Below are 144,179 nucleotides of genomic sequence, written 5' to 3'. Positions count from 1 at the left end.
ACTAATTTACACTCCCAGCAACAGTGTATAAGCGTTCCCTTTTCTCTGCAACCTTGTCAGTATCTGTTTTTATTTAACTTTTTAATAAAAGCCATTCTGACTGGTGTGAGATGTTATCTCATTGAAGTTTTGATTTGCATTTCTCTAATGATCACTGATGTTGAGCTTTTTTTCATATGCTTGCTGGCTGCATGTATGCTTTGTTTTGAAAAGTGTTCATGTTGTGATTTGTTAGTGTGGTTAAGCAACTACGTCCAAAATGGTTAAGAATAGATAAATCACTCCCAAGAAAGACAAAGAACCACACCATTAGTGGTTACCTGGTAGCATACAAGACCCTCAGACCTAGAGGGACTTCCTCCAGAGACGGACTGCTGACATAGCAGGAACCCTACAGGCTGTCTCTCCCGATGCCCCAGTGCACTGCTTTCGTGGAATGGTCCCACAGATGAATGCTCAGTCCTAGCAAATGAAAACTCAACAACAAAACGTGTTTCTCTAATAGTAAAAGTAATGTTGTCTGTCCAGAATTTCCACAGAAATACTGGTTTATACACTCACTATTGACAAATTAATCTCATTTGAAAACAAGTAAAATATAGCTGTGTGGTATACCAAAAACATATCCCTTTTTGACAATTGCTATATCAAAAATAATTTACTCAACTACTTTTTACTGGCTGAACTGATTGGTTGTTAAAGCCAAAATAACCTGGGGTCATTCTTGAACTTGGTCACATCTAATCAACCTAAAACCCAGCAATACAGCCTTCAAACTATGTCCTGAATTGACCAATTTTCACTGCCTCTACCAATTGTACTTAGTCATCTTATGACTCCAGCCTTTTTAACACTCTCCCTGTTTCTGTCTTTCCATTTCAGTTCATTCTCTACACAGCAGCCAGGAAGCTCTTTGTAAAACATAAGCCATATCATGCCAGTCCTCTCCTCCAGCACTACAAGGGGTTCCAATGGTTGGGTTCAGCAAACTTTTTCTGAATGTGGCCAAGTAATAAATAGCGTAGGTCTTATGGGCCATGTGATTTCCGTTGTAACTTCTCACATTTTCCACTGGAGCATGGAAGCAACCACAGACGATGCTTAAGTAAATGGGTGTGGCTTTGTGCTAATAAAATCTTTGTTTACAAACCCAATGCAGGCTGATTGTGGGCCAAATTGGTGACTCCTGAAATAAAAGATCATACATGACCTTGCTTCTGGCTCCCTGTGCTAAAATTCTCCCACTTAGTAACTTCACTTTAATCGTAATGCTCTCCTTGCTGTTCTGGAAAGTGCCCAATACAATCTCACCTTGATTCCTCTGCATGTGCTATATGTTGTCTTAAAACACTTGATTTAGATACATGTGTCTGTGTAATAAATCATGCTGGAACTTGGTAGCTTAAAACAATAAAGACATGTATTATCTTTCACTATCCTCTGGGTGGACTGGGCTCAGCTGGGTGGTTCTTCTTTCACATGTGGTGTCAGGGATGCAGTCACCTGGAGGAGGCTCAACTGAGCAGAAACACAACAGACAGCTCATTCACCTGCAGGCAGCTGGTACCAGCTGGTATCTGGATGCTCAACTGGAGGTAGGTCCTCCTCCACATGGCCTGTTCATGTGGCTTGAACTTCTTATAACATGGTGGCTGCGTTACAAGAGGGAATGTTCCAGGAGCACAGAGGTGGAAGCTACAGATCTCCAAGGTTCCAACCTTGGAACTCACAGAGCATGATTTCTTCTACAGACTGTGCATCACAGCAAGGTTCAGGGGAGGAATCTGAAAACACCTTTCAAGGGGAGGATGAGGACACAATTTGCATCCCTCTTAAATCCACTAAATGTTCTTCCCTGTCTGTTTTCTTTAGGTTCAAATGTGACCTCTTCAGACAGGCCAGTTGTGGTCACCCTTGCCCTGTACTCCAAACACTTTTTATCTGCTTGACCTAATTTTTCTTATTGCTATTGTGCATTGTATATATTTGTTTGTTCATTTTCTTGTTTCCTCTTTTTCTACTGCTAGAACAATGTGTGTTCCCTCTTTGTCTGTCTGTTCATGATTCTCCCATCAGTTCCTAGGATAATTCCTGACACAAAGAGGGCATTCACTAACTGTTTCCTGAGTGAAGAAGTGTCAGCTCTATAATATGGACTGTGCCAGCCATAGAGGATAAAAAGATTAATCAGATCATGTTTCTGCTCTAAAAAATCTCATGACCTAAAACTGAGAGCTGGCTGATCTGGAATTGATGCTGTGGCTTCTCAACTCCAAAAGTTTGGAAAAGAATCACAAAATTGTGTCATTTATAGGAAAAGGTCAAAGTGCTAAAAACAAATAGGAATACTACACATTTAAATGCATGAGAACACATAGGGCTCCCCACTTCCGCCAATAGCAGGGACTACCAGAGCTTCTAAAGGCATTTTGAAGTTCACTGTGAGGAGTGTCAGACTGATTACCATTTTCAGCCAATGCTGTTGAAAGTGGCATTTACCAGGTTTTTTTCATTTATATTTTAATTCTTAAATTAAGAAATAAGAAATATATTAATAAACACCTTAGTGATATCTTCATGGTATAAAGTATGACTTACTTTATTAATCTACTAGCATGTCTTACCATTTTCTGTGATATTTATATCCTGCTAAATGTCAGGGAGAGAGATGATATCAGGACTGAGAAAACATGTTAAACCATACTTGATATTTTCATTAATATTTAAGACAATTTTATTTACTAAATAGTGAAGCTCACAGAGAAATACAAAATAATAGCAATAAACAGTAAAATTTCCTAAAATCTAGATATCCTATTATTCATTTCCAGTTTTAGCAATTTCTTGATTTTAAAGAATAAGAGGCTGGGTGTGGTGGCTCATGCTTATAATCTTAGCACTTTGGGAGGCCGAGGCAGGTGGATCACCTGAGGTCAGGAGTTCAAGACCAGCCTGGCCAACATGGTGAAACCCTGTATCTACTAAAAATACAAAAATTAGCCAGGTGTGGTGGTGCACACCTGTAATCCCAGCTACTTGGGAGGCTGAGGCAGGAGAATCGCTTGAGCCTAGGAGGCGGAGGTTGCAGTGAACCGAGATCGTGCCACTGCACTCCAGCCTGGCCAACAGAGCAAGACTCCATCTCAAAAAAAAAAAGAAGAATAAACAAATAAGAGACACATGTTCACACTGTATATGTATTTTGGGAAAGCTAGAATAAAATGATATGTAGTATATACAAATATCTGATGTGCGTATATACATACAAACACACATATACCATATATATGGTGGACAATTTTAAAAATGATTTTTGCATTTAAGATTTAATCTTGTTCTCATGGTAGCATAGATCTTAAGTTAGTATTGGCCAGAGGTGAATCACTCCAACAAACCTAGCAATGCTGCTGCTGTTTCTCAGAAAGGTCAGAAGAACCTTGAGGGAACCCAGAAAAAAGAAAAAGGTTATGGGACAGCAGGTGTGGTTAGAATGGTGAGCATTAGGGTAAAGATTAACTGTGCAATAAAGAGACAAAAATAACATCACTCAAACAAGATAGAAGTTTTTTTGTTTCATACGGCAGTCCACGTGCGGGCAGGCAGTGGAGGGCAGTGAGGCGCACCTTCTCAATAGTGCTTCCACTGGATCGAGGTGATTTCTGCAGTATTGGTTCCTGCGCTGTTATTGAGTACCTTGTTTGCATCTGCACACTGGAAGTCAGACCACCACCACACTCCCACATTCTTTATCCTGGACAGGGAGAATGTCTGTGTGCAGGGCAAACCGCTTATTTTCATATATGTAATCTGGAATTTACACACATCGCTTTCGGTTGCGTGTCTGTCAGCAATGTTTACACGCACAGCTCCAGATGTGGTCTCTAGCTAGGTGGCCAAGAGCCCCACCACAATTCAGGGGGCTATAATCCTAAAAGGAAGGAGGGGAGAATGAAGACGCAGAACACTTAGCGGTCCGCAGCTTGGTGTAGCTAATTCTCCCATCCCCCAAACTAACTGATTATCTTTACTTAATCTGGACGAGATAGTAGTATTTTTAGTACTTGAAGAATTTAATAATAGTGCCTTTGTTCTCTCAGAACAGAAAAATAAATTGAAAGGAGATCACAGTAGAAAAATACCTTTTCCCCCTCTCCAAATGTAGACAACACGCAAGTTACAGACCTGCAGGCCACACAGTTGTAAGCACACACACTTGCAAGCACACGCACCTGCAAACACATGCACATGCAAGCACACACAGCTGCAGGCACACACACCTGCAAGCACACACACCTGCAGGCACACACAGCTACAGGCACATACACCTGCAAGCACACACAGCTGCAGGCACACACACCTGCAGGCACACACACCTGCAGGCACACACACAAAATAAGCGTAAGAGAGAATGTGCTCAGTACTTGGTCTGGTATTCCTTGATAGCAACAGAAATAATGAGAATAAAGGCAATTAGGTGTTTTTAGATCTGCAACATGAAAGCAGGGGTGGACGGGGGGCGGGGACGTTGGCTGAAAACCGAACCAAACAAAAAAGTGCAGAAGAGAACACAGGACCATTTCTCTCATCAAAGGATCATCTTACTGTGACCGAGTGTGGTAGCTCATGCCTGTAATCCGAGCACTTTGGGAGACCGAGGTGAGTGGATCACCTGAGGTCAGCAGTTTGAGACCAGCCTGGCCAACATGATGAAACTCTGTCTCTACTAAAAAACACAAAAATTAGTAGGGCGTGGTGGCGGCGCCTGTAATCCCCGCTACCTGTGAGGCTGAGGCAGGAGAATCGCCTTAACTCCAGAGGCGGAGCTTGCAGTGAGTGGAGATCGCGCCACTGAACTTCAGTCTGGGCAACAGAGCGAGACTCCGTCTCAAAAAAAAAAAAAAAAAAAAAAATCTTATTTTGAACTCGAGAAATACACTCGAGAAATACACAGAAATACACAGCCTAAGTTGGGTGATTATACACAATGGTCATGTTCTAATGTTCTTGGATTAAACACCAAAAAGTAAAAGTAAACCATTTTTCATTTAGAAGATATTCACAGACCTACTACTGATACCTTCAAAATTTCATTTTTATAAAAGAATCTAAGAACAGGTTTCATATATTCAACAGATTTTTCAAGGGAAAAATAAAAGATCCAAAGAGGATGACAAGAATAGAGTGAAGAAAATACTAAACAAATAATTAAAGCTGTAAAATCAGCCTCCTAGATATAACTTCGTACTTGCCAACCTATTTTATATTGGTAGTTTGTTTTTTCAATGATACATATAACTTTATGTAAGAGAAGAAAAAAATTGTGTACATAAAACCTCACAACCTATTTATTCAATGTCATTGGATTTGTTTTAAAACAAATCACTTTTAAGAACTATCAAGACACTATGTAATAGTCTGGTGTCTTGTTATTTCCCATGGCTATTACATGAGAAAGCAAAAAGAAGAAAAACGTTGCAAAAAAAGGACAAGAGCTGAATGAATTTATATAAATTATTGACAATAAATGTATATCACCATCATTCATTACATTATTGAGGTTCACTTTTAGAAATCTATTTTTTTGCGGTTACATATTGATAGTTTATATAAGGAATTCATTAAAAATATTTAATCACAAAAATTGAGTAGAACAGAAAAAGACATTAAAAGTTGAATAAAATTTCTTAAAATTTGTCTGCATTTCTATTATGATTTCATTTGAAAATATTGTGAAATTAGCAAACAAATATGTTTTACTCCTTTTATAGTAAACTGAGAAGCTCTTCTACCAACCACACAGAGTAATTGACTTAGAGTGAGATTAGGTTAGACTCTGGAGCCTGAACAAAGCTTCAGAACAGGGATTAGCATGCTTTATTTTTATTTTTATTTTATTTTATTTTACTTTATTTTATTTTATGAGATGGAGTCTTGCTCTGTCACCCAGGCTGGAGTGCAGTGGCATGATGTCCACTCACTGCAACCTCCATCTCCCAGGTTCAAGTGATTCTCCTGCCTCAGTCTCCTGAGTAGCTGGGACTACAGGCGCCTGCCACCACGCCCAGCTAATTTTTGTATTTTTAGGAGAGATGGGGTTTCACCTTGTTGGCCAGGATGGTCTGGATCTCTTGACCTCGTGATCTGCCTGCCTCAGCCTCCCAAAGTGCTGGGATTACAGGTGCGAGCCACTGCGCCCGGCCTACCATGCCTTTTCTATAAAAAGCCAGATAGTGAAAATTTTAAGCTTTCTCTGTTGCATTCTCTCATACATTCTCTGTTGCAACAGAACAAACTTTCTCAGCTTGTGGGCAAATAATAGTCCCAGGCCTTCTTTGCTGATCCCTGCTCTACAGGATTAGCCAGGCAATCGGAATAATTCTCAGTTCATACATTATCTCCCCGATGAATATGTAATTACCTATATACGTAGTTATATTTTTTCTCATATAACACTCATGTTCATTGCTTAAAATTTATTTATAATGCATTTTAACAAAACTCCCTCTCCTCTCCTTTCACACAACAGCTAATCATCAGTCATAGGATTGCTTTTGTTTTTACTTTGAAAGTTTATAATTTATCAAATATCCCGAAGTTCACACGTATTTGTCCTTGTATTTGTGTGGAAGGAAAGACTAACCTACTATATAATGCTGACTGACGCTCTAGGCCTTGAAGGAAGCATATCATGCTTGCTATCTCGGTTCCTCTCCACCACCATGCCAGGAGGTGGGTGCTGATCCACATGTGAAGCCTGGGCCCACAACAACTCCCTGAGTCTCCCAAGGTCACACAGCTGACAATCGAAATGTCAGAATTTGAACCTTTCTCCTAAATGTAAGGCTAATCCCTTCTACCTTTTCTTTGAAAATCCTGAGCCGGGCAGGGTGGCTCACACCTGCAATCTCAGCACTTTGGGAGGCCAAGGCGGGCAGATCACGAGGTCAGGAGTTCAAGACCAGCCTGGCCAAAATGATGAAACCCTGTCTCTAATAAAGATACAAAAAATTAGCCAGGCGTGGTGGTGCATGCCTGTAATCCCAGCTACTAGGGAGGCTGGGGCAGCAGAATCGCTTGAATCCAGGAGGTGGAGGTTGCAGTGAGCCGAGATTATGCCACTGCACTCCAGCCTAGGAGACAGAGACAGACTCTGTCACAAAAAAAAAAAAAAAAAAGAAAGAAAGAAAAATCCCAGTACCATCTACATACTTAGGAATTTCACAATTTACATGACCAGAGCATAGGCCAAATTTGGTCCTTGCCTGTTTATGTATGGCCCAGAGCTAAGAATGGTTTTTATCATTTATCATTTTTAAATGATTGGAAAAAAATTTAAAAAGTAATATGTCATGACAAGAAAATTACATACAGTTTAAATGTCAGTATCTATAAATAAAGTTGTATTGGAGAATAGCCATGCTTATTCATTTACATGTTGCATGTGGCTACAGGACAGAATTGATTAGTGGTAACGGATACTGTCGAGCTTGCAAAGCCTGAGACACTTTCTACCTGCCCTTCACAGAAAAGCATGCCAGCCCCTGGTAGAGTCTAGAGACTACCTCTCTCTCTTTTGCACTCAATCTATCCTTCTAACTAGGTATTTCCCTAGTGCTCTTAATCATACTCAGCCTACTTTCATTACAAAAAAAAAAGACAAAAACAGAAACAAATCCCAGGCAAACAAAAACATCTCCCACTCTACCATTTATTCCCTTCCAGCTACCATCTTTCCTCTCTCTTCACAGCCAAGTTAGTCTGGAGAGCTTTCAACACTTGTCTCTGTTTCCTTATGCCCCACTCGCTCATCAACCCACACCATATCGGCTTTGGCCCATCACTTTAACAAATAAGCCTTTAGTAATGCCACCGCAGAACAGAGATATATTTCAGTCCTTATTTATCTTGTCCTCTCAGAAAGATTTTGTACTACTCACCGTTTTCTCAATTCTGGAGCAAGTTCATTCCTTTGCTTCCATATGCAAAAATGTACTTGCTTTTGCTCCAACTTATCTTGTGACTCTTTATCTGGTCCTTGTTCAGATATATTCTCCTCTTAACTGAATTTAAGTAGCATCATTCCTCAGGAAACTGGAGATCCTCCTCTCTTCTTCCAATCTCTGCAACCCAGAGACAATATTGCAAGGCCCACTAAGTTGTCCGAATATGAACCAAGTCAGAGGACTTTAGGAAGGATAATTTCACAAAGACAGCAAATTTGCTTTAACCAATTATATGATGAAGCAACAAGATGATGTCAGTGATAAAGTAAAAGCATATCATCATTTTTCAGAAGAGGGAAGAAAAAATGTAATCAAAATCTTTGGGGAAAGCAACAATAAAAGAGTACAGAAAGACACATGGTCCCCATGAAACAGAATAAAATGTAATATCATTTTTAGAAACTAGCTAAATTTTTCAAAAAGGGAAACTATTTAAACATGGCACTTGGTATATTCACCTTTGAGCGGTCAGCCTTTCCTTTTGACATATACCTATAAGCAGCAACTGGTATATATATATATAATGGTAAGAAATACATTCTATTTTTATATTGTCTGGTTTTCAATTTTTAGATCAATCTATACACAAAGCAGAGAAGGCAATATAACGCTGTTCTTATATAATTTAAAAATTTTTAAATTATAGTTGACAACCAGTAAAATTTCTGAAGTTGAGGGCTGTAGAAGGACATTGAGATCCTGAATTTACATGGTAGGTAGTCAAGTTATAAAATAAAGACACTGAAATTTAAGTGTGTTAATATTATAAGGATATAAAATGAAAGGAATTGAGTACAATTCTACCAAATATTGGGAAGAGAAACAAGAAGTGCAGGAGTGAGGTGAGATGAGAGAAAGTCAGCTGAGCTTGTCATCTGTTGTCCCAGGAAATCACTCGACAGAGCTTGTGGCTGATACAGCAGGTAAAGGGGGAACATGGTATCTGTGACAGAAATGTGACTCCCGCGAGAAAACTAAACAGGAGGGCTCTGTGCAACGAACAGGAGCCAGGAGGGCTCTGTGTAACGAACAGGAGCCAGGAGAATGGACTCTGCTCTTGCTTTTTCACTCTGAACTCTTTGAATTATCTATTTACATTGTGGATTTAATACTTGCATAATAAGATAAAAACAGTAATTCAAACAAGTAAATTGGAGTTTGATTCTATTTAAATATTAAAATTTAAAAGGAACAAAACTAAAAGTCCTGGAAGTAAAAATTAGAATGCCACAAGAAAATAGATAAACTAAAAACCATTTGCTGAGATATTTATATTCTCAGGCATAAAACATCTTAATTTCACTGCCAAAATAACATGATATATTCTTAAAATAATATAAAAAGTGTATGTTAGAAATATATAGAATCACAAAGATATTTGTCATTTCACTTCAAACAACAACAAAACGGTAAAACCATCTCAGTTCTAGAATAATGTGAGATGAGAAACCTTAAGTGTTAGCCATCCTTTGCTTACGTGATCCCTGTGTGCCCCACAGCGTCCGGATCTATCCTTTGCTTACTGCATCCCTCAGGCGCTTCACAGCGCCCTGATCCATCTTGCTTACGCATCCCTGTGCCCCACAGTCTCGGATCTAATCCCTTGGCTTTTGCTGGATCCCTGTGCGCCCCACAGCGTCCAGATCTATCCTTTGCTTACGTGATCCCTGTGTGCCCCACAGCGTCCAGCATGCAAATCGTTCCTCCGCTGTGAAACACAGCTGGGCAGCAAAGTGTGCCGGTCATAGCTGTAATCTTCAGTAATGGTGAAGTGCTCTGTAGATTCCAGCAGGTAGTTTCATTACTCCCAGAAGCTTTTAAGCACACGTTATTTTTTAGTCTTAAATTCTCATGAATGTCTTTTACATTTTATATCTAAGGAGAAATAAAAGCATAATAATTTAATTATTGAATAGCTTTTTAATCACACGTATCTATGCTGGAATCTGAGGGATATTTAATGCAAAAGTCATACTTGCCCTCCATAGTCAATTTCTTTCTGCGGTGAGCTTATTGCAACATGCCCAGTAGTGATAAGTCCATTTTCCGTGTAGACACAAGCATAGAATCTAATTTGCAAAAGGCCACCTAGGAACACAGTCTGAATCACACCAGATACATACATTGCTTCTCTTTTTTTGCTGAGAGATTGTTGTCCAGCATCTGTTTGCACAATTCCAGTGATGAGGAGAACACGTAAACAAATAGTGGTGATTTGATACTGAGAAACACTTGTTATTAGAATATTCTATCTTATATTGCACTGAAATTTGCTTTCCCTTTAACCCTATTAGTCTTGGTGAGGTATGACCTTGATTTTTATTTTTATTTTTTAAATGTATTTATTTTGAGACCGAATCTTGCTCCATCACACAGGCGGGAGTGCAGTGATACATTCACAGCTCACCGCAGCCTTGAACTTCTCGGCTCCAGCAGTCTTCCGATTTTGGACTCCCGAGTAGCTAGCGCTACAGGTACATACCACTACAGCTGGCTAGTTTACAAAAATTGTAGAGATGGGATCTTGTTACGTTGACCAGGCTGGTTTGAAACTTCTGTCCTCAAGCAATCTTCCTGCCTCTTTAAAGCAACGTACACTAATTCTGTTATTTCTTGCACTTTGCACTTCTTCAAGCAACCAGAGTTGGCCTTAAGGCTTTGAAGCCTTCTTTCAACTCAGTCAAATACGCTGTTTTATACTTTGGTTCAGGGCACAGTTTTGAAATCAGACAGACCAGAGTTCAGGTTCTGTATCTGCCACTGACTAGCCATAAAGCTTGGGCAAGAGGCTTAATGTGTACGGAGCATCATGGTAAGTGATCTATAAGTTAGTTGTGGGATAACACATATGAAACACTGATAAATGACTGATGTGTTTGAATCATTTATCATTTTTGTAATGTTAATATTTCACAGGATGTTATGAAGATCAAACACTATAATCTGCAGGACACTCTAAAATTTGTCAGTGCTAAAGCATTGTACAATAGTAGTTGTTATTTCTAATTATCTTTCATCTCTCAATTACAATGGTCAACCTAACTGAAGACAAAACTGAGAGTATTACACTCACAAGCTAAGTATAACAACCCAAACTACTAGATATGCTACACTTTCTATTTTTAGAAATGTCTGCTAATGACTTACAATCAAGCATTAATTCTGAAATAACCTTTACAAGAATTTTTATCCTTAACATATATTGATTCTTTATGTAAACTATTATGAAAATGAGCCAGAATTGAACATTTAAAATAAACTTTTTGTGGAGCCACCAACAATTCCTAAATATTCAATATGACAATTGTAGAGCGAAAATGAATGCTATTATATCAAGGAACGCATATTATTATTTTGAATGTCTACTCAAGAACTTTATGATTTTCAACAGTAAGCAGGATACTTTGTGTCTCTTTCCTTGGAGTTTATGAGTCTCGCCAAAGCCCATTGACATGAAACTAATCCAGGGGCCACTAAATCATGTTATTATGTAACTGTTAGCCCACACTAGCGGTCATCTTAAAAAAAAAAAAAAAAAAAAAAAAGCACATAGAATCTTATCACAGTATATTTTATCAAAATTTGTTTCCTTTTTTTTTAACATGAGTATTAATGAAAATAGTATTCCAGGTAACACCTGGACAATTCACATACAAATGTTTGTTAGAAATAAGCAAAGAAAGGAAAATACATTACTTTACACTGAAATAAATAAAATGCCTCATACTTTCTAAGCTTAAAAGTGTAAATTGCACTTAAGTATGAATTATATTTTATAGCTTTATATTTAACTTAAGTTAAATATAAAGATTTAACATTTTGAGAGATTTCTCCATACATCAGATATTCACTTCCTTTAGGCTTTATTTTTTGTTTTCATGTGCACAATAAAGCAAACTAAAAAACCAGAACCATCAAACTCAAAATATATGTAAAAGTGCTCCATCTATGTAGTTTATAGTCCAAAAGTTTCTGATTGATCAAAGGGAATCATAAATTATTATTTCAGGGATTATTTCCATTCCTCCCTAGAATCATTTACCACCTTTTAACTTATTGCCAAAGTCTGGATCACCAGTGACTATGATGTCACTTCGTGAATTTTCAGGAACCTAACGTCATGCAATCTTAGGTAACATGGGGAGAATATTTGAAAACAAACCATAATTCAGACATTTTTATGGTGGTATTATCTCACTGATTCATTGTATTACTTACAATTAAGGATGAAAGGTAGACCAAATAGACCTACCTGTCAATGGTCCCTCTTTTATCAAATTAAGACATTTTGCTTTAGAAGTCCTTTACTTCACTATATCAGAATATAGTAATATTAACCATCAAGTATAAAATCAAACTTCATTTTAAATTAAACACACATGTGAATATGACAAAATTTATAAAATATGTTTGTTGTTATTTACGGAGTTGATTATGCCAAGTGGAGAAGTAGGAAAAATAGCTGGAAATAATGCTTAAAAGTATGTAAGAATTTGTAAAAGAGAAACAAATTTGAACCATAAAAATAAACATTAAATAATGCTAGCGACTGAATTATGTCCCCCTAAACTCAAATGATGAAGCCCCAGCCTCCAGTGTGATGGTATTTAGAGTTAGGGTCTTTGGAGGAATATTCAGGATTAGATGAGGTTGTGAGGGTAAAGCCCCAGCCCCCAGTGTAATGGCATTTGGAGAAAGGGTTTTTGGAAAATATTCAGGATTAGATGAGGTTGTGAGGGTGAAGCCCTCATAATGGTATTAGTGCCCTTACATGAGGGCTGCCAAAGAGCTTGCTCCCCACCACCTGCCCCATGTGAGGAGAAGGCAGCATCTGCAAGCCAGGAAGGGAGACCTCACCAGACACTGACCATCCCAGCACCCTTACCTTGGAGTTCCAGCCTCCAGAATTGTGAGAATAAATTTCTGTTGTTGAGCCACCCAGTCTATAAAATTTTGTTACAGCAACCTGAGCTGACTAAGACAACTAATATTTTTTGAGCTCTTATTATATTCCATTCACTGTGCCAAATGCCTGACATGCATTTTATCGTTTGATCTCCATGAAAACTCCTTGAGATAGTTATTTTTACTAATCTGTGTTATGATGATAAAAGCAGAGCCTTAAAAAAATGTCTTAGGGCTGGGCATGGTGGCTCATGCCTGTAATCCCAGCACTTTGGGAGGCCGAGGCAGGCAGATCACGAGGTCAGGAGATCGAGACCATCCTGGTCAACACAGTGAAACCCCGTCTCTACTAAAAATATGAAAACAATGAGCCGGGTGTGGTGGTGGGCGCCTGTAGTCCCAGCTACTTGGGAGGCTGAGGCAGGATAGCGGTGTGAACCCGGGAGGCGGAACTTGCTGTGAGCCGAGATCACACCACTGCACTCCAGCCTGGGTGACAGAGCAAGACTCTGTCTCAAAAAAAAAAAAAAAGTCTTAGTCCATTTTGTGTTGCTATAAGAGAATACCTGAGACTAGATAACTTATAAAGAACTGCAATTTTTTTCTCACAGTCATGGAATCTTGGAAGTCTGAGATCAAGGCACCAGCAGGTTCAGTCCCTGGTTCCAAGTTGGCACCTTGTTGCTGTGTCTTCTGGAGAGGAGGAACACTGTGCCATCACATGGCAGGAAATAGAAGCAGCAAAGTCTACTCCAGCAAGCCCTTCTTATAGCAGCCTTCATCTATTCATGAGACAAAGCCCTCATGACCAAAACTCCTCCAATTGGACTCCACTTTCCAACACTGTATCATTGAAGGTTTATTTTCCAACACATGTTTTCATGCTGCTGATAAAAGACATACCTGAGACTGGGTAATTTACAAAGAAAAAGAGGTTTAATGGACTCACAGTTCCACATGGCTGAGGAGGCCTCACAATTATGGCAGAAGACAAAAGGCACGTCTTACATGGTGGTAGGCAAGAGAGAATGATAACCAAGAGAAAGGGGTTTCCCCTCATGAAACCATCAGATCTCGTGAGACTTATTTACTACTATGAGGACAGTATGATTCAATTACCTCCCACTTGGTGCCTCCCACAACACTTGGGAATTATGGGAGCTACATTTCAAGATGAGATTTGGGTGGGGACACAGCCCAACAATATCAACGTGAATTTTAGAGGACACACTCAGATTATGGTAAAAGGTAAATTAACGTTTCCTAATTTAGATAGCTAGTAAATAGCTGAGCCAGAATTCAAACACAGATCAGTCTGAGGCAAAATGCAGACCCATAACTGCTATTATTTATGTCACTGATTTACAAAAATAAGTTGTAAAATAAATTTAGTTACTAAATTTTTTTTTGCTGTTGTTTGTTTGTTTGTTTTAAAGAAATAGACTAGGATCTAATTGAAATTATACAAATATATTACAAAAAAAAGAAAATGTCATTTTATTAAACTTCTATTTCAGAAGATAGATATAGATAGACAGATGAGTGGATGAGTGGGTGGATGGATGGATGGGAGAATACATGGATGGATGGATAAATTAGATAGAGATAGATAGATGGATAGATAGATAGATAGATGGATAGATAGATGGATAGATAGATGGATAGATAGGTAGGTAGATAGATAGATAGATAGATAGATAGATAGATAGATAGATAGATAGATAGATAGATGGATAGATGGATAGATAGATAGATAGATGGATAGATAGATGGATAGATAGATGGATAGATAGATAGGTAGATAGATGGATAGATGGATAGATACGGATAGATAGATGGATAGATACAGATAGATAGATAGATAGATAGATAGATAGATAGATAGATAGATAGATAGACAGATGTAAAATCTATATACAGGTGGAAGATGTAAATGCAGCCAAGGTAGAAATGCAGTGTCCCAAAATTAGTGGTAGATGAAGAAATAATGGGGGATGGATCACCAACCAATGGGCATTAACTCTATAGACTGCCAGAGAATTCAATGAAATAGTATAGCCAATGCAGGGGATATAGTGGAGTAAATTGTATAGATACAATATGGAAACAATAAAATTTAGTACCAATGGACCAAAGAGCTAAGGCTGCCTCCATGTTAGGCTTTTACAAGCTTTGGGGGTCTCTCAATGTTATCTAATCTAGTAGTTTCTGAGATTTTACTCCACTGTATAAAGCAGATGTAAGCAGCCTAGATGAAGTGAGGTGAGAGTCTTGTCTCTGAGCTCAGCCTGCCCTTTATGATCATTTAAGCATCAGTCCTAAATTCACTTAGGAAGTCATTGCTGGCTACCCCATCCACCGCTTGACTTACCACCCTGCTTGAGTCACTGCTTGATAGTCTCTCCTTCTCTATCTTTATTTATTTATTTTTTTACTTTTTCCCCACTTTTACCAAGAACAAATATTAGATCTATGAAAGCAGGACTTAATTTCTGTCGTTTATCAGCTTGAGATATGCCTGAAACACAGGAGACAATCAATAAATATTTGTCAATTACTTATAGACAAGGTCAAATCAGTGGAATTTACTTTGATGCCCATCCAATCTTCCTTTACATCTTCTAGCCCTTGTTCGGGATCATTAGAACCCTCACCAAGAGATAACCAATATTATTGTGAGGTGCATTAGAATTTTAGGAAGAAGTTAACTCTGATTGGCACTGCAGTCCACAGCTCAGGAAGGGCCAGCTAGGAGAGCCAGGCAGAGCTGCCATCACCAGCAGAGACTGACAGACAAATCGCTCGGAAATCTGTCATTCCCTCTTCTTTCCCGGGATTTCCCAGCTGTGACGACAGCACATTCAGCTCTTGTGGCAGACCCGGGAGGAGTGGAAGCAAAACAAAAAATATATTAAAATTTGACTCTTATATAAATGAGAAAGACAAATTTAGTATAAATAAATATTGCCTTTTTTTGTACACCAGATCCCTTAAGGATAAAGTGTGTTTTCTTATATAAATGAGTGATGTCTGTTAACCAGGAGGTTCCAGAATCCCAATGCAGCTTGTGAAATTTATTGAGTGCTCCCTTAAATTATCTGACAAAAATAGAATTAGTTTTAAAAAGTATCATTTTAGGATCTGCCCCAAAGTTTGTTTCCAAAGATATAGGATTACATTTTCCCTCAATTCTACCAATTTCTTTTTAAAAAGATCCTAAAATGATACTTTTTTTTCACTTTTTCCCCACATCTACCAAGAACAAATATTAGGTCTATGACAGTAGGATTTAATCTCTCTTGTTCATCAGCTTGAAGTATGCCTGAAACACAAGAGGCAAACAATAAATATTTGTTAATTACTTATAGACAAGGTCAAATCAGTGACTCTACTTTGATGCCCACCCAATCTTCCTTTACTTAGCATTCAGTTTCTTCACTGGAAACACCCTTGCTCCCCTTCTCTAACCTTTGAAACCTGGCTTTAAAAAGCCCCTAACCCTTGAATGGGATATGCATTTGAATGGAATGTGCTGGAATGTTCCAGGCTGGCAGGTGCAGAATAAAGAGGAGAAAAGATTATTCAGATAATCACCTTTAACCCTTAGGAGTCTGGCATAAGTTGACCAGGGCACAAGCTGCCGCCCAGCTCAGAGCAATAACACTCTCTAAGGAGAAATGTCACAAACTTTTTACACAGACAGGAGATGTTTGATTTTTCAGTTTCCTCCTCTTGTGAAAAGGATGATCTCAGTCTCCTTTGTCCCTCATTCTCAAATCCTTCGTTGGTAATGTACCAGTCTCTCTCACTTCCGTTCCAGGTTGGCATCGTCACTCGAAGCTCTGCACTGAGGATCACTCCTTCCCGGGCTGTGTGCCCATGTGAGCCCGAGCTGAACCGTTTGCTATCGTTTAGATGCAACCCTTCTGCTTCGTTCTATGGTTCCCTGGAACACTGTGATTATCATAATGGGTGTAATTCTAGGTGAGCAAATAACTTCTCAGAGAGCATACTTCATGCCCCCAAGGAGCGTAAACCCTTCTAAGGAAACAGGAGCTCATTAACTAACCTAAATGAGCACATATGCATAACGGCAGCTGAAACCGCCCTTTCAGGTGGCAAAGTACAAACCCTGAGTTCCAGAAGAATCTATGAAACAATATACCAGCCTCCCTGTCAAATTCAAACCACACACAATATAAAATACATTGAGAACACAATAATGTGGCCCTTTAGATAGATACCATATGTCAAGTGCGTCCGTGTGAAGGGACCACTGAAACAGGCTTTGTGTGAGCAACAAGAATGTTTCTTCACTTGGGTGCAAGTGGGCTGAGTCCGAACAGAGAGTCAGCGAAGGGAGATGGGGAAGGGGTTGCTTCATAGGAGTTGGGTAGGTAACGGAAAATTACAGCCAAAGGTGGTTATCTATTGTTAGCAGAGGAGGGGGTTACAGGGTACATGGTGGGAAGATCGTAAGTCTCAGTGTCCAGAAGAAGAATGTCACAAAGTCGATTGATCAGCTAAGGTAGGGCAGGTACAAGTCACAATAGTAAAATGTTGTAATTTTGGTTAATCAGGTAAGGCAGGGACTGGCTGTTTCACTTCTTTGTGGGTTCTCTTTTGGCTGCTCCAGACTTCTTGGCTCCTGCAGGCCACCTGGATGCGTATGTGCAGGTCACAGGGGTTATAATGGCTGAGCTTCGGCTCAGAGGCCTGACACCATAGGTATACGGCACAACACAAATTTTTGAATTCTGTTTAGATTTTCAAAAGCTGGGGTAAATTTCATTCTAGAAGTCAGCTTTGATGAAGTTTCTTGATTCTTATCTTTATTTAATTTCCCCTTCAATTTTTAACAGGTAACAGTCTAGACTTGAGATACTAGGTTTTAAAGTAAATAGTCAATGGAAGAATAAAAGCATCATTTACTGCCTCATAGACTTCTAGTTGGAAAGGGCTTGGGGGAGAAGCTGGTCTACAGACTCAGCATCTGGGAGAGGAAAGGGACGCCTGGAGAAGATGATTATGCCACCAGGCGACAGCTCGTCAGACTCAAGCGTTGAGTCTGTCTTTTCATTCAAACCGGAGTTGTGCTACTTTTTTCCACAGTTTGGTGCCTGACACATTCAAATAAAATTTACAACCCCTACCCAGGCGTCAGATCTCTACCATCCTCAGATCTGCCTCTTATTGATGGAAGAAAGAAAGTAAACTTATGCTGAGAGATTTTGTTCTTGGAACTTCTCAAATGCTGTCTCCCAGCAATCAAAGCTCATACCCTGAGAAGAACAGATCGTTGTCTCTGAGGTTGGTTAGAAATCTACTGATAATATTTCATCACCAATAGTGGGCCGAGGACTTCTTCAGATTCCGGCTCACAAACGTGAAGCAGTTGCATTGTTGTGGGTAACGATTCATTTGCTTCGACTCCAGCTTTGCCCTTTTTCATTTGGCGGGACTGATTTCCTTTCTCCACATAATTTCACTTGTCACTATTCGTGACTTGAGAGTTGACACTCTCCTTTCCGCACCTTCCTTCACAAGCCAACTTCTATTCTCAAAAACAATCGAAATTGAACATTAATAAAAAATTATTGAAGATGGCTTTTATGAAAATGCTTGCTTTTGATTATTTTTTCTTACTAATATAAAGTGCTGTTCTTCAGATATACCCTATAAACGAATATCAAATAGCCACCAGTGCTTAAATAATAAAACAAAGAAATCATCAGGTGACCAAGCCTAGCCTCATCTCATCTCGCATATACCCCAGTAGAAAATTCAATCTTTAACTCCCTTTTTTCTTGCAGAAAGATGAAATTAAAAATAAGAGGATCTCTGTCTCTTAGTTTCTAAAGTGCTGCCCAAGTTTCTAAAGAGGGAAAGATATCTAAACCAAACCTTCCACCGCAGCCGCAAGGAAACAGACCTTCTGAACTTCTGGTGAGCTACGGAGGCTCAGCCCTCTCTCCTTAGATAAGGATGGTGCCTCCTTGGAGTTGAGTTTGGTCAAGGTAACCGGCAAAGCTCAAGGCTTATAAAAATTTCCTTCGTACAAGTACTGCTAGTGAATATTGTTCCAAGCTGATAATGTAAGAACCTGTGACCATCAGGGCACATCCAGAGCAAGAGATGAGGTTTCTGGGTCCTGCAAGCCCCTACTGTGTACAAATCATGACACTAGCTGTGCTCCCCTGTCATGGCCCTTGGGGACAAGGAAAGCTACAGTCAGAGTCACTGCTTTAGCTGTGATAATTCCCTTCTCTTTCTGGCTCTACTTCCTTTATCAGGTTACTTTCTCTGGCATATGAGTTCTGAGGTTTTTTCTGAAGTGGAAATTTCAGTGACTGTCGAACATTGCCTTCACATGCTGGAATACTTGAGCAAATTCATTTCTCTTATTTTATCAAAGTCAGTTCTCTTATGAACATGTGGTGCAACACGGCAGTAGTTACGTGGACAGTGCTACAGAGGTCTTGACATCTATATGCATTTTAAAATTTACTTCTCAAACTTTAAGCAAGTTGAAGTTAAGTTACTTTTAGGAAACCAACCCATCAGGAAGAGAAAACACTGGCTGGCCAGATCTAAACGTCAGATTGAGCACACGTTTGCTGTAATTTGAATATGTTCTTTAAGCATCTCGTGCCTCCATTTCTTCATTGACAAGGCATCAACTCTATGAGAATTAGAGAGAATGAGTATGACATCTGAGAAAGATATTAGACACTGAAGGGAAAGGTGGTGTTCTTTCTGTGAACATGTTTTGCAAGTCTGTAGAGAGAAGAGTCAGCACACAACTTACGCTAGATAGATCAGCACTGGGTATTGGACTTTTCTGGAATTGGAGAAGAATGGAAGAGCTGGAGCCGGAACCAGAATTAAGGGGCACAGAGGCAGGTTTGGATATCCAAACACTAAAGAACGTCAGACTTTAACAACATGCGGCTATTTCCTACCTACAGAAAAATCTCAAGGAAAAGCATTTAACTCTTCTCCTAGCAGAGTAATTTTCCAAGGAAATGACCAGGCGGATATAAACTTTGGAGGAAAAGAGCATCTGTGCTGGGAAACAAGAAACAATGCCAGCAACGTACTAGGAATTACCCCGCCCCCCGTCCCCCTAAATTTGCTGGATGTCATGTAAACATTGAAAACAAAATTGTTAGAGAGGGTCCTCCTCCTGCCCTCATGAGAAAGCAAATCCTTCGGGGCACCACACACTGACCCTCCTGGACATCCCGAAAGCACGCCCAGCAGCCCAGCATGAGGGGCTGGGAGGGGCTGGACGTGCTGCTGCCCTGGTGCAGGTGGGAGGCACAGTGTGCGCCAGTCTTAGCAGATGGGGCCCGTGGAGTGAGACCGTTCCAGCCATGCCACAGTGGGGATGTACAGCTCGGGGTTTCTGTGTGACTGTGACGTGGACAACACAGCACTGGCCCAGCCACACATTGTGTCTGCCTTAGAGATCCACCTTTGGATTGGTTAGCATGGGGGTTTTTGGAGACTTTCATAAGAATGCTTTTATTGAAAATAACACCAGTATTCTTTTAAATATAACAAAATAATCTTGAGATAATCTGGAAAAATTGAATCACAGCCTGTGTTGGTCAGGGCATGGGACGTTGGAACTCTTTCTCATCCGTAGGAGAAGAAGAACTTCTGTGGAAATTAATTTGACCTAAATACCATCCATAGCCTCTGAACTGGTAAATTGAAATTTAGAAATTTCTCAAAGGAAAGAAAAATATCTGCTCATAAGTATTTGCATTCAAGAGACACGTTCACTTTAGTCTGACTTAAAAGAGTAAAAAAATTCAATGAAATATTATCTGTTTTCCTCTCCACCTGTTTATACTACGTGTACTATTTTACCCTTCTGAAATGCCTCTGTATCTTCTCTTCCTTATCTCACTTGGGTTTCTTTTAGACTCAGCTTGTGACTTACCTCTTCAAGGAAGCCTTTTCTGACATCCCATCCTAGATACGATGTCCCTCCTCTGTAATCCCACAGATACCCACACATTTTTTTTTTATCATTGAGCTTATCACATTGCATTAAATCTGGGTGACTCTCTTCTATATCAAACCAGCTAACCTCAAGGTCCCAATGCACTGAAAAATTGTTTTTAATTGAGCTGAACTGTTTAACTAAACAGGCATTATAGAAGAGACAGTGTGGCAGAGGCCAGCTGAGTTTGTGGTGGTAGAATACGCAGGTAGAGTCTTTCAGAAGAACTGTTTGGAAAATTGGCAGGTGGAAATTCACACTTTGGGATCAGAAGAGAGGCCAGGACAAGAGAGATTGTATGTGAGTCCTATTTATTTCAAGGTAACACTTTAAAATATAAAGGAGAATAGCAAGGGAAAGAACACAGAAATGGAAAAAGAAGGTAGAATACAGAAGATTCAGACACAGAAAGTGCAATGTCACCAACACCAAATCACAGGACGTTTCAAAGAGGGGCGATCCACGTAAGAGCTTTTGTAGCCATTGTCTGTGTCTGAGCATGGGTTATCAACCTGCAGCTGTGTCATCCCCAGTCAAAGATGTGAACATGTCTGAGGATATTTTTTGTTTGTCATGATTTGGGGAGTGAGGATGGTGGCTGGGAGGAAACACCTCTGGGACCTGGTGGGCAGAAGCCGGGGACCCTGCCTGTATTTGCCTTCTGGGCTGCGGTAACACCACACCACAGACAGGGGCTTATACAACAGAAATTTATCTTCTCACAGTTCTGGAGGCTGCAAGTCCTAAAGCCACGCGAAGATGGGTATGCTTTCTCCTGAGGCCTCTGTTGGTGGCTTACAGACGGCTGCCTTCCCTCTGTGTCTTCACATGGCCTTTTCTCCGTGCATGCGTGCCCCGGTGTCTTTCTGTGTATCCCAGTCTCCTCTTTTTACATGGACACCAGTCAGAATGGATTACAGCCCACCCTGATGGCCTCATTTTATCTGAATTACCTCTTTAAAGGCTCCATCCTAAAAGGTTTGTCTGCAAAATCTCTGTCTGAAGTACTGGGGATTAGGTTTTAAAATATGAATTTGAAGGGAACCAGTTCAGTCTTTACTCTCTGGACCTCCAAAATCAATCCGTGTCCTTCTCACTAGCAAAACATATTCAGCACCCCATCTCAACAGTCCCAAAGTCTTAACTCATTCCAGCACCAACTCTAAGTCCTATATCATTTAAATCTCCTCTCAATCATATGCGGGTGAGACTCGAGGTATGATTGATCCTAGGGAAAAAGTTTCGACAGCTGGGAAACCAGACAAGTGAGTTACATACTCCTGTTGTGAGACAGGCATAAGCTGGGCATTCCTGTTCCAAAAGGGAGAAATCAGAAATAAGAAAGAGATCGGGGATCCCCACGAAGTTCAAAACCGAGGGGAGCAAAATCCATTAGATTGAAAGCTCAGAATTATCCTCTTTGGCTTGATGATCTGTTCTCCACACGCACTAGGGCGGAAGACACATCCCCAGCCCCTGAGCCCAGCAGGACTCCCACCAACCTGGGCGTAGCTTGGCCCCTGAGGCCCTGGGGGAAGCTGGCTCTGCTAACGCCAAAAAGGAGGCAGTCTTGGCACCCACATCTCAGGGCCAAGTTCTGTTTTTCAGGGTTCTCCAGTGAAAAGAAATTAATCCATCTTAATGACCCAATCGCCCCTTAAAGGCACCACCTCTCGAAAGTGCCACATTGGGGACCAAGCCTCAGCATGAATTTGGATGGGGACAAACCTTATTATTGTCCTTTAACAAGACTGGGTGAGTTCTCATGGGAGTGGACTGCTTCCTACAACAGTGGGTGGCTATAAAGTGAGGTGACCTCTCATGGTTTGCCTTTTACACAGGCCTGCTTCCCCTTTCTCTTCTCTGTCATGTATTGATACAGAGGAGGCCCTCACCAGAAGCCACCAAATGCAGTTGTCAAATCTTGAACTTCCCAGCCTGCAGAACCCTGAGATAAATGACCCCCTTTCCTTTTTACATTACCCAGTCTCAGGTGTTCTGTTACAGCAACACAAAGTGGACCAAGACTCTTGGCAAGTCCAAAGTCCAATGGGGTGGGCAGGGAGGCTGGAAACTCAGGAAAGAGTTGCAGTCCAAGTCCAAAGGAAACCTGTGGAATAATTTATCCCTGCTTGGGGAGGGCCTGTCTTTGTCTTATGAAGGCCTTCAACTGATTGGATGGTGTTCACCCACATTATCGAGGGCACCCCCCCTTTACTCAAAGTCCGCTGACTTAGATGATAATGTCATCAAAACACACACACACTCTCTCTCTCTCTCTCTCAAAGAAACATGCAAAATAATGTTTGACAAAAGTTTGCCACTGAGGCTCACCCAAGTTGAGACATAAAATTAATCATTACACTGACTCGTCCTATAATGCTCAAGGCAGTCCCCCAAAATAAAGAATTATCTTGTTCAAAAAGTCAATACTGCTAAAGTTGAGAAAGCCTAGCCTAGAAGGATAAAGAGGGTATCAGAAAGGGCATGATATAAACAAGAGAACCTAGAGTGGAATAAAATAGAATCGAGATGTTTTGAAGGCAAAATTATTGATGTACTCATTTTTCAGGTCACTTGCACATAAATCTCAATAGAAATGCTCACAGAACAGTGGGTGCTGACTGACAATATGTGGGCTGTACGAGTGAAGCAATGAGAGGAGAAACATCACTAGTAAGAGTTTTATTTGCTTTTACAAAAAAATACCTGCAAGGTTATCTGTAGTGCTTTATAATTACAAACACACTTTCAAAATTAGATTTTCTTTCCTTTTCCTGAGTTTAGTAAGCACTTTCGTTTCTGGTCATTTAACCAACTCCTTTAGTTCTCGAGTTCTATAAAGTTGACTCACAGAGGAATTGAACCCTTGACTGGGGACTGACTGCTGGCAATAGCTTCCTAAATATCATCTCCTTACTAATCACCTCCTTACTAAATACTATACCAATCTCAGATGCATATGTTTAAGGACAAATCTTAATTTGCAGAACATTTCTCAAGCTGGTTGGTAATGCCCAAGTGGTCCCCCTTTCGGCTGAGCAGTGTTAGATGTTCATGATTACCATTTCTACTCTTTTGTTGCTGTGGTTAAAATAAAAATAAACGTGTACAAGGTGTTTTGCTTTCTTTGAGTCAAATAATTTTAGTTCAAATAAAGAAGACGTAAGGAAAGCTAACTGATTTGCATCAATGATTAAACCCTCAGATGAACTTGTGATTAACTCAGCTTAGAAGTGAGGTAAATTTAGAATTAGGGAAGCAAGATAGTGTAAATTTATATTGGACTAAAGTCAAGTGATGTTTTATATAAATGTGACTGATAGAACTGGTTAAGACTCTTTACCTTAATCAACTGTAAGTCAGAGAAAGCATACCCTAGTTATGGAACATAATGCAATCAAATGTATAGATTCATTGTTTCACATTTGGATTTGCCATGCAGATGTTTCTCATTAGAAAGGTTTCTGAGATGGTTTGGCTCTGTGTCCCCACCCAAATCTTATCTTGAATTGTAATCCCTGTAATGACCACATGTTGAGAGAGGGACCAGTGGGATCATAGGGGCAGTTTCCCCCGTGCTATTCTCATGATAGTGAGTGAGTACTCGTAAGATTTGATGGTGTTATAAGTGTTTGACAGTTTCTCCTTCACACACTCTTTCTCTCTCTCTCGGTCTCCTGTTGCCTTGTGAAGAAGGTGTCTGTTTCCCCTTCCGTCATAATTATGTTTCCTGAGGTCTCCGCAGCCATGCGGAACTGTGAGTCAATTAAACCTCCTTTGTTTATAAATTACCCAGTCTCAGGTAGTATCTGTATAGCAGTGTGAAAATGAACTAATAAATAAATTGGTACCAAGGTAGTGGGGCACTGCTATAAAGAGGTATACAGGCGAGTTATCCCACGGGAAGACCCCCATCTGGTTTCTTTCTCATGGGATTTGGGGAAGGAATTTCACAGAGATAAAGTGTTTTCCTTGTCACATCAAATTAGGGACACATGATATCCACATGACACCACTGAGGATGTTCACCTTCATCACTCATTCCGTGTGCTTTTGCCAAGCTTTTCCTCTAACTCTACTATTGTGCTCTTCTTTCTCTACTCTGTCCTGTGGAAACAAGTCACTAAGTTTAGTATATGGTTGAGAGGAGGATTAAGTTCCAACTTCTATAGAGTAAAATATCTACACAAATAATTTGGAATGTTTCTGTAAAATAATGTAACTTCTTCCCCATTCATTTTTTCATCATTTACTACTTATGTCAACATGGACTTGTGTATATTTATTCTATACTTTTGGTTATTTCCCAATACTCTGTTGTTTATTTTACTACTCAAATGATTACAGCATTAAATGTGGAGCCCCTTCAGGTGGGCCTCTCTTTCCCTCTGTCACACTCCCATTCTCTGGGGGCGGGGGTTTCATGCACTTTTAAACTTTCTGGTTCTACAAAATGCCCCAGGCTTTTCTCGTATGCGTGGTTTATGTTTTAAAGCCAAATGAAACATTAAATGCTCAACTATTTGATCGTGCTTGTCTGAAATGAGGAATGGCACTTATGGATACCTTCTGTGACTTTGTAAGTAAAAACAGGGGCACAGTTTCATAAAGTAATGATTCAGCAAACAGCCAGTCGAAGGAGTTACGTGAGAGACATAACTGCTTTTCTTACAACTAAAATGTCTGTGCCTTGGGCAGAAGGCAGGGCAGTAACACTGAATTCTAATAACAGAGTTAACAACCTTTAGCTCTAGCACAGACTCCGCTGAGATGATCAATTCCCTGTTGGTACAAGCCTCTCCTGGCTGTCGACTCAGAGCTCCCCATTCACCTACATTTAACCTCTGTCAGTGGTTGTAAATGTACAGACAATGCTCTCTCATAAAATCACCAATTCAATGATACGTGTTTTCAGAGAACAATTTTGGCTCTTGAACAAAAAAATTTTACAGTGTAGATGTGGGTCACTTACCCCAGAAATGAACTGCAACCAAACTGCCCATGGAAGCTGCATGTACACATTTGGAATAATTAGCACCACCCAGGATTCTAACTTCTGTATTTGTTTATATTTTCTCTAAAAGAGAGAAACTAAGAGAAATTTCCTTGATTGTGGCTAGACTTCTCAGGAGGAAGGCTGTATCTTCTGAATACTGCTTGGTCACCAGCACACAAAAACAAATTAGCCTTAAGGTATTATATAGCAATAAGGATAACTTCTGTAACATATGATATTTCACTGTTTTCAGCATACACACATGTGTGCACACACACACACAAATGCATGCTTATTACTTCAGGTAAAGGGTCCTTCCAGATGGGGCAAGGAAAGTATTTTCAATATATTCTCACTCTGTGGATGAGGAAGCCACGCTATGGACATGGATGAGGAAGCCACGCTATGGATGGGGATGAGGAAGCCACGCTATAGACGTGAACGAGGAGGCCACGCTACAGATGTGGATGAGGAAGCCACGCTATGGACATGGATGAGGAAGCCACGCTATGGATGTGGATGAGGAAGCCACGCTACAGACGTGGACGAGGAGGCCACGCTATGGACGTGGATGAGGAGGCCACGCTATGGACGTGGATGAGGAAGCCACGCTATGGATGTGGATGAGGAAGCCATCTCTTACTCTGTGGCTTGGTAAGAGAGATGAAATTTCCTGGCACAGTAATCACAGTTACTTAATTGCAGAGCCACAAATTCAGGAGGATTCAGGAATGTTTTCTAAAATCCCTTTGTATTGACAAAGTATGCGCAGAATATCAAAATATGCAGTATATCTACAATGTTTTTTAATGTTTTTATAAAACATAATGAGTTTAATCCCAATTAGAAATCCAAAAAGTCTGCTATTGAATAGTCAATCTGTCTCAAAACTCAAACGGAATGTATATGATCCAACATGTTTACAGCCTGATTAATGAGGCAGTTTTCCAAAATTTAGTCTGGCAGCAACAAATATTCTAAATCCTTGACATGTAATTTCAAGGAAATTACGTGCATATTAAAGTCAAGGTGGAAAAACATGTGGGTTACTTATTCTAGAGCAAGGAGTCATTTCCATAAAATGTTTCAGCAGGATGTGCACCGTGAAATATAAATGAAGAGGAATGACAGGGTGTGCTCTTTTGTCTTTCAGCATAAAATTTTTTAAAATACTGTATTTTGCCTTGTTATTTTCACAAAAGCATTCAGCAACCTTTAAGATTTTCAACAATTACATTTTGACAAGCAAAGAGAAGAGTAATCTGTGGGCGGCCCCCTGAAATAATAACCAGAGGAGAGTTATAGGAAAGAACACCGTGTCAACTGCTAGAATCTTCACCGACTACACTTGTCTGGGAATCAGAATGAACGTCGTCGTGACTACTTATGACACAGAATGATTTTACTTTTGAAATCCAGATGAAGTCACTAATTCTAAAGGGTAGAGCATCCCAAGCTCTGCAGTCACCTGTTTAAGAGTAAAGGAAGGAGAAAATTAAGCAGCCAAATTATTTAAGGTTTTTTCTCTGCTTGTCTCATTAGTCTTCTTTTATTCTTCCTGCTGAGATAAATATGATGTAAAATCATCAAATACAAATTGTGAGTAACTCTCTCTGAAGAATTAATCTAATGTATTTGGATGTTTGGTTTTTAAATGCAGTTAAGAAATTACATCCCCTAAACTGTTAATTAATGCTAAAGCTGGCAATTATTCTGTTTATTTTCAGCATCAGTCTTGGAGAATGCTCAATTTTCTTCAGGTTTTCAGGTTGTGAAAGCAATGACATATAAACTGACTTTCTTTCTTTCACTTCTGCCGCTGGCATGGACTAAGGGTTAGTGTGGAACGTCCTTCCTCCTGCCGCTCTTCCCCACTTACCCACGTCTTTATATTAAAGTGGAAGGCAAATAGAGGACATAGAGTCCGGTCTTGTTTTGTACTCATTCCTGATATCCTGCCTTTTAATTAGCATATTTAGACCATTCATGTTTAATGAGATGATTGATAAAATTGGATTAATATTTACCATGTTTGAAGATGTTTTTCATTTTTTGAATTTATTCCTTGTTTCTTTGAGTTTCCCCTTTTTTTCTTTCTTCTCTTGTTTAAATTATTTATATGATTTTATTTTATCTTCTCTTTCACCATATCATTATATTTTTTAAAACAAATCTTGGCCGGGCACAGTGGCTCACACCTGTAATCCCAGCACTTTGGGAGGATGAGGCGGGCAGATCACGAGGTCAGGAGATCGAGACCATCCTGGCGGACACGGTGAAACCCCATCTCTACTAAAAATACAAAAAATTATCTGGGTAGTGGTGGGCATCTGCAGTCCCAGCTACTCGGGAGGCTGAGGCAGGAGAATGGCGTGAACCCAGGAGGCGGAGCTTGCATTGAGCTGAGATCACACCACTGCACTCCAGCCTGGACGACAGAGCAAGACTCCGTCCCCCAAAAAAAAAAAAAAAAAAAAAAAATCTTAGTGGTTTCTTGAAAGTATGTAACACACAGTTTTAAATAATCTAAGTCTATCCACAATAGCACTATCCTACATTACATGTACTGTGAATTTGTGGAGCAGGTTCACCGTGCACTGGTTAGCAACTTGTCTGAGTGCCGTGAGACAGAGCACACTCAGGGGCAACAAGTCATGACTGAGAATTAGCACATGCAACAGAAATGTGGGATTGATCATGAGCTAGTCCCTCAAAGCCCAGGAAAGCTACATAGAACAGATGGAGCCTTGTCTGTGTGTGACCCACTTACCCTGCAGCTGAGGAATCCTGGGAATAAGGCTGCCCTGGGATTTACACTCCAAGAGTCACATGAAGTGCGGGGCTGAGGTGTTGAAGAAACTTCTATTTGTGGGGAGGAGGGACTGTTCTGGCCACGCTCTCCTTATACCAGGATGTTGCATTTCTGCAGTTATAGAGCAACCTTCTACTGTTGTTCTTGAGAACTACAAGCGAGAAAGGGAAGTTAACTGGGTCAGTCCAAGACTGCCTGGAGAACTGTCCTTCACAAGTGACACAGTATTTCCAATGGCTCCTTCATATGTCTCTGACAGGCGGTCATGCATTTCACTTGTCCACATGCTATAATCACTCAACACGTTGTTACTATTACTGATGTAAATCAAGTTACCTTTTAGATCAGTTAAGAATGAGAAAAGTAAAAGATTAAATTTTACCTTCATTTTCTCCTTTTCAGCACTCTTCCTTTCTTTATGCAGATCCAGGTATCTAAGCAATATTATTTTCCTTCTTCCTGAAGAACTTCTTTTAACACTGGTTTCAGGGCAGGTCTTCTGGTGATGAGCACTCCCAGATTTTGTTTCTCTGAGAAAGTCTTTATCTCTTCTTCACTCTGGAAGAATCATTTCTCTTGTCATAGAATTTTACATTGGTGTTTCTTCTTCTTTCATTATCCTGTCCCCTCCACACTCCTCTAGATTGCATGATTTCTGATGAGAAGTCATCTGTAATTCTTATCCTTGCTTTTCTAGGGCCCCTGCCCCAGGTTCTCTCAAGATTTCTTTTTGGGCCAGGCACGGTGGCTCACGCCTGTAATCCCAGAGCTTTGGGAGGCTGAGGCGGGTGGATCATGAGGTCAGGAGATTGAGACCTCCTGGCTAACACAGTGAAACCCCATCTCTACTAACAAATACAAAAAATTAGCCAGGAGCTTGCAGTGAGCTGAGATCCCGCCACTGCACTCCAGCCTGGGCGACAGAGCGAGACTCCATCTCAAAAAAAAAAAAAATTCTTTTTGAAATTGCTTTTCTACTGTTTAAATATGACACCCCTAGATGTAGGGTTTTGTTTTCCAGTTTTTGTCTTCGTGATCTTCTCTGAGCTAACCTGATAGGTGGTTTCATGTCTTCCATACATTTTGGAAAGTGCTTTGCCATCATTACTTCAAATATTTCTTCTGCTCTATTCTCTCTTTTTTATCCTTTGGTAAGTTAAATGTATGTTTTGTCTTTTGCAATTGTCCCACAGTTGTTGGATGTTCTTGGGTTCTTTTTCTCGCTTGTTTTCTACTTGCATTTCCATTTGGAATCTTTCTATTGACATATCTTCAAGCTCATTAATTTTTTCCTCAGCTATTTCAGTCTACTGTGGAGATCCTCAAGGTGCTCTTAATTTCTGTTACTGTGGTTTTGATTTCTAACATTTTCTTTTGATTTTTAAAGTCTCGTTCACTCAGTTAACATGTATCTCTTTTGCCATGTTATTTGATGTTTTATTAGATTCCTTAAGATATTAATCATAGTTGCTTTACATTTCCTGTCAGCTAATTCCAAAATTTGTCCTTCTGATACTGGTTCTAATGCTTGCCTTGTATCTTCAATCTATAATTTTTCTTGGCATTATCTGTAATATTTATTGAAAGCTAGTAAATAGGTAGATAGAGAGATTCATAGATAATAGAGACAGAGGTACATATAAACATATAGATATACATCAATGGATATACATCTATATCTATACATATATAAATACCAACACATACATTACATGTAAGTATACACACACACACACACAAAATGGGAACTTAGGTAAATTGGTCTTCAGTGCTAGGATTTATGTCAATTTCGCAGGTCTTGGAGTTTGTTTAGTGTTTGTTGTAGCTATGGGTGCCAGAGGTTTTAAACGCCTCTGATGGCCTTGTTCTTGTATCTTTGGTGGTTTTAGTGTTCCTGTAAGATAAAGTCTGTCTTTCAGCTCTTTCACCTGGAATCGCTTGTTACTATCCTGGAGCCTGTTGGTGTTGCAGTAAAATGTTGGGGAGAGACGCACACTCTAGTCTCCTGTGTAGGTATGAGTGTTTTAGTGGCACTTTGTCCCAGGCTGTGACCTTTATAAGTTTCTTAACTTTCCTTCCCCGCTCAATGGTGATAAAAGAAGGCAGAGGTGGCTGGCTCATAGATACATTCCTGCCGCAGGAGGACTGGGGCCCTGGCAGTCTTTTTTCCCGGAGAGCAGGCTTTGGTTATAGAGAAGACCCTGGGCATATTTTATGAAGATTACCTTTCCCTTCCTTCTGCCGCAGCACCGGGGATCTCTCTTGCCTGCCACCTTGAGGCCTGGTGGCATTCCGAGTTCCAACTGCGTTGGGGCCGCGAGCAGGGGCCCTAACACTAGGGTCTCCAGAAGGTTTTCGCTCTCAAAACAGTCTGCATTCAGCCCCCAGCAATCCGTCAGAATTACCACTTACATGTTCATGCAGGTTTATCACTCCAGCTGCTCCTGCTCTAGGGAGGCTGATCTCCATCATGACGCTCTGCATTCAGCTGCATCCTCAGCTTCCGGCGCCAGCGGCCCTGCGACCTCAGGTCTTCGAGGAGTCTAAGAAAAGTCATTGATCTATAGTTTGTTCAGTTTTTTTCTTATTGTAAGAACAAAATGTTTGCCTCCAAGCTATTTATATGTCAGAGGGAGACTGTAACAAGAAGTCTGTAAACGTGGCATTAGAACATTTTCACTTGGTAATCTCACTCAAGACGGTTCTGGAAAGGTATCACTCTCCAACTCAGGACTAAAGGCATACAGGGCCAATAGTGCATTTCAAGAACCAGGTGTTCTAGCTTTAGGCAGCGCTACCCTGAAGTGATTGAAGACAGGTATTTGGCCATTCTCTTAAATCTAAGGAATTAGATTAATTAATCAATCTTAATAACTGATTTCAGTAAGTAGGAAACTGGACTACTGGGATATTACATTTTAAACTGAATTATACTTCATATTATACTACAATATATAACACAATTTAAGAAACTTGAGGGCATAGATATCACCTCTACTATCTATCTATCTATCTATCTATCTGTCTTCTATCTATCTGTCTATCTAATCTATCATTCTTTTGAGGGAGAGACAGAGAGACAGAAAGAATGTGTGTGTATGTGTGTGTGCATACGTGTGTGTGTGTGTGTGTGTATTTTCCCTGCTTTAGCAATTCCATATCCATTCTCCACCCTCCTCCATCCCTCAGGAAACTGATCAATAGAGACTAAATTGAAATGCTCTCTTGCCTTCTGGCTTTTGGTTGGATTCACCAAAGGACAGGAACACAAATGGAGAGAAAAGTCTGAGGTTGTTGCCTTAATTCTCTGAGCTTATTTCCTGTGTGTTCCCCTGGGATTAGGTACACCCTCCAACACAAATGGAGAGAAAAGTCTGAGGTTGTTGCCTTAATTCTCTGAGCTTATTTCCTGTGTGTTCCCCTGGGATTAGGTACACCCTCCAACAAAGTGCATAGTTCCTCCCTCCTGCTGTCCTTTTCACAGGAGTCATCCCTCTAGGGATTTCGACTGCCCCTGCTTCCTGCTCAGTCATACGTGATTTATAAAAGCCCAACTGTTTATGTGTTTGACCTCTAGACCAATCCCCAGGGTCTAAGGCCGAATATACACAACCCAGGAGATAGGGTGATAGCATCATTCCCAAAGCTCCTTTTCTTTACCCTCAGCTGTTTCTGAAGACTAGACTACATTAATGTGTCTAAAAGAGGAAGGAAGAAGGCTGGGTTCTGGCTGCCCGCAGGGAGCATAGACACAAAGCGGCCATTGCTGGATATTCTAGGGAAGTCCTTGCATTTCTGAGCCCAAACCAGTAGCTGTTTTTTTTTCAGGAAATAATAAGTTCTATTGGTTTTGTAGTTTCTGGAAATTTCTAACAAATTCTGGTAGTGTTGATTGTCACATTTGCTTTAGGTGGTTGAGAATTTTGCCTTTTAAAAATATCTTAACATATGTTTGACTGAAAAGTTAGGAAAGAATATCGGAGTCCATTTTAAACCCAAGACAGACTATTGAATTAACAATGACTATTAAATAAACCACTACATTTTCCCTCCTAGGAGATGTCGAACACAATATGGAACTTATCTCTTTCTCTTTCTGTACTTTATACTCGAGCTAAGCTGTGTATATATCCCCTGAGCTAGGCTGTGTATATATCCCCCGAGCTAGGCTGTGTATATATCCCCCGAGCTGGGCTGTGTATATATCCCCTGAGCTAGGCTGTGTATATATCCCCCGAGCTAGGCTGTGTATATATCCCCCGAGCTAGGCTGTGTATATATCCCCCGAGCTGGGCTGTGTATATATCCCCTGAGCTAGGCCGAGCTAGGCTGTGTATATATCCATTGAGCTAGGTATATATCCCTGAACTTGCCCAAATTGATGACTTTGTTTTCTCACTTTCTGTTAGGATTCTCTAAGCTTCAGTTATACCTGTTGAAATTCTATACTTTATTCAAGGACTATAATGGAGAGCAACTTCTCTATGAAACATATTCTGATGTTTTCAATCAGATATTTATAGTCTTTCCCTCTTTTGCACAATCATCGTATATTATTTATTTCTGCTTTATTGTCTTTACATTATCTATATACACATATATATATAATACGCACGCACACATATATAGAGTCAATTTTCATTATCTGCTGTAGGTTCATTCTCTGAAGCTGCTGCTAATGCTGAATGTGTGAACACTGAACCATGAATACTGAACTGTTGCTCCCGTGGAAAATACAGGGTTAAACCCCTGCAGGCCTTTGGTCATATTATTTTTTTGCCCACGCCTATCCTGGTCACATTTTTGTCAATGTATCAATACATAATCTTGTTTTGTATGTTTCTGTTTAAAGTCACCTTATTTAATACATGCTGTGATTCATTAACTTTGAGCTCATGGCCAACAGCATTCATGCCTGAGTGAAGCTTATCTTTCACATCTGTTTTCTCCATGAGGCACACACAGCCTTCTTGTGCTTAACCGCTCTACACGCATTTCTGCACTATGCTCGGGGGCCACCTCAGACAACAAAGTCGCAAACAAAAAGCACAAAAATGCAAAAAGCACAGCACTGTAAAGGCTGCCGAAAGGACATTCACTTGCAGTGTGAGGGCTGACACGGGAAGGCAGAGCATCTCCTTCTTCTATCTCAGCTGAGAACAGGCACGTTGGGTGGCAAATCTTCCGCCATTCTGCGTGTGCCTTTCACAGGGAATGACTGTGAAAGCACCGCATTGTTGATTTGCGTCTCACAAATAAATTTTAGTCAGTAGGCAAATTTGCAAAAGTGCAATATGTGCAGAATGAGAATAGACTCTGTGTGTGTGTGTGTGTGTGTGTGTGTGTGCATGCATGCACGCGCACATGCCTATTATGTTCCTGCTCTGTGCCAGATACTGGGTTAAGCATTGTGGTTTACAAAGGAGGATATCACAATTTGGAAATGAAGATAATCAAATAAACTGACACATACAATGTGGTATAAAATACTCAAGAGGAAAGCACGTGGTACTGAGGCCTCATCATGAGGTTACCCGGTGAAGCATCCACATTCAGGAAAGGTTTCCTGGAAAGAGTTGCCAGTGAGTGGAATCCTCAAGGACAAGTACAGCAGAAACCTTTCGTGTTTTATTTCATAGCAGCATCTAGTATGGTGTCTAAATACATTACAAGTAAACAAAGATAAAGCTTTAATTAACAAGGTCCTCTTAGGTTACAAATATGAAATAGGAAAAATATATATATATATATCTCTAACTGAAGCTTGGACATACAGTTACTGCTAAAGTCCTGGAGATGCATTTCCGCCGTGGTAATTACGGAAGCCGAGCAGGGCACTTTCCTGGTGGAGAGACGTGATGTGAGATGACATCACGCATGACTAAATGGGGACAGGCAGAGCATGAAGAGACTGACAGCAGCCCAAATCCAGAGAGACTTGTGTGTCGTGCAGAGGAGGGGGAGACTGAGAAGGAGTCATGCAGGGAGTAGAAAGATCATCTGTTGTGACATTTTAAAATCAAGGAGACATTTAATGGAGAGAATGGTAAGCTCTGGAAAGAGTCCAAGTAGCGTGAAGAATGAGAAGCATCCATTCACTGAGGTTCACAGCTAGAAGGTCATTAGTGACCTTGGCAGACAAGGTTTCAGCAGATAATTGGAGGCAGAAGCTAGATTGCAGGGCACTGAAGACCGCAGTGAATGCCATGTGTATGTCTTGACCTCTAACTCCAAACACACTGGCCGTTTCCACCTCCTCTAACATGCTGTGCTTCCTCTGAATCGGGGTGTAAACATTATCTCCCTTCTTATTCAGTTAACTCCTTCTTAAAGGTACCTGGCTCAGATGTTTCTCCTCCACTGCATCTTCCCTAAACACCAGCTGCCATATCGGGACTCCCTGTTACACATTCTGACAGCACACTGTCACAGACTCTCGTTCCAGGTCCACCTGATGATCTGAATGGCTTCTGCCTCCCCTTCCCACAGCTTGACAAAGACTGGGCTCATGCCTTGTTTTCCTGACAATGGTATCCACAGTACCAGAGATGTTCCTGGCACATGTGTTTTATTCAACCGAGAACTATTTCCTATAAAATACTAAAACCTCCTTGCATTTATTCATTCATTTAGCTTCTCTGCAGTGCTTTTCATATGCAAAAGTGCTTCATAAATATGTTTAAACAACCAAACAATAGTTAATTAAGACAGAATACAAAACGAATAAAAACTGTTGAGTTGGTCACAGAACAGCTAGAATCTTCCTCCAATACAATATGATTGGCGTTCTTTGGTCATCAGTCTGTCATCTTTTCCAGGAATAATGTCTGGCACAGAGTTAATACATAATAATTTTTGTTGAATTAATAACTGAGTGATTAAATTAATATAAAATTATAACTAGTTATGGTCTAATTTATATCCTAAGTTTATAAACTTATAGGGCAAATTTCCAAAAATGTCAGAAAAAGCTCCACAAGGAAAGAAGAGCATTTCAAAGGGAATTCAGGGTCTTCTTGTAAACTTTACTATGAGTAAGAAAATTAAAAGGCACTTAAAAATCATAAGAAGGATTTTTCTAATGAGCTCAAATTTGAAAGGCTTTGAATAAGACACGTAAGACTTGAACATTACCAAGGACACATATGCAGTAAAATTATGAGTATTTTTAAAAATATACTAAAGCCAGAATAAGGGGAATAATTAAAAGTAAAAAAAAAGTTACAAATTTTAGTTTATCCACGGAGCTATAGGAAACATAAAAAAAATGGAGTCTAAGGTCATCAATATCTTTAATACTCAAAAACATGCAAAATTAAAAACACACATAACAAGTGTGACTACATGCTCACTAGCATGGCTGAACAAAACACTGATAATAGCAAGCCCTGGTGAAAATATGGAGCAACTGGACCTCTCACATGCCATTTATGGGAATGTAAACTAGTATAACTACTTTGAAAACATTTAACATGCTCTTATAAAGTTAAATATAAACTTATATTATGTCCCAACTTTATTACTATGAAATGAAAGCTTATGTCTGTAAAAAAGACTTGTACTTGAATGTTCATGGCAGCTTTATTCATAATAGCTCCAAACCGAAACCAACTCAAATATCCATCAATAGGCCAATGGAGAAGCAAATGATGGCATACCAAGGGATGTGTCTCGAAAACAAAACAGAATGCATACATTTCCTCAAAGCTATTTAAGTGAAATTATTCAGATTAAAACACTACAGACTCTATGATTCTATTTGTATGAAGTTCTAGAACAGATAAAAGTGATACATGGTGATAGAAATTAGATCAGGGTTTGTGTGGGATGAGTGGTTGGGAAAGTCATTTGGAAAGGACAAAAAAGGATGTTTCAGGATGATGAAAATATTCTTATATCTACAATGTGACGGTGGTTACATGGCTGTATACATTGTCATGGGCATATACATTGGTGTGTTTACAATGGGTGTGTCAATTGTATGTGGGTGTATACATTGGTCAAATGTATTATACTCTGTGCTTAAAATAGGTGCATTATTTTTATTACATGCAAATCATGTCCCAATAAATTTTTTTAAAACTTTTAAATTTCAAATTATATGTTAACTGTAAAAAGAGAGAAAATAGACATCTTCAAATCTTGTTTTATTTCTACTCTTACTGCTGAAAAAAAGTTAGTAGAATTGACATTGATAAAAAAGAAAACCAAAATCAAATTAACGCAGAAGATTGTGTGGTAGCATCTAGCTCTTCTAAATAAGTTCAAATTTTAAAACACAGAAATTATACCCTGTGGATGTTGGTCAGTGTTCTTCGTTGCCATAAATCGAATTCACTCTGGTGGATTTAAACTGCTATGGACTGAATCGTTTCTCCCCCACAATTCTTGCGTTGAAGCCCCCCCCCCCTCCACCGTTCCTGTATACAGCCATAGGACCTTTAGGGAAGCAGCTGAGGGCTAATGACGTTGCAAGGATGGGGCCCTGAGTTGATGAAGTTGGTGTCTTTCTAGAAAGGGAACCAGAGAGCTCGCTCTCTTTCCTCCATGTGAGGACATAGCGAGAAGGCAGCCGCTTGCAAGACAGGAAGAGAGCCCTCCCCAGAAACCAGCCTGCAGACCTTCACCCAGGAGCTACAGCCTCCAGAACTGTGAGAAAATAAATTTCTACTATTTAAGCCACACAGTTGATAGTATTTTGTTGTGACAGCCTAAGCAGACTAATTCAAACTGAAATTCTTTATTATAGGGCACTGGAGACCTTACAGAATCTCTGGGAGCGCAGGGAAGTCAGTTTTGATTGTTTCTCAAAGATCTACTGCTTAAACCCCTGCTGGAGCCCCCAGGAAAACCAAGTGTCTCTGGCTCAGGTCCACAAGAGGAGCCCTCATTTCTCCCGTGGTCACTGTCTCAGCTGCCTCCGTTCATGTGCCCCTGTCTCCCACCGGGGTGTGTGCCTGGCAGAGCCTGGTGGTCCCGGCCCCAGAGCATTGAAATCCGCTGCTGGGAAGATTGCTGAGCTGCGTCCGGGGACTGTGAGGAGCACTTCAGGGAAGACGAGAAAAGACTGGAAATATTCTCTAGCCAGAAGAGAACTGAAGAATCACACAGCAGACCTGTGATTCTTCAGGTGAGCCCGACATTCCTTTGCCAGATTGCAAAGCAGGCTATTAAGGAGATAGATTTTGAGTCTTATAATGAAACAAAAGTAATAATAATAATGAAAGACAACACAATTTTATCATGAACTAGGTTTCTCAGATTGGTATACCTGGGTGGTCTCAGAAGGACATCTGAGAGTCTCCCATACTATAATTTGCACAGGATTCAAAAATGTGAGAAGTTTTTTTTTTTTTTAAAGTAAAATCATTATTGATTGATATCATCCTGAAAAGAAGTTCATAGGTAATCAATATAAGAAACAATTTTTAATATGAGCAGACACACATCAGCTTATCAAATTTGCGAATGACACAGTATCCAGGCACAGGTTAAAAGAGGCTGCCTCTGACAGCAGTTCTAACTTTTTTCTGCTGCCTCAGCTAGTGTCTTCCCTACTGCCCCCACCATCACTCTGACCCTTTCTAGGAGCACTGGGTTGGGACGATAGTCCATCCACTGTTGATCTGTTTGACCGGGGCAGTCCATTTCACCTCCCGGGGCCTCCAGTTTCTCTTCTGCACACAGAGGTGACTCCCAAGGCCTCTTCAACTTTTCGTCCTCGTAACTCTTATGACACCTCTTGGGCCTGGCAGCTCTTTTTCTTTTCCTCTGAAAACAGTTTTTAATTTGCCGCTAACTGCAGGTGGGTTCCCTGAAGTTATCCAACTGATACGTCACCAAGCGTTTGGAAATTGTTGGTTTTGAAGGGCAGATGAAGAGTAAAGTTTTTTTCTGCAACATCTTTGTTCATGACTGTGCCTTGTAGGATACCCAGGGAGGGATTTAAAAACAAACCAAAAACTGGAGGAGCAAGAAAGAATGAGGAAAACGATAAATTGTGTTGGAAATCATCTAACGATGAGCCCATTTCAGGAAATCCTTCACCACAGGGAGGATCTTTACAGGGTGTGGCGTATGGAAATCCTTCTGGGTGAACGCCAGAGAAGGTGGAAGCCACCGTGACTCTCACAAGAGAGGGGAATCCAGGCAGCCTCTGCGCTTGGACCCAAGGCCAGCCCGAGACAGTGACACCCTCCATCTGCTTTCTCACTAGCACTCTCGTCACAAGAGCAGCAGCCTTTACAGTCAAGCAAAGTGCAAACTCCTCTGACCTTCGGGTCTTCTTCAATAAGGTCAGCTGGCTGTTTTTAATGTTTCATTTTACGGCTTTCAGAAAACCCCCTCCCATGTGAAATGTGAAATTTTGAAAGGGTCCAAGCCGTATCTCACATGGAAAGGGACACCAGATAGGCATAGTTTACATCTTAAAGTTATGAATACAAAATTAATTAGAAGATTGTACCAGGGTGACAGGTAGTGAGAAAACAGCTGTTTCTGATTTAGCCTCGGTTTCGTTTCTCCCACAGAGCCTAAATCTCAGGGAGCTAGTGAACTCAATTCCCCTAAATCGTCTCTATGCGAGTGCAGTCATGCTAGTTCAACGCTCATAAACATCGAGGTCTAGCACCACTTGTTCGAACGATGCATTCGTTCTGGGTCTCAACGTGAGAATGTCGATAGCCCTTTGCATAACTCGAAAGAGTGTATGTAGCACTCTGAGAAAATGAATCAGAATAAATGGAAATACCGAATCTCCAAATTCATTTCCAAAATTAAAAACCAGCTACCCACAATTGATATTTTATACATCTGTATACTTTCTGGTAAAACGTTCTTTCAAATAAATTCACAAGTCACGATCCTTGAGCAAAAACTAGCAATACACTTTCTTGGGGCCATTTGACTTCTCAGACTTGCAGAGAGAAGAAATGAAGACTGTTAATACAGAATTTCTAGGTTTTTGTCACAGCGTTTGTGAAGGACCCTGATCCTGTGTGCCCCACCGGTCCCTTTTCCACAGACACGTGAATCAGCGGGAACTGAGAACTCACATTGAACACCAGGTTCTCCGGCCACAAATTAAAAACAAATCCTTTCCCCAGAATGCTGCACGTTTCAGCGTAAGATCTCTTCTTGCCGAACACGCTCAAACTGTCTATTCCCTTGCTCTGTTACCTGCTCTTCATATCCTGCTGAGAACAAATGTGTCAAATGGACAGATTGCTCTGCCGGAGACAGTCAGCCTCTGTCAAACTAGGAAAATTAAACCCAGGCCTTCTCAGGAAAACAAGGTTTCGAGTCTGTGCCCTGCTCACAACTGCACACCCTCCTGGCATTCCAACATTGGCCCCATGTTGATTCCAAGCTCAACTGATCAGAAATCTCTCAAGCAACCTCTGCTTCAGCTGACACAGCCAACTGGCTACGAGCAAGTGCTGTTTGTCAAGCCCCAGTCGGAATTGCTGACCATAAAACATGAGATAATGATAAAAATTAGCTCCGGAAGAGAAGTTTCAGTTGTCTGCACTTGTCCTTTCCGGGTTTTATGGCCCCTGGAAACCCAGGTATTCTTTACTTCATCCTCTACCATGATTTAGTATTTCAGGGGAGTTTGTGATGTTCTCTAAATTGGTTTACCTTTCATCGAGGATTAGGAAAATAGTTGAATTATCATTAATAGTGTGAGTCTGCTAATTTGTTTGTGACGGTGAAGAATTCCCTATTGAAGAAGATAGTCAAAGATTCTTCATGGGGGCTGTATCCGCTGGAGCTTTTCCCTCTGGGGTGTTTCTGGTCCATCTTTGACCCAGGGTATCTGAGGCCTGTCTGGTGCCCTGAAGGCTTTTTGGTGAGCTCTAGATGGATTTTAAGATTTTTACATAAATCTCAGGTTTCTTTATTTCCTCTGCATGAATATCCCGAAGAACAGATGGCTGGGAAGTTATTGCAACACAAAGTAAGATAGAAATAGAGATGACCTTTCTTGCTCAATTGCTGTCATTTGATGCTGGCTAATTTGAAAGTAGCAAAATGATGTCTACCTCTAGTTATAACTCAATTTCCAGACAAATTATATATTGCTATAAAGGTAAAATCTATACTCATACTCTTGTATGTGAGACAAATTTTTTTCTAAGAAGAAATGAGTAATTTTAAAAGTAATTTTATAACCAATTCTACCTGTGTTTACCATTTGCTTCCAACCAAAAGTTTAATTTGGACTTGATCTTTCAGAAGATTGAAACATTGTGTTCATAAATACTGTTTTGTTCTTTTGGTTTTAATGGGCCGACATAACCCCTACCCCCGTTGAGGTTCTGTGGTATATTTATTTAGCAATCAACTATTGGGATGAAAAAATAATGGCCCCTAGAACACGAAACCATGAATGTATTGCTTATTATGCTTTGCTGGAATTTAGTATAAACACACAGATACAAGCATCATATTAAACAGCTATGAAATTATTGTACAATTGACAAATGAAATTTTTTTAAAAAACAACATACTTCTTTAAGTATCTCTCAGAGTTCATTCTTCCAAGAATAATTTTCTTTAATTAATTGGTTAGGCATTTATTTAAGCCATTTCTTTAAATTCTAGGGCAGAGACAACAATCTATGTCTAATTTGTTTTCCCAATCACAAGTGGATTTGAACTGAAAATTGAAAGGTGAACTGGAGCTGCAAACTTATTTTAGGAAATCTTGCAGTTAACATAAATTAACCAAACACCACAGAACTTTCAGATTCAGCTGGTAGTGAGAATAGTGTGTATTCAAATGTGTTTATGAATTTTCATCTTATTTTTAATCTTTAGATAATTTACTCTCTATCCTTTATATGTTCTTCTCAGCCTGTTGCAGTAACTAAATTAAAAAAAACTATTCTGAAATCATATTGACTCTGAAACTAAATCTCTCCAGCGATTAAACAGTTATCTTCTCTCTACACTTTGCCTTATAATTCTCTCAAGGCATCTATGTAATTATTCATTTGTCCTTGAGGTTTTGGCAACTTTTATTTGTTATGAGCCCATGAATTCAGTATCTGGAAGATGGCCATTACTCCCACATTACATTTGACCATATTACAGGATCAGACATAGTAAATACAATACACGAAACTTATGGGTTTTCTAAGGAGGGGCCCATACAATACCCAACAAAGTGTGAGAGGTGAAAGAACCTTGAAGTGGTCATAGATGCAAAAAAATATGTGAATATAAGTTCTGATCTACGGTAGCTGAGGGAGCTAGCAAGGACATCTCCTGATGTTATAGTTGGAGCATTTAAGGACGGAAGATAAAGCAGAAATGTGATTTGTAGCCACCACAAAACACACCTTCCTTGCTAATACCTGGCCTTTTAACAGCCTTCTTTTGAAAACACTTTCTGCACTGTGGATGTGTTGTATTTCTATGCTTTTGACAATTGAGTAGATTGTTTATTAATCTCCTAGGAAAAGGATCCAACCTAATTTTTATTGTTAGTGAGGTAACTGCTAATCACACAGTGGTTTACTTAACAGAGTGAATGACTAACACATTCACCTTAGGAAGTCTGTGAAACAATAAAATTCCAATTACTCCAGGCAATTTGTGTTGTTCTGCCTAGTTTTTAAACAATTCTTTTAGCAGCTGGGCCTTTTTTAAAAGGGCATTACTCACAAGAGACTAGTGTACAGAATTGATTACAGTAAGGACAGCACATGGGCTGCTGCCTTGTTCTCCTTGAGGGCTTGACATGGACCCCATGTGGGTTTGTACACACACACGCACATTGCACGGATCCCCTGTAGATGCATACACACACACACACTGCACAGAACTCCTGTTTGCACATGTGAACCCACATACACGCACGCTGCATGGACCCCGTACCTGCGTGTACACACACACACACTACACAGAACCCCTGTATGCACATGCACACACACACACATGCACGCTGCATGGACCCTGTACCTGCATGTACCCACACACACACACTACACAGAACCCCTCTATGCATGTAGACACACATACTGCACAGACACACACACCTCCCGTGCATGGAAACCTTCTCAAGATCACTCAGTTAGCAAATGACACAGCTAAACCTTGAAATCATGCAGACTGGCTCTGGTGTGAGGCCATAGAATAGTGTCTTCAAGGAACAAACTAAAACTAGTGATAACAAAACGACTAGCAGCACCTTAGGAAAAAAGAACATTTACTAAGTGGCTGGAAGAGATCATTTAGCAGGTTCATTTTCAAACCGCATCCCTTAGATCTCCAGTTTCTTAACCTCTTTGACCCCGTGTGTTCTAATCTGTAAAATGATATAATAACCGTAACTACCTCAGAGGATTGTTATGTGTATTAAATGATTTAATCCACATGGAGCCTTTAAAATACTGCCAGGCGTATAGTAAGGACTTAATAAGCTTAAGCTACTATTATTCAATTCGTAAACCGAGTGCCTACAATGAACAATGCACTGAGGATTTTAGGGGATAGAGTCAGTAATACATAATCCCAGCCCACAAGAAGTTTGCAGCATACTTAGACAGGAACTAGATAAGTGCTTTAAAAAGTTTCTAAGTTGTATAGGATGTCGATATCCAAAACTTTCCCCAGTCGGCTGGGCCCTTAGTGAAAGGGAAGGGAATGGGTGCAAACTGCAACGTGTGGTTGCCAGCGTCCGATTCATTAGCAATGGGCGGCAAAAGCCCAGTTGCTCCAGGCAGCAGACTCTCTGATACACTACAGTGTAGCAAGGAGGACCGCCACTCTCCCGCCACAGCCTAACTACAGGATTGGCCTGAAGCCAGGCAGAGGAGCTGCCCAGCCAGCGGCTTGAACCAGACCCTAGCATGTGTCATGCCTGGAGAGGTGCCAAGTGCACCACACCAGAGTGGGGGGGGGGGGGGAAGAACAAATAGGTCCTGCCTGAAAGGTGAGTTTTGGCACCTCACCCTGCTCACTAGAGCACCATCGATAACGAATGCCAGGTTCTCACCAAACTCACCAGATTTTCAGTCCACCCCTTGAAAGGAGGAGCAAGTAAGGGGACTCAGTTGTCCTCAAGAGAGTCAGAGGGCACCACTGTGGGGAATAAGAGGTTCAAACTGAAAGAGGTTTTAGGTTCACACAGTGACAGGGATACCAATTGTCCTGAAATGAGAAGTACAGTCTTGTAAAATGAAGAACAGTCGTGCTCACTGTGTTACTGATGCCCCCAATAAGAAACGGTAGAAAGAACAACAGAAACACACTCTCCAAATGCCTCCCTGGAGAATTAGGGTAATGGCAGGAAGTCCTTTCTCTAAGACCCTAGGTGCAAAGGTAGGGAGAAAAAGAAAAGCATTCTCCACCCCAGCCCTAACACACACACACACACACACACACACACACACACACACACACGATCACTTCTAATGGCAATCATGAAGTCTCCCAAGGAAAAAACTCAAGTTCCTAGCAGCAATAACATTTTTATAGATGTCGAGATATGCAAGAGGCAGAAAGGGTATAGTATGGGAAAGGTGTAGGGACAGAAAAATAGAGGGTACAGGCAAGAAAGGGCAAATGGGAGTAAAGTACAAGTAGGTGCTGGAGCTGGAGAAGCGCAGGAGCTGTCTTCTAGGTCCCTGGGTCAGCATCCATGGCTGGTGACCGTCCTGCAATGCTGGATCTCAGCCTATACACAGTGGAGAAGTGCCGCCTATCTGGATTGGAGAAAGTAGACAGTCAGACAAGCAACAGACTAAAAGGATTCAACTAATAATAGACACAATTCAGAAGGCTGCTTTGGTTGTCCCTGCAAGAACATCACAGCTTTTCTTCCTCCTTCAAACTTAGATCAACACAATTTTTATACGTGCAAGTTGAATGTTTGTATGCAACACATCTTAGCATGTAAGTACGTAATGTTCTTTATAATTATTTTATCCAAATTGCACTGAGATCATTCTAAGTCTGAATTATAGAACTGGAGCAAGCCTTGGCAGTCATTTGATCCAACCCTGTCGATTTCTCACCGTAGGAATCAGAAGATAAGGAAAGTTGAAGGTGTATTCTTACAAGGTCACAGAGATTCTTACAAGGTCACAGAGATTCTTACCAAGGTCACAGAGATTCTTACCAAGGTCACAGAGACAGCTAACGACTTTATACATTTTAGAAAACAAGTACTCTGCCTTGAATTTCTAATAGACCATTATTTAATTTTGAAAACATCTTTTAATCCAGCACTTCAAAAGTGATCAGCTTTTAATGGAATACCTTTTGCCCATGAAAACTGAACTTTTGATAATAACATCTGGTTAAACAAAACAAAACAAAACAGAAAATCCTCTCACAACAGATGTAGTGTAACCAGATTACAACTTAATCTCACAACTGACCTTGAAAGAAAATGCTAAATCTCTGTGTTCAGACACTTCCTGAACGGGTAACTACGCTGTCATTTCAAACACCCTCGTTACATAACACGAATGTCCCCCGACTTCATCCAATCACAAGATTTTTGACATAAAAATATTTCCCATAAATATAAAAATTATTGTCTATAAATAATAAAGCCAAGAACAATAGCCATAGAGCTGAGATATCAAATCTTAAGAACAAGAGCCATAAAAAAGGATGAGTTCGTGTCCTTCGTAGGGACATGGAAGAAGCTGGAAACCATCATTCTCAGCAAACTATCGCAAGGACAGAAAACCAAACACCGCATGTTCTCACTCATAGGTGGGCATTGAACAATGAGAACACCTGGACACAGGGTGGGGAACGTCACACACCGGGGCCTGTCGTGGGGTGGGGGAAGGGGGGAGGGATAGCATTAGGAGAAATACCTAATGTAAATGACGAGTTAATGGGTGTAGCACACCAACATGGCACATGTATACATATAACAAACCTGCACGTTGTACACATGTACCCTGGAACTTAAAGTATAATAACAATAATAATAAATTTTAAAAAAGAAAGAAAACAAAAAGAACAATAGCCATGAAGCTAGGATATTTAATATGTCACATTTTACTAGTGAGGAAGGTTCTGCTCTCGGTATGAGCTCAGCTTTTCTTTCTTTCTGGAAATTTTGTATTACTGGTACTTGATTTAAAGAGATGGAAATTTTATATTACTGGTACTTGATTTAAAGAGGTGAATTCTTAGTATAAAAATATGGCAAAGAACTCACTGGCCAGCTTTTCAGATGTTTTGCGGACTTTGTGTATCTAAAAGATAGCTAAGAATGTAGCCCTCCTCTGATCATTAGATTGTGCCTTGTGTCGAAAAACAACATCTCTTCCAGAATAAACTCTGTAAACCACCTCACCCACTTTTCAATGAAGCTTAAATAGAAATGTTCATTAATTAAATATACAATATGCTTAAATACTTCCTTGGTTTTATTCTATCTCCAAAGTGACCTCTAAGCAGGTTTAAGCAAATGCTTTAAAAAATATCAATTATTGGAGGCCCGAATGCTTTTAGCAATAGCTGCCCAAGTGAGTTGGCAAAAGGGAGACAAGGTTTTCAGATGGCTTGGGACAAGCGTGTGCTCTCCCCTAGCCTATGGAGTAACAACCCTCTGATTCCTTCACTGGTTCTAAAGTCTGTATTTAGGTTTAAAGATGTTTTAGAATAACAGTATCATGATTTTTTTCTTTTTAAAAAAATTTCAATTTAGCTACTTTGCAGACAATATTCTGTGTATTCTACCATTTTCCTCAATTCCAATGATAGAAAAAGACAATGATTTCCCATCCCTTAAAGTTTCCAAAGAAAGGTGAAAACTTCCACTCCGCTCCCAGTTGGGAAAATTATAAAAGCGACGTCATCAGTCCCCCTTTAAACCCTTCTGCTGTCCCCAAGGAGGCAGGAACGACTGTTAATTAGGGCCTTAGAAGAGAAACCCTCTGGGTTTACTTTTTTTTTTTTAAGATCTTCTTGTTCACCAGAGAGCTGAGAACTTCCGCACCACCGCTAACTGACCAGCATGTAGAGATACTTTTATGTTCATCTGTATGATTTATCCCTCTTCCTTCTCCTTTTCTCTCAAATTTCAAATGGTTTAGAATTGGGAGATACACAGATCAGAAGACAGCAAATTCAATCACAAATTTACAAGGAGAACTGAAGTACCACATTGTAAGATACACTCCAAGTTTAAAATGGCCAACATAGGGAAAGGAGAGTACGGAAAACACAGTAGTTTGGAAAATATTTAACAGACGTATGTTTATTATGTTTATTTTTTCCACCACAATTTAGTATCCAATTGGTAATCAACATTTATCTAAGGGAAGATGACACCTGAACTTCAGGACAGTGTGATGACAGGGGTAGCACCTCCCTTACCTCCCTTAGCCACAGGGTTCCCACGGTTGTCTTTCTCCTGCCAGCATCATCAGGACTAAAGCGTCAAGCCTTTCTCCCGGGTATCAGTCTATGCCCCGCCCCACTACAGCTGTACCGACTTCTCAGCTAACATAAGGCTGTCCTACAAGGTTACGTAATGATTTTCCACCTTCCTCATAGTCTTCACCGGTGCCATCTCAGGCTGTTAGCCCAATCAGGTCCAGGGACGCGGGGAAGGGGACACGGGGTCTCACTACAAAGGTGGAGTCTGAGTGCATCAGGCAAGGAATGAGGCACAAGCACAGATGGGCCTCGGACTAGAGAGAAGATGTGGAGCCAGGTCCCACCAGACCCTAAAATTAGAAAAATCCAGATGATGTCTGGGGGAACGTCATACCCAGTTCAGGATTTTTCAAATTTGAGCCCCACACGATGGTGATTGCAAGGCCTTCCTGTGAGTACCACATGGAAAAAATTCTCTACAGAGGGAAGCTCACAAATTCATCTTGCAAAGACAGTTTAACAGTCTAGGAGGCTCTGGCTTCCACCCAAGAATACATAGATTTTCTTAAAGGAGCTATTTATTTAAAACATAAATTGTGTCCCTCAGAACAAAAGATGTAAGCTAACAATTCTAACTAGTTTCATGGAAAAACAAGTAAACAGCATAATATTTAGGTGTTACCAGTTAATGACCCCATAATAAATAATCTGCAGTTGAATGAACAATTCTTTAGGCTGAGCCCTGAAATACCAACATTGGCAAAATTAACGAATCTTTTACAGGACTTAGTTAACAATAGATTTTCGATCAGCCAGGTGTGTGCTCCAGGAAAAGCAGAACTCCGAGCATTGTAAGACTCTCTGGCCCAGCTCACAGACACCATGTCAACTACGGCGCCGTTCTTCTAACAAAGATAACAGCATTTCTTTTGATTAATGAAGTTTTTCAAATTTTATTCTATTAATGGGTAATCCAAAATAGTTATTTTAGGCTGAAAATAAAGCAAAAAGCAACAAGGAGCTCACAGCTGTATAATCTGCCCCTTAAGGGTTTTGGTTCCAAAATCAGATCAATGAGGCTGGAGTCCGTGCTCAGCTCTGAGTCTTTGGGCAAATTACTTCATCACTCTGCCTCCGTCTTCTCATCTTTAACATGGTCAGAATAATGGTTTTTACTTCACAGGTTACGGTGAAGATCAGCTGATGCAGCCGGTGATCTGAGAACAGTACCTGGTGCGTATGATGTCCTCAGTACATGAAACATTCGTAATATTGTTGGTTTGAAACTGCCTTTGCAAAAGCTGTAACAGAGAGAAAATTATGACGGTGAAAGAGATCTGATGAAACCAACTCCATCTTTGCTTCCAGCCTCCAAACTGCCCTTGTTCATTTCTGTCCAAGCTAACTAAGGAGGAATTCAGTTTATAGTTTAACTTTGAAACAAAGATGATAGCAGTCCTTTCCTAAAACAAACCCCTTCCTTGACAGGGGGCAGAAACACTTTTGTGAAACTAACAAATTAGCCACCAGATTAGAAATGCTGGCTCAGGAGTCACGCAGCCAGAGGCTAGAAGATCACTGCACTTCCCCAATTGCTCCAATGGGTAACATTACTGTTGTAAAACCTAAGATTGCTGTTCCAGGCATTTTTCAAACCCTGCGTTCTTACGGATGAGCTGGTGCCACCCAGACTGGTAAACTGGTTTGTCCTGTCTTGTGGCCCCCACCCAGGAACCGCGTCAGCACAAGAGGACAGGTTTGACTCCCTGCAATTTCATCCCTGGCCTGAACAGCCTTGACTCGCTACGATTTCACCCCTGGCCTGATCAATCAGTGTCTCTGTTCCCTGCCCCCTGCCCACCAACGTATCTCTGAAAAATCCTACTGTCTGGATTTCAGGGTGGTTAATTTGAGTAATAAGAAAGCCTTGACTTGACCTCTCGCCAGCTCCACACATACGAAACTCTCTGCTGCAATCCCGCTGTCTTGATAAATCAGCAATGGGCACGAAGCACCCACAGGTGGTTACAGTGTTAACAGTGAATTCACTGAAACTCTTGCTTAACTACAGAAGCAACAAAAGAGAAAAATGCAGTTTTGTCTACATTCAACTTTGGTTAAGGTGCAATGGAACCCATCATTTAGAATTGCAGCTCACTATAAATATTAAATAAACTAATTTATTAACTCTTAAGTGTTTAAGACCCTGCAGTCAAACAGGTCAAGCAGGATCTTGCAAGTATTTAAAAGTTCTTGTTTTTAGCCATTATTTTCTCTGATAATGCAGTCAAGGAGGAATCATTTTTAAACCACAAAATGTTTGAATCAAAAGAGTCTGTTTTTGTTTTGTTTTGTTGAGACAGGGTCTCGCTCTCTGGCTCAGGTTGGAGCAATGGAGTAATCTCAGCTCATTGCAAACTCTGCCTTCTGGGTTCAAGGGATTCTCCTACTTCAGCCTCCTGAGTAGCTGGGATTACAGACCTGCACCACCACGACAGGCTAATTTTTGTATTTTAATAGAGATGGGCTTTCCCCATGTTGGCCAGGCTGGTCTCGAACCCCTGACCTTAAGTGATCTGCCCACTTTCGCCTCCCAGAGTGCTTGGATTACAGGCGTGAGCCATTGCTTAAAACAGCCTGTTTTTCTAAGTACATTTATTCTCTTTGTGCCTGTCGCAGAGCACAAGTTTTGCTGCTCGGCCATGATGTAATTTTTCTTTTGAGCATCTCTGTGTACACTTTGACTGTGGCCTTCATCCCTTGTAAGGTTTGCGACTGCAATTTTCACTAATCCCCGTGAGCACTTTCCCTGACAAGGAACAGAGAGCCAAGGCTGTTAACCTGTCAAGGGGACTGGGCCACATTTTAGATACCATAGGCCTTTGATTCCAAGCAATACTTTTCAGTTGACCGTTCACTGAGAATTTAATACATATTTAACGAGGATCATAGAGAGATGTTTACCCCGGTTGCCCCCCAGAAAGAGTCCCTACACCAGAAATTCTGGTTGATTTCAGAGAAGCCTGTAACCTGCATTAAAATTCAAAAATACATTTTCAATAAAGATGTTGGTTCAAATGTATTTATTTTCCTTGAGTAGGCGATACATGCAAGAAAAAAATAAACAGAATATACAACCTCTCGACTTTAAACTTGGAAAAAACTCATCTGAAGAAAAACAGCCTGAGCTTAAGCCGTGCAGCTGGTTGGATCAGGGGCTTGGAAGACCATCCCCGCATCCAGGTGTCTGACACTAACAAGGAATCAGAGGTCGCCAGATCCACTCATCTGTTTCCACTCATCTGTTTACCTGTTCATTCAAAACCTTGAATATTGGGTTCTAATATTTACGTTTTCAAAAAAATTCTAACACTGTTAGGGCTTATTAAAGGAAGAAAAAAGAAACAAGTTAGCTTAGAAACAAGAAAGTATAATTTTTTCTCTCATGAACTTTCCTTTAAAAAAGACACTAAGAAAAAAGACAATCTGAGAGAGAGAGAAAGAGAGAAATAGATTTTCAAGAACAAAAGCACAAAGCATACTCAGAATTATAAAAAAAAAAAAGAGCCTCAGTCAAAACATTATCCATAAAGATAATTCATTTCAGGATCAGACTGACCACCAGGAAATTTAGTGTTTGAAGCAAATTTGGTATTCAGAATAATAATTGTAATGAGTTGAGAGCTATTTTTCAATCCAAGTTTTTAGCATAATAAGCAATAATCTATTAACACAGGCAGGAGTCAGCATGAAGTGAAGTGTTATTTACACATCACATGCGTTACACTTGCTGAAATCTGGGGAGTGTTTTATTCTTGAAGAGAAAAATGTCGAAGAGAAAACTTTAAGGTGACTTAGAGTCTGTGAGGGGCTGTAATGCATGATTGGAGCCGGAGCTTGTCCGTGAAGATAGTCCGGCATGCTGTACCCACGGGAAACTACGCCAAGCTTGCTGCTCACAGATACTCCTTTCAACCTTGGATTAGGCAAATTTAAGAACCGCAAGCTAAGAAAATAGACGTGGACAGTAAGACCCCTGATTCGAAGCACAGGACAGTTGTTATGTCCCCTCCCGTAGTGAACAGATGGTGACGGTTGGCAGATTTCCCCAGAATCATTAAAATGAGGGCATGGAGCCAGGTTGCATTAATGAAAGGAAAACAGTCTTACTAAAGGACAGTAACTTTTCATTGTTGCACCATCTACCCTTTCTCCGAAACAAAATGCAAAGGGCCAGGAGACTTCAGAAAGCCAAACACGACTGGCCGCGTGCTGACACAGGCTGCCCCGTGCAGAAACTCCTGTATGCCTTTGCCTCTGCTGGGATAGCACAGAGACACTGTAAATTTACAGGCACAAGTAGGAACCCTTGTTTACATCACCTCTCAAGAAGTTCTTTCCTCAGTGACCTCCTGCTCAGCAAATAGCAACTCCTGAGCTGTTGGAGCCAGGATTCCGGTGATCACCCTTCATCCTTCACATAATCTTGTCTCTAGATGCCCCAACTACCATCTAGTCCTGTTGACTTTTTGTCCACAAAGCATCTTGGGTCAATGTATTTTTCTTCACTTGTTCCGCTATTCCCTTCCCGGGGTTCATCTCGCAGAGGAAAGGGCGATCGTCTCTGGAGGAAGGCAGCACCCTAGTGAGCCGTTCCAGTCACTCTGTGCACAAGGAGCTGCCTTCAGTTAGAAAGTGTTAGGAAGCCAAGGCCCACGCTGCTCTCCCTGGGTGTCACTGCCGCTTCTTCAGGACCCAGGGGCTCTTTCGTCAGCAGGTGATGGATCCTGCCAGGACTGGTCCTTCCCTTCAAGGTACTGGGTTCCCTTTTGGCCCAGGGTGTGCCTAGAAATTTCTTCCAGGAGGTGGGGCCTGCAATGGGGGCCTCATGACTCTGCCCACTGCACTATCTTACCGTAGATGAGCTGGTATCCAAGATGCGAAATGAAGCTCTCTTTATGCTTTGCTCTCCTTTTCTTAAGCAGATGGGAGGAATCGCTTTTGTCGCTATGATCTGTACCGCCTGGGCTTTGGGGAGGGATGGCACAAACAGTCCCTGAGCCACACCAGTTGCTGTCTTTCTAGGACACCTGCCCTCCCGCTCCCCGCCAGTCCACTGTCTGTAAGCCCAGTCCAGCTCACCTAGGACCTCAGAGAACTTCGGCCCACGGTGGTGAGGCTTGTCGAGAAACTCAGGTTCCTACTCCTGGAATGGATGGTTCCCGTCGGGCTCAGGCTGGTCCAAATGCTCTCTGCATATGTGGGTGCTGGCCGAGCCCAGCATGGCTTTATCTTCCACGGCGACAAGGCAGCACTGAGTTCAGAACAGTCCCTCCCACCCCAGTTACTGTGCTCTCCCTCCCCAATGTACACAGATTCTCCCTGCCACTCCTGCTGCCCGGAGATGGGGAGAAGGGCATCAGCGAGTCAGGACTGTCTCCCCTACTCTCCTCAATACCTCTTTCAGCAGTGTCAGGTTAAAAGCAGGTGCTGTGGTGGCTCACCTGGTTTTTGGCTTTGTGACAGTGCTTTTCTGAGTGCAGAGGGTGGTTAAATGTGGCATCCAGTCGGGGACAAACCGTGTAGGCTTCGACTCCACCATCTTGCTTGCTCGCATACTTACAGTTTTTGATGCTTTTAATTCGATTGTTCTTTCTTTTTCTTTATTTGGTTGCTGTTGGGGTGTACGTTAGTCCATTTTGGGCAGCTATAAAGGAATACCTGAGACTGAGTATTTCTGTACACATTTCTGCAGGATGTACAAGAAGCATGGCGCTAGCATCTGCTGCTGGTGAGGGCTTCAGGGAGCTTCCAGTCATGGTGAAGGAGGAAGGGGAATTGGCACGTTGTGTGGTGAGAGAGTGAGAAAGAGGGAGCTGCCAGGCTCTTTCAAACAACTGGCTTTCACACGAACTAACAGAGCAAGGCCTCATTCATTACTACGGGGAGGGCCCAAAACCATTCCTGAGGGATTCACCCCTTAGGACCAAAGCAGCCCCCGCTAGACTCCACCTTCAACACTGGGTCACATTTCAACACGGGATTTCCAGGGGATACACAGCCAAACTCTATTCGGGGAAATTTCGCTTTGTCGGAAGAACTCCCTTTAGCATTTCTCTTAATGTAGATCTATTAGTGACAAAGCTTCTCTGTTTTTTCCTTCTCTGGAAATGTATGTAGTTGACTCTCATTTTTAAGACTGTTTGCCAGGTATAGAACTCCAGACAGCTTGTTCTTTTTCATCTCTTTAAAACAACATCTATTTCGTTCTATTGATAAATCAACTGTCAGTGTTATTGCTGTTCTTATGATTATATTATTACTTCCATTCTCTGGCTGCTTGTTAAAACTCTCTTGCCTTTGCTTTTCAGTAGTTCATTCACGTTTTAAGTAGTAGTTTTCTTAGTAATCATCTTTGCGATTCATAGAATTGCTTGAATCTGTGACTAATTTTTTCTTTCATAAATTCTGAAAATTCTCAGGCATTACCTCTGCAGGTATCGTGTTCTTCCACATGCTCTCTCACCTTGCCTTCTGGGACTCCAGTTACATGTATCTTAAACTTTTTCCCCACGTCCCATATATTCTTTATAACCATCTTTGCTTTCCATCCTTTTTGCTCTCCATTCTTCAATCTGGACATATTTTTACTAACCTATTTCCAGCTCACTATTTCCCTTCTGTTGTGTCCAAACTGCTGTTAAATCCATTTCGGGTATTCTTAGTTTCAGTAATTGTACTTTTCAGTGGTAGAATTTCTATTTGATCATTTTTTATAGATTTAAGTTCTCATACAAAATTCTCAATCTTATTTTATTGAACACACTAGTTGCAGCTATTTTTAGATTCATGTGTGATAATGCCAGTATCTGAATCACCTTTAGATCTGCTTCTAATGTCTGTTTTTTATCTTGTCTTAGTCTTTGAAATGTGCTAATTTTTTTTAATCGAATGTAGTAATTTTGCATGAGAAAAGAATAGAATCTTTGGATGTTTTCCACCAGAGGAGAGTCACCCTATTGTCCTCGGAGAGCTGACATGGGATATATAAAACATCTCACATCAGTGCCATCACAGATACCATGCCGTTCTGAGGTGGTGGTAAAGATCCGAGATCTTTATAAAGGACACCACCAGAGGGTTCCACTAAGAGTCTGGGTGTTTCCCACAGCTTTTCTTCCTTGGCCATTCCTAAATTCCAATTTCAGTTTCCTAAATACCTTGAGATTGCAAAAACTCTGCTGCTTTCTTATCGGCTTTTCATTTTCTGACCCTACACGTGGGAAGAATTCAGAAATGACTCAATGGCTGAACAACAAGTGTCGACCTTCCCTCTCTATGCTCCCTTCTCCCTCGGTTCTTGGCACCTCTCTGGCTGCCGTGGCAGTCTCAAACCTCAGTTTGTATTCACTGATTTCCAATCACTTCCGTAAGATAACCCAATGCTGCCCTGCCTCCTCCGCCTCTAGCAGCCCTCCTCTGCACAGCTTCTCAGCCTCCCACCCTGTTCCCTGTCTCTGACTCCTACTCCTGCCTCAGCAAATAACCCGAGAAAAAAGCAGCACACAGAATGTGGAGTCTATGCTCAGAGATCTCTCCCTCTCTCTGGATCTTCCTTCCTCAAAATCTGGCTGTCTCAGAGGCACTCTGGTGCTGTCAAAGGGACACATTTTTATAATTTATTGAGCTTTTCAAGTTCTCAGAGGGACCATTGGCAGAACTAAAAGGAAAGTCTCTGTCATATTTAAATTTTGCTTTGTTAATGAAAATAGTCTTTCCTTAGTAGATAACATGGGCAAATGAATAATTGTCTTCCACCATCCACTAAGTTTGAAAAGGGAAAGTAAAAAGATACCATATTATCATTGCATAAGGAAAAATTGTATGCACACTATCTTGTTTGAGAAAATGTCCATTTAAGTTTGCTTTTTTAAAATGTGGATCTCAATGGGATCAGAAACAGGGGCAAACTTTCTGCATCTCTGTCCATCCCAGAAAAGTCCCAGTTATGTGCCATCATCCTCTATGATATACACTCAATTTCACCAAAGCAAATTGTGACATACCTTTTTAATTTTTCTTGATTGCAAAACCTCTTCTGATTAAAATTAAATACTGTAATTTTGGATGTTTTTTTGTTATCAGAGTGCCTTTGTTGTATTCTTTGTTACTAGCAAAACTAGGGATATTTGGTAGTTAATGGTCCTCACATCAAGAAAAATGTGCAGAACTCATCCACGATTCACTTAGAAATAGGCAATCTGCCTAGTTCAGCTCATACCAAACAGAGGGCTTGAAGAACTAACAAATTTCTTCCAGAACTAGAGTGAAATAACCACTGGGCATAAGAATTTCTAATACTGAACACAGAAATAAAAACAGCACATTTTTCTTTCTTGTTTATATTATTGTCTCTTGAGAATGTCAGATTATATTTTCTATACAATTAGTCTCTTCTTACCCATGTTTACATACATACCTTATGTTTGCCAAATAGGTGTTACTGAAGAGTTTTGTAAAAATCAACACACATTTCCAACTTTACAAATGAGCATTGTATTTAAATGAATCACATGTTAAATAATTTTCTAAATGGAAGAACCTCCCCAGTTACTTTTCAGACATGCAGATGGCCAATAGTTATATTAGATATTAGTCACAGTAATGAATTCTGACTCCCCTTCACTATTCCTCTCTCCATCTAATAGGGTTTAATCAAAGGGCTTGTAAGGATTAATTCCTTATTAATACGTTAAACCAAGGCTGATTGATAATCCTCTGTGGATTTTTTTGGAAGTCTTTCTCACTAAATGACACCTGTTAGAGGATCCTAGCAGATAAGTCATGAAGGCAACGTTAAAATGAATAGCCACACTTAACCTCCCTGTATATTTATTAACCAATCTGTGTCACCCCAAGTAGTGTGCAGGGCACCAAATTAAAGCATGGCATGTCTTCCCTGCTGGTTAAGCAAGTAAAGTACTGTCACGCATTGCTTAACGACTGGGATACGTTCTGAGAAATGTGTCGTTAGGCAATTTTATCGTTGTGTGAACACACGTGGTACTTACACAAACCAAGATGGTACAACCAACTGCACACCTGAGCCACATAGTATAGCTTACTGCTGTGAGACTACAAACGTGCATAGTATGTGACTGTTCTGAATACTGTAGGCAATTGTAACACATTGCTAAGTATTTGTTTATCTAAACATAGAAAAGATACAATCAAATACAGTACAAAAGATTTTAATGGTACACTTACCATGAATGGAACTTGCAGGACTGGAAGTTGTTCTGGGTGTCAGTGAGTGAGTGGTGAGGGAATGTGAAGGCCTAGGACTTCACTGTCCACTACTGTAGATGTTAGAAACTCTGCACACTTAACCTCAGCTTACTGTAACATTTTTACTTTATTAACTTTTTGACTGTTTTGTAACATCTAGCTAAAAATGCAAACACATTGTACCATTGTACAAGAATGGAAAGAAAAACATTTTTAAGAGAAAGAAAAACATTTTTTTCTTTCTGTTCTTGTCTTTTCAACCTTTTTTGTTTTAACTTTTTCTTTTCTACTTTAACTTTTTCTTTTTTACTTTTTACACTGTTTTGTTAAAACTTAAGACACAAATACACGTTAGCCTCGGCCTGCACAGGGCCAGGATCATCAACACCACTGTCTTGCACCTCCACATGTTGTCCCACTGGAGGGTCGTCTGGGGCCAACACACGCACGGAGCTGTCGTCTCCTATGAGAGCAATGCTTCCTTCGCATACCTCCTGAAGAACCTGACATTTTACAATTAACTGTTTACGCTTAACGTTTTTCTAAAAGTAAAAGCAAAATACTCTGAAATAATTATAATAGTATAGCAAATACACACAGCAGTAACACAGCTGTTTATCGTGATCAGTTTTTATCTATTGTGTGTCATTATAGGTGCTACACGTTTCTATGAATGGCAGGTGCAGGAGGTTTGTTCACACCAGCATCACCACAAGCACGTGAGTAATGTGTTGTGCTGAGACCTTGAGATGATTACAATGTCATAGGCCACACACATTGCTCAGCTCCCTTATAATCGCATGGGACCACAGTCACATACCCAGGCCGTGGTTGACTGAAGTGTCCTCATCCAGTGCATGACTGCACTAAGCTTCGTAACTACCCACAGTCATTCAGGGAGGGCTATCTTTCTTTTGGTCACCCTGCCAACATGGTCAGCATTAGTTTAAGAATGCGTTGAGGCTGGGCTCATGCCAGTAATCCCAACACTTTGGGAGGCCGAGGTGGGCAGACATCTTGAGATCAGGAGTTCGAGACCAACCTGGCCAATATGGTGAAATCCCGTCTCTACTAAAAATATAAAAATTATCTGTGTGTGGTGGTGGGCACCTGTAATCCCAGCTACTCAGGAGGCTGAGGCCAGAGGATCACTTGAACCCAAGAGGTGGAGGTTGCAGTGAGCCGAGATCGCACCACTGCACTCCAGCCTGGGCAGCAGAGTGAGAGCCCATCTCAAACAAGAAACAAATTAGCAGGACTAGTGCAGGCTGGAAGGACTGAGCAGCCTCATGCAAGTCTTGACTCTGTCACAGCTTTTATGGTCCTGGGGCTCTTTCCCCTAAATCAGTTTCCTCAGTCCCAAAATGAGGATTAATACCATATAGGACATAAAGGTTTTGAGTAATATATAAAAATTACATAATAATTATTTTAAACATTAAATAATAATTATTTTAAATTAACTTAAAATTCTGCATGAATCTATAAGTTCTGAAATGATGTAAAAAGGTAAAGAATGGTCTTTATGTTATTATCATTATTGTCTCCAAGTTAATATAAAAGTGTTGCTAGTGATTTAGAAGACCTAGATAGCCTAACTGTGTAGGTGCTACTACTAGCTATGTATTTATTTTAAGTAATATGCTATATGGTATATAGTTCGTTACCACAGATAATGTAATTCCTATAAGTTTTACAGAAGATATATTTCTATTTGTGAACCTAATTTCAATCCTGTTTTATTTTAATTGTGGTTAGCTGCATTCCAGGAACATAACCACTTGGAAAAGAGATAGTTGCTCATTAAGAAAATAAAATTGCCTTAATCTCATCATGACTTTTACACTGATTTCTTGTCAGTGTTCAAGCTGTGTTCAAAGGGGATCGACATAGCGGAAATATGCGAGCAGGACGATTGAATAAATTAGGTTCTGTGACCCAATCCATGCCTGAGAATGTGGTTTAACATATTCTATATATTCACAACATAACCTCAGGAATATAAACAAGCTAAATCACCTGCATTATTACAACCCAACACTTTAAGGCTCAATGCCTTCTCCTTTCAAACCAAAAAATGCTACATCTATCTTCCTTTCTTCTTCCTTCCCCCTTCCCTGCTTTCCTCTGTCCTTTCCTCCCCCCTTTTCTTCTTTCGTTCTCCTTCCTTTTACCTTCCTTCCTGCATTTCTCTTTCTTTTTCTCTTTGTTTTTCTAATAGTTGCATTTCTTGGTGCTACTTCACTCAACTCTTCATTAACTGGCCTTTAAGGATAAAGTCATGTTTGACTCCCACCAGCCCAAATGCTGTCCATTACAGGAATCTGAGTCTGCACAAGGGATTTCCTCTGTGTCAGTGACACATCACAGAGTCCAAGATACTGACCATTGGTTACAATGTCTGTAAAAAGTGACTTTACTCACATGACACATCAAACCCTTCCAGTGTCTGAGAAAATGAGAAGACAGAAAAGTGTCTATGAATAAATAGAGGACTGCTATATCCTGCAAAGATCAAAAAAGAATCCTATCAAAGCTGGGTCTATTTGACCTTGGCTATGGCTGCTGATGCCATTCACATCAGACTACAGATTGTTCATCCAAGTTAAGCAAACATGCTGTGTAAAATAGTTGCTTAATTTATTTGAGCCTTGGTTGATCGCTCAGGGAAAAACCTTCTGAAATCTCCCCTGTGTGTACAGCATTCCACCTGCCTTGTGTTAGCTGGTAAGCCTCTGCCTCTTCAGGGCTTGTTGTGAGAGTCAGATGAGTATGTTGCTGTATATTCTTAACTGTCAACTGCTGAAGAATGTCAGTATGAAGTCCTAAGACTGGAGATGGGGAGAGCTTAGCAGCTATTGATGAAATATTGATGAAATAACCACATTTTTCTACTTTGGTCTAACCAAGATATAAAGATCTAGTATAGTGCCTACCACAGAATATATACTTAACAGATATCTGTGGAATCAATGAATGTATTGATTAATGAGAGTATATGTTTGCTCAGAATCTTTCAGTAGTAATTAAGAATGGCACCTCATTATTTTTATACACACCTCATTATTACTTTTTATATAAAACTGATGAGTTCAACTGGTGGCAAGTGTTCCTTGACAAGGAATCTTCAGAAGCCTACAGTGTGTATAAAGAATGTTTTGCACTGCACAAGCTTCAGATAGCCAAACAGACTGCAAAATATCTTACCAGTAAATAAAGCAGTAATTGAGCAAAAAACTTTTCTAAACAAATTAGTCTTCAGTTACTTATTCAATTAACTTTAGATAGAGGTCGAGAGAAGCAAAAGTGAATGGAGCCCCCATTTGGAGGTGATGGTGGTAACATGATCAATTTCCAAAATGAAATGTGAAGATACACTAGCAACTTGATTAACACTCCCCCTAAAATAAAACCAATATAATTTGAGAAATAAAAACTACCATTCAGGCTGTTTATATGAAGTCTCATTAATATTCACAACAATCAAGAACCCAAATTCCTGAGTAACTCTTGTGCCAGGTACTCCCTACCACTCCGGACTGGAAGAACCAGGCTGGAAACTGAGCTCTGTGGACTGACGAGACCTACAGTTATTCAGTCAAATCGGTCAAGTCTCCAACCCCTCATCCAGTGGTTGAGAGATTTGAGTTTGTTTTGCCTGATACTGTTTTAGTTTTAGAATTTGTATAAAAACTAAAAACACATTAAACTTATTCTGTTGCTATTTTCCACATTTTGAATAATGCACATTTTTTGGTTATAAAATGTCAGAGAAACACAAAAGAATAGAGCAATTCAAAAAGCAGAAAAATCACTGGTTATGCCCCTCGGCAGACACAATCGTTGTTCACATTTTGGTACCTATTCTTCTTCTCTTTTGATGTATGTGTATGTTGATGTAGATGTTGATGTATACTCATTTTAAATGTCATCACTTCCATTGTCATCATACTATCTTGAAAACAGGATTTTTTCATGGCTGCCTTTTCCCATTTTTTTGGTTATACCACCACTTCCTTAGATACTATTTCTGTTGAATCTTTATTTCCAATTTTGTTTACACGAATTCGGTTGCTACTTTTTTCTAAATTTATGTCTTTGGAAGCCAACAACTGAGCTATTTAATCAATGAAAATATTTTTGATAACAACTCTTTTGCAAGAAAGACTTGTGGAAAAGCTGGTCCTCTATAGAAATTGATTGTCATTTTATCACACCTCATGGTTTGTGAGTTTGATGAAGTGCTTACATGTTTTTAAGCTCAGATACAATCAGACAGCATTTCCTTCTCGAAACGTGTGATCACCATTTCTTCTTTAAAATTCCTTCAATTGTTTATTATTGAATGCTGCTGATTTCCTTTTATACACTTTCCAGTGAGTCACCTAAACACAATAATCACACACTGAGATGATAGATAGAAAAGGCCGCTCTCAAAAAATACTTACAAAAACTGATACCTTTGATGTGTCTGATACTCAAAGCGCACTCAGGCTAAACACTAGAGCTTTAAATTAAAGGGATTTATGATGGTATGCTGTCCAAACATTTATAATTGCCAAAAACAGACTTCTAAGTTTAAAACATAATGCAAAAAGAGTACATGCAAATCATTTCACCAGCCATCCATCAGTGCTTTAAACCAAATTAGACTCTTGAGAAGCAAAAAAAACTATATATATATATATTTATGATAATTGAGAGGAATTTTTGTTACATGAGAGGAAATCAACAGGACTCAAATTCAAATCAGTGAATCCATTTGAAAAGATATATAAATACAAAACTGGCAGATGATAGCACTGGGCTAGCAAACAAAGGAGAAAAATCAAGTATAATGAATAGAAGCTTTTTGGAAGGTTTAGCCAGAAACCGCCACGCTAGGTTCTTTTGGTCAACACGTCTTCCAAATCTCCATCTCTGACACTGGCACACACTCCAGGCATGGAGAGAGGCCAGAACTAACAGAAGAAAACGGAGTTGCGGGAAAGAGTGTCCTCAGGCTCCGAAACAGAAAGTACAATAACCAGAGACTTACGCATCTGCAGAAGCTCCAGCACCAACGCCATTTTACTGAATGCTGGAAATTAAAGAAGAAGAAAAGTCATGAAAATGTCAAATACTCTTAAAAGCATATATTCCCCTTTAAAAAGACAATGTCTTAAACGTTAGAGGTCTTATACTAAATAAGCAACAAGGAGAATTATCAACTGCGTGCTCACAGTAACATCTGAGTCGGTATTTTGCTTTGCGTACTCAGAGGGCCAAACATGTTTGCAAGAAACAGTCCTTAAGTCTACCCTGCCCCAGAAACTCACATGGGGGAAAGAAAATCCAAGGCTGAATTTGGAGAATTTAGTATTTCAGAAACAACTGCTATATGTGTCACTTTGTTTACACTTTCTATGATTTCTTTTACTACTGGATCTTTAAAATATATATATACCAAAAGGCTGGTTCGTTTTATTTCCTTTTCAACTCAGACATTATTTTCTTCCTTCTCGCTTGTTTTCATTTCTTTTCTTTTTCTCTTCTTTCTTGTCTTCTGCCTCTTCCTTTCTCCTTCTCTTTCTCCTTCTTCATCCTGTTTGCCTTGCCTTCTTCCTCCTCCTCTCCCTCTTTCTCCTCTGCTTCTCTCTCTCTTTTTCCCCTCTCTCTTCCTCTCTCTCTACCTAAATCCAAAATTGTAGCAGAAGTGTTTATATTGGTGTAAAAAGGTCATATTAGTGGTGAGATTTTTACTGACAGTTATCAATTCTGGTGACAGCCTATAGAGTGGACTTGAAATTGGTTTTGTGATTATAGCATTCCGACCCAAAAAAGAAGAAATATGTGTTTTGTTTTTTTTTTTTCCCTCTGGGCCAGCCTATAGGTGAAAACAGTTGATCACAAGGCCAGATCATGCCATTTGGATTCTTCTAAAAAGGTACAGAATTAATAACCAAGAAGATTTACAAATCCTAGTATTGGACATTTTCCAATTCCAAAAATTGCTTATTTTTTCTTTGCTAGTGACATTTTTTTCAATGTAAAATTACCAAGAACATTAGGAAATACTGTATGCAAATAGCACTGGAGGAGAAACACTCATCATCCAACTTCTGAATTTATTATTCAGGGGAAATAAAAATGTAAATTGATTGCAAATAAATCTGCCAATTAAACTTATAAATTTTTCAAATATTCCTGTGATGACAGAGGCAAAAGCTTTTTTCCTTTTTAATTTACTTATATTCTGAACAAAACAGAAGCCATGCAACAGAGGGGCATCAGGCAAGAAAAACTAGAGGTAGAGTGATGAATGTTAAAATCAATGTGTCTCTTTCATGCCTGGCGGGCAGCTCACGCCTGTAATCCCAGCACTTTGGGAGGCCGAGGCAGGTGAATCACTTGAGGTCAGGAGTCCCAGACCAGCCTGACCAACATGGTGAAATCCCATCTCTACTAAAAATACAAAAATTAGCTGGGTTTGGTGGCGCACACCTATAATCCCAGCTACTCGGGAGACTGAGGCAGGAAGAATCACTTGAACCTGGGAGGCGGAGGTTGCGGTGATCCAAGATCGTGCCACTGCACTCCAGCCTGGGCGACAGAGCGAGACTCCATCTCAAAAACAAAAACAAAAACAAAAACAAAACAAAACAAAACAAAAAAGATTTCTTTCATAGATAAGTGATTTTCTTAGTGTACATATGAAAAGAACAGTGTATTTACAATGAGCTACAAGTGTTACCTATATTTTGTGGAGATTTACAATATTGCATGTTTTTAATTCAAAACAAAAAAGAAATCTATGATGTTCACAGTGAAAATCAAGTCACATAGTCAAAATTCAGCAGGATTTTTGTTACTAGCATTTAGTGAAATACGTCTTCTCTTGAAACAGGTGTCATTCATTTTCAAGTAGGTTTCTAGGTTGAAACCTTTTTTGGCTTTTTAATCTTAGGTCAATAGTGGAAATGTTAGCACAAGGAAAGTTAATACCGATTTTCTCACCTTAGACTAACAAGATTTCTGGATTGCGTTGGCAAAGTGTTCAGTAGAAATTTAGAAAGGATACTTTAAGAGCAGGAAATCCCTTGTCAGGCAGAAAGCACTACAGGCAGACAATTCTCATGTCCAATGACTTCTACATTAAAAACAAATGTTTCATACTATGGAAATCATTTCATTACCCAGCTCATTCCTCTTATCTGGAGGTAATTTTTAACAGATTCCAGCCTCCTTTCCAGACACAAATTTCCAGCCACTCTCCTTCATGCCCCAAGAGGCCATTTCATAAGCAAGCTAACATCAATTCAAACAAGATTCATTTTTTCCATCACTTTATACCCTAGAAAACTGATACAGACTTCCCCAGATGAAGTTTAATACAGAACATAGGTTTATGAAGTGTGGAACCTCATTTCAAATGTACACATAATATATTGATATAGACTTTGGGAACATTTTCAAAGAATACAAATGTGCTGGGCCCAAGGCTTAAATGGTCCTTTTCACTGAAATACAGCTCATAAAAGATTTCAGAAGGTCAGAAAACTTTAAAATTTAGTGCCCTTGTTTGAGCTTTCCCAGAATGTTTTAATTTAGAAAGTAAATTGTATATCCAGCATGCAAATGTGTAGTGTAAGCAATTCATTAGATTAAACATATTTGACCACTGAGGACCTGATTATGAATTTCAAAGCCTGAGTGCTTAGAGGAAAGGTGCATGAGTGAAAACCATGATGACAATCAATAATATATGATAATACATGAATAATAAAATGTCCCCAGATGCAAGAATGTGGTTGCTATTAGTAGATATGCAATGAAGACCATGGTTGTTCAAATTCTATATCCTGCCTGAGAAACGTCAACAAGGAAACTGATGTAATGCACACAATTGTCTTTTACATGACATCTTTCTTCAAAGCTTGGAAATGTACACCAGTCATATCCACCCTTCCTTATGGGCGTGATATCTATTATCATACCCTTCCTATGTAAATTTATATTTTATCCTGAGAAATATGCTCTGCAATTAAATTGGACTATGCAAAAATAGCTTTTTTTTTTTTTTTTTACTTAGTTCAAATTGTCATTTCTGTTTAATGGTTTTCTCTCTTCAAGGTAAGCATCCCACTTCATTCATCCAACAAATGTTTATTAGTACCTATTTCGTGTTGAGATATAAGACTGAAAAAATATTTTGCCTTTCAGAAGCTAAAAATTAAGAAATCTGGAATTAGGTTTAGGGATTTTTTGCTTTTTCTTTTTAAGAAGATTTGTTCAACTTCCATCCATATGCCTTTCATAATATTTTTATCTGACTTACTTCCATCATTTTTATTTTATGCTGATTTATAAACATGATTTCTTCTCAAAAAGATGAATTTAAGAGGATGTGATGGTTAATTTTATGTTTCAAGTTGACTGGGTTAAGGGATGCCTAGAGAGCTGGTAAAATATGATTTCTGGGCATTTCTGTGAGCATACTTCCAGACGCTCCCTGCTTCTGGGGCAGCATTTGAATCAGCAAACTAAGTAAAGAAAGCTTGCTCTCATCAATGTGAGTGGACGTCATCCAACCCACCGAGAGCCCTGATAGAATAAAACAAATAAACAACCAACACAGAACAGACGGCGAATGTGCTCCCTGCTTGAGCTTGCACGTCCTTCCTTTCACGCCCTTGGGCAAAGGTACTGCTGGTTCTCCATTCTTTGGACTTGAATTCTACTAACAGCTTTCCTTGTTCTCCAGCTTGCAGATGGCAGACTGGGGGCACTTTTCAACCTCCATTATTGCATCAGCCAATTCTCAATCTCTCTGTGACTCTCTACACACACACACACACACACACACACACATTTGGTTTCATATATCTGGAGAACCCTAACAAAGAAAAAGCAATCTATGATTCTACCACTCAGAAAGAATCTCTGCAGTTGATTTGTGTGCTCTCTTTCAATGTTCCTTCCACACCATCCTGCTTGCAAGTTTATCCATCACAGGGAGGAGCCCTCTAGTCAGAAGCAGATTGACCGTCCCTCCACTGACCTCCAGGCCTCTATTTGTAGAAGTCAGGTGGGACATTCCCAGCTCTGAGTACTCCTGACCAGGTCTCCTAACCACTGCCTGCCTCACTCCATCGTGACTAATCTCACTGCACGGTTTATCCCTATTTACGTCAGGCACACGAGAAGCCGAGTCTTCCCACTTTTTCTAGCGTCCTGGCTTCTCGTCTGCTCCTGATTCGCCTTCTCAGAACTATACATTAATATTATTCTTAACTTATACTTTCCCATCACCTCAAACCCTTACTCTGTGCCCCCAGAAGCTCTCATGCCATCAGACTTTCATTCAGTCCTCTTTATCCTTAATACATTTTCTTAACTATTTTTTGGTAGCTTTCTGCTCTAAGGATACTGTATCCTCTGAAGCCTTTCTTGAAAGTGAGAGAGAGTTTTTTGGCACCTTGCTGCTGCATCTGGACCATTCTCCTACAAACACTGTGCTTTGAGTCTCATGTGGTTGGAGGCTAGTCACCTCCGAAGGTGGAGTTGAGACAGCCAGGTGGGAGGGGGTTCCTGGGGAAACTCCAACCAGCCTGCCCACTGAGGTGCAGACTCGGGAAGTTCAAGACCTTTGCAGCAGGGAGGAGCCCAGCCTCTGTTTCCCTGGATGGAACCTGGGATTCAAGCTGCTGGTGGGAGGGCTCTAACAGGGACTCTGGCTTAGTGAGAGTCTCTGCTTCTCAGTTTTCACCTAATAAAACCCTGTCTCACTCACCATTCAAACTGTCTGAGAGCCTGAATTTTCATGGTCATGGGACAAAGAACCCTGTCTTTACCTGAACTAAGGAAAAGCCCTGAACAGAGTCACCTCTCATTCCTGGCAGAGTTCCCCTATCCCTCTGACCACTGGCTTGCACATGCCCCTGGTTTTACTTCTAACTCACTGACCACTTCTCAGCCACCTTTGCTGCTTTCCTTTGTCTCTGATCTCTAAATGCTGGAGGGCTTGGGCGCTTAGTCCTTTGATCCAGGTCTAATTGGGTCTCAGAGTCCTAATTGCCTGCCAGAAAGCCATCTCGATTTCTTCCATCTAAATTAAAATTGGTCCCATTCTTTCGGTTGCTCAGACAAAAGCTAACATCATCCTTGTAGAGGTGTCCTTGACCTCACTCTTTCTCTTTCACACTCATCTAATACATCAACACATTTATGTCCTAAATGCCAAGTTCTACAATCTCTAACATGTGTCCTTTGTCACATTTTAAGATCTCGAAAATTGGTTATGGAAAAATGAATTATATCTTATCTGAATTGGAAGTTCTAATTGAGAGCCTCAATTGTGTATTTTCTTTGTGAGTTAAAATTCTTTGCTTAAAACCTTCCAGTGGGTTCTATTTTACACCCAAAGTCATTAAAACCACTGAAAAATGCCCACACTTTCTGCTAGCCTTACCTCTGTGGGAATTTTCCCTTTGGTCAGTTCTTTCAGCTGTGTTGGCCTCGGGGCACACACGCGTCTCAGGCACTTTCCACTTACTGTTCCCGTGGCTTTCGACGCTGGTCTTTTAGGTAGTAACGTGTGTCACTTCCTCGCCCTCCTCAGGTCTTTCCAGGAAATCCTCATCTCAGTCAAGCCTTCCCTGCCCCCATATTTAAACCCGCAGCACCAGTCCCTCCAGTGTTCCCTGCAGCCCTCCTTTATTACACTTTACACCTTAGCACTCATTACTTCATGACATGCCATGTATTTACTTGCACATGTTGCTTCCCTTGCTATCGCTCGTCTCCTGCTAGAAAGTGTCATAAAGGACAAAACTTCTCAATTCTTCGTTTTTGTGTTTTATTTCCATAGCCTTTGTGATAAAACTACACCAGGTCAAAAATTGGTGCTTAATACTTCTTTATGAAATGAATGAATATTTAATGTAGATGTAATTCCTTTTTTATAAAATTACGGCCAAGTAGGGTATATGTCTCCTCCTCTTATCAGTAGTGATTTGGAGAATATACAGTTGATTTTTATCTGGGATAAATTAAATTTGAATATCTTAAATATGTATTTTAATTTTAAAAAATATAATTATAGATTGCTATGATAATTATAATTGATATTATAAATATTATAATAATATATGACAATTGCAGATCACATTTAGTAAGCATTTGATATATCAATTTTTATGCTAAATATATTTATTTAATATTTGATTCAATTTTCATTACATGCCTTTGAGTTAGGTGATATAACCCTGTTTTAGAAATTAAAAAAGCAATTCTCAGAAAAATTAAATGAGTAGCTCAAGTATCCCAGGAGCACAAAAGCTAGAAGGCTGGCATTCCAATTCAAATCCAACCCATTCAAAACTCCTGTTCTAAATAATTCATTATTGTGCCTCTGAAAGTCAAAAGCAGAAACTATGGGGAAAATCACACTGGTTGTATTTGCAACACTCGTTCAGATGTACCCAGTTCTGCTGTTTGTCACCAGGTCTTCTCTCCAGAGGCACCCCTGTTCATGGGTTCTTTATTTGCATTCTCTTGCAATTGGCTGCTGTGATTCATAGACGTATACGTGACCTTTGTAGAAGGTGGGACTCCAACATCATCTGCGATACTCTGTAAATAGTCTGGTTTTGCTTACTGACTTTTTGTTTCTTTCCTGTTTGGTTTTGTTCCACTATGGTTGCCTGCACGAAGTAGAAATACAAGCTTCCTTGTTCAACTTTGGTGAAGAGAGAAAGCATCTCCCACAGCATGAAAGCCTTTGACTTCTGTCTGGTTGAACAAAATAGGACACATGCCTTCTTATGGACCCACAACTGTCACCTGGGGAATGCCGGCCTGGATGGACAAAGCCTAGTTTCCCCAACCAATTGGCTGTTAGAGGCGTAGGGTCCCTGTGACTAGCTTAATCTAAGGTGAATTCATGCTTGGAAGTGAGGACGGAGGCCTTCCAGGAGGGAGACACTTGAGGCATGTGATTGGAAAAGAAAAGATGCTCCATGACTTGCCAGGATTAGCTTGGGTCAGACAAGCTGAGATTTCATGAGGTGGAGATCAGCCTGGATTCCTGTTTATTTCTTTCAGATGCGGCTTCCATGAACAAAGGGGAGTTGACATTTGCCCTATTTTCTCTGTAGCTTGAATATCTGGTAGTCTGCAGAGGGGAGTGAAGAAAGCAGAAAACGAAAACAATCATGCCAAGAATTTTGGTTGTTTATACTGCATCTCCCATCACAGTTTGGTGCGGCAGTGAGAGGTTAAGTTCCATGAGGGCCCCATTTTTCTGGTACTGTTATTCCTGGTGTCTACTGTTGGGCTGTGCCCTGCCCAGTGGTGACACCTAATCTGTTGGCGAGAGCAAGAACATGTCCCCTCCCTCTGACCCACTGTCATCAAGATCCTCACCTCTCAGATGAAGGAGCTCGATATGGTTTAGATCTGTGTCCCCACATAAATCTCAGGTTGAATTGTAATTCCCAGTGTTGCAGGTAGTAGGGCCTGGGGGGAGGTGATTGGATTATGGAGACAGTTTCTCATGAATGGTTTAGCACCATCCCTGGTGCTGCTGTTATTGAGATAATGAGCAATTTCTCATGAGATCTCATTGTTTAAAAGTGTGTGGCAACTCCCCCCAGTCTCTACTACCTTCTACTGTGGCCATGTGAGACAGCTTGTGCCCCCTTTGCCTCCACCAGGATTGGAAGATTCCTGAGACCTCTGCAGAAGCAGAAGCTGCAATGCGTACTGTACAGCCTCCAGAACTGTAAGCCAAATAAACCTCTTTCCTTGTAAATTACCCAGTCTCCAGTATTTCTTTATAGCAGTGTGAGAAAGGACTAATACAGAAAATTGGTACCAAGGAGCGAGACACTGCTGTAAAGATACCTGAAAATGTGGAAGTGGCTTTAAAACAGGTAATGGGCAGAGTATGGAAAAGTGTGAAGGGCTCAAAAGAAGAAAGGAAGATGAGGGAGACTTTGGAATATTCTAGAAACTTGTTGAATGGAGTGATTTGAACAATGAAGAGGACTCCAATGGAAATAGGAACTTATTGGGAACTGGAATAAAGGTTACTTTTGTTAAGCTTTAGCAAAGATCCTGGCTGCATTGTGCACCTACTTTAGAGATCTGTGGAATTTTGAATTGAGAGTGCTAATTTAGGGTATCTGACAGAAGAAATTTCTAAGCAACAAAGAGTTTAAGAGCTGACCTGGCTGCTTGTAACAACCTAAGCTCATGTGTGTGAGCAAAGAAATGATCTGAAACAGGAATTTATATTTAAAAGGGAAGCAGAGCATGAAAGTTTGGAAAATTTGCAGCCTGGCCATGTGGTAGAAAAGGAAAGCCCATTTTCAGGAATGAAATTCAAGCAGGCTGCAGAAATTTGCATAACCAAAAGCAAGGCAAGTGCTGGTAGTCAAGACAAAGGAGAAAAGGCCTCTAAGAAGTATCAGAGACTTTCACGGCAGACCCTCTCATCACAGGCTCAGAGGCCTAGGAGGACAAAATGGTTTCCTGGGGAAGGCCCAGGCCCCTGCTGCCCTGTGCATCCTCAGGACTCTGCTCCCTTAATAACAGGCACTCCAGCTGCAGCTGTGGCTCAAAAATACTTAGGTACAGCTTGGTCACTACTTTATAGGGTGCAAGTTGTAAGCCTTGGCAGCTTCCATGTGGTATTAAGCATGCAGGTACACAGACTGCAGGAGTTGACCCTTGGGATCATCCACCTAGATTTCAGAGAATGTCTGGAAAAGCCTGTATTTCCAGGCAGAAGCCTGCTGCAGGGGCAGAGCCCTCATGAAGAACCTCCACTAGGGGACTGTGGAGGGGAAATATAGAGTTGGCTCCCCACACAGAGTCCCCCCTGGAGCACTGCCTAGTGGAGCTGTGAGAAGAGGGCCACCATTCTCCAGACCCAAGAATGGTAGATCCACCATCAGCTTGCACCCTGTGCCTGGAAAAGCCATAGACACTCAATGCCAACCCATGAGAGCAGCCATGGGGGCTGAACCCTGCAAAGTCACAGAGGCAGAGCTGCCCAAGGCCTTGGGAGCCCACTCCTTGCATCAGTGAACCCAGGTTGTAAGACATGGGGTCAAAGGAGATTATTTTGGAACATTATGGTTTAATGACTGCCCTGCTGAGTTCTGGACTTGCATGGGGCCTGTAGCCCCTTTCTTTTGGCTGATTTCTCCATTTTGGAACAGGAGTACTTACCCAATGCCTGTATCCCATTATATCTTGGAAGTAACTACCTTATTTTGATTTTACAGGCTCATAGGTGGAAGGAAGTAGCCTTATCTTAGATGAGAGTTTAGACTTTTGAGTTAATGCTGAAATGAATTAAGACTTTCGGGAACTGCTGGGAAGGCATGATTATGTTTTGCAATGTGACAGCCCATAAGATTTAGGAAGGGCTAGGGGAGAAATGATATTCTTTGGATCTGTGTTCCTGTACCAAATCTCATGGCAAATTGTAATCTCCAGTGTTGAAGTTGGGGCCTGGTGGGAGGTGATTAGATCACGGGTATGGTTTCTCATGAATTGTTTAACGCCATCCCTGGTGGTTCTGTTCTCAGGATAGTGAGTGAGTTCTTGTGAGATCCGTTTGCTTAAAAGTGTATGGCACCTCCCTGCTCTCTCCCTTTCTTCTCCTCCAGCCATGTGAAGTGATTTCCTCCCATTTGCCTTCTGCCATGATTGGAAGTTTCCTGAGGTCTCCCCAGAAGCAGCAGCAGCTATGTTTCCTGTATACCCTACAGAACCCTGAGCCAAAAAAACTTCTTTTCCTATGAATTACCCAGTCTTTAGTACTTCTTTAAAGCAGTGGGAGAATAGATTAATATAGAGGTATTTCCAGAATCTTGCCCAGATTTTCTCCACCCATTTTTCACATTTTGAATTGCCCTAAAGTCTTTTGGCTCTCTGTATAAATTTGCCAAATACTTAGCAGATATTCTTAAGTTTCTACCATTTGTATGACAGGCTTTTCTAGGATTCAGTAATGTGGACATTTTTCATTGCTTTTCTTCTTCTCTAACTCACTTGTCATGCCAATAAAACACTGAAGAAGGAGAAGAGAGAATTGGAGAACTCAGCACAGGAAAATAAGGTTCTCTCTGGTTAAGAGGCTAGGCTCTGGAATTGGGTGAAAAGATCACATGCCAGCCCTGTTGCTTACCGGATTAGACAGTTATTTAACTATGGGGCCTTTCTGTCTGCCTCTGTAAAACGGGAATTATAGTAGTGCCAGCTCCACATGATGGTCAATAGGATTAAACAACTTTTCACATGTTAACTCAGAAGTATGTTAAACCAGTGAATGTCTAATATTATTACTATTATGTCTTACCTAAACCTAGTTTCAAAGATGTCTTCTTAAAGTTTATATTTATACAGTATACTCTGTTTCTTTTACTCATTTTGTTGGCCTTCCCTGACCCACCATAGTTTCCACAGACCTTTGTTGAAATACAGTAAATAAAATAGATACGATATCCCAGATGTTCAACAGGAGAATGCAATATCTGTGTTGTTTCTAGTTTTGTTTCTAATTATTTATTACACTGAAATACCAGATATGGCTAGCCTGAAATTATTTATAGTAATTAAGGATAACAAATATACCAATAAACTGAATATCTGAAAACTAGAATTAAAAAAATTAGTGTACCTTTTGTAGTGATATTAAAACACAATTCCAAATTCTCTGACTTGCCTTCCATCAAGAAATGGATCTAGGTCCCCTCAAGGGGACAATTTGGTTGCTTGGTTAATAGAATACAGTAGAATGGATGATGACCCAGGTCTCAACAAACTGATAGTGTCCAGTTTCTGCCTCTGAAAAACCTCACTTTTTTTTTTTGATTCCTAAGATTTTTATTAGAATTACACCAGTTTCTAAATTTACTGTTATAATTTTGACATTAAATGATTTCTATTTTAACTTAATGAAGTTTTTCCCATAAGTAGTTTATAAATGCTTTAAAAATACAGTTTTTATAGAATTATCAAATAGTTTTTCTATTTTTTTTTTTATTCTACTTTAAGTTCTAGGATACATGTGCACAACGTGCAGGTTTGTTACATATGTATACATGTGCCATGTTGGTGTGCTACACCCATTAACTCGTTATTTACATTAGGTATATCTCCTAATGCTATCCCTCCCCTTTACCCCCTCCCCAAAATAGGACCTGGTGTGTAATGCTCCCCTTCCTTTGTCCAAGTGATCTCATTGTTCAGTTCCCACCTATGAGTGAGAACATGTGGTATTTGGTTTTCTGTTCTTGTGATAGTTTGCTGAGAATGATGGTTTCCAGCTGCATGCATGTCCCTACAAAGGACACAAACTCATCCTTTTTTATGGCTGCATAGTATTCCATGGTATATATGTGCCACGTTTTCTTAATCCAGTCTGTCACTGATGGACATTTGGGTTGATTCCAAGTCTTTGCTATTGTGAATAGTGCCACAATAAATATACATGTGCATGTGTCTTTATAGCAGCATGACTTATAATCCTTTGGGTATATCCCCAGTAATGGGATGGCTGGGTCAAATGGTATTTCTAGTTCTAGATCCTTGAGGAATCACCACACTGTTTTCCACAATGGTTGAACTAGTTTACAGTCCCACCAACAGTGTAAAAGTATTCCCATTTCTCCACATCCTCTCCAGCACCTGTTGTTTCCTGATTTTTTAATGATTGCCATTCTAACCGGTGTGAGATGGTATCTCATTGTGGTTTTGATTTGCATTTCTCTGATGGCGAGTGATGATGAGCATTTTTTCATGTGTCTATTGGTTGTATGAATGTCTTCTTTTGATAAGTGTCTGTTCATTTCCTTTGCCCACTTTTTGATGGGGTTGTTTGTTTTTTTCTTGTAAATTTGATTGAGTTCTTTATAGGTTCTGGATATTAGCCTTTTGTCAGATGAGTAGATTGCAAAAATTTTCTCCCATTCTGTAGTTTGCCTGTTCGCTCTCATGGTAGTTTCTTTTGCTGTTCAGAGGCTCTTTAGTTCAATTAGATCCCATTTGTCAATTTTGGCTTTTGTTGCAATTGCTTTTGGTGTTTTAGACATGAAGTCCTTGCCCATGCCTATGTCCTGAACGGTATTACCTAGGTTTTCTTCTAGGGTTTTTATGGTTTTAGGTCTAACATTTAAGTCTCTATTCCATCTTGAATTAATTTTCGTATAAGGAGTAAGGAAAGGATCCAGTTTCAGCTTTCTACTTATGGCTAGCCAATTTTCCCAGCACCATTTATTAAATAAGGAATCCTTTCCCCATTTCTTGTTTTTGTCAGGTTTGTCAAAGATCAGATGGCTGTAGATGTGTGGTATTATTTCTGGGGGCTCTGTTCAGTTCCATTGGTCTATATCTCTGTTTTGGTATCAGTACCATGCTGTTTTGGTTACTGTAGCCTTATAGTATAGTTTGAAGTCAGGTAGCGTGATGTCTCCAACTTTGTTCTTTTGGCTTAGGATTGTCTTGGCAATGTGGAGTCTTTTTTGGTTCCATATGAACTTTAAAGCAGTTTTTTCCAATTCCGTGAAGAAAGTCATTGGTAGCTTAATGGGGATGGCATTGAATCTATAAAACCTCACTTTTTAAACGTAACCACCGTGCAGTCAGAGAAATCCCTGGTGGCCTGTGGAGAAGCCCATGTGAAGAGGAGTAGAAGTCCTAGTCTCTAGGCAGGCTGGGCCTCCAGGCACCAACCAGCACCCACTTCCCAGCTCATGAGTGTACAGGCACCAGCCAGCGCCCGCCTTCCAATTAATGAGTGTCCAGGCACCAGCCAGCACCCACTTCCCAGCTCATGAGTGAGCCATCTCAGAAGTAGATCCTCCAGTCCCCAGTCAATCTGGTCAATTGGTCTCAGCATATGCCACTTGGAACAAAAAACAAACTGTCCCTACCAAGCCCTACCCATCTAGCAAATTCATGAGTAATATATATGATTGCTGTGGCTTTTGACCACTAAGTTTTGGGGTGGTTTTCTGTAAGTAATTGAGACAGACTATAATGTCTTACTCCTATGTAATTAAAACTTTGATATAATCTTGAAATAGTGTGAATTATGGCAGCAGTAACTTATTTTAGCTTCAGGTGTTTCTCTATTCCTCAATACTTTCCAGTAAAGGATCTACAAAGTGAAAGGGCCAACATTTAAGGAGACCAAGGCTGATGCAATGGTTGAGTAATCTACAAACTAGATAATCAATGTTGTGTCATCGAGATATAAAGTATAATTATCCTAAAAGTCAGTGTGGGAAGAATTAAAATGAGACATTACAGCATTGCTCATATTTCAGGAGAGCATAAATCTTCTGGGAGGACTTAGAATCAAAGCTATGTGCATAGTGTTGTGAAACTACTTCTTAGAAGCAGGAGAGTGAATATTGGGCATTGGAACTCGAGCTATTGGGCTGACATCTTAACTTTTACTAGCTCTCAGATCTAAAGTTTTGATTTATATGAAATATACTAAATCCAATATCAGTGCCAGATATTGGATCACATGTGTTCACATGATCTTTGTTATATCATTTTCTTGGGAGATTGTATCACTTCACACAATATTTTCTTTCAGGAAGAATGCTCTCCTCCTTGCTTTGAAACTTCTCTGCATAAAATGAACAATCTGGGAATAGTGTAAATATTTTCCATCACAGGATCACTGTATTTTTCGATTTTCATTTACAGTTTTGTTTCCACCATTACATGACAATGACAATCATTCTGCCGTTTAGGTATATTTGAGCATCATTTTAAAAACAGTAATTATTATATATTACTAAATAACTTCAAAGGAGAGATTTCTTTCTTTTAGAAAATATCATCCTAACAAACTTTCCAATTGCAAAAATGATAATCAAGGTGATCCGTTATGTACTTCAAGACACTAGACTTCGTTTAAAGGGAAGAAGGAGAAATGGCCGCAGCGAAAGTAGTAAAATAAAAATAAAATGGCTTACTCACAGACATGAAAATAGTTTACAAGTCAACATATTGATCTTAAAATAATTCAACACCAGCTTATTGACTGTCTTCAAATAAAGGGAATGATTAAATAATTTAGGGCCATCCATTGAAAGAAATTGGAGCCAGGCATGGTGACTCACGCCTGTAATCCCACACTTCGGGAGGTCGAGGTGGGTGGATCACCTGAGCCCAGGAGTTCGAGACCAGCTTGGCTAACATGGCAAAACCCCATCTCTACTATAAATACAAAAATTAGTTGGGCATGGTGGCGTGTGCCTGTCTGTAATTCCAGCTACTTGGGAGGCTGAGGCAGGAGAATCACTTGAACCCGGGAGGCAGAGGTTGCAGGGAGCTGAGATCACGCCAGTGCACTCCAGAATGGGAGACAGACCAGATTCTATCTCAAAAAAAAAGTAAAAAAGAGACAGAGATTGGACTTACGAATTTACATATGTCAATTGCATTTATTCCTACCTCAGTCTGAGAATTTACCCACTTCTGACTACAAGAGTACAATGACCAGCAAGTGCTGATAAGAAAGCAAAATTTTAGATACAGACTTTCCAGGAGTTAATAAATAGTATAGTGAAAGTTCCTATGGTCCCATTTTTATTTAGTTTAATCTTGATATTATGCATATTTTTCAACATGGAGTCCGATTCATATCTCATTTTCCTCAAGTGCTCAAGAATAATGCCTTCTATTCATTATGTATTACAGACTTCCTCAGTTGTTTTCAAACGACTGCATGTTTCACTCAGCAGCTTTCTTGATGGGGCAGCTGGAAAAATAAAAGATGATTGATGAAGCAGAGGTGCCCACTGAAGCTACTGGCAAATATCACATTATCCCCTGAGATGAGTGGCATTACCACCTTCCTCCACGCCCATTGCAGCCACTGGCAAATATCACGTTATCCCCTGAGATGAGTGGCATTACCACCTTTCTCCTGTGTACTCACGGATGTATGTGCACATGTGAGCAACTAAGAACAGATGTGAAAAAAGTGTCCTGGGGTTGTTATTAGGTTAAAAAAGTTCATTACACCACAAAGAAGAAAATAATTTGGTTATTTATAAGTAAGCTTTCAAACTGGAAAAATGTGATTTTGGTTAATATCATTTAGAGTGAAAATCAATTAGAGAAGCTACTTATTAAAGATGAATTTTGAATGAGTATCCATAATGTATGTATATTTGTATAATATTTATGAAGCACAAAATAATATATATGTGTTTATTTTCAAAATTGCTTAATAAATAAACATGGTTGTGCCAATTATAATTTTTAATTTTTTAGTTTCTTGTCGATTCATTGATAGATTAGTTTCTCAGTTGACTTTATTTTCATTGATATCTTTCACTGGGGTTAAATTTTACTGCTTTATACATTTCCTTTTTGAGGAAATGTTAGTTTAGTTTTGCTGGTTTTTAGATTAACAAACTATCAACATTTTGTGACTTTTTAATATTCCCAATGCATTATTCTTTGTAAAATATCCATGATCACTATTACTGAAAAAGACGATATGTGAGGAGAAGCTCAAAAGGCAACGTTATGTGGAGAAAATAGTGTGAGTCTTAGAAACGGATAGCTCAGAACTGAATTCCATTTCTTCATCTATTAGCTTTGTGACGTTGGGAACATTATTTACTGTCCCTAATCTCTTCCTCCTCATATATATATTTTAAAAACTCCAGATATCTACTTTGGGGAATTTTTAAAATAGTTCAGGCAGATAAAGTTTGCTAAAAACCTAACTCAGAGCCTGGCCCATGGTAGTTGATCAATACAGCTAATTGTTATCATTTGAATAAATGAGATATTAATACTACTTCAGTTTTAGTATTTATAATACAACAGTACAGTGTCAGATTCTGAGGCCGGACTACAGTGTTCAAACCTAGGATCCTCTCCTCACCCACTGTGTGACCTTGGGAAACCTCCTCACTCTTTCTGTTCCCTCATCAATAAAATGAGAATAACAAAAATAATACCTATCTTCCAAGTTTGCTTTGAGAATTAAATGAATTTATATAAGGCACGTGCTTTGGGGAGTGTCAGTTACATGCTGATTTCTACACAAATGTTTTCTGTTATTATTAAGTAACTATGGCTATTTTCTTTATGATCGTGTAGACTGTCAGTAGGCGAGCTGGGCTTAAGTCCCAGCTCCTTCGCTTACTGAGTGGGTGACCTTTTTAATTACTTGATAAATCTCATGAACGTGTTATGATCTGGGGAATCAACCTGTTATGATTGGGGAATATTTTCTATCATCTCTGTGGCTCAGTTTCCTTGAGTGTAAAATGAACATAATAAACTATGAGGGGATTTGGGATGATACATATGTATATATATATATGCTCCATGTATGCTGCTAAGATATGTGTATTTATATACATGTATGTACATGTGTGTGAAGAGAAATAGATTAGATAAAGATATAGGTATTCTAAGACAAATCCCAGAAATAGAAAGTATTCAATAAATACTAGCTATTTTTATGGAAATATAAAGGAACAAAATTTTTATCAACATGAATGATTAAAACTACTATATATAAAAATTAAACCCCTACCACAAATTAAAAGAAAATAAATTGCTTTATTCATGACAATTATAAAGATAAAGCAGATAATTTGGTTTTTCATTTACTTGGGGCAGGGCTCAGCTTCCATATTTTCCTCCATGGGACAATGTACTAGAAATTAAAATACAAATTTATGTCTAAATAATTCCTTATATTCATGGGAAAATCTTGCTCCAACCTCTTGACAGGTATCAATTATGTGCACAAGATAAATGATTTCTGTAGGCATAGCCCAAGCTAAGTTTCGGTTTATTAGGGACCTGTCAGCTTCACCCACCCTGCGGGTTGTGTGGAATCCAGCGCAGTGTGGGGATTAGAAAGCCGGATTACCTGGCAGCCCTGGCTGACCACAAACCCCTTTCCTCAAAGGCTTCTTCCCTGGGAGTGAGAAAAGCCACATGCCTGGAGGAAAGAGCATCAGCACGAGAAATGCCGGTCGGATTTCACTAATCCTGTGAGAATCCAGAGGACCTTTCCTAACGTCCGTGGAAACCCGGCTCCAGTGTGTAGGACGCAGCTCTGGCAGCAAGGCAGAGAGTGGAGAAGAAGGAAGTGAAAATCGAAAGCCCAGAAGTCAGGTGCATGCTCCTGCCGGTGAGTCAGGATGCTGGAAGCCACCAGTGCACCCAGACACTGGCATGAATCCAACCCGAGGATTTTAAACACTCACATCTAAGCCTGGATGGGCTCTCCACGTGCTCTCTGTGAATAACATGTCCGTGTGTTTTTTCCTTGTTTGGCTTTTTAAAGTCTTGTCTGAACTGTGATTTTGGGAAATCTCAGCAGTTTCAGAATGTCTGGTAATGAGAACCTAAGAACAGAGCCACTCAGCATCTCGGAGCCTTGTTACCACCTGGAGTGGAAATTATACCTTTGTCCACTTTAAAATGCACATTCTTATTGATGCTTGTGAGTCAGGGCCAATCATGTAATTTCTTTCCTTGAGCTACTCTAAAATATGTAATATTTAATGCCCATGCCCATTGAGCCTTTTTATGTTTCACCTTGACAATATAAATTATTATAATGACATAAATATTAAAGCCAACCTAACATGTAATCATCATTGACAAGAACACATTTCAACAACTACACATCTCAGTGCAATTTATTCCTTTCAAACCAAATTGACTAGCCTGATTTTTTATCACTTGATAAATATCATGAACCTATTATGATCTGAAAAGCTCTGTTCAAGCCTATTAAACTAAGTAGGCATTTGGGAGCTTTGATTTTTAGGTAGAATTCTGTAACAATTTAAAGAAAACCATGACTAATGATGAAAAATCCATAATAAAAAAAGATTTCAGCCTAAGAAGCTAAGAAACCATAATAATGTCCTATAGGCTGCCCTAAAAAAAGGTCAGATGTCATTATTTTGTCTCACATCACCAGCAGGAATTCTGAACTATCAATTAGATAGTAAAAGCATAACTCCCCCAAATTCAGATATGACACTAGTGATAGTTTAGGTATTGATAGATAGATAAGATAGATATAGATGGAGATGATAGATAGAGAGATAGATAGAGAGATAGATAGAGAGATAGATAGATAGATAGATAGATAGATAGATAGATAGATAGATGAAATAGAGATAGATACACATATAGATACATAGATGACAGAAAGAAGTAAAGGATGAAAAATAAAGGAAAGGAAATGAAGGAAGGAAGTTAGGGAGGAATGAGAGAAAAAAAGAAGGAAGGAAGGAGGGAAAGAAGAAAGGAAGGGAAGAAAGAAGGAAGGAAGGAAGGAAGGAAAGAAGGAGGAAGAAATAAGGCAAGAAAAAAGAAAGAGATAATAAGATTTACTCTCAAGAAGCTTAATGCCAGGGAACATCTCCATCAGCTTTGGTTCTGAAGATCTGACCGCACGAAAAACCTTCCCCAAGGTATTGGAGCTTTCCAGTTCACCCATGTATGTGCGTAGATGGACACACAGAAGGCTTGCCCATGGGTGCCCGCGTTCCAGAAGGATTACAAACACTGAGATGATAAAAATGGGCTCTGGATTCTCCAAATTCCTGTTAATTTATACTTCTCTATGGTGATTGTAGGGAACGATGAGTGATAAAGATGAGGGGATACTCTCTTGACAGCCCGGTTTTCTCATGAGAAGTTCTTTGAATGAAGTTGGAAAAGTCGCTTGTGTTCAGCATCTGGGTTAACAGCTGGATTCAGGGAAGGGGACAGGTGAGTGCTGGAGTCGGAATCCAGCTACCTGGAGCAGAAAGGGCACAGTCCAGTAAGTGACCAGAAAAACAGAAGGCAGCCATGAGCCAACAGACAAGGAACAGCATTCTGTAGACGAGGTGGAAAATGTTAGATCCGGCCATTTCCGTCCACTCAGGATGCAAGATCTTCGCCTGGACCCTGCAAGGCCACAAGTCAATATGCGGGTCCTCGGAGTGAAGCCGGTGGTTCAGGGGCCAGAGGGCTGGCAGGGCACCGGCCTGGGTTTGCACCCGGTTTTCACACCAACACTTGCTGCCTTGGAATGATTCGGAAGGTCAGCAATGAGGGAGGAGCGTTTGCCACACCAAGTTCGAGACAGGAAAAAGAAAAGTTTAGGCGCGGAGAAGCCTCCTGGAATAGATGTACAAGTTAGTAAAATATTTTTCAGGATCCAGTAAGGCTTTGGGCAGTGAGCTGTATCCTGTGCAAGCCTAAATATGTTCTTAATCTTGTTTTCTGGAGAAAAGATGTGTTTTCATCTACCTTGCTCAAAGCACACAGTGCCCCTGGGTCTAGAAGAGGTGCCCTCAAACCCAGCCAAGTCTTCATCCCGAGTGAGGAGCTACCTCCTCCACAGAAGCCGCGGTTTAGGAGGGCTGGCTGCCTGTGTCCGTTCCACCTGCCCTGGGAGCCTCCTTGGAGGAACGTGGAGAGGACTTTGGGGTCGGCTGCGAGCCAGCTATTTCAGTTAACCTCTTAACAAGAGGGAAGCAAACATCAGCTAGATTGGGTGTAGGTAGAAACAAATTCCAAAATCCTTTGGAGTTGACTGTTTGTTTTTGTTTTCTGTAGTCCTTAAAATGTAACATATTTAATAACTAGAGAAAAAAGTTAAAGTTACGGAATGAGCATACATTGGCTCCGATTCTCTTGCACACATGAATTACCGTATTTATCTGCTGCCAGAGCAACACTTGTCTTCAGCCAGTAGGCGGCTGTCTTTTCCTTTTTCTTTTTTTCTTTTTCCTTTTTTTGTTTTTTGAGAGAAGTCATGCAATGCCCCAGGCTGGAGTGAGTGGCAGGGTCTCCAGCTCACTGCAAGCTCCGCCCCGGGTTCCCGCCATTCTCCTGCCTCAGTCTCCCGAGTAGCTGGGACCACAGGCGCCGCCACCGCGCCCGGCTGATTTTTTGTGTTTTTGGTAGAGACGGGGTTTCTCCTTGTTGGTCCGGCTGGTTTAAAACTCTCGACCTCAGGTGATCCGCCCCCCTCACCCTCCCAAAATCCTGGGATTACAGGCCTGAGCCGCCGCCCCCAGCTGTGCTGGCCACTTTCGCAAAACATCTGGGGCTGCTTCCTCCTGCCCATTGTCCTAAAGTTACCTGGAGACTCCGGTCTAGATCTGGCAGGTGAACGCGTCTTTGTGTAAAAGTAAGGAAAGCTGACGACGCCAGGAGGGTGTGCACCCATCAGGAGGAACGAGAGGACCCAGCTCTTTTCACCCCATCACACCCCAGCCTCCCACTCGGCATAGGGTGTCCCGGCCTTCACCTCTTCACTTGGCTCTACCCACGCTCACAAACACGATGCCACCCTCCACAGGTCGGGAAAACTCTACCCATGCTTATGAGACAAAACAAAGGCTGTGTGAAGCCAGTGGCCGGTGTGTCTTTACAAGCCTGGAGGGCAGGACAGGGCTGCCGACTCCGCCGGTCACACAGCTTCGGTGAAGCAGGTTCTCTTTCAAACACGACTCGCCAGGCGCTTCCTCCACTCTCTTTAACTGAGTCATCTTGGGGCTTCATACTGTGTTTCATGCAGAACCAGTAATTCCACAGGAGGAGGAAGACCTCTGTGTTTTAGGATTTGAGATCCAGGTTTTCTGTGTAGCTGAGCCAGCCTTTTAACCTCACATGTGGAAGTGAGTGTGGTTTCCTGGTGGATGCCATTCCATTGCCTGCCCAGCACCCCTTCCTTTCCTTCGAGGATCAAGCATCTCACTTTTACCCCTGTGGTCCGGGCTCCAGTCCTGGCCAACCAGAGTTCCACGTGGCCCCTGGCCACCAGAGTGGCGATGGACAGGTGACCCAGGCCCGATTCACGAGGGCCGCACCGTGCAGGTGCTTCTGCCCGTCCCTAAGCGAGGTGTGCACAGTGCGGGGGATTCACGGCCTGGAGTACTGGAGATCGTGCTTGTTTCCACACAGGGAGAGCATCATCGAGAGTAAAGCAGTCGAGAGAAAATCAAGGAAAGAAATAGAGAGACAGAGACTATGTAGCTATTAGTTAGCCTCTGAATTCACCTCTGCCTGAAATAAGAAACTCCCAGATTCTTGCATAATTACATAATTTCAATTTATTTGAACTGGGCTTTCTTTCATTTGTGATATGATTATCTGAGGCCTATTGCTAAAATTGATCTCCACCAAACAACGTAATTATGAATGTAAAAGGTCTTTATTAGCTCTCCAGTGCTGTGTGTAAGTGAGGGATAATTTATCTGAGATGCAACACTCCTCCTGCATAAAATCGTAAGACCTACGCCAGAGGCTTGTGCCTTGCTGGTACCACAGAGCGACACAGTCCAGACCAGCACATAAACAAGTATTTTGTTTTCTTGTTCTTTAAAATATATATATATATATATATATAGTGATGCAAACCCTGTTGCAAACACTGATGGACAGATTTCCATGCTGCAAGGTTGTAACCACAGCTTCCAGGAGTGTCTTTCCACAGGTTTTTTTGCGTGACTGACTCTTGCCAGTCTCACCTTTCGTGTTGCTTCCTCTGAAAGTTCTCCATGGGGTCCACTTTTGAAGAGTCTCTCCCACATGCAATCGTTGTCATCTTCCTTAGTACATATGACTGCTGAACTTCCCCTGTTTATCTACTGATTTGTGTATCATCTCCACCACACAAAAGCTCCATGAAAGCTGTAGCCTGGTCTCCCATCTTCACCATGGGGTTCTTAGTGACCAGAATCATGCCTGGCACACAGTAGATGCTTAATAAATATCTGTGAAGTAAATGAATGACTTGTAGAAATGCGATTATCTCCATGCAAGGGGAATGCAGGGCTGAATCTGACTCTAATAATCAAGACCTGCTCCAATAGGTGCATGCCTTTGGATAGTAAAAATTGCATTATTATAGCTAAGACAAATATTCAGAACTAAAACTTTAGCACTTTTCTGATTTGTGAAAATCCTCTTTCTGCTCTAGTAACAGCCTTAGAAGTTCAGTATCCTGAAATGTGTATCGACACCTGAATAGCCTCCATGATAACACTTGATGTAGTAAACAGACACTGTGGAATTTTAATTCTAAATAGAATATAACAAAATATAAAATGTAACACTGCATATATTTATGTGTATTACTGGTCATTTAGAGTATTATTATGTTGATGCCAGAGAAGCCTCCATACATAAAACCTTAAGTGACCAAGAGGCTAACCAGCCTGGAGGTGAAGATAAGCAGCCTGCATGTGAAGCTAACTAGCCTGGAGGTGAAGCTCACCAGCCTGGAGGTGAAGCTAAGCAGCCTGGAGGTGAAGTTAAGCAGCCTGGAGATGAAGCTAACCAGCCTGGAGGTGAGGCTAACCAGTCTGGAGGTGAAGATAACCAGCCTGGAGGTGAAGCTAAGCAGCCTGGAGATGAAGCTAACCAGCCTGGAGGTGAGGCTAACCAGCCTGGAGGTGAAGCTAACCAGCCTGGAGGTGAAGCTAAGCAGCCTGGAGATGAAGCTAACCAGCCTGGAGGTGAGGCTAACCAGCCTGGAGGTGAAGCTAACCAGCCTGGAGGTGAAGATAACCAGCCTGGAGGTGAAGATAACCAGCCTGCAAGTGAAGGTAACCAGCCTGGAGTTGAAGATAATCAGCCTGGAGGTCCCCTCTTTGGTTCAAATACAATGGCTGTAGGTTCTCTGCTTGTTCCCTGCATGCTGTGGGGTTACCATCGCCTCCCTGGGATGGTTTTTAAGTGGCACAGGTCATCTTTCTCAGTATTGCAATGTCATTTGCACCGATCCTCTCCCAATGCTGTACACTCTAGTCCTTCCACACTCATTATACTTGGAGGCTAAAGGATACTTCAGCTCCTGTCAGAGCTAAAAAGGGAAAATGGAGACCCAAAAGAGTTCTCTTGGAATTTTAAGGTGGGTATTTTCCTGGAGATGTGGAGGACCTGTGTTCATGTCCTGTATACCTCACTGAATATGTGAAATGAGAATTAAACTTTTTTGAACCCGTTTTCTCATTGGCAAAATGGGAATAATTATTTCTGTTAAAATTTGGAAGAGACAGGCCAGCTAGTGAAAGAGATGCTTGGTAGAACTCAAATGTGGAATGGAGTCCTGTGTATCCTAACCCACGTAAGTTGAGCAAGCTCATTTTCTTGGCAAATACAACATGGTTCATGATTTGGTCCTCAGTTTTGCAAGCCCAGAAATCAGACAATAGCAGCAGGCAAATACATGATTTTCAAATATCAGAGTGAAAAACTGGACTTCCCAAAACTAAATTCACAGGATGGATAAGCCAAGCTGATGATTGATTTATTTTCAAAATTTTAGCTTATTCTTACATAGACGTCTACTTCATTGTCTCAAGTTTCCTGAGAAGCTTGAACTTGAACCAAAAAGGCTTTTTGGTGTGTGTGGAATGAGAGCAAAGAGAAGTGGGTATTCCTGGGGGACGGTTCACCAGATCCCCCAGCCAGATTCTCACCCTGAGCAGAATGCCCCATCCTCCAGCCCCTCACTGCCCACAGCAGAGCACACACGGTGGGGTGTGGCCTTCTCGGAGCTGTGTGCTCTGCTTGTCCACCTTCTCCTTACAAGCTGCCACAGACACTCTCGGCTAGCTGAGACAATGCCCAATGTCAACCCCATCATTCCTTGTCTCCTCCCAGTAGAGAGCTAATGCCTGCTTTCTCGTCCCTCTTGAAGCTGGGGATGGCTTTTTGGTAGTTCTGGTCAATAATAGACCAATGGAAGATTGCTGGGCCCTTCAAGGGAAACCTCTGCTTTCCTGATAAAAAGGACAGCTGGGGTCATTCCTTCTCCCTTCCTCCTGCCTTTACTGGAGACATGAGACTGGGCTTGCAGCAGTGTCACCATTTTGGGGTGCAAGAAATCAAGCCAACACACTTAAGACGACGGAGTAGAAACTGAGAGGGAACCTGGGCTTTGGCGGCATTGCTGAGCCACCCTTAGCCCTGGACGGTCTGAACAGCTTGCCCTGAGAGACCATTACGCGGCTTTATTGTTTAGGCCACTGTCAGTTGAAATTCTGGGTTTTCTTTGTTTCCTAACACACATATTATTATCAATGGTTAATCTATAGTTAGGAACCTGATACTTTGGGCCTAGGAGGCATTGTGTCTTTTTATAACTTAGCGATTTGGTTTTACTCTCTCACAGCAGTTGCACTTCCTGTATTTCCCAGTTCTTAGGTAAGTCTGCACTGTCATGACGATGTACTGTCTGCAAGACCTACCTTAAAGGCTTATTGTGAAGACGAAATCACAATTTTTGAAAGTGCCTTAAAAACTCTAAAGAGCTTTGGAAAAGCAAGACAGTCTTATTATTACTACCATCTATATCATCTTCTAATGCAAGAGGAATAAAAGGTAAAGGCATTCTCTTAATTTAGGGCATTTGTGGTGCTGTAAATTAAAGCAATGTTCTGTAACATTCAGAACATTTGTTGCTATTTATCTTCCAAGATTTTTTGAAAGAAGTTGTGTATACCAATCACTAGCCACATTTCTTTTACCTTGTTTATATTTTTTCTTGTTTTTAGTAAATTTTATTGAGTATATTTGAGGTTTGAGACATGATATTACATGATACATACAGTAGTAAAATGGTTACTTTGGTGAAGCAAATTAACATATCTACCATCTCACAGTTACTTTTGTGTGTGTAACAAAAGCAGCTAAAATCCACTTGACAAAAATCCCAAATACCATGCAATTGTATTAACTGCAATCCTCACGTTGTCCACTGGAACTCTACCCTCGTTCATCCGACACATCGGTTCATCCTCCGTATCTGCCACTTTGTGTCCTTAGACCTACATCTCCCCATTTCCTTTCTCTTCAACTTCTCGTGCTGGTAACCATGGTTTTATTGTCTCTCTCTCTCTGCATATTTGACCTTTTTGATTCATTGTTTCATAGATTTCACATATAACTGAGACCACACAGTATTTTCCTTCTGTGTCTGGCTTATTTCCTTTAGCAGCATGTCCTCCAGTTCCATCCATGTTGTGGGAAATGGCACGATCTCTTTTTTTCGGGCCAAATGTTATTCCATTGTACACACCGGCCACATTTTCTTTGCCCATTGGTCCATCAAGACACACTTAGATTGTTTCTGTGTCTCGACTCTTGCAAATGATGCTGCAATGAAGATGGAAGTGCAGGTATCTTTACAGGAGGGTGAGCTCATCTCCTTTGCCTGGAGACTCAGAAGAGGGATTGCTAGATGGTATGGTAACCTCCACAGTGCTTTCCATAAGAGCTGCACCAATCTACATTCCCACCAAAACTCTGCCAGGCTTCCTTTTCTCCACACTCTTGCCAGCGCTCATTAGCTCTTGCCTTTTTGATAACAACCATGCTTACGGGTGTGAGGTGGTATCTCATTGTGGTTTTAATTTTTATTTTCCTGATGATTAATGATATTGACCTCCTTTTCATATACCTGTTGACTGTTTTTATGTCTCTAGAGAACCCAGTTTTTGCCCAATTTTTAATCATGTTATTTGTTTTTCTGCTATTGGGTTGTAAGAGTTATTTTTTAAATTTAGGATATTAACACGTTATCAGATATGCAGTTTGCAAATATCTTCTACACCTCTGTCGTTTGTCTCTTGGCTTTGTTGATTGCTTCCTTTGCTGTGAAGAACAGTTTTAGTTTGATGCAGCCCATTTGTTTGTTTTTGCTGTTGTAGCCTGGGCTTAAAGTGAGATGTACAAAAAAATCATTGCCACTTTCCCCTGCGTTGTCTTCTAGGAGTTTTATAATTTCTGGTCTTCCGTTTAGGTCTGATACTCATTTTGAGTTGATTTTTGTGAGTGGAGTAAAATAAGCATCCAGTTTTATTCATTTCCATGTGGAAATACAGTTTTTCCAACACCTTTTTTTTTTTTTTTTTTTTTTTTTTTTGGAGACAGAGTCTCGCTGTGTCGCCCAGGCTGGAGAGCAGTGGCACAATGTCAGCTCACTGAAACCTCTGACTCCTGGGTTCAAGTAGTTCTCCTGCCTCAGCCTCCCAATTAGCTGGAACTACAGGTGCCTGCCACCATGCACGGCTAATTTTTGTGTATTTTTTTTAGTAGAGACTGGGTTTCATTAGTTGGCCAGGTTGGTCTGGAACTCCTGACCTTTTGATCTGCCTGCTTCAGCCTCCCAAAGTGCTAGGATTGCAGGCTTGAGCCATCGTGCCTGGCCTTCCAGCACCTTATTTTGAAACACCTGTTCTTCCCTCATTGTGTCCTCTTGGTGCTCCTGTCAAAAATTAGCTGACTATATGTGTTTGGATTTGTTTCTCGGCTCTGTATTCTGTTCCATTGGCCTATATGTCTGTTTTTACACTAATACCATATGGCTTTGATTGCTATAGCTTAGTAATATAATACTTTTAAATAGGGCTGTGTGATAACTGCCTTTCTTTCTCAGTATTGCTTTGGCTATTCAGGGGCTTTTGTGGTTCTGTATAAATTTTAAGGTTGTTTTTGCTATTTCTGTGAGGAATACCATTGAGATTTTGATAAGGATTTTATTAATCCATATTGCTTTGGGCAGTATACACATTTTAACAATATCAATTATTCTGAGAAATAAACATTAGATATCTCTCCATTTATTTGTATCTTCTTCAATCTATGTTATTAATGTTTTGTATTTTTTAGCCTACAGGTTTTTACCTCCTTGGTTAAATTTATTCTAACATTTTGTTTTTAATGTTATCATAAATGTAATTGTTTTCTTGATTTCTTTTTCAGCTAAGTTGTTATTTGTATATGGAAATGCTATTGATATTTAGAGTTGCTTCAGCGTCCTGGTGCTGCTGCACTGTGGAGCCCGTGCTGTCCCTTAACCAAGATGCCTGAGGAAACGCAGACCCAAGACCAACCGACAGCGGAGGAGGAGGTTGAGACATTCACCTTTCAGGCAGAAATTGCCCAGCTGATGTCTTTGATCATCAATACTTTCCACTTGGACAAAGAGATCTTTCTGAGCGAGCTCATTTCAAATTTATCAGATGCATTGGACAAAATCCGGAATGAGAGCTTGACGGATCCCAGTAAATTAGACTCTGGGAAACAGCTGCATTTAACCTTATACCAAACAAACAAGATCGAAGACTCACTATTGTGGATACTGGAATTGGAATGACCAAGGCTGACTTGATCGATAATTTTGGAAATATCACCAACTCTGGGACCAAACTGTTCATGGAAGCTTTGCAGGCTGCTGCATGTATCTCTAAGATTGGCCTGTTCAGTGCTCATTTTTATTCTGCTTATTTGGTTTCTGAGAAAGTAACAGTGATCACCAAACATAACGATGATGAGCAGTACGGCTGGGAGTCCTCAGCAGGGGGATCATTCACAGTGAGGACAGACACAGGTGAACCTATGGGTCATGGAACAAAGGTTATCCTACAACTAACAGAAGACCAAACTGAGTATTTGGAGGAACGAAGAAGAAAGGAGATTGTGAAGAAACATTCTCAGTTTATTGGATATCCCATCACTCTTTTTGTGGAGAAGAAACATGATAAAGAAGTCAGCGATGATGAGGCTGAAGAAAAGGAAGATAAAGAAGAAGAAAAAGGAAAAGAAGAGAAAGAGTCCAAAGACAAACCTGAAATTGAAGATGCTGGTTCTGATGAAGGAGAAGAAGAAAAGAAGGATGGTGACAAGAAGAAGAAGAAGAAGATTAAGGAAAAGTACATCGATCAAGAAGAACTCAACAAAACAAAGTCTATCTGGATCAGATATCCTGACGACATTACTAATTAGGAATACAGAGAATTCTACAAGAGCTTGACCAATGACTGGGAAGATTACTTGGCTGTGAAGCATTTTTCAGTTGAAGGACAGTTGGAATTCAGAGCCCTTCTATTTGTCCCACGACGTGCTCCTTTTGAGCTGTTGGAAACTGAAAGAAAAAGAACAACGTCAATTTGTATGCATGCAGAGTTCTCATCATGGATAACTGTGAGGAGCTAATCCCTGAATATCTGAACTTCATCAGAGGGGTGGTAGACTCGGAGGATCTCCTTCTAAATATTTCCTGTGAGATGTTGCAATGAAGCAAAAATCTGAAAGTTATCAGGAAGAATTTGGTCAAAAAATGCTTAGAACTCTTTACTGAACTGGCAGACGATAAAGAGAGCTACAAGAAGTTCAATGAGCAGTTATCTAAAAACATAAAGCTTGGAATACACGGAGACTCTCAAAATCAGAAGAAGTTTTCAGAGCTGCTAAGATACTACACATCTGCCTCTGGTGATGAGATGGTTTATCTCCAGGACTACTACACCAGAATGAAGGAAAACCAGAACCATATCTATTATACCACAGGTGAGACCAAGGACCACATAGCTAATTCAGCCTTTGTGGAATGTCTTTGTAAACATGGTTTGGAAGTGATCTATATGATCGAGACAAATGATGAGTACTGTGTCCAGCAGCTGAAGGAATTTGAGGGCAAGGCTTTAGTGTCAGTCACCAAAGAGGGCTTGGAACTTCCAGAGGATGAAGAAGAGAAAAAGAAACAGAAGAGGTAAAAAACAAACAAACAAACAAACAAAAACACACAAAGTTTGAGAACCTCTGCAAAATCGGGAAAGACATATTGGAGAAAAGAGTTGAAAAGGTGGTTGTGTCAAAGTTATTGGTGACGTCTCCATGTTGTATTGTCACAAGCACATATGGCTGGACAGCAAACATGGAGAGAATCATGAAAGCTCAAACCCTAAGAGACCACTCAACAATGGGTTACATGGCAGCAAAGAAACACCTGGAGATAAACCCTGACCATTCCTTTATTGAGACCTTAAGGCAAAAGGCAGAGGCTGATAAGAACAACAAGTCTGTGAAGGATCTGGTCATCTTGCTTTATGAAACTGCGCTCTTATCTTCCGACTTCAGTCTGGAAGATCCCCAGACACAGGCTAACAGGATCTACAGGAGGAACAAACTTGGTCTGGTATTGATGAAGATGACCCTACTGCTGATGATACCAGTGCTGCTGCAACTGAAGAAATGCCGCCCCTCGAAGGAGATGACGACACAGCACGCATGGAAAAGCAGAACAACCTCCAGCTGATGGATGACTTCCCTGTTCGATACTCTACAGTTCCTCTGAGAATATACTTTCAAGGATGTTTTTCTTTATTTTTGTTAACATTAAATAGTCCGTATGGCATGACAACAACTACTTCAAGGGGAATATAAGATTTCTGTCTACTTCTAAGTGATGCTGTGATACCTTAGGCACTAAAGCAGAGCTAGCAATGCTTTCTTAGTTTCACATTGGCTTATTTTAACAGATGTGTTGTAAGATGTATGTAACATGATGCTAACTTTGTGGTCTAAAGTGTTTAGCTATCAAGCCAGATTCCTTAGTAGACCAAATCTTGTTATCGAAGTGTTCCTGAGCTATACTTTGATGTTTAGAAGAAAAATATTTGTTACATCTTGTAGCATCTACTTTTTGAACTTTTCATCCCCTGTAGTTGCCAATTCTGCATATACTAGTCCCCTAGAAACAGCTTAAACTGAAGCCACTTGATGGAAGGAACTCTCCCTGGGGCTTGTTTTCCAAAGTAAAGTATTGTTTGGAGGAGCAAAGTTATAAGCCAACCTGAGCATATCATAAAGTTGTTTAAAAATAACCCAGAGCCAGTCTCGTGGATGGAGTGTAGTGCCTGAGTCACATTCTGCTCAAAGTTGTAACAAATACAAATAAGTCAAAAAGAAAAAAATAAAAAAGAAATGCTACTGATATTTATATGTTAATTTTGTATTCTGCAACTTTACTGAATTCAGGTATTTGTTCTCACGTTTTTTTCTGGAATCTTTGGGGTTTTCCTCTCATAGAATCATGCCATCTGCAATCAGAGATGATGTTACATCTTCCTTTTCAGTTTGGATGTCTTTTATTTCTTTTTCCCTTTTGATTGCTTTTGCTGGTGCTTCCAGTACTATGTAGAAGGCATGTGGTGAGAGTGGGCAGCCCTCTCTTGTACCGGATTTTAGTGCAAAGAAGTTCAGTTCTTCCCTGTTGATTATGATATTAGCTGTAGGTTTCCCATAAATGGCCTTTATTATGTTGAGAAACTTTCCTTCTATATGTAAACAATTAAGAGTTTTTATTGAGAAAGATTGCAAAACGTTGTCAACCTTGTTTATGCTTTAAAATGTTTTAACATGAGTAATTATTTAAGTAAGGGAAAAGAAGGCCTCTCAGGGTGACCAGTTGTCCGTGTTGGCCTGGCCCCATCCTGGTGTTTACACTGAATCTCATGTATCCTGGGGAAATTCCTAAATCCCAGGCAGCACAAGTGGTTAAACCATCACTCTACCAATTGTATTATCTTTAAATCTTTTAGGTTGCATTGGCTTTAGCTGTCTTTAATGTTAAAGGTCTTGTATTTCATCTGTTAATCCACATAACAAACATCAGCCGAGTCAACCCACCAATGTGTCCACCTCCATGAGCACAGATAAGAAGATGGCTCATCTGAGAGCTCACAATCCTCATGGGCAGAGCTGACCTTGGCACATAATTACATCATTATCACACCATGTCAGACTGACAGAAGCCAATGTGGTCAGCATCTGTGGGGTTCTTTATAAACATCTGTTGCTTTCAGCAATGAGAGGCTGGTTGGAACCTCTTAAATTAGGTAAAAAGTTATAATAAAGACAAGTTGCAGACTAAGTCTACCACAAATTCGAACATTTAGAAGCATAAATGTCTCAACACAGTCATGCAACCTGTGTATTTTTTAACATAATGATCTCCTGTGCTCTACTGTAAACACCCTGACAAGCATTTCACACAAAAGGTTATTGTAGGAAAAGCACAATCACATTCTAATGTTGGGATCCACTAACCTCTGAGTTAGATTAGACAGAGCAATCCTGCCTAAGAGTAGGGCAAAAAGACCCAATAGCTACAAAGAACTTGGATGCAACATTATAGGTGTGATCCTGCTAGGTTTCCAGATTCTGCTCACACAGGAATGTCAGGTTCCATGAAATTTTTTCAGACAATTATATATATTGAGCACTATTTATTTTATCAAGAAAAAAGGAGAACTATTTCTAGTGTTCTTTGTGCTAATTAACAAACCTTCTGCTGTGTATCTAGATGAGACTTGGCCTACTTGCCATAGATATATCTAGAGTGGGAAGTCTTTGTTAACATAATTCAGATGCAAACTAGTAATTTCTAGAATATGAATTAAACTTAATTTACACATGTAGAAGGCTAAGGCATTTTAAAATAAATTATCTTGCAACAAATATAAGAAATAATTAGTGGTTTTTCTTTTAAAATGTAGAGAAAATGTCTTTGACAAAACAAAATACTTAGGCACTTCAAGGACTTGTCAAAGTGACCTGTGAACCAAATCTGAAGGATGAATACGAATTTGTAAACTTAAGGGAGGAAAAGTGATATTTGGTGGAAGACAGAGTCCTGCGCAAGGTATCTCCACAAAAGGTCTTACTACTTCAGGAAACTTCAAGAAGTGACTGAAAGCTCTGAGTCTCAGGAACAAGGAGAAATGTGCCTGAAATGGATATTTGAGAAGCCAAGAGGGTGGCAGGATCTGGAAGCCACACTAAGTAGTTTGGACTTTCTGCTTAAGTATTGAGATGATAGGGGCACTTTTTTTTTTAGGCAGCACAGTGGCTTATTGCTCAGGTAGCAATCAGAAGAATGGATTGAAGAGAGTAAAGTGTCAGGGAAACAAACCAGAAGCAAGACGTGACGTAGACTTGGAGTCAGGCTTCAGAATGTATTCGTTCATTCAACAACCAATATCATATGAACTGAGCACCTACCAGGCACTCTACAGTAAAGCAGACCCTGGAGATACAGTGCTGAGAATGCAGCCAGGCTCTCAAACTAGGCGTGGTAGCCTGCACCTGTGGCAGGAGGATTGCCCGAGCCCAGGGGCTCCAGGCTGCACTGAGCTATGTTTGTGTCGCTGCACTCCAGTCAGGGTGGCAGAGTGAGACCTGGTCTATGAGTAAATAAATAATAATAATAAATATCAGTCCTCATGGACAGGGTGAGCACATCCCAGTTTGGCAGAGTCAGTTGTTTAACATAACTTTCAAAGGATCCAAGAATATCTCAAAAATGATGTGCTCATCCTGCTCTTGCCTCACTCATTTCAGGAGAGGAGACAGTCACTCAGCAAACAAATGAAGCCTGTTAGCAAAGGATGTATAATGGAGACATGGGGTCTGAAGAGAAAATGAGGTAGGAATGGAGACTGGAGTGTGTGCATGTGTGTGAGTGTATTTGTCTGTGTGTGAATTTTAACACGATGAACACAGGAGGGAGAAAGCCATGGAGCCACCTGAGGGAAGGAGTTCCCGACCTAGGAGATGCAAAGCATAGAGCCTCTGAGAGGAAGCCTGTGAAGAATAGTGAGGAGGCCTGGGCAGCTGGAGCAGAGTGAGCGAATGGGCGTGGGAGCACTGTAGAAACGCAGGTTGCCTGGAAAAAAAGAGGGGCTACCACCGGGCACTTTTGAGTAAAGGCAACATTGTCTTAACTAACTTTACAAAATATCTGAGTTTTGTGTTGACAAAAGTCATAACTACTTTAAAATAAGCAATGACTTTCTCCAAGCTATTTTACTTAGATTCAAGCTGCTGTGAGCCAGTGGGTAGTAGTTAAGATTAATACACAAAGAACACATTTTAAACTACAGGAGTGAATTACATTTCTGGGGCTGCTAAAACCATTGCAACTTTTTAGACGCCCATGAATGTGACATTTCACTGGCATTATATTATTTTAACTTTACAATCTGCTTGCCAAAGTCAGGTCATTCCTTCCACTTTACAATGAGGAAACTGAGTCCTAGAAAGGTTAAGAACAGTTGGCCCATATGCAGAAAACTGACCTTGGACCCCTTCCTTACACTTTAGACAAAAATTAACTCAAGATGGATTAAAGACTTAAACATAAAACTCCAATCCATAAAAACCCTAGAATAAAACCTATGGAATACCATTCAGGACACAGGTGTGGGCAAAGACTTCATGACTAAAACACCAAAAGCAGTGGCAACAAAAGCCAAATTAACAAACGGGATCTAATTAAACTAAAGAGCTTCTGCACAACAACAACAAAAAACTATCATCAGAGTGAACAGGCAACCTACAGAATGGGAGAAAATGTTTGCAATCTACCCATCTGAGAAAGGTCTAATATCCAAAATCTACAAGGAACTTAAACAAATGTACAAGAAAAAAACCAACAACCTCATCAAAAAGTGGGCAAAGTGTATGAACAGACACTTTTCAAAAGAAGACATTTATGTGGCCAACAAACATATGAAAAACGCTCAACAACACTGATCGTTAGAGAAATGTAAATTGAAACCACAGTGAGAACCATTTCACATCAGTCAGAATGGTGATTATTAAAAAGTCAGGAAACAATAGATGCTGGCGAGACTCTGGAGAAATAGGAACACTTTTACTCTGCAGATGGGAATGTAAATTAGTTGAGCCATTGTGGAAGACAGTGTGATGTGTCCTCAAGGATCTAGAACCAGAAATGCCATCTGACCCAGCCATCCCATTACTGGGAATATACCCATAGGATTATAAGTCATTCTACTATAAAGACACATGCACATGTATGTTTATTGCAGCACTGTTCACAATAGTAAAGACATGGAACCAACTGAAATGCCCATCAATGATAGACTGGATAAAGAAAATGTGGCACATATACAACATGGAATACTATGCAGCCATAAAAAAGAATGAGTTCATGTCCTTTGCAGGGACATGGATGAAGATGGAAGCCTTCATCCTCAGCAAACTGACACAGGAAGAGAAAACCAAACACTGCCTGTTGTCACTCACAAGTGGGAGTTGAACAATGAGAACACATGGGCATAAGGAGGGGAACAACACACATCAGGGTCAGTCAGGGGGTGGGAGGTGAGGGGAGAGAGAGCATTAGAACAAATAGCTAAGGTATGTGGGGCTTAAAACCTAGACGATGGGTTGATAAATGCATGGTACATGTATACTTACATAATAAACCTGCACATTCTGCTCTTATATCCTGGAACTTAAAGTCAAATTAAAAAAAAAAAAAAAAAAAAGGGAGTTCAGGTTCAGACAAGTAAACAGAGAAAAGGCAGATTTCTGAGAGCTAAGGGGAGTATAGATTGAAAATGGAGGCTATAGGACAGAATGCTTATTTGAAAGGATTGGCAGTGCAAGAAGAAAGAAAGAGGACTCCATATCATGTGCTAAGCTTAATGAATCTGGGGGTACTTTTTCAGCCCATTATTTTAATCTTAATAATAAAATCCTTTTTAAAAGCACCACAATGCTATAATCTGAATTAAGCTACACTGTCGGTCAAATCCTGTCTGGTCCCCTGTGTGCATGGCATTAAACAGGACCCTGGTCTTAAAACACCAAAGAAAAACCACATGAGTGTTGGCTCTGTCCACTCCATTCCTATCTGTATTATTACAGGATTGAATTGTAATTTGAATTTATAAAATTAATGTTGTTTTCATACTTTAATACATTTATTACCTGAAATAAATTACATTTCTCTTAAAAAAAAAAAAGTTGGCCCTTGAATAAGATGGGTTTAAACTATGTGGGTCAAGCTTTTTCAATGAAACACGGATCAGAAAATGCAGTATTCAGGGCATGTGAAACCCACATGTAAGGAGGGCAAGCTGTTAATTTATGTGAGCTCTGTAGGGCTGACCCAGTGCTGGAACCAGTCCCCCAGGTGCACCGAGGGACAGCTGTAAGTTGAAGACACACAGCTAATAAAAGGCAGAGTGTAGATTTAAAACCTGGTTTTCTAGCTAATACAGTCCATGCTTTCACACTACCTAAAGCTGGCTATTACGAAACAATAATAATGCTAATTATTACAGTAATAATCCCACATAATAACAAAATACAGTCCTAGTAAATTTGTTTTTCCCTTCTTAATTGGGACAATTTTATTTTACAAAGGAAGATCACCAGCACTTTCTTATTTCTAGCAGTGTTCAAGTACAAATATTTCCAAATAGTGTAGAATGATTAGTACAATACTAGTAACCCTACAGTGTAAGATTTTTTGACTTTACAATGGTGCATAGGTGATGTGCATTCAGTAGACACCGCATTTTGAACTGTGCTCTTTGCCTGGGCTAGCAGCATGTGGCAGGAAGACCCTCAGGATGCACATCAGGGGCAGCCAGCCCCAGCTTCCAGGAAGCCAGGCGATCCAGGGGCATCAACCAACACTGCACCCCACAGTGCGCTGAGTTCATGAATGACATGAGATCTGCAATACTTTTTTATAAAAAGCTTCATATTAGATGATTCTGCCAATCACAGGCCAGTGTAAGTGTTATGGGCGTATTTAAGGTGGGCGAAACCTGTGATGTTTGGTAGGTGAGGTATATTAAGTACGTTTTCCACTCATGATGTCAGGATGTAACCCTATCATTATGTCAGGGAGGAGCATCTGTACTAGAACTACTACTAGTGAACTACTAGCAAAACGTGAGAGTTGTGTTTGCTGCTTTGGAAGCGGTTCCCTCTTAGCAAGCGCAGCATCGTGGAAGCAAATGCGGATAATTTGGGGAAGATGCAGCTGTTCAGCCTCCCCCGGCTCAGCCATCTTCTTACCACTGGGGGAGGAGATCTGTGCTGGCAAAACCCGATCACACTTGTGGTTATTTGCCACTCACTAAATCAGACTTGGAAATAAGATCGTTTGTCACCGGAAGACTTTCAATTATCTTCCTCAGGCTGGACTCTGTCCTTGCAAAACTGAATGAATCATCCACGTTTCGTCTTCTCACCATGGGCGCAGGTGATCTCATCCACGCTAAAAAAGAAACCGTCTTTGCTTTGTAGGTTCTGTATATTAGCCCTTTGTCAGATGAGTAGATTGCAAAAATTTTCTCCCATTCTGTAGGTTGCCTGTTTACTCTGATGGTAGTTTCCTTTGCTGTGCAGAAGCTCTTCAGTTTAATTAGATCTCATTTGTCTATTTTCGATTTTGTTGCCATTGCTTTTGGTGTTTTAGTCGTGAAGTCCTTGCCCATGCCTATGTCCTGAATAGTATTGCCTAGGTTTTCTTCTAGGGTTTTTATGGTTTTAGGTCTAACAGTTAAGTCTCTAATCCATCTTGAATTAATTTTCTATAAGGTGTAAGGAAGGGATTCAGTTTCAGCTTTCTACATATGGCTAGCCAGTTTTCCCAGCACCGTTTATTAAATAGGGAATCCTTTACCCATTTCTTGTTTTTGTCAAGTTTGTCACTCATAGGTGGGAACTGAACAATGGGAACACTTGGACACAGGAAGGAGATCATCACACACCGGGGCCAGTCCTGGGATGAGGGGAGGTGGGAGGGATTGCATCAGGAGATATACCTAATGTAAATGACGAGTTAATGGGTGCAGCACACCAACATGGCACATGTATACATATGTAACAAACCTGCATATGGTGCACATGTGCCCTAGAACTTAAAGTATAGTAAAAAAATAAATTTTAAAAAATAAAAACGAAAAAAAAAGAAGCCCTCACTCCTTTGAAACTACAGACCTCTTGAGTCTGCAGAGTGTGCTGCCTTCTCACTGCCAGCCAGGGCAGCAGTTTTCAGAATCGGAAGTCACTTCACTGCTTCCGGTTTGCCTCAGTGGTGAAGCATTCTGGGAAGATGTTCACAGGGGATGGGAGGCAGGTGGAGGGGATCAAACATACTCAAAACACGACCCATGGCTTCCTTCAAGGCTGTGGCTTGAGGTACACTTTTAGGAAAGTGAGAATAGAAACCAGAGTCCCCGAAGGATGGGTTCCAAATACTCTAATATCTTTCACGTTACTCAAGCGGCCAATCAACTCACATCTTAGAATGTCATTTGAAAAACAGAAATCGCAGTGTTTGGAAGCCAAAGACATTGGCTTCCAAATAATTTAACGTGAGAAATATACTCATGTAGCTTTAGAACTAGAAAGACCATGAGAGGCTCTCAACTGATACCCACTGTGGTACCAATGAGAAATCTAAGAACATTTAAATGAAGCTTGTTTATACTAAAGGGTTTTTGGTTTTTGTTGTGGTTGTTTTCAATTGCATGTTTGCGTGTCCTAATTTACTTATAAAGTATTATGTCTTTGTTTCTATAATGAGTAAAATGGAATTTTTATATTAAAATTTAAGGTAAATCGAGTACTGAGATTCCCTTGAAGTCGTGTGTATAGGAAGTGATGTTTGGCTCATCCATTGTGAAAAAGCAGACTTTGGCTTGATGACAGTGAGGCGTTGTGTACGTGCCACACACAAGCCAGGAGAAGAGTGTGAATCTGTCATCCCAAGCAGTGAGGAAAGTGAACTCATCAGCAGTGGCAGGAAAAAGCAGTCACTAACCCAAAAAAGCAGGGAAAACTATGTCAAAAACAAATCAAGTGCCAGCCTTAAGTTCAGTGTCGCTAAAACTCTCTTGCCACATTTCTGGTTAATGTTTTTGTGTCTCAAAAAATAGTCACCTTTGGTGTAGTGTCTTTTCTCATGGGAACAATGCTTTGCATTCACGAAAGTACCTCTTTGAAAACCTCTGCATTGCAAACATCTTCTTATTAATCTTGTGTGTTGTACAGGTAGCTCCTGCCTCCTTGCTGGGTCCAAAATTTTATATATATATATATACACACACATATATATATACACTTTTTTTTTTTTGAGATGGAGTCTTGCTGTCTCGCTCAGGATGGAGGGAAGTGGCGCGATCTCAGCTCACTGCAACGTCTGCCTCCTGGGTTTGATTCTCCCACCTCAGCCTCCTGAATAGCTGGGACTACAGGCACTTGCCACCATGCCCGGCTAATTTTTGTATTTTTGGTAGAGACAGGATTTCCCCATGTTGGCCAGGCTGGTCTTGATCTCCTGACCTTAGGTGACCCACCTTCCTCAGCCTCCCAGCATGCTGGGATCACAGGCATGAGCCACTGTGCCTGGGCCCCCATGCAAATCTGGACTGAATGAGGAAGCCCAAGCCCCTTTGCACTGTGTTTTCCATGTTGTTTTTTTACTCTTCTCCCCTCACCCCTCCCTCTGCGGATCCCATCTATGCAGCGGCTGTTCCCAGTCAACCTGTGTCTCCACTGCTGACCCTCACCGGTGTAGGTGGGCTGTGGTGATTAGAGCTAATGAGAGGTTTGGGAAGACTGACATTCACTTCCGATTTCAGTGCCAAATTAATGTCTCCTGCAGATACACACTCCAGAAATCTCATGCCCTGAACTTTCTTCCACATCATTTTCTCTCCCCTTTGTTTCCATTCCAGCCATGCAGGAAGCAGGGTCTGCCCTGGCACACCGGACATGTTGTCCACGCCTGCTTGTTCCTCCCTGCCTGTGTTCCGGGAAGCTCCTGTGCACCGTTAAACTCTTCTAGGTACGCTGTTCCGGACTTTCAGTTGTTGGTGTTTTCTGTCTACATCCTCTCAGTCCTCTAGAAATAGACACTTTTGTGATACTCACAGGTTCCTCATTGAGTGTACAGGTAAGTACTGGTGAGAACATTCACACTGTTGTAAAATCAATCTCCAGAAGTTTTCATCTTGGAAAACTGAAATGCTATACTCTTTAAACAACTCTCCCACCTTCCCCTCCCCCAGGCCCTGGGAGCCACTGTTCTCAGTGAAGACTTTCTGTCTCTGTGAAGCTGACTACTCTAAGAACCTCCTATAGGTAGAATCATAACCTATTTATCTTCTGTGACTGGCTTATTTCACTTAGCATAATGTCCTCAAAGTTCACCCATGCTATGGTATGCATTAGAATTTTCTTCCTTCTTAAGGCTGAATAATATTGCAGTGCATGAGTATACCACGTTTACTTTATCCAGTCATTCATTGATGGCCACGTGGATTGTTTCCACCTTGTGATTATTGTGAATAATTCTGCTCTGAACACGAATGTGCAAATATCTCTTCCACACCCTGCTTTCGTTTCTTTGGGGTATATATCCAGAAGTGAAATTTCTGCATCATATGGTAATTCCAGTCTTAATTTTTCAAGGAATCATCATAATGTTTCCATAGCCATTGAGCCATTTTCAATTCCCACCAGCAGCATACAAGGATTTCAGCTTTTCCATTTCTCTCCCGCACCCGTTAGCTTCGGGTTTTTGGTTTTCTTTTCCGTAGTCGTTATTCTAACGGATAGGATAAAATGTCGTGTGTTATTTTAGTTGTCTGTTGTCTGACACTGTCTTCCTTCTGCAGAGAAGAACACCTTTGCCACTGAACTCACTCATCTTTATGATCTTTATGTCGCTACTGTCTAATTACATGCCTGGAACATAGTATGTCCTCAAAAGCAGCTGTTCAAAGAATAAATGTTGCTACGGGTAAAAATGGATATTAAATTGCAAAAGAGCTTTAAGCTTCTTCAGCAAAGGAAAGGCAGGTGACCCACCAAATCATTTTCTCCAGCGGGCCAAGGGGTAGAGAATCACGGCTGGGAGCTTCAGGTGGCAGCGGTGAAAAGAGGAGCAGGCAGACCGGCCCCCATGGCCCTTTTGAGGAAAAATGGAGGGTGGGAATACAACCGAGGCTGACCCAGGACCAAGAGAGAGCCTCGAGGTTTTTCTCAGAGGAAAATCCTACCTGCCATAACCCTCAGTCCCTAAGTTCCAGGCCTCTCCATCTCCACTTACCTGCGCACTCTTCAGGATCTCCCCGCTCTAGCCATGGGTGCCATTGGGTACGTAGCATGAGGCTGCTTCTGTGGTCCGGACACCCAACGTCAGAACACAACTGCACAATTCCCTTTAATTAGGCTTTTGTTATCCAAACAGTCTTGGAAAATAGCCCACTGGCAAATTGGAGAATGCCATCATCCTTATCACAGTTTTATTTATCACAACACCAATGTTCATAAAAAGATAAATAACGTTGCAAGATCAAAGAGTATATCCCTACGCTCCTGGCTCCATGCTACCATGGAGGTTGCCCTTGTGACCTTTATCAGCAACTTAAGGAGATATTTTGCATATTTCATTGTCAAGGTGTAAATATATTCCTTTTCTGCAGCTAATTTTTCTAAGGAAGCCTAGTTCCTCACTTTCTATTTCTTCTCTTTTTATCTCCTGGAGTATGGGCAGGTCTGGAACTTCCTGTTACTCAATGTTGTGCACTTTTAAACCACAGGCCTTCCTATTCAGTATATTCTTTAAGTAATTACAAGTCCCTTTTATAATAAACTCTTCCCAACTTGTTACCAGTCTACATTTTTATCTTCGTTTGGTTCTGCTTTCAAATTGTTTCAGCAATGCTAATAATAAAGAAAAAGATAAGGTCGGCTGGCTTTTCTTCCTCACTCACAGCAGCTCAGAAAATGAACTGCAGCATTCTCCCTTCCTATTTGTGCAGGTAATGATGTATTCATTGTGGCAAAGTCTTCACAGATAATAAAAATTACATGATTTGCAGATGTGCTAATTATCTCATCCTGATCAAGAAAAAAATTCTGAATTGGCTTCCAACTAAGCAGTTTAATTTACACCCGTATTTGATGCTGGCATGAAGCCTGAGCTATTTTATGTTACTTTATTTTTCTTTGGCTTGGAAATTAAGATATTTTGGAAAATTGTTATTAAGAAATGCTTAAAACAGCCTATATATAAGATTGACTGTGGAAGGTCACCCCTACTTAAGTTACAATGCAGATGTAAATGCAGAGAGATGGCGAGAAAATCAAAAGACAAACAGGATGAATGGTTTGCTGTATTCAACTTGAGTAATGGGAACTAACTCAATCTATTTTGGACGTGCAGAGATAACTCTCTTATTAAATGACTATTTGCACCAAGAAAGGAGCAAACTATATGTTTTTAAGACATAAAAACTACATCATTTCTTGGCAACTGGAAGAGGCCAGCATTTTCATGGTGTTCCATTCATTTCTTTCTTTATACTTTTACAGCATTAAGACCAGTATTGTTAGCAATTGCAGACTAGTTTTACTAGATTCTGTTACTTTTGAACACAGTTCTTTGTAATTTTCTGACAGAATATTTAGTTATGAAATGTGGCATAAGACTATATTCTTGGAGAAAAAATCTTTGGTCTTTAATCTTAATTGACATATTTCAACCTGAAGACAATCACTGGATGGGATTTATGTGTATAAAATAACACTTTCAATATCATAAAATATTGCAACTTATAAGCCAAAATGGTTTGCTGTTAGAGAGAAGACGAAGAAGGGAAAGAGCTTGTTCTTATGTATTTTGTTAGTGGGAATCTGACTTTTCTTCAATTTCAACCTATTGATGTTTCCAACATAGAGAAAACTGGATTTCTTTTGCTTCTAACACATAAAAGTACTAAGTCAAGTAATCCAAATTTTTCTCGCCCTCTCTCTCTCCTAATCATCTGTGAAAACACATAAACTTCCATAAGTTGGTGAGGTGTATAATGTGAGGCCACTACAAGATCAAAGCATCGATAAGTCCGTCATGCCCAGTTCTTTTGGATATTAGTGCTTCTGGGTTAAAAAAGTGATAAAAGTAGGCTGTGGAGCTTCAACTAAAATTCAAGTCTTTCAGGTTCCAATCAAAAGTTCTTTTCACTAAAACACTCTTGCCCTATTGCCTTGGGCAAGAGTTTCTACTTTTATAAGTCTCTGTCTCATTTTCAAAGTTAGTATAATATATTATCCAAACCCACACATTGGGTTTTTTTTTTTTTTTGGCCATAAAACTCACATTTACATAAAAGTATACTGTAAAATATAAATATAAGATTTTTCCCCTTGGAAATAATAGAAATCTGAATATGCACATGCTCCTTACATGGCTACGGGAATCAGGCTTTGCTGTTACTGGATGATAATAATAACTTGTGAAAGCCCCACGTGGAAAGAAGAGAGACTCATTCCTGTGCCAGCCTAGACGTGTGCACTTGGCTTGCGTTCTGGTCAGAAAGTCCCTGGCTGGAGCTTGTGCTGGTTTGTGGTCCTGGAACCAGGTGGTTGCTGCTGTGCGACAAGGAGGAGGACGTCCCTCGTAAACTGCACCTGACACCTGTGCCACGCACCTCTCTCCACCCTCACCAGGGTTTTTTGTCGATTCTAAAGTCCACAGGACGTTCTCCATGTCCATATATGTAGTGCCCAGAAGCGGAGGGGGGGTGGCACCCCACGGTGAAGTCTGACCGAGGGAGGGGGTGTGGCACCCCACGGTGAAGTCTGACCGAGGGAGGGGGTGTGGCACCCCATGGTGAAGTCTGACCGAGGGAGGGGGTGTGGCACCCCATGGTGAAGTCTGACCGAGGGAAGGGGTGTGGCACCCCACGGGTGAAGTCTGACTGAGGGAAGACAGTTACTAGCAGATAAACTGTGATACTTTCCATTCTCTGGATGGGCTGTTTGGAGCAGCAGTGCCTTCTGGTGGCTTCTCTAGTGACGCTCTGAAGGACATCGCTGTGACCAGCTCAGTGACACTCCCTTTGACTTGCTGCCCCTCCTTCCCTGCCTCTTTGTCCCTCACTTGTGTGTTTGAGCTGCACTCATCATCCGGCATAGCACCTCCTATTTCCCTTGAGCAGGTTTTCTAGGGAACACAGGCAGAGACAGTGCTAAACTGGAATAAGCAAAAGATCAGTGATGGACTAAAGGCCCAGTTTAAAATAGAAATTGTAAATGGATAGTCAGTCAGCGAAACGACGTGATTTTCCTCCAGCACCGTAGGAACAGCAGAGGAGAAAACAGGGAGTTGGGCTCATTTACTCATTTAGCAAACCGGGGGTCCCTGTGTGTCCATCGCTAGAGTAGTCATCAGGGACTCCAAGACATAAAAAAATAACCTTCGGTTCCCATCAGTCCCTCTTTAGGGATTAACATTATACACTGGAATTTCATGTCTAACTGTCTCCAGAGGCAGTTGAAGTAGTATTTCTGAAGAGTGTAAAGGGCAGAAAATAATACGTGAGAAGACGAGGAAAAAGCTGAAGGTAGAGGTGAGATAAGAGAAATCACTAAGAAGGGGAAACAAGCAGCGTCCTTCAGAGAAAGGATGTCAGACACGTTTCTGAGATTAGGCTATTCTGCTGACAGCAATGTCCAGAGATTCAGCATAAGGGCAAGTGGCACTAACAGGGCAGAGATGGAGATTATCTAAGCAGAGAAATTCTCAGAGCAATACACTCAATGTGGGGGATGACTCATTACCGCAAACTGAAACCTGTACAGGCTACGGGCCACCTGAGTATGGGCCACCTGAGTACGGGCCACCTGAGTATGGGACACCTGAGTACGGGCCACCCGAGTGTGGGCCACCCGAGTGTGGGACACCTGAGTGTTTGCTCTTCCCTCAATGCAGCTGAGCTGGGAACAGCCTGCAACCGAGAAGAGAGAGCACCAAGTCCACCAACTGCTCAACTAAAATGGGCTGCGCCAGCTCAGTAATGGGTGGGACGAGATTTTTACAGACCTGGTGAGAAGCGACACCAATAGGAGAAATAGCACGTAGGAATGAGGGAAAGTTGGGAAGAAGTGATTAGGAAACAAGACTGAAGATTCAGTTCTGCGTAGTAAGTGCCGCTCTGCAATGGCGGGGGGCGGGGGTGAATCAGAGCCCGGTGGCCTCAGAGCAGCAGCACAGGGCGCTGTGTGTGCAGCTGAGGGAGGTGCAGGTGAGGCAGGTGCAGGTGAGGCAGGTGCAGGTGAGGCAGGTGCAGGTGAGGCAGGTGCAGGTGAGGCAGGTGCAGGCAGGAATGGCAGCTCTGTGAATACCAGGGCAGCCTTTCCCATGCTCTGGCTAAAGGACATGCAGGACCATGCAGAGCTAGTGTTACTGCTTTATCTAATTGTCCATTTGCTTCTGTAAACAATGCCAAACCCCTCAAACCCAGAGCTATCTTATCTTACTAAGAGAACAGGAGCCCTCCTGGATAGCCGTGCTGGGCTCCTGATGCTCTGGCCACAGAACCCTGCTCTCCCCCTTCTCGGCCTCCTGGCATCAGGGAGTTGGGAAGCCTGGAAGCTGCACCCACCAGCACCCCTGGCTAGCAGAGCCGCCCACAAGAAGCCCTTGTGAAGGATTTGGAATGGAGAAGAGAGGTGAAGGCACCTCTGGGTGGGGCAGGTGAACAGGCAGGCAAATGGCAAATGTGGGCTCTCTGTGGTGGCTCCCGAGTGCTCCAAAATCATCTTCTTAAGTACTGAAGAAAAATCTGATCATCAGTGTCAGTTTTCTGGATCTGTGACCCTTTGATCTCTAAAAGCTTGGTGTGCAGCTAAGAGTTCACACCGCTTGCCCTGGCCTTCTCTTTCCCAGCACTTCACAAGGATCTTTGAGATGTCTGAAGGCATTTAATTCCCTGTATTAAATACCGTCCTGCTTAAAAACCAAGAGTGAATGCTGTTTGGGGACATAACTCTTGCTGATACACCTTTTTTTCCTTTCTACTACCCATGTTAACTTGGAAACTGGTTATCTTTTAGTTCACTAGTAGGTTTTTGAAACACTTTTTTCATTTACTGTATCTTTTCATCTTACTATTTTCAGTGAAAGTGGCAGAGATTAAACATAATAATAAGATGTCTCTGAAATATAAAAATTATATTATCAGAACTTGTTGATATATTGTTTTTGCTATTACCAAATCAAATGAAATAATAATATACTTGTTTCCACAGGGTAAATCCAACTTTAATAGTTTTGGACCTAATTTCTTCACTGTGTAACTTAATAAAAGCCATAAAATTCAGGAACTGGTGGTTTTGCAATAGGTGAGAGGAAAGAAGTTAATGGCTGTTCTGGCATAAAAGAAATAACTTTCCACCCCTTTCTGGGGAATGCTGCCGGGTTCAGGAAATAAGCACTGAGTCAGTTCATCAAGAATACAGTAAAAAACTCTTCATTAATATTGTAATTATTCTAGTAATTTTAGTCATAATTTTAATTCATTTCCATTTCTTAAGCTGAAAAGTGCCAAATTATCCTTTAAGCTTTTCTTTATTTTTCTCACCTTTCTATTAGAAAAATGTTAATGATCTTTATTACTGTTTCTGATATTTAAGAAGCAAGAGCAGGGGTTTACAAGTTCATAAGCATCTTTAAAGCCACAAGCCAGAGAGTGTTACCCAATTCGAAGAAGTCCAGGTCACTCTCCACAGAGAAGGACACGGCCGAGGCACCCCAGTGGCTCTCCAGGGCCAGCCCTCAGCTTCTGCACCACTGCCGCCAGCCCAGGGCCTGGCCGGGGTCCCTGGCTTCCAGGGGCTGTGACTTGCCTCTAGAATTCTGCCTCTTGCCTGCGTAAGCATCAGACGACCCCAGGTTATAATCACCATTTAGCTTGTCTGAGCACACAGCAAGGAAAGCCACACTGCTGGCACCGTGGGAACAGGGGACAAGCCGGGGAAAGTTTTCCACTCTGGAAACGCACGCAGAGGAGTCCAGAGGGAGGGATGAGAAGCGCCGCCTGCCCTGGCTGCAGCAGCATCGGAGCTGTCGTCACCAGTTCTGTGAAAAGTGTCAAGGTCAACAATGAGCAAATGAACTGGTATTTTTGTGGTTATTTTTGTGTTTTGGGCTACAACATTCGTATAACCCTAAAAATTACCTTGAGCTAAATACAGAAGGAAAGGAAAAGAGCTCATGGATACGCTAGCAAAAAATTTCAACAGTAATCCATGTACATACCTACCTCAAAGAACGATCACTGTGACACAGAACCGCTGAATTACGTTAAGGTGTCCACTGTGACTGGAACACGCTGAACCCGTTGAGGTGTCACTGTGACGGAACCGCTGAACCCACGTTGGGGTGTCCACTGTGACGAACGCCGCTGAACCGTTGAGTTGTCCACTGTGACCGCGAACGCTGAACCCGCGTTGGCGGGGTGTCACTGTGACGAGCTGAACCCACGTTCGAATTATTACACTGTAGCGGAACCCAATGAACCCGCGTTAAGGTGTCACTTTTGACGCGGAACGCTGAACCCGCGTTCAGGTGTCCGCAATGACCGCGAACGCTGAACGCGTTCGGGTGTCCTGCTGACAGGCGCTGAACCGGTGGAACGACGCCCGCTGACCGGAACCGGCTGAACCCGCGTTGGTGTCCTGTGACGCAGGCGCTAGAACCCGTTCGGGTGTCCGCCTTGACAGTGCTGAACCCGCGTTGAGGGTGTCCACTGTGACGCAGGCTGAACCGCGTTAGGTGTCCACTGTGACAGAACGCTGAACCCGCGTTAGGGGTATGCACTGTGACACAGAACCGATGAACCCACATTGAGGTGTCACTGTGACGGAACCTTGAACCCACGTTCGGGGTGTCCACTGTGACACGGAACCGCTGAACCCACGTTCGGGGTGTCCACTGTGACACGGAAGCGCTGAACCCACGTTCGGGGTGTACACTATCCTGCCAGGCCAAGTGGCCAGAGTGAGATCCTTTTTTGCAATAGATGTCATTGGCTTTGGGGGTCATTAACATTTTTAACATCACCAGGTACAATAGCTCATCACTGTAATCCCAGCACTTTGGGAGGCTAAGGTGGGAAGATTGCTTGAGTTCAGGAGTTCTGACCAGCCGGGCAACATAGAGAGACTCCATCTTTATCCCCCGAAAAAAGTAAAATCCAGAAGATTGTAGCAATCAAAAACTTAAGGGAAGCTTAAGGCAAGACCCTTTCTGTTGTATTTATTCCATTATCAACCAAATTACATATTAATCACAAAGGTATTTTAAATAATGATATTAACAAAATATTTGCTATCTTGGCTAATTAATCTGTAAAAGAATGATGATATCCCATAAAAAAGAATAAAGGGGCCACCGAAAGAGCCAATTTTCTCTTTATGGGATCCTTTTTTGTACACAATCCATATGTAGACCATATTTCAGGTTTTTAAATAATAGAATTCTCTTCCACAGTTAGCAAGGCTGGGCACCGTGGCACCACTCTCCATTCCTCGGGAAGCTGGTGGTGAAAATCTGCTCTGCAGACTCTCCCTCTACAACACAGGAAGTTCCTAGGACTTACCGTATAATTACTGTGGCCAAAAGTAGAGTAGAATCGAGAAAAGATGAGCTAGAGAGACTTACAGAGGTTCTCAGTGAGCTCAGCTCCATCAGAGAACGGCTTTCCAAAATAGTAAAAGGCGTTAATTTAGTGGCTGCCATCATCAAGACAGAAGGGACATCAAGAGACTTCCTGTCAAAGGCACACAGGTTGTCCTCCCTTTCACTGTTTAAATATGAAACGTTCCTCCAGTAAGCCACAAACACATACTCAACCGTAGTTTCATACATAGCTATTTAACTATTTTTGCATGTGGATTTTATAATTAATTAAAATTTCTATAAATTTAGGACAATATCCATTTTATTAAAATTGAACTGTAGCCAGCCCAACACTCCATAAAGATGAGCATTCAGAAAGCACATTTGACAGTGACTTTGAATTTTAAATTGCAGAATTTTTATGATCCGATTTAACACATTAGTCTTCCTTATCCTCAGCCTCCAGCTTAACAACTCAGCTCAGTCCTCTCTCTTTCTTGGCACCTGTCTACATAAATGCTAACTGAATAGATGAAAGGGCGAATGAACAGTAGAGCCTGCACTATCAAATCCCATCCTACTCCAACGCTTTTCCTCGGAGACTCTGTCACTTATTTCTATGACTAATCTGATATCCTGGAAGAACTCTAGCTCCAATAAGCCAGGATGCAGATGGGCGTTTCCTATTTATCAAAAAGTTCCCTAGACGTCTCTCGTACTTGTGATGCCCAAGTTCACACCATGGGAAGCCAGCACAGCAGACGTAACTGCACATTTTAAAGCTGATTTGCTGAGAGTAAATCACAAACCCACGGTGAAATATTTATTCACAACTTCTAGATCCGAAATATAAAAACTGTATCTCCCAGTACACGAAACTGCACTAATACAATTTATTAAATTAGTTCAACTAGCATTTCCTTCAAAAGAATTGACTATAAGTTAAATTGGGTGCCCCTCTTTTCTATTCTGTATTCAGCTGCCAAATCTGCTCAGTTTTCCATGTCTAAAACTCTTACGAGATGCAACTCCATTGTGATTAGATTCTTCCATTCCAGTGCACTTTATTAAATTAGAATACAAGATAGCTGTCACTATCTGAGAGATACAAATAAGAGCAAGTATAGAATGAGCCTCTTGAAACCAGCCCGACATAAATAGACCATATTTCTAGGGTGACAGAGCAAGTAAAGGATTTCAAAGATGAACAGGGAAAGCCCAAGTCAGCTAATAAATGACCTTCATTCATCAGGAAATGTTATTTACAAATTATTCAAAAATCGCCTTTACTAAATAAGTTGTGGGCTACATTTCTGTTCTCAAGCCAGCCTAACGCAAGGTGATGACGTCCTCACACAAAACCTGCCCCAAATCCCTGTGGTTTACCACGTTTTTAGATGACTGAGGATGAGAAAGACAGAGAGAGTTAATTCCTGATTTACATATTCTGCTAATAAAGTGGCAAGGTCTTATGGAACAAACACAACAGCTGCAATTATGTAATTACGTATCTGTATGCAAATGTGCAGACGGCTCATAAATGCTGAACACTATTTGCAATGCTAATTAAGTGGCTTTTATTGAGGCTGCATAATTCCTACATGTGATTTGGTTCCAGATGTCACTGTAGCTCGTGAAACCTTTATTGTCAGGTTAGCTGAGGTGGCACACATTAACACCACTCATAAAACCTCTATTTATAATTAGATTACTGCAGTGACTCAGTGATTTTCATCATCTCCTGTCCACCTCTGTACTCAGAGCGTAGAGATGGAATTGGAACTGGAAGCCTGAGCCCAGGAACATTTCTCTGCATCTATGTTCCCACACGAGTGGCTAATCTGTTTACTCTCACCCACATAAACCCAGTTCAACTGTCTAATGAGCATGGGAAACACATCACAGTCGGAGGCCAATGTGGAATTGTTGGCAGATGCCGTAAGGTTTTATTTTAGATTTTATAGCCATAAAAGAAGAACCATTCCTTTTGCTGTAATCTCATATCAGTATTTGAATAGCTTGAAGAATTATTCTTTCATTTATAACAATACAAAATGTTTTGAGATCATACAGTAGGGAGCTGGTACCATACTTTTAATTTGTAAGTAAGAAAAAATGAAACTAAGAAAATATATGTGTTGAACTCTCACTATGTTCACAGCATTGCAGGGACTACAAGAAAACGTAATATATGGGCTTCCAAATAGCTCATAAACAGTTTACAATGCAACACGTAAAAAATGTTTACAGGAACATATAAGAACATGAGACCTGGTTGTTCATCTGGAACTAAAACAGATAAACGAAATCAGAGAGAATCTTCCTAACTATTTTAATCTGATAATTTACTTCAGCCTTTTCTGCTACCAAAACTTTCATCAGAACTCCTAATAGTGTAAGAAATATGGCCTGGTATTTTCATCGCTTCTTTCTAGTTCTTGTAAGAAGAGTCAGATAAATTATTCAACCAGTCCCTAATGTTGTTAGGGTTGTTTCCTTTAGATGGCGGCAGAATGCACAACCCCATCAACTCTTGTAAGCAGAGAAACTACGTCACGCCACAAGCACCGAGAGGGGATTGTCCTGGTTCCTGGAGATGTGGTTATGATCCCAGAATAAAACGAAAGCACCGATTAACCCTCTGCTGTAAAGATGAGGGCCTCAAACGCCTGGCACTTCCCAGCAGGGCTTCCTAAGAGGCAGCAGAGCTGGCAATCCTACCTTTAACCGCCACCCACTCCACCGGAACCTCCCCAGCCTACAAAGGCAACCAAAGAGGATGAGTCCCTCTTTCCAGCAGTGGGGAGAGGATGCGCTGACTCTCAGCACGGGAGGAAGGCTGTGACTCTGAGGGAGCACACAGGAGTGGGAGGCCGGAGTATCGTTACTTGGCTTGATACTTGCACAGATGGAGGTGCAGCTATTGTTGCCCAGGGCAGAGCTGGACGGGAGAGCCCAGGAGAGCTTGGCCTCTACACCCTGAGAGTGGGAGCAAGTGTGAACATAAAGGCGACTGTTCATTTATCAGCTAGAGAGCAAGCCAACAGTATCTGACGGGACATGTTCCAGCCTACAGGAAAGAAAGGCATGGGGTCATTCCCTGTCACAGCTTCCCACGGCACTGGGAGGGCCTAGACAAGGTCGCTGGTGGCTCCCATAACCCGGTGTGAATGCACAAGGATGCTCGAGGAGAAGGCATGCTGGTGCTGCCGGGTAACGACGCTCCAACCCAGGGACAAGGACATGGGGCCGGAGCCCTGGTGGTGCCAAAGGCAAACTAGGCTGGGGAGAGGGGCTCTGGTGAAGCTGAACACTGAACTAAGATGAGTGTGGACCCCACATGCGCAGGTATCACCACACGGACCAACGCCACCAACATTAGAATAACGCAGAGCAAAGTGCATCGAGAACAAGGTCGGTTCCTCTGCACTCAGACTCCGCACTGACCCTCCTCTGCACTCACCCTCCTCTGCACTCACCCTCCTCCGCACTGACCCTCCTCTGCACTGACCCTCCTCTGCACTCACCCTCCTCCGCACTCACCCTCCTCTGCACTGACCCTCCTCCGCACTGACCCTCCTCTGCACTCACCCTCCTCTGCACTCACCCTCCTCCGCACTGACCCTCCTCTGCATGGACCTTCCTCTGCACTCACCCTCTGCACTAACGTGCACCTGTGAGGAAGAAGATCCTTCACTGGTCCTCTCCCTGCCCCGTCCCTGCCCCAGCATCACAGGAGCTAACCCTAAAAGGAAAAGTGTGCAGCTGGAGAGATCTCAAAGCCGGACCATACCCAGCTCACAACTACACACACTCACACCCACTTACTCTCTCACACACACTTTCACACACACTCACGCATTCTCATACACACTCACACACTCACACACATACTCTGCCACATATATACAATCACTCATGCACACTCAGACACATACACACTCACACACACACATTCACACACACATATACACTGACACATATATACACACTCACAACACACACACTCACACACTCACACATACACACTCTCGCACACTCACACACACTGTCACACACTCGCACAGACAACACACAATCACACACTGTCACACACTCACTGACACACACACATTCTCACACTCTCACACACACCCTCACACACATGCACTGACACATGTATACACATATACACAATCACTCATGCACTCACTGACACACATACACCCACATTTACACACATACACACCCACACACATACACACACTCACACTCACACCCACAGCATTCATAGAAGGTCAACATCAAAGCTCCGATTGCCAGAGGGCTGAATTTTGACTCGTCTATGAATATGAGCTTCGTATTCCAAATAAACCTGGATTACATTTTAAGAAGCAGAAGTCACTGGACACTTCAATGTGTTGTTAAGGTGAGAAGAGATTTAATACGAGACACTGGAAAATCACTATAGAAAAAAATCGATTTTACTTTATACCCCAATCATATGAGAATTGGGGATCCTGACATCCTAAGTTCACACCTCCTTCCTGTCCTTTCCTCAGCCCACTTCATTGCTGCGTTTCCAGGCTCTGCTCATGCAGAGGAGCAATGCCCCAAGCTTGAAAATAACAGAAAGTTTTAAAAATCAAAAGGTCAATATACTTTTTAAAAACTGAGAAAAAATTCACATACCATAATATTCACGTATGTAAAGCCGGGTTTGGCCTGGTTCTCGGTGAGTCTGTGAGGCAGATGGCCTTTGTCCACGTGGAGACGTCTGCACAGCAGGTGTCCACGCTTCGCTCCGTCCAGTGTCCGGCTTCGCCTTGGCCCCCTCTCACTGACAGGAGGGTGGCCTCGTTGTTTCGTCACCATCAGTGGTTCTTGTCCCTATGTCTCTGACCCTGGTTTCAGAGCCTCATCACCTGGTAGCATGAAAGAACCCTACAATTAGATAATTTTTTACATATTCACAGAGCTGTGCCACCATCGCTACAACATGTTAGAATATTTTTATCACCCCAGAAAGAAACCCCCCACCCATTAGCAGCCATTCTCCATTTTCCCCAGTCCCACCCTTAGGCAACCACTAATGTAGGCTCTGTCTCCATCATTTACCCATTCTGGACATTTTATATGAAAGAAATCATACGACATGTGGTCGTTTGTGTCTGGTTTCTTTTTCTTAGTACAGGTTGAGTATCTCTTATCCGAAATACTTGGGACCAGAATTGCTTCAGATTTTGGCATATTTCAGGTTTTGTAATATTTGAATACCTTATGAGATATCCTTGGGATGTGACCCATCTAAACGCAAAACTCGCTTATGTTTTGGATACACCTTATACAGGTATTTAGAAGGTAAATTTACTTTCCCTGGGGACACTGAAGAAACTGCTTATGTTTTAGATACACCTTATACAGGTATTTAGAAGGTAAATTTATTTCCCTGAGGATGCTGAAGAAACTGCATTGTGCATTTGGATTTTCACTGCAACCTGTCTGCTGTGGAATTTTCCATTTGTGACATCATGTCAGTGCTCAAAAAATTCCGATTTTGAAGTTTTCACATTTCAAATTTTCAGATTAGGGATCCTCAACCTGTACAATGTTTTCAAAATCCATACATGTTGTAACACATGTCAATATTTCTAACAAATAATATTCCATTGCGTTGATCCATCGTTTTGTTGATTCATTCATCGGTTAATGGACATTGGTAGTGGTTCCACTTTTTGACTGTTATGAATATTGATGCTATGAATATGCATATGTGAGTATTTATGTGACCACATGTGAGTATGTGTGTGACCACAGGTGGGTATTTATGTGACCACATGTGAGTATGTGTGTGACCACATGTTTTCGTTTCTCTTGGATATGTACCTAGGAAAAGCCTCATGGGATCAAATAGCAACTCTGCGCTTAACATTGTGGGAAAATGTCGTCCTGTTTTTCAAAGAGGCAGCACCACCCTTTCAGACTCCTCAGCAACGCCTGAGAGCTTCAGTTTCTTCCCATCCTCCTCACGAAGTCTGACTGTATGTCCTTCTAGATGTAACGTGGAATCCCATTGGGATTTGGATTGACATTTTCCTAATGACTAATGACGTTAAGCGTTGTTTGTGCACTTGTTATTTGTGTTTATTCTTGAGACAGATATGTCCTAAACCTCTTACTAATTTGTAATTGGGTTGTTTGTCCAATTTACCTAATTACCAGATCACCAATTGCCGAATTAAGAAGTCCAATTTGCCTAAAAGTCAAAAAAATTTACCCCTATGCTTTCTTCTAATGTTTTACATGTTTAGCTCTAACACTTACGTCTCTGATGTATTTTATGTTTTCTTCTTTTGAATAGCATGAGTTAGGGACCCAGATTTACTATTTGCATGTGGCTATCTAGCGGTTCTGGCACTATTTGCCGAAAATATTTCTCTTTCTCAGTAGAATTACCTTGGAACCCTTGTTAAAAATCAATTGGCCATACTGTAGAGAACCATTTCTGGACTCTCTATTCTATTCAACTATACGGTTTCAAAATTAGAACATGTGAATAATTTAATTTTGTTCTTCATTTTAAAGAATGCTTTAGTTATTTGGGTCCTTACATTTCCATATGAATTTGATTATCAGCTTTCTGTTTTTGTAAAAAATCCAGAAAAAAATGTATAGTATTTTCATTGAATCTGTAAATCAATTTGAGTAATGTGCTTATCTAAATAATATTAAACCTTCAAATTAAAAAATACAGAATGCCTTTCTATTTACATAGGTCTTCTTAAATTTTTTCAACAAGGTTCTGTGGTTTTCATTGTACAAGTCCTACATGCCTTTTGTTAAATTTATTCCCAAATATTCTATTTTTAATGCTAATGTAAGTAGAAGTGTTGTTAACCTTTTATTTCCAGATTGTTCATTGCTAGTGTATAGGAATGCAACTAATTTATCATATTGATCTTGGCTGTACTTGTATGTCAGGACTGTTCTTTATTGGATTCCTTAGGATTTTCTCTATACAAGTTCATGTCATCTACAAACACAAGTTTTCCAATATGATTGTCTTTCATTTCTTTCCCTTGCCTAATTGACCTGGGTAGAACCTCCAGTACAATGTTGAGCAGAAGTGACCAGGGTGGATATCCTTTTCTTGTTCGGATCTTCAGAGAAAGCATTCACTCTTTCATTGTTAAATACGGTGTAAGGTGAGTGTTTTTCAAAGATGCCCTTTGTCACGCCGAGAACATTTCCTTCATTACAAGTTGGTTGAGTTTTTTTTTTTTATCATGAAAAGGTGTTGGTTCTTGTCAAACATTTTTTTCTACATCTATCGGATGAGCATATAGTTTTTGTCATTTATTCTGTATGTATAATATGATACATTATAATGATTGATTTTTGAATTCTGAACATGTCTAGTATTCCTAGAATAAATGCCCTTTGGTTATGGTGTAAAAACCATTTTATATGGTGCTGGATTTGGTTGCTAGGATTTTGCTAAAGCTTTTGCATCTATTTTAAAAGGGATATTGCTTTGGCATTTTAAAATAATATTTTGTCTAGTTTTAATATCAGGGTGGTCTTAACTCATAGAATGAATTCTCTCCTATTTTATGAAAGAGTTCATAAAGGGGTGGGTATTAATTCTTTTTATATATAGTGTAAAATTCCTAAAAGTCATCTGAGCCTGAGATTTTCTCTGTGACACGTTTTTTTAAATTACTAGCTGGATCACATTATTTACTATATGTCTATTCAGATTTTTAAAATTTCTTTTTGAGTTAGTTTCAGTAGTTTCTATTTTTCTACAAATTCATCAGTTTTCTCTAAGTTACACAATATGTTGGTATAGAGCTGTTCACACTACTCCTTTACTGTCCTTTTTATTTCTGCAAGGTTGGTAGTCATGCCCTCTCTTTCATTACTCAATTTATTAAGTTGAACCTTATTTCCCTTTTTCTCATTATTTATTTGTGTGGATTAAATTTACCGTCTAGCGTCCTTTTGTTTCAGCCTGAAGGGCTGTCTTTCTTCTTATTATTATTCTTTGTCAGATAAATCTGCTATCAGTGAATTATCTGTTTTTATCTGAAAATGTCTTAAGTCTTCATTTTAAAAGTATTGTTTTTGCTGAATATAGATATCTTGGTTGGTCTTTGTTGTTATTTTGAGTATGCCCACCTGTTGTCTTCTGTCCTTCATGGTTTGCAATGAGAGGTCAGCTCTCAACCTTGGTGAGAATCCCTTGTACAGGATGAATCTGTGTGTGTGTGTGTGTGTGTGTGTGCTGCTTCCAAGGTTCTTTCTACTTAGATATATACATGAATGATTTTCATTAAGTTTGATAAGTTTTCAACTATTTTAATAAATATTCTTTCTGCTCCTTTTTCTCTCTCTTTTCCTTCTGAACATCCATTCTGCTTATTTTAGTGTGTGTAATAAGCGTCCACAGGTCTTTGAGCCTTTGTACATTTTTCTTCTTATTTTTTCTCTCTGTTCCTCAGACTGGATAATTTTCAATTGGGTTATCTCCCAGTGCTCTGATTCTTTCTTCTACTACTTCATATCAGCTATTGGGTCCCATCAGTGAAATGTGCATTATTTCTATTATTGTACTTTTCAGTTAGAGAGTTTCTCTATTTTTAAATAATTTCTACCTCCTTATTGATACACTATCTTGGTTTACAAATTGTCATTATGCTTCCCTTGAATACTTTAGACATTGTTTTCTTGAATTCTGTAAATATAACAGCTATATAAAGTCTTCTTTCCATAAGTCCAAATCAGGGATCCTTAGAGACCGCTTATATTGATTACTCTTTTCACTGTGTAGGACCATACTTTCCTTTTATGGCTCATAATTTTTTTATTGAAAACTGATGATTTTAGAAAATATAACTTGGAAACTTTGAAAATTAGATACCCTCTGCAAAATCTGTTGTGGCTGCTATTGTGTCTTTGTTGTTGCTGCTGCTGTTTGTTTAGTGACTTTCCAGGACTAATCCTGTATGGTCTAAATTCCCTGTGAGGTGTGACAACTAAGATCCTTTCTGGGTTAGTGTAAGAATGAGATAATAGTTTGTAATAAATTTTATTGAACCAGTAAATATTCAGTGACTTTGCAGAGAGTCTCTGCAAAGTTATTGAACATGCGTTTGACACTCAGGCAATTTACACATACTGCTTGCACAGAGCCTCAGGGCCAACCAGAGGCAAAAGATTTCGCCTCGCCTTTGCTGCCCACATGCGTAGCAAGTTCCTGACCTGGTAGCTGGGATTTTAAGATGGTTACGTAAGCCACGTGGAAGTGTGTACGTCCTTCTTTTCCTCCTACACATTGTCCAACCTCCACTTTCCAAAGGTTTTACTACTACTTAGTTCTAAGCTGGTAAAGACAAAGAAGCAGATACTTTAAAAAGAAGAAAATGATAGGGATTTTGGTGGATTATGAAAATTGATCACTTAACATTTTAAAATACATAGAAGACTATCTGGAAACTTTTTAATATGTGCAGTTAGATTAGCCTGTGCAGTTAGATTACCTTCTGTTTTTTAGCATTTTACACAGTGGCAGATAATTTCTTAACATAAAGATGTAAGAAATCAATCCTGGATGAAAACAAAGTAATATCTGTATTACTGTCTGTGTCACTAATACAATATGATTTGAGAGGGAGTGTCATTGTGGTTTTTAATGATGCTGAGCTCAAAAGATTAAATTGTCTCCTAAGCATATTAAATGAACATTAATAACTCCATATGGGCCTCTCTTCCAGGATTTCATTTGAAGTTTTCTAAAGTTTAAACATATGTATATATCCTCTCTCTCTCTCTCTCTGTGTGTGTGTATATATGTACATATGCATATATATACACATATATTTAAAGTAAAAATATATATATAAGCTAATATATATAAAATAAAATCTAACTTGATTTCAACCTTAAAGTATTCATAACTCTCTTCGCCCTTAAATACCAATATGTCTTGAATACAGCCTAGGGATAAAGAAGGGGTCACTTACTTAGGTCCCGAGTGAAATTGTCAAGGATTATGTTTAGCCACAAAAGCCATTAGGAAAATGGCACTGAAGCTCTATGACAGCAGGCACAGAGAACTACCAGATTACCTGAGCTTCGGATTCCAATCTCATGTCCACTCAGTTTGCAAGCTGTTTCTGTAACCATGATTTCCCTCTCCCCAGTCTCCTGTGAGTGATGGCTGCTGGATGGCCTGTCGGCTGCTGGCTCACAGCTCCCAGCCTGCCGCTTTGAGGGCCTGTGGGCTCCGTTGCCAGTGGTTCTCGTCTAGGAGAGGTACCATTTCCCACTGCAAAATTATCCATGTACGTTCGACATGCTCCCTTCCTTACAGCAGTTTTAATCTGTCACATAGTTGCTCAAGAACATTCAACAACCTTCCGTGCCCTGCTTCACCCACCCAGACTCTCACGGCGTCCAAGGACTCCACTGCCTGAGTGGACCTCATTTCCTAACCCGGATGCTTGCTGCTCCCACTCCTCACCCAAGGCAGATAAACTCATCCACCCTGTTCTTCTCCCTACTGACCTTCGTACGATTCTTTCCGTATGGCCCAGTTTAAATCAGTTCCCTCCTTGTGACTCTATAAATACTGTTTTTGTTGTCATTGTCATTGCTGTTGACATTGGTTTACAGTTTAATTGCTCCATAATGAATATGGTGACCATACAATTTATTGTCCAAACTAGGATACTTTTGTGAGTGAGTGGGTTTCTACTAATGAAATACCTGGGTAAGAGGCATAGGCCGGACGTTTTAGGCTGAGACTGCTCAGAGCAAGCCAGGCCGCACAGGCACCGTATTTTAGTACCTTTTAAAATAGCATTTTAACAATATTTATTGAAATTTTACAAGTTAGATGATTATTGACCAAATTAAAATTCTACTTTGGACTCAGATTTAATTGCCAAGGAAAGAAAAAGCAGCTACAATCTTAACAACTTAGAGAAACGCCAACTCGACTTTAAAATAGCGACTTTCCTGCCAGAGATTGTCCCGTTTTGCTTATCATGCTAAGCTGCCTTTTAAAGAGCTAAAATAAACTTAATAGATCAGCAATTTCTGTGTTAATTTGAACATGGTTGGTGTTTATTATCATTATCCATAAACTAAGACAGTCTCAGTGGAAAAGCCATGTAATTTTTATCCTCATCTCATAAAATCTGGCTGTCCACAGTTCTTCAAAGCTCACTGTACAACCAGACATGGATTAACCAGACATTTATATAAATTTACCAAGTTTTGAGGATTAATTCAAGTAATCCAAACTAATCCAATCTATTTGACGTAAGTTTATTAAACACTGATAGAAATCTCTCCATAAATAGTCTGACGACATTAAGCCATTGTTACTCAAGGCAGTAAAAAAATAAACCAATTTGTTAGAAATCAGGCAGAAGATGCCTCTAGAGCTGAGTCCTCTCAGACCAGGCTCCCCTCACCCAGAGGACGCAGGAAGGAGGAGGAAAGATGAGGTGCCCGCAAGTGCAGAGGGGACACCAAGGGACAGCGAGCTGCCCAGCCAAGGAGGGAGCCTCTCCTCTTTCCAGGAGGACAAACAGGAGACTCTCAGCTCTGAGAGAAGAGACTGGGTTGTGGTGCCAGTGGCCTTTCTAATAAAAACAGCAACATCAATAATCATGCGGTGTAATGTTTAATAAGCACTTAATATATAACAGCAACACTACATCTTCGGGCTCATCCCTAATTGTCATCTGAAATGCTGATATCTCGTCGCAGTGCCTGGAGACCTCCTAGATCCACAGCGATGTTAAGACAGGTGGAAATGAGTGACTGGGAACAGAGTGGGACACCTGTTTACACAGCCAGTTCAACAGGGCACGGGATCACATGTCCTCAGGCTTATTAGTCCCTACTCAGCAGGGATGCATTTTATAGAAATTATGACTCTGATAAAAGGCCAGTTTGAGATGTTTTCTAAATAGCCTGGGAGTTCCTTTCGCTGTTACTTAAGCCCTGCGTGGTGTCTTCATTTCTGTGATGTGTGCAGTTCTCACTGGCTTTCATGTTCCAACATAGAACAGTTTTCCCTGTTGTGGCAGAAATGGCCAGGAGGGAAACATTATTAATTCTTCATGAAAGAATGGGAGGTTGTTTTTTTTTTTAATGTTCAGGTTTAAAAAACCAGTGCTTTGTGATCCTCTGGCACATCACACACGTTTTCGGGTGTTCCCAGAGAAGCATTTTCTCAGAACCTCCGTATGCAGATTTGTTTCCACTGAATGCAGCAGAGCAGGACAGCACTCCTTCTTCTTCCCAGTGCATTTTGGCTTCTTTACACCAGAGCCGGGCTGAGTCCTGAGCCTCCGAGCATATGCCCCCTCTTCTCACAAAGCAGCCTCTGTCTTCGTTCCAAGGTAGATGCACTGTGATGACACCACAGTCTATGAAATCCATCCAGCGTCTGTGTATCACTGCACTGCCTTGGAGTTTATGAATCCCAGCGCTGGCCTGTCTCTATCTCCGGGGTGGAAGAAATTAGGAAACAGAAAAGAGAACTGCAATGGCAGCGACTACAGGAGCCTACCGGCAAGTCCCTTCCCAAAGTCACAGTCATCTACAAACGAGTCAAAGTAAAAGCCGTCTTTATCAGTGTTTACATTGAATAACACTTTGGAAACGCCAGATTCCCAAGGTGGGTCTTAGGGACTGATTTGCATATCTGCTCCTGAGCTTGCTGGGGGAGCTGCAGGAGGAGTGAAGGAGAAAGTAACTCCAGGTTCTTCAGAGCCCCAGGTTTGCACACTGAGCTGAAGGTCATAGGCTCTGTCATGCAACACGCAAGATGCAGAACCGTAGGGGCAGGAGAGGAGCCCACGCTGAGGAGTACCTGGGTCCTTCAAGCAGGGTGAAGGGAGCTGAGGGGGACGCAGCCGGGGATTCTGCACACCTCCTTCTCTCCAGCTCCACGGGGACTGTAAAATAGGCTTCTCCAAGAGTCACGCGCTGAAGACAGGACATTGTGGCTGCTGAAACCCTGCTCGGGAGGGACGCCGATGGTGACTTGGGCACTTGTCTAGGCTCAGTGAGATGCCAGGGGCCAAGACCAGCACATTCACACTTCACCGTATTCCCATGTCCACCAACACCCACGCTTTCTCGCTTCTTCCCAGTGCAAAGGAGATAGTGTGTAGGAACCATAGCCCACAGGCCACACATGACAACAGGACCTACAATGACAGATCTTGTTGTCACAGGTACTCAGAACCCGTCACCAATAACCTCTTTCCAGAAATAGCACTTAGGGGCCCTGAGGTATAAGGCACACCTGACTCTGCCTTCCCACCTGCCCCCGCCATCCCCGCCCCTCCCATCCTGCAGCAGGGTGCTCTCCTCCTGAGGGCCTGCGTCCCTGAGGCACAAAGGCCACACGTCGATTTTCAGAGAAAGATTTTTGATTTTATTGACTAGCCTTGTCAGCCTAAAGGGAAGAAATTAATATAAGTGGAGAGTTTTTTGGGGCCAACTTGAGGATTACAACCCGGAGCACAGATTCAAGTTGCCCTGAACATCCACCCAAACAGCAGCAGTTACAAGTGGGTTTCTGAAGGCAACGAAGGGGGACAGGGAGTGGGCTGATACAAGCGGCTTTGTCAGGAAAGCTCACTGGCTTACAGAAAATACATTTATTAGTGATTAGCCACACACTGTTATGTAGGGTGTGGGTTATGTGCAGTATGGCTTCTTAGGTTACTTTATAGGCATTCGTAGTAGCAGCATTTTCCAGAGATGAACTCATAGCTCAAGAGGGAACTGGGACGTGATTACAGTCTTGTTTTAACATCTCTCTGGGCCTGATCATTAGAAGGACGTGCATTCCTCAGAGTTCTTTGCTTAGCTTCTCTGTCCCTCACCGTCCCAGCCACAGCCCCCTTCCGTCTTCTAACCATTCATTACTCAGCACTCATGCCACTCTGGACAGTGCAACAGGTGCTGCAGATGAGGGGGAACACGGTGGACGTGGTCGCTCTTGCGCTATGTGTGGTCTAGAGATAAACGTGCACAAGACATATGCAAACAAAGCAATTACACATGTGATGAAAGCAATTAAGGAGTAAGTCGAGTGCTGAGATGGACAGCAACAGGGGCAGGGATCTCTGCTTCAGACAGAGTGGTCAGGGGAGGTCCCTCGGAGTGGCTGAGATTTCATCTGGGACCAGAAAGATGGAAAACAACCCGTCATAGAAAATGTGTGTTGCCTTCGTGTGTGGCAGGTGCGGTGGGATGGACAGTTTCCAACAGGGAAGGGTTTGGCTCAGAAGAGTGTGTCCAATGAGTAGAATAAACAGGTACAGGATGAATTTGGGAATCAGGCAGGGACCATACTATGGTAGCCATGGGAGTTCAGGAAGAAAGTTTATTTTATACTCTAGGTATAAACATAAAATAAAACAAAATGAGAGTTTTAATCAGAAGAGAAACATGATTAGGATAAATATCTGCTGAATGAATGAAGAAATGACTGAGTGAATGGGTTCATTTCCTTCCAACCCAACAGCTTTAGGTACAGTCTGTGCCCCCTGAGTCCCATCACTCTTCCATTCCTCCTTTTCATATACTGCTGTCTTCTCATCACCCCTCAGGCAAAGTGAAACCCAACCTCTCTCCTTTACTACTCTCTTTTTCTCACATCCCCACCTCACTGGGAGAGGAGAGCCACATGTCAACGTAGAGTACCCCTTCAATTATTTGAAGACACACAGAATTGCTTGCAGACATTTGCATTAGATAAAAATGTTATCTTGCAATTTGTTCACCCAAAGCTGCTAGTTCTCCTTCCCCGCCATGGAAATTCATACCCTGGAAGCTGCTACTTCTCCTTCCCCACCATGGGAATGCATCCATTGGGAGCTGCTAGTTCTCCCTCCCCGCCACGGGAATGCATCCACTGGGATGGAAGCTCCATGGGGGCAGGACGTGTGTATTCTCTATTTTACTTCTGTGCACTTACATGTTACCGAGTCCCGCAACCTCAGCAGCAGTGCCAAATCTGCCATTCCATACCTGCTGGCAAAGGCGCTTACAGCCTCCGGCAATCTCCTAACACTTCTCTGAGGGAAAGAGGAACAGACTTAATACTAGTAGCTGCTTTTATTGGTGAGTAAAATTGAGGACTGCTAGTGGATTTTATAAGTACCAAATTTCCCTAGAAAAGCATTGAGGAGGCCTAAAGCAATGGGACTTTAGTCCCTAAATTTGGAAACCTTCCCTCGCCAGGAGGGTAAAGGTTTTGATTTATCCAGAACATTTATTATGGTTTTAGAGGATTTTTAAACCCATGTTTGTTTCACAAGATTGGCATGGAAATCTCATCTGCTCTTAGCTTTTCTGCATTTTTAAACCATCAAAGGTCTAACCTTGTCTTTCCATAGCCCATGAGAAAGACTTGTGGCTTCTGTCTTAAGCAGTTCCTCACACAGAGCATATTTTGCATAAGTTAAATCGTTAATGGCTTCTCAAGGGCTGTATAATGTTTTGCATTTGTTTTTCTTCTCTCTTTTTCTTTTAATCTCCTTTAGGTGATTCATCAAGCATGCTTCTTGAACCAGCTGTGAGAGATTAAGAAATGTTATTTGCATTCATGGGAAGAATTTTCAGGCAAGAAACAATCTGCCTGTTGAATACATTCATGTGAATAGAACAAATGTTTTAAAGCTGAACAAAAAGAAAGCAAGGGGCACATGGGAGAGAGAACTACCTCTCAGTATGAACCACGCAGAACTTTGATCATAACTTCAAATAAAACTAGATCTCACCAGGTGTGACAAGCCCTGGATCCAGAACATCTGCAGCTCGAATTTGAGTTCAGACTCGGTCTCACGACGTTCGCTTGCTTTCTCCTTCAATTCAGTTGCCCTCACTAAGGCAGGCCCTGCTCTCAAACCTCCATCTTAAGAAGTGAGGCCCCAGAGTGGCAGAGAAAGGCGGGAGAGAGGGAAACGAACCACACCGCACCGCACCTGAGTTAGAAGGTGTGGGTCTGTGTTCAGCTGGGACATTAGACAAATATAATTGCTATTAATAATATTAAAACTCAAGGCACATTTCGGCAATGACAATCCACACTCACTGAGTGCTTTATACATGTCAGGTACTATACTAGCATTGAAAGAAAAGCTTTAACAATTAAATTTAAAAGTTTATTTGAGCAAAGGGTAATTCATGAAGCAGGTAGCACTCTAAACCAAAAAGGGCTCGGAGCACTCTGCTCTGCCTGTGATGGGACATGAGCTTTTATAGGCAGAACACAGAAGGACGGAAGTGGCGGCCGGGCTGGTTTCCGCTGGGCCTTGTTTGCACATGGTCTGGTCGCCCGGCTGCCTGTGACAGACTGAGACCTGGTTATCTATTACAAAATTGTATACTCCCACGGTGGGTTCCAGTGTGTTCACATACTAAGGTGGGTTATATGTTCTTACTTGGGAACTCGAAGTATGGAGACAGCCTCAGGCCAAACTTAATTGAACACAAGGTATTCTAGAAGCATGAACTAACATATTTCCAATAGCTCTTTGTATTTTTTTTAACAAACCTGAGGCTTAAAAAGGGTGATTTTCCCACAGTCATTTTGGTAAGTATGATACTTTGATGAACCAATTAGACTTTTCTGGACTTCAGTTATTTGTTTTTAATCTGAAAAATGAAGGGATGGAATAGGAGCATGCTACAATTCTTTATAACGCCACGATTATTTGATTGGACAAATTCTCTTAGCCATGCAAGATGTGTTGTCTCTCTGTCATTTGAGTTTTGACAAACTGGTTCTGCTGCCCCATTCTTCCGAGTGTCTTTCACTCGGACAAGAGAGAGAAAAGGAAAGCATAGCAGTTGTGATGTAATGGAAACTACTTCAAACTACGACTTCCGGTAGCATGGTGTCTGGCGCAAAGAAAGCCTTCGGTGTGGGTGCTTCATGTCAGTCACTGTAATCAGCTTGCTCACGCCTAATTCTCCACCCAGTTCTTAATTTATTCATTTTCTAGAGACATAGGTCTAAGTGATCTTTCAAGTGGCTATACAGTCTAACATTCATATCCAAGACAACTAAAATGCCAAGTTATGAAATACCAAATTCATACAAATCAGGCTCAAATGAGGAAAAATGTTAATAATTTGTCTATATTTCCTTTCTAGTGCCTCAACCACATATGGCTATTTTTGCTCTCAAAGCCTAATATTAAGGAAAATTATAGAAAGGAATATGCAGTTTGACACATTTTACTGATCAAGAACAATTTTCTTAATGATCTTTGAAATCCACTTGAAAGCCAATATAGATGAGAGATTACAAATGTGGGAATGAAGGGGGGGTCCTGTTCATTCTCAGCGTTCAGGGGGCGGTGGGACATCCTGATCTGCCTTCTAATCACAGGCGGCTGGAAGAAAACGCCAGCTCGCAAAGGAAAGAAAACCTAAATAATAGCTTATTTATACAGTAATTAGATGATAGATAGATAGATAGATAGATAGACAGATAGATAGACGATAGGAGACAGAGCGAGAGAGAGAGGTGAGGAAAACTCTTTAAAATATCACCATGGTAAATAGAATATCAGAGGTTCTTCATTTGTTTGTTTTGCTTTTGGAAGTACTTATATGTCAAGCAGGACTAGATGGTGACGCAAATCCCAGCAAACACTAAAAGGAAGAGTCTATTTTCTTGAAATTGAGAAAAACGCAGACCCTCAAAGACTGAAGGCTGATCTTTGATTTGCCGGAAGCTTGCCTGGCAGTTGAAGATCTCCGTTCTGCAGCTTTGGATTACACCGATGATTAACCCTTTGTTTTCCAGAGTTTAGAGTTGAGATGGGGTTTCCTCAGAGCCCCGTTCATATGCTGCTGACCTGGACTTTCTCTCATTACTCTGTGCCCTCTACCTGTCCCTCCCACCCTCACTTTTCTGCTCGGGTGAAAGTAATCTGTTGAAATCCTTAGCAACCATTTACTTGATACGGTAAAAATCCAGTTGAAAGGTGCAAATAATTCAAGACTTGTATATATTTCTTAACTAGAAACTAATTTTTAGGTATCCTAGAAGGGTTTTTAATTGTTCCCAGGTATTTTAATAAACCCTTAAAATTTCAGTTCAGTGACATATTTTTAGTTGAAAATAATTTCAAATTTAAATAAATATTACAAGAATAAGAATAATACAAAGAACTCCCAAACACCTTTAATAAGATTTACTTTATGTTAACATTATACCCCATTTGTTTTCTCAATCTCTGCTCTGTCCCTACCTTTGTATCTCTGTCTCTCTCATATATATGTGTGTGTGTGTGTATATATGTGTATATATGTATGTGTATATATGTGTGTGTATATATATATTATTTGCAGTTAAGTTTCATAACATTGTAACATTCGTTATGACCTTTACTCTTCAGTTTATATTTCATATTTATATTTTTACATAAATCATATAATTTGACATTTTAGTAAGTTGATGCATTTATTTTTATTTTGTATAGTTATATCTTTATGTTTTACCAACTCTTCCATTCACTCACTTTACTATGTTTTAAATTGACTCAATAATACACCTCATAGCACTTCTTTTCCTTCCACTGAGGATCCGTTCTAGGATAGGGAATTGCAATTACTTATCATGTCTCTTCAGTTTCTTTTCATTTGGAAAAATAATAATCTCTATATCCTTTGTCTTTGAGAACATTAACATTTTCTAAAAATACAGCCCCAGCTATTTATAAACATAATGTTTCTCATTTGGGGATTGTCTGATGTTTATTCATGATTAGATTTCGGTGATGCATTCTCGGCTGGAATACAACAGAGGTATATTTTGTTCTTCTCAAAACAAAGTATCACATCTGGGGTGTCCATATGCCCACAGCGGTGATCATAATTTTGATTACCTGAGCAAGTTGTTGTCTGGTTTCTCCATTATAAAAGTTAGTCTTTTTTCTTTGCTACTAATAAGCAGTCTGTGGGTAGACAAGCACTTTAAGGGCATGAAACGCATTATTCCTCAGCAAAATATTCCCACTAGATTTATTATCAAAGATAATTCTAGCCTGATCCAGTCTTTACTCTGATGACTACAAAATGAAATTTTTTTTCTAACTTTATTACTTCTTACACATTTACCAGTCATCATATAGCATTCTATTACTAGCAGGAACTTCCGTTCCTGTTTGTTTATCACTTTATATCTGTATGAGCTCCTGAATTCTCATTCTTTCCATGGTTTATAATTCATTACTGTTCTTATTTTGGTGCTCAGATCGTCCCAGATTCGGGTCACTGGAGCCCCCTTCAGATAGTACCTTGCAATATGCCTCCACCATTTTTTTAAGCACTATCTTACTTTTTGGCATAACAAGGTGATTTAGACTCACCTTGAATCTACCATGCCTGAGTCATAAAAACAACAGGTTTTCCAAGGATCCCTAGTTCTCTTTACGGAAATGATATTAGAGAGCAAATCCCGGCCTCTTGGTGGTACTGAGGCATCTTTCCTTCTAGCTTCTTTTAGCAAACAGAGCTAGGAAACACGAAAATCGACACAGCCATATACACAGATATACATATCTTTATGTGAGCACATGGCAAGGACCTATTCAGAGTCCCCGGGTTTGGGATTATTTTAAACTGAAGACATTTGCGATTCAACAGATACAGAAAGAAGGCTTTTTGGAGCTTTCCTTGATTGACTAAAAGCAGAAACTTTGGGGAAGTGAGATTGCGTAACTGTGGGGAGGTTTTTGCTCCCTGGAAGGAGACCCAGAGTGAACTGATGGTAAACTCCTCTATAGGGAAGTTTGATGACCATGAAGAAGGTGGGAAGACCACACGCACTTCCATAAACAAACATTATCACAAACTGTCTTACCTCCTGTTTGTTCTTCTAGAAATCCCTTTGTCTTCCTTGAAAAAACCCACTTGTTCTTTCCACAGAGGCCCTTGCTTACCTCTCTCTTTGTCTAAGTTCTGTTATAAATCTCTATATGTCTAGCTACTTTTGGTAAGCTCCTACATGCCTGTGAATAAACTTTTTTTTCCTGTTCATCTGACTTTTATCTGTCTAATTTGCAGGCTCCCAGATACTGAACCTAAGAGGGTAGGGAAAAACCTTTTGCTCCCTGAAAACATATATATGGATATGCACATACATTTACATGTTTTTGGAAATTATGAGTTTGCAGTGATATCTCCAATTCTAATACATTTCACAGGCTCTCACTTCTCTTCCCCAATTTCATATCTTTGTGTAACTTCTTACAGAAGATAACCCTGACTTGCATAACATTCCCCAATTTTTTAAGTACTTTTTAAAATCTCAGTAGCGTTTGGGGTAGAAGTGATTTTGGGTTACACGGATGAATTGTACAGTAGTAAAGTCGAAATTTTGGTGCATCCATCCCTGAGAAGTGTACACTGCACCCAATATATTTTATCTTTCATCCCCACTCCCAACCTTCCCTTCTGAGTCTTCGTAGTCTTGTGAGATCACTCTGTATGCCTTTGCATATCTATTGCCTAGCTCCCACTTACAAAGGGAGAACATGTGGTATTTGGTTTTCCACTCCTGGGTTACTTCACTTAGAATTACACCCTCCAGCTTCCTCTGAGTTGCTGCAAAAGACATTACTTGCTTCTTTTTTAAGGCTGAGTAGCATTCCATGATGTGTACATACTACATTTTCTTTATCCACTCATTGCTCAATGGGCACTTAGATTGGTTCCATGTCTTTGCAATTGTGAATTGTGCTGCAATAAATGTACACATGCAGGGGAATTTTTGATATAATGATTTCTTTATCTTTCGGTGGAAACTCAGTAGTAGAAATGCTGGATAGAATGGCACATTCACTTTTAGTTCTTTAAGAAACCTGTGTACTGTTTTCAACAGAGTTTATACTAATTTACATTTCCACAGTGGTATACCAGAATTCCATTTTCACCACATCCACACCATCTGTTGTTTTTTGACTTTTTAATAATGGCTATTCCTGCAGGAGTAATGTAGTGTCTCACTGGGGTTTTAATTTACATTTCCCTGATGATTTTGTAATATTGAGCATTTTTTTTCACATTTGCTGACCATTTGTGTATCTTCTTTTGAGAATTGTCTGTTCATGTCATTTGTTCATTTTTGATAGGATTATTTATTTTTTCTTGCTGATTTGTTTAAGTTTCTTATATATACTGGATATTTGTCCTTTGCTGAACACATAGTTTGCAAATATTTTTCCCATTCTATGGGCCATCTGTTTACTCTGATGATTATTTCTCTCGCTGTACAGAAGCTTTTTAGTTTAATGAGGTTCCATTCACTTATGATTTTTATATTCCATCTGCTTTTGGAATCTTAGTCATGAATTCTTTGCTTAGGTTAATGACGAGAAGAGTTTTTCCTAGGTTATCTTGTATAATTTTTATGGTTTCAGATCTTAGATTTAAATATTTGATCCATCTTGAGTTAATTTGTGTATAAGGTGTGAAATAGGGATTCATTTTCATTCTTCTACATATGACTAGCCAGTTTTCCCAGTGCCACTTATTAACTAGAATGTCCTTTCCCCAATTTATGTTTTTGTATGTTTTGTGAATCCGTTGGTTGTAAGTATTTGGCTTCATTTCTGGGTCCTCTATTGTGTTACATGTGCCTACTTTTATACCAGTACCATACTGTTTTGGCAACTATAGCCTTGTAGTGTAATTTGAAGTCTGGTAATGTGGTGCTTCCAGATTTGTTATTCTCATTAAGATTGCTTTGGATATTCAGGCTGTTTTTGATTCCGTGTGAATTTTAGGATTGTTTTTTCTAACTCTGGAAGAAATGATGTTGGCATTTTGATGGGAATTGCACTGAATCTGTAGATCACTTTGGGCAGTATGGTCATTTTCATAACATTGATTCTACCTATCCATGAGCATGGGATGTATTTCTATTTGTTTGTATCACCTATGATTTCTTGTAGAAGTGTTTTGTAGTTCTTCTTTTGTAGATCCTTCACCTTCTTTGTTAAGTATATTCCTAGGTATGTTATTATTATTTTTTTGCAGCTGTTGTAAAGGGTATTGAGTTCTTAATTTCATTCTCAGCTTGGTCATTCTTGGTGTATAGCAAGCAGTACTACTGATTTTTATACATTGAATTTCTAACCTGAGACTTTACTGAATTCACTTATCAAATCTAAGAGTCTTTGGAGGAGTCTTTATGGTTTTCTAGGCATATAATCATATCATCAGTGAACAATGATAGTTTGAATTCCTCTTTTCCAATGTGGATGCCAATTATTTCTTTCTCTTGCCTGATCACTCTGGCAAGGACTTCCGGTACTACATTGAATAGAAGTGATGAAAATGGGTATCCTTGTCTTGTTCCAGTTTGCAGGGGTAATGCTTTAAACTTTTCTCCATTCAGTATAATGTTGGCTATGGGTTTGTTGTATATAACTTTTTTTATTTTGAGATAAGTCCCTTCTATGCCTAGTTTGTTGAGTGTTTTATGATAAAAGAATGCTGGATTCTATTGAGTGCTTTTTCTGCATCTATTTAAATGATCATTTTTTGTTTTAAATTCTGCTCATATGATGTATCATATTTATTGACTTGTGTATGTTAAATGACCCTTGCCTTCCTGAGCTAAAACCCATTTGATTGTGGTGTATTATCCTTTTTATGTGCTGTTGGATTCAATTAGCTACTATTTTGTTGAGAATTTTTCATCTATTTTCATCAAGAATATTGGTCTGTAGTTTTCTTTTAAATATCCTTTCTTGGTTTTGGTATCAGGGGGATATGGCTTCATACAATGATTTAGGGAGGATTCCCTCTTTCTCAGCCTTTTGGAATAGTTAGAGAAAGATTGGCAGCAATTCTTCTCTGAATGTCTGGTAGAATTCAGCTGTGAATCCATTTGATATGTTTTGGCTGTGTTCCCACCCAAATCTCATTTTGAATGGTAGTTCCCATAATCCCCATATGTCATGGGAGGGACTCGGTGGGAGGTAGTTTAATCATGGGGGCAGTTACCCTCATGCTGTTCTCATGATAGTGAGTTCTCATGAGATCTGATGGTTTTATAAGGGGCTTTTCCTTGTTTTGCTCAGCACTTTCTCTTGCTGCTACCATATGAAGAAGGACATGTTTGTTTCCCCTTCCACCATGATCGGAAGTCTCCTGAGGCCTCCCCAGCCATGATGAACTGTGAGTCAATTAAACCTTTTCCCTTTATAAATTATCCAGTCTCAGGTATGTCTTTATTAGCAGTGTGAAAGTGGACTAATACAGTAAATTGGTACCAGGTAATGGGATGCTGCTGTAAAGACACCTGAAAATGTAGAAACAACTTTGGAACTGGTAACAGACAGAGGTTGGAAATGTTTGGAGGGCTAAGAAAAAAATGATAAGAAAATGTGGGAAAGTTTGGAACTTCCTAGAGGCTTGGAGAACTCAGAAGACAGGAAGATGAGGGAAAGTTTGGAACTTCCTAGAGACGTGTAGAACAGCTTTGACCAAAATGCTGTTGGTGATATGAACAATAAAGTCCAGGCTGAGGTGGTCTCAGATGGGGATGAGGAACTTGTTGGGAACTGGAGTAAAGATCACTCTTGCTATGCAAAGAGACTGGTAGCATTTTGCCCCTGCCCTAGAGATCTGTGGAACTTTGAACTTGAGATAGATAATTTAGGGTATCTGGCAGAAGAAATTTCTAAGTGGCAACGTGTTCAAGAGGAAGCAGAGCATAAAAGTTTGAAATATTTGCAGCCTGATGATGCAGTAGAAAAGAAAAACATGTTTTCTTGGGAGAGATTCAAGTCAGCAGCAGACATTTGCAGAAGTAATGAGGATCCATATGTTAATCACCAAGACAATGAGGAAAATATCTCCAGGTCATGTCGGAGACCTTTGCAGCAGCACCTCCCATTACAGGACTGGAGGCCAAGGAAGAAAAAATGCTTTCCTGGGCTGGGCCCAGGGCCCTCCTGCCATGTACAGCCTAGGGACTTGGTGCCCCGAGTCCCAGCTGCTCCAGCCATGGCTCAAAGTGGCTGAGGTACAGCTCAGGCCATGGCTTCAGAGGGTGCGAACCCATGCCTTGTCAGCTTCCACAGGGTGTTGAGCCTGAAGATGCACAGAAGAAGTGAGGTTTGGAAACCTCCGCCTAGATTTCAGAGGAGGTATGGAAACACCTGAATGTCCAAGAAGAAGTTTGCTGTAGGGGCAGGGCCCTCATGGAGAACCTCTGCTAGGGCAGTGCAGAAAGGAGAAATGAGGTGTTGGAGCCCTCACACCAAGTCCCCACTGAGGCACTGCCTAGTAGAGCTGTGAGAAGACAGCCACTGTCCTCCAGACCCCAGAATGGGAGATCCACCGACAGCTTGTGCCATGGGCCTGGAAAAGCCACAGACACTCAATGCCAGCTTGTGAAACCAGCTGGGAGGGGGGCTGTAGCCTGCAAGGCCACAGGGACAGAGCTTCCCAAGGCCATGGGAACCCACCTCTTGCATTTGCATGAACTGGTTGAGAGATATGGTGTCAAAATAGATTATTTTGGAACTTTAAGGTTTAATGACCACCCCATTAGATTTCAGATTTGCATGAGGCCTGCAGCCCCTTTGTTTTGGCCAATTTCTCCCATTTGGAATGGGTGTACGTACCCAGTGTCTGTACCCCCATTGTATCTAGGAAGTAATTAACTTGCTTTCGATTTTACAGGCTCATAGGCGGAAAGGGCTTGCCTGGTCTCAGATGAGACTTTGGACCTGAACTTTCGAGTTAATGCTGGAATGAGCTAAGACTTTAGGGGACTGTTGAAAGGGCATAATTTTGTTTTGAAATTTGAGGACACGAAATGGGAGAAGCCAGGAGGGCAGAATAATATGGTTTGGCTGTGTTCCCACAGAAATCTCATCTTGAATTGCAGTTTCCATAATCTCCACATTGCCATGGGAGGGACTCAGTGGGAGGTAATTTAATCATGGAGGCGATTACCCTCATGCTGTTCTCATGATATTGAGTTATCACAAGATCTGATGTTTTTATCAGGAGCTCTCCTCTCCTTTCTTCAGCAGTTTCTCTTGTTGCTGCCGTGTGAAGAGGGATGTGTTTGCTTCCGCTGCCACCATGATTGTAATTTTCCTGAGGTCTCCCCAGCCATGCTGAGCTGTGAGTCAACTAAACCTCTTTCCTTTGTAAATCGCCCAGTCTCAGGTATGTCTTTATTAGTAGCAAGAGAATGGCCTAATATATCATGTGACCATGGGGTTTGTTTTAGTTGTTGGCAATTGTTTTTTATTACATATTCAATCTCACTGGTTGTTATTGGTCTATTCAGGGTATCTATTTCTTCCTGACTTAATCTAGGAGGGCTGAATGTTTCCAGAAATTTATTTATTTTCTCCAAATGTTCTAGTTTGTGTGCATAGAGGTGATTATTGTATTTTGAATAATCTTCTGTATTTCTGTGCAGTTGGTTGTAATGTCTCCAGTTTCATTTCTAATTGAGTTTATATGTATATTTTCTCTTTTTTAGTAATGATTAATCTGGCTAATGATATATCATTCTTTTAGCTGTTCAAAGTACCTGCTTTTTGTTTAATTGATCTTTAATATTTTTGTTTGTTTTGGTTTCATTTAGTTGCACTCTGATCTTTGTTATTTCATTTCTTCTGCTAACTTTGAGTGGCATTTATGACTGTTCCTCTAGTTCCTTGAAGTGCAACACTGCATTATCAATTTGCAATCTTTCAGGCTTTTAATGCTGTAAATGTTCTTCTGAGCACTACTTTCCTATATCTTGATGAATTGTGTCACTCTTATTCTTCATTTCAAGGAATTTTTAAATTTCCATCTTGATTTTACTGTTTCCCCCCAAATAATTCAAGAGCAGATTGTTTAATTTTCATGTACTTGTGTAGCTTTGAGGGATTCCTTTTGTAATTAATTTCCAGTTTTTTCCACAGCTGTCTGAGTAGATATTTGATATTATTTAGATATTTTTTAATGTATTGAGAGTGATTTTGTGGCCTATCGTATGGTCTGTCTTGCAGAATGTTCCATGTGCTGATGACAAAAAAAATATACATTCTACAGTTCTCGGGTAGCATGTTTGGTAAATATCCGTCAGGTCCATTTGTCGTAGAGTATAGCTTAAGCCCTTTGTTTCTTTGTTGACTTTCTCTCTTGATAATCTGTCTAGTGCTCTCAGTGGAGTATTGAAGTCCCTGGTGTATTAGTTCATTCTCATGCTGCTATGAAGAAATGCCTGAGACTGAGCAATTTACAAAGAAAAGAGATTTAACTAACTCACAGCTCTTCATGGCTGGGAAAGCCTCAGGAAAGCTACACTCACGGGGGAAGGGGATGCAAACATGTACTTCTTCATAAGGTGGCATGAGAGAGAATTGCAAGCAGGGGAAATGCCAAAGGCTTACAAAACCGTCAGATATCATGAGACTCACTCATTATCATGAGAACAGCATGGGAAAAACTGCCACCATGATTCAATTACCTTTACCAGGTCCTGTATTTGACATGTGGGGATTATTACAATTCAAGGTGAGATTTAGGTGGGGACACAGAGCTAAATCATGTCACCTACTATTATTGTGTTGCTGTCTATCTCATTTTTTAGGTCTAGTAGTAAATGTTTTATCGATCTTGGATCTCCAGTGTTAGGTAGATCTAAGTTTAGAATTATAATATATTCTTTTTTGGATTAATCCTTTTATCATATAATCACTTTCTTTTTTTTACTGTTGTATTGTAAAGTCTGTTTTAATCTGATATAAGAATACCTACCCCTGCTTACTTTTGATTTTAATTTGCATAGAATATCTTTTTCCACCCCTTTACCTTTAGTTGATATGAGTCCTTATATGTTGGGTGAGTCTCTTGAAAATAGTAGATATTTTATTTGTGATTTTTTCGATCCATTCTGCCAAATTGTATCTTTTAAGTGGAGCACTTAGGATATTTGCATTCAACATTAATCATGAGGTGTGGTGTATTGTTCTAGTCATCATGTTAATTGTTACCTAGATACTTTGCTTTCTTCATTGTGTTATTGTTGTATAGGCTTTGTGAATTTTATGCTTTCAAAAGGTTCTATTCTGGTGCATGCATATCAACCTTTTGTTTCAAAATTTAGAACTCCTTTTAGCATTTCTTGCAGGGCTGGACTGTTATTGACAAATTCTCTCAGCACTTATTTGTCTGACAATGAGTTCATTTCTTTTTCATTCCTGAAACTTAGTTTTGATGTATACAAAATTCTTGACTCACAGTTATTCTGTTTCAGGAGGCTAAAGATAGGATCCCAATCCCTTTTGCCTTGTAAGGTTTCTGGTGAGAAGTCTGCTGTTAGTCTGATAGGTTTTCCTTTATAGGTTACCTGATGCTTTTTTCTCACTGCCCTCAGAATTATTTCCTTCATGTTGACTTTTGGTAAATGGATAACCATATGTCTTGGTGAAGTCCTTTATGTGATGAATCTTCCAGGCATTCTTTAGCTTCTTGTATTTGGAAATCTAAATCTCTAGCAAGGCTGGGGAAGCTTTCTTCAACTATTCCCTCAAATAAGTTTTCTAAACTTTTTTTGCTTTTTCTTCTCCCTCAAGAACACCAATTATTCTTATGTTTGGTCATTTTACATGATCTCATATTTCTTATAGACTTTTTACTTTTTTTCTTTATTTTTGCCTGATTAGATTAATTTGAATGCTTTGTTTTTGAGCTCTGAAATTCATTATTCTACTTGTTCTAGTCTTTTGTTAAACTTTCCATTGCATTTTACAATTCCCTAAATGTGTCTTTTATTTTCAGAAATTCTGATTGGCTTTTTTAAAAAACATCCATCTTTTTAGAAAATGTTTTATTCATATCCTGAATTGATTTTTAATTTCTTTATGTTGGTTTTAACCTTTCTCTGGTATCATGTTGAGCAGCTTAACAATCAAACTTTTGAATGTTTTACCTAGTATTTCAAAGATTTTATCTTGCTTTGGATCCATTCCTGGAGAGCTAAATCTTTTGGGGGTATTACAGAATCCTGTTTTGCCATATTGCCAGATTATTTTTCTGGTTTCTTCTCATTTGAGTAGACTGTTTTTTCTAATTATTCTTAAATTGTTTATTTGACTGATTTTTTAAAATTTCTTTTTTCCCCTTAAGGATGTGACTTTAATGTTTTTAGTTTATTGTAGTCAATTTGGCTCTTTGTGCTTTCAGGAGTAGGACTCTGTATAAGTTTCTTGATTATATAGTCTTTGTATGATAGCTTTCTCAGATACTGGTTGTAGTGGCAATGTGCTTGGTGTGTGTGCAAGTTTACTGTCACCTATGGGATTAGAATGAAAGAGGCCTCTTGAAGCTCTCACCTCATTCCCCCAAGGTGTGCATGCTTTTATTTATTTGTTTTCCTCATTATTTTATTTACTGAGTTGAATAGTTCAGGCTTCAGGCCAGTAGAGGGGGTGTCCCTGAGTAGAAACCAGTTGTGGTAAAAGCACATAGGTAAATGCTATTTCCAGTGGCAGGTAGAGGTCCCAGCCTTGAGAGAGATGGCTGCAGGAACTGTCAGTAAAACACACTGACGTATTATCAGGGGGAAGGGCAAGACCCACTTTAGCTCCCCTGCCAGGCCAGCAGGAAAGTCATCCACCTCCCAGACACACTGCTGACCCGGTGTTCTAGCTATTCAGATCAGACAGGCACCTCTTTTTATCTGCAGGAATGTTGATGTTCCAGGTAGAGAGAAATTGAGACTCTACCTCTTCTCTCGTGCAAGCCTGAACCTACAGGGTTATCCACCTGTGGGAATGCAGTCACCCTGAAGTGTCTTGAAGTGCTTCAGAAAGGCTATGTGTAGTTCTACCAGGCTGAGCTCCCATGGAAGAAGCCGCAGTTGGTTCTGCTGTGTGGAAAAGGGGGAAATCTCCTTCTCTAAGACCCTTTATGAGCACCAGGGCTGCCTGTCTGTTGAGCTGTAGACTATCCCTGCTGAACCCAGCACTGCAACTGGGTCTCTGTTGAAGTAAACTTGTCACCAGTGGAAAAACCTGGGACTCAAGGCCTGCCGTCTATAACCTTTTGTCCTATGGGATGTTCGCTTGATGTGGTTCACTTCCTCTTCTCCTAGGATTAGGAGTTCCTGATAACCAGACTAGAGTGAATGTTGCTGCTCCTCTCGGTCTAGCTGCCCAGCGAGGCTGCCATAACCCAAGCGGTGTTGGGGAATGTCTTCACGGGAGCCAGTGGTAGAAACTACCCTCAAGTCTCCCAGCAGTGGGTACCAGTGCTCACTCTGATGAGTGTGGCAGGGAAGTGACAGACTCTGTAAAATTCCTTGGGTGTAAATAGCCTTAGTGTGTTGGCTTTCTCAAATGCTGATTGCAGTAGCAATGAACTGGTCACACGGTCACACTCAGGAGTTCCTGGTTGGACAGGGTGGTGAAGGCATGGAGACAGCTGAGGTCAAATACAGTGGAGATAGCCAGGGTGGTGCAGGCAGTGGAGATAGCTGTGTTCTCCTTCCTGGATGCAGTGTTAGTCTTCCTGGAGATGCTGAAATGGACGGTGTCAGTTGGCTTCCAGCCGAGAGGTGGAAATGCAAAGGAGAACCAGCTGCAGTAGTAGTGGTAAGATTTGTGTTTGCCTTATGTTACCCAGAGAAAGTATTCTGGTTTCTAAGGTGATGGAAGGAGCCATAGGGCTTCCAGAAGTTTCTATCCTTTGCGTTAAGCTACCAGAGTAGGTGGAGAAGCAAAGTCAGGTGGGGGATGGGTCAGACTGCTTCAAGTTCTTGATCTCCACTTGCAGGGCAAGCAGACGTCCCTGCGGGGATCGGGGGCAGTTCTCTGGCCACTGGGGTAATGTTCCGGAAAGGAGCATAACTGCCTCTCCTTCACAGAAGGGTTCACACAGGGAGTGGAGAATAGCAGGCCAAAGTAAGCCTCACCTAGCTCCCACACACTTGGCTCAGCAGGTCTGTAACTCTCAGTATTTGCTACCAGCAACTAGCTAAATTCCACACAGTCCATGCTCAGAACTCAAAACTGCCCCAGGCTCTAAACCTTTTCCTGGCTGAGACAGGAATCTTGGGTTTCAGGCCATTCCCTTCCCTGTTCACCTGCAAAGCCAGGGCACCCAGGTCCTGTGCCCATGGCAGCAGCACACTTTCCACTCACCCCCAGCAAGTATTTTTCTAATGACTGCATTTAACATGTATCACTCTGACTTTTGTCTATAGTATTTTTATTCTTGTTTATTTCCCTTTTTATTTGAGAGTTGTACAATAGAACTTATAAGTTCCAGGTAATAAAGTCTTTTTTTTTCATTTTCAATTTCTAGGGATACTGTATTATGATCAGAAACTGTAGTATTTACATTATATGGAATAGCCAGATGTTTTCTCTATGCCCTAGTATATGATAAATCTTTGTGAATTTTCCATACATACTTAAGAAAAAATATTTTCTATTTTTATGGTGTGTTATTCAATATACATCTAAAAGTTCTCTTATTATGCTGTTTGTTTAGTTTTTTTCTATTTTAATATATATTTTGTTCATTTATTTGTCTTTTGCAGAGAGCGGTATGTTAACTATCATCTATATTAGTGTGCATCTATGTATTTTTCTTTGCAGCTTTTACACTTCTTATTTAATATAGGTATTTGCCACATTATTTTGTGTGTGGACGCCCATGACTATTGTATTTTCATTCAAGATTATGGTGTTTACCATTGCAAAATATTCTTTTTTATTTTATTAAATGCTGCTTGAATTCTACTTTATGTAGTATCAGAGGCTTAATATTTTCTTTCTTGCCTCATTTGAATTAGTAGATCTTTAGTTTGTCTTCTAGTTATATCATTTCTAACTACTGAATTTTTAGTGTTCCCCTTATATATGACATAGATTCGGTTTTGTTTTATGAGTTAATTTGAACATATTTTTTCTTTAGTAAGCAAGTTAGGGTCATTCACATTTATTGATATGATGGTTATGTTTATTCTCAATTCTGTCTTTCATGTTATATTACAATTACAGTGCAAATTAAATTTAGTGTGACTTTTTGGATTTCTTAAAATTTCTTTCAGTGTTTGAGAAAATTTATACCTTTATTTATATGTTGGTGGTTAACTTTGAATTAATATTTTAATAAGCTTTCAATTCCTTTTTTTCTCATTTAACATGTTATTATTTGATATGTTGGTTTCTTTTTTTTTTTTTTTTTTTTGAGATGGAGTCTTGCCCTGTCGCCCAGGCTGGAGGACAGTATCACAATTGATATATTGGTTTCCAATAGTATTTATTAATTCCAATATTCTAAGATGAAACAATTAAAAATTATATTCTATCTTTTCTTCTTCTCTTCCTTCTCTCATTCATTGGTTTTATTCCTTCTACTTTGTGTGGACACATAATGGATAATTTTTAAATATAAATCTACCCATGACCCCACCCTTGTGTTACTCTTATACCTGCAATGAACTTATAAACTCCTCAGCCTTTTTGCCAATGATATTCAAGTCATTTTTTTTTAGATGAAGCTCATCTTCTAGTAGATACCTCAGGAAGTGAAATTGTGTTCAGTGTTCCATTGTATAGAATTTTTTTTTAGATGAAGTTCATCCTCTACATACCTCAGAAAGGGAAATTATGACAGTATTGAGTTCTGGAACATTCAGATATGTGCCTTCAGCCAGGTGCAGTGGCTCACACCTGTTATCCCAGAGCTTTGGGAGGCCAACGCAGGTGGATCACCTGAGGTCAGGAGTTTGAGACCAGCCTGGCTTATGTGGCAAAACCCTGTCTCTACTAAAATTACAAATATTATCTGGACATGGTGGCTCATGCCTGTAATCCCAGCTACTCAGGAGGATGAGGCAGGAGAATCTCTTGAACCTGGGAGGAAAAAGTTGCAGTGAGCCATTGCACTCCAACCTGGGAGACAGAGCAAAACTCCTCCATTTCAAAAAGAAAAAGAAAAAAAAAAAAAAGAAAAAGAAATGTGCCTTAACACTTGAAAGACAATTTGACCAGACATATTATCTGACTCGTTCGGTCTTTCTTTAAGCTTTTCTGAAAATGTTATTGCATTGGTGGCTTTCTTTCCATGTTGTTTTCAAGGAATCAAACCCCATCAAACCCCAAGGAAACAAACCCCAGCTGTTTTCTGATTTATAAGTAATTTTATCTTTCTGCTTGAAAATCATAACTTCGTTTTTATTGTTGAAGTCTAACAGTTTTATTAGAATATGACTGAAAGATAATTACTCCAAGTTATTTTCCTTGAAAATACATTTTCATTGTGTACTTTTGGATACAGTTCAAAGTATTAATTTTGTTCATTGTTTTGTTTTTCTACTCCAGAAACACCAATTATATATATGTTGGAACTTCTTTGCTGTCTGTAATTCCTCTTTATTTACTTCTTTCTGTATAGCATTTTTATTTTCTTGATTTTCTGATATTCTGTAAAGCTCATTATTAAATTTTTAATGTATCTTTGGGGGTCTCTAATTTAGTCTTTAACTATTATGTAATATTTTCTTCTATTTCTTTCTTTTCAAGTTCAATCAACTCGTTTAATTTCCTACGGTGTTTTTATAATTTGACGTTGTAGAATTTTAATGTTTTCTTGTTTGTTTTGTTTTGTTGTTGTTGTTGTTTATATTCCCAAATACTTGCTTTAAAATATGTAATTCATCTTGAAGTACTGTGTTACAGTTTTTGAGGTGATGTTTAACCAACATAAATGCTTTTATTTATTTATTTATTTTTACATTGCCCTGTGTGCAATCTACTTTCTTCTATTCCTACTCATTTTGTGGACAGAGTTCCTAGTTTGAGAGTTTCTTCTGCCAGTGTGGCATTCTGTCAGGCAGGACTTTTTGTGGACAATGGTGGTGGTGGTGATGGTCGTATAGGAAAAAGGAAAAGACTGAAGCTTCACAAAATCCTAATTTTTCTCTCTGATTCATTATTCCTCCTCACCTTTTTGTCTCCAATAAGTGTCACCCCATGTATCTGAAGTGACTATCTAATGCTACAATTTAGCACATGTTTTAGTACCTTTTTTACAGGATTTCTCTGAATTGTGTTTCAATCTGTGTTCCTTATTTTGGCATTTATTAGTGCACATTTTCTTACTGAGGCATGATTTTTCCTGTCTTCTGCACATCTTTCACATTCATCTACATTCTTATTGCAGAGTTATTTAAACTCCTCCAGCCTGCATCCTCAGATGTCTAATAGGGTTTACGTGAGCTCTCTTGACATTGCCTATTTTATTCTCTCCTGTGGTAAATTGAAGATTTCAATGTTGACATTCTCTGTCTCCATGGATTCCATACGGTTTTGTTTGCTCTCAGTGTGAACTTTATGGATTTTTGGAGAGGATGTGTGGGAGATTCAGAATCAGTCTGTCAACATTATTTTCCAAACCTGCAAATCTGAGAGTTAATTTTGTAAGAAAAAAATAAGGACTCTCCCACATATACACTCTCCATAAGTGTGAGCTGCATACGGTTACTTCCTTCCAAAGAACATAATACGGAAAGGGGGAAATACAAAGTTCTGGCAAACACTGCTTTCACCAAGTGACTAAGGTGAAGATCAGTGGTCATGAATCATGCTACTGGAATATGCCCTTGATATGAACATGGCATTATATTCTATGATCTTCCTCTCCAAAACACATAAATCCAGTTTAGTCATGAGACAAACATCAGATAGATTTTAATAGAAGAGTGTTCTGTAATAGCTTACCAATACCCTCCAAAACTGTCAAGGTCAGGAAAAACAAGGAAAGTATATGAAATGTCACAGCCAAAAGGATTCTAAGGAGACATAAAAATGAAATATAATGTGGGGCCGGGCCCGGTGGCTCACGCCTGGAATCCCAGCACTTTGGGAGGCCGAGGCAGGCGGATCACGAGGTCAGGAGATTGAGACCATCCTGGCTAACATGGTGAAACCCTGTCTCTACTAAAAATACAAAAATTAGCCAGATCCCCTTCCTTTCACCACATATAAAATTAAATCAGGATGATTGAAGACTTAAATGTAAAACCTAAGACTATAAAAACCCTGCAAGAAAACCCAGCAAATATCATGCTGGACATATTTCATGATGAAGATGTCAAAAGCAATAAAAACCAAAATTGACAAATGAAACCTAATTAAACTAAAGAGCTTCTGCACAGCAAAGAAACTATCAGCAGAGTAAACAGACAATCTACAGAATGGGAGAAAATATTTTCACACTATGCATCTGAAAAAGCTCTATCATTAGGGAAATGTCATCCAAAGCTACAATGAGATCCCATCTCACACTAGTCAGAATGACTATTATTAAAAAGTCAAAACGTAACAGATGCTGGCAAACTTGTAGAGAAAAGGGAACACTTACGTGCTGCTTGTCGGAATGTAATGTAGTTCAACCATTGGGGACAGCAGTTCAGTAATTTCTCAAAAAACTTCAGATAGAACCAGCGTCCAACCCAGCAATCCCATTATTGGGTATCTACCCAAGGGAATATAAATTTTTCTACTGTAAGGGCACATGTATGTGTACGTTTATCTCAGCACTATTCACAATATCAAAGACAAAATATCAAAGAAAATGCCCATCAATTATGGGCTGGATAACTAAACTATGGTACATACACACCATGCACTACCATAAAATAGAATGAGATCATGTGCCCTGTAGCAGCACAGATGGAGCTGGACACCGTTATCTTAAGCAAATTAACACAAGAACAGAAAACCAAGTATTGCATGTTCTCACTTATAAGTGGGCGTTAAACATGGAGAACAAATGGACACGAGGGAAGAAGGAAACAATAGACGCTGGGGCCTGTTTGAGGGTGGAGGGTAGAAAGAGAGTGAGGACAGAATGACCTATCAGGTACTATGCTTATTACCTGGGTGACAAAATAATCTGTACACCAAACCCCCGTCACCCACAAATTTCCTAGATAACAAACTTGGACATGTAGCCCTGAATCTAAAAAGTAAAAATAAAACAGTGTTGATAAGATTTCTGTTGCAAATCTCCTATATGAGTAGTTATTGAAATTCTAAAAACAGAAACTTAAAAATAATGCTATTCAGAAATTTCAAAAAAACTCTAGTGCTCATATAGGTTTGCATTATCTTCCAGTCATCAAATTAAGAAACAGCAAAAGTGAAAGAAAAGCCTTGACTTGCGTTCTGCATTTCAGAGATGTGGACCATCTGCTCCACATGTTAAAATGAAGATGGGGATTTACTGCTGCATCTTTTTCATATGAATAAAACACAACTCAGATTTCCATCAAAGAACAAAACCAAATTAATTGCACAGTGAGATAAATACAAACACAAACTTTTCAACATCTTAAGAGAGAAAAGGCAGTTCTTAACTGATTACAGTAAAAATCAGATACAGCTCAGATTGATCAGGGTTTTTAAAACTTATATGGAAAATAAAACAAAAATGTGAAAATCTTAATGAGATTCTCCAAAAGAATAAAATATTTGTCAATCGGTGCTACAATAATTAAGTTAAAATTGAATGCCCATGATCAAATAAAAGTCTTATTTTAAAAGTTCCACATAATGTGGAAAGATGAACTGGAAAATCCAATGAAAATGTTAGGTGCTGCTCTCCAAAAACAAAAAAGATAAAGAACTTCA

The 144,179-nt window shown here is 40.5% G+C and overlaps 2 long non-coding RNA genes and 1 pseudogene across 3 annotated transcripts; 2 read left to right on the top strand and 1 right to left on the bottom strand.

Annotated features, from left to right (window-relative positions):
- Window positions 1-75,755: 75,755 nt before the first annotated feature.
- Window positions 75,756-113,983, bottom strand: LOC110743369. Its single transcript, XR_002522341.2, has 3 exons — window positions 113,734-113,983; window positions 113,149-113,381; window positions 75,756-76,152 (listed from the first exon to the last, which is right to left on the bottom strand). It is a non-coding gene; the product is annotated as an uncharacterized LOC110743369 (long non-coding RNA).
- LOC101012706 lies at window positions 88,098-92,704 on the top strand (annotated as a pseudogene). The gene has a single exon (XR_002522340.2). The product of XR_002522340.2 is annotated as a heat shock protein HSP 90-alpha-like (transcript).
- Window positions 113,984-114,136: 153 nt separating the features above from the next.
- On the top strand, window positions 114,137-131,627 carry LOC108586180. Its single transcript, XR_002522342.2, has 3 exons — window positions 114,137-114,229; window positions 115,557-115,661; window positions 131,598-131,627. It is a non-coding gene; the product is annotated as an uncharacterized LOC108586180 (long non-coding RNA).
- The last annotated feature ends 12,552 nt before the right edge of the window (window positions 131,628-144,179 follow it).

This window comes from Papio anubis, chromosome 3 (genome assembly GCF_008728515.1).
Source record: "Papio anubis isolate 15944 chromosome 3, Panubis1.0, whole genome shotgun sequence".
Lineage (NCBI taxonomy): Eukaryota > Metazoa > Chordata > Mammalia > Primates > Cercopithecidae > Papio > Papio anubis.
Note: the sequence above shows the minus strand (reverse complement) of the source record. Positions and strands in the feature narration are given on the sequence as shown.